General features: G+C 33.4%; 3 protein-coding genes and 1 long non-coding RNA gene across 5 annotated transcripts; 3 read left to right on the forward strand and 1 right to left on the reverse strand.

The window, feature by feature from the left end:
- The first annotated feature begins 3,800 nt into the window (after positions 1-3,800).
- Positions 3,801-11,840, forward strand: LOC137818927 (callose synthase 3-like). The gene is made up of 4 exons (XM_068622590.1): positions 3,801-3,918; positions 11,294-11,390; positions 11,516-11,592; positions 11,673-11,840. The coding sequence occupies exons 2-4, from the start codon at positions 11,298-11,300 to the stop codon at positions 11,782-11,784; spliced, it is 282 nt and encodes a 93-aa protein (XP_068478691.1). The 5' UTR covers positions 3,801-3,918; positions 11,294-11,297; the 3' UTR covers positions 11,785-11,840.
- On the reverse strand, positions 5,605-10,243 carry LOC137819565 (uncharacterized). The gene is made up of 2 exons (XR_011082332.1): positions 9,982-10,243; positions 5,605-8,781 (listed from the first exon to the last, which is right to left on the reverse strand). It is a non-coding gene; the product is annotated as an uncharacterized lncRNA (long non-coding RNA).
- A 27,490-nt stretch (positions 11,841-39,330) lies between the features above and the next one.
- Positions 39,331-42,960, forward strand: LOC137818886 (uncharacterized). 2 transcript variants are annotated; one of them, XM_068622528.1, is made up of 10 exons: positions 39,331-39,566; positions 39,694-39,779; positions 39,893-40,026; positions 40,124-40,190; positions 40,921-40,973; positions 41,875-41,929; positions 42,008-42,082; positions 42,171-42,288; positions 42,400-42,446; positions 42,551-42,960. In XM_068622528.1, exons 2-10 carry the CDS (start codon positions 39,717-39,719, stop codon positions 42,650-42,652), a joined length of 714 nt encoding a protein of 237 aa, XP_068478629.1. In that variant the 5' UTR covers positions 39,331-39,566; positions 39,694-39,716; the 3' UTR covers positions 42,653-42,960. The 2 variants fall into 2 exon arrangements, with proteins under 2 accessions (XP_068478629.1, XP_068478628.1); XM_068622527.1 differs by having other exon boundaries at positions 39,363-39,620.
- Positions 42,961-52,340: 9,380 nt separating this feature from the next.
- LOC137819559 (BEACH domain-containing protein C2-like) lies at positions 52,341-108,654 on the forward strand. The gene is made up of 31 exons (XM_068623446.1): positions 52,341-54,405; positions 55,556-56,343; positions 63,414-64,070; positions 72,092-72,226; positions 78,547-78,651; positions 79,473-79,586; positions 83,384-83,460; positions 84,658-84,739; positions 85,031-85,354; positions 85,779-86,314; positions 94,254-94,338; positions 94,460-94,654; positions 96,760-97,305; positions 97,378-97,521; positions 97,829-98,275; positions 99,755-99,900; positions 100,197-100,266; positions 100,451-100,534; positions 100,615-100,671; positions 101,499-101,567; positions 101,661-101,747; positions 101,827-101,943; positions 102,791-102,940; positions 103,141-103,225; positions 103,335-103,455; positions 103,658-103,754; positions 104,517-104,630; positions 105,639-106,002; positions 106,805-107,595; positions 107,837-107,959; positions 108,280-108,654. Exons 1-31 carry the CDS (start codon positions 52,386-52,388, stop codon positions 108,352-108,354), a joined length of 8,805 nt encoding a protein of 2,934 aa, XP_068479547.1. The 5' UTR covers positions 52,341-52,385; the 3' UTR covers positions 108,355-108,654.
- Positions 108,655-125,214: the final 16,560 nt, after the last annotated feature.

Below are 125,214 nucleotides of genomic sequence, written 5' to 3' on the forward strand. Positions count from 1 at the left end.
TAACCAGTAAAAGAACTCAATCAATTTGTCGCCTAACCAAATCCTTATATGGGTTAAAGCAGGCAAGTAAGCAATGGTATGACAAACTCACTACTTTTCTTCTTAGTATTAATTTTGCTCGTTCAAAGGCAGATAAATCTCTTTTTATTAAAGCTTTTGGAACATCTTTTATTGCTCTTCTCATATGTGTTGATGATATTTTAGTTGTTGGTAACAACATGAAAGATATAAAGGATGTTAAAAATTCCTTAAATATAGTATTTAAAAAAAAATCTTGGTCAGTCAATGTTTTTCTTAGGATTAGAAATTGCTATAACCAAAAATGGCGTCCATATATGCCAAAGGAAATATGCACTGGAAATTTTAGTTGATGCAGGTATGTTGAATGCAAAGCCAACAGTCACACCATGACTAAGAAGAATGAAAAGTTTTTTGATCAAGATTCAACAGTGCATGACATTGGTACATACCAAAGGATTATTGGAAGGCTTTTATATTTGGTTCATACAAGACCAGATATTAGCTTTTTTGTACAATTCCTAAGTCAATTTGTTCAAGTACCTTCAAGATTGCATCACCAAGTTGTTCAATGAATACTCAGAGATATATAAAGGCATCGCCCGCGCAAGGTATTTACTATCCCAAAAATAATAATGTTCAGTTAAAGCTCTTTTCTGATTCTGACTGGGCCTCATGCATTACAACACGTCGATCCACCACTGGATTCCTTGTTTATCTTGGAGAATCGTTGTTGTCATGGAGAACCAAGAAGCAAAGTGCGATGTCAAGATCTTCTTCTGAAGCGGAATATAGAGCCCTTGCAACTACTTGTTGTGAAGTACAATGGCTCAACTATCTTCTTGAAGATCTTCATGTGGTAACCAACAACAATGCAAGCCTTTTCTGTGATAGCCAATCTGCACGTCACATTGCACACAACTAAGGGTGGACAAAAAATCTAGTTAGATGATAAAATGCTCTACTTTTTGCACTGGTCTAATCCACTAAAGATCCATATATTTCAATCCAGTTTTTATTTTATTTATATTTTACAATTTTTTTCAGATCAAATTTCCATTTTGTTTATACAGATTATAGAAATTAGAAAATCTGAATTTCCAAATTTTAAACTTCTAAGCTCCCTCTCCACTACCTCGGGGCGTTATAAGATGGGACACCTAATTGGATACGGGGAGCAATAATATTGAGTGCACTGGAATGACACGAAATGTCAATTTGAGGGCAATCTGCATTTAGCATTTGCATTTGACATGCTACTTGGAAAGAGAAAAATAAACTTTTGGATTTAGCTATCTAATTTTTTGGATTTCAGAATTTGAAATGGAAATGTACTTTTGGAACATAGTTCAAAAGAAAAAGATTAATTTTTATTTAATTGAAAATAGAAAAATTAATTTCAAATTGTGAAACTTAATTGCAAATTTTGAAACTCAGGAAAATTAATTGAGTTGGAAATATATTTTCATGAGATTAATTACAAATTAATTACACTGCTACAAAATTAATTACAAATTGTATAATTAAAAATATTAATTGCAGATTATATAAATTTAAAATATAATTTTAGATTATACAATTAAAAAGTGAATGATTGAAAATATATTTAGAGTTAATAATTAATTTTCACAGTTTGACACTGCAAGAATACATCATTTAATTTTTTAACTTTTATATTGTATAATTTGTAATTTTTTTAATCATTTAATCTAGAATATTTTTCATGACATGAAAGGATAACTTTTATATTTCTGAGAGTGCATGGAGGTTTATGAAAAAAATTGATGTTATAATATTATTGTGAAAAAAAAGTGATACTAACTTACATTAAGAAAAATTGTTCTTTTATCATCAATTTAATTGGTTTGAAAGATTGGTTTATATAACTAAGCAGAAGGATAGATTAATGCTACCTCATTCATATCATCCCAATTTATCTTTTATGGATCTGGATTTAAAATCCAATCCAAATATTTGGATTTGAATTTATAAAAATCTAAAATGTTTTTATAAAAAAATATAAATCTGGATTTAAAATCTGATCCAAATATTTGGATTTGGATTGGATTTTTCAATCCATCCATGCCGACCCTTACACACAACAATAGTTTTCGTGAAAGAACTAAACACATAGACATTGATTGTCATGTGGGAAGGGAAAAACTACTACCAGGTCTCTTCCAATTACTCCCAATCAGTTCAGAAAATCAACCTTTCATAAACTACTCTCCAAACTTGAGGGGGTTTTACTGTTTTTGCCCTTTTGTTTTTCTTTTTAGTTTGGGCCTTAATCGTTTTTGTTTATCAAAAGCCCATTAGAGTTTCTTTTCCCCTTTTGTAATATAAAACAGTGGCATCCCTTTTGTAATATGGCAATTGCTTCCTGCACCCAATCAATTTTGATTGGCACCCAACGAACTTTCGAAAATTCCCTTGTATCCTTGTCTTCTTTATTTTGAAAAAATGTGTAGGGTGAGCTACAGAGAAGCATATCTGAAAGTCAAAAATGAGTTCCGCACAAGCATATCTGTAACACACACGCATGTTAAAACTGACCTTGCGCAACAATGGAAGACCTTCACGCTCCTGGGTTCGTCTTCGTTCAAGGGGTCCTTCAGATCAAGCCTCCGCTGCCTCATAGGAGAAATGCCAACGAAAACCAAGGTGGCGCTGGCGGCGACTGCGTTGGTGCAAGAACGAAGGTTGTTCATGGTTGTTGCGTTCGTGCGAGAACGAAAGCTGTTGGGTGCGAAGCTGTTGGGTGTGTGATTGGGTGCACAATTAAGTTAACCTAATTTCATTTTTATTAAGGACATTTCAGTACTTTCACATACATAATTGGGTGCCAGTTTAATTTGATTGGGTGCAGGGAGAATCAGCCTTATAATATAAAACAGTGGCATATGCAGATGCAGTAAAAAGTGAAATAATAATTCCACTTTTTCACCCTTCTAATTCTGATTGTTTTCTGTGCACCTACAAGAAAAAAAGGTTTTAGTGGAGGTTTATTTAGCGAAGGTTATTTAGCGGAGGTTAACATAACCTTAGGAATTGATTTAATTAATGGAGGTTTTTTTCTAAAACCTCAACAAAATAACGGAGGTTTTTTAACCTTATTTAAATTCCAAAGGTTTATTATAAAACCTTGGCAAAATGACGGAGGTTTTTTTAACCTTCATTAATTTTCAAAGGTTTATTTTAAAATCTCCGCAAAATAACTGAGGTTTTTTTTAACCTTCATTAATTTCCATAGGTTTATTTCAAAACCTCCGCAAAATAACGGAGGTTTTTTAACCTTAGTTAATTTTCAAAGGTTTACTTTAAAACCTCTACAAAATAGTTGAGGCTTTTTAACCTTTGTTAAGTTTCATTAATTTATTCTAAAATCTCATCAAAATAATGGAATTTTTTTAATTTTCATTAAGTTTGAAATGTTTATTGTAAAACATCAATAAAATATTTTAAATTTTCTCAAATTTCAATAAATAAATATAATTAAAATTAAAAAAAAAATTAATATATTTGATAACTAAATTCTTAAACTTTTTGAAAGTGTAAGTTTAAACATATAAATTTTTTAAAAAATATTCTTAATTTTAAATATTTATTTAACTAAAATTAATTAATTTTTATTTATTTTATATAAATATTTTTAATAAAAAAAGAAAAATTATCTTTTTTTTAACTTTTTCAAAGATGTATTTTCAAACCTCAGGAAAATACTTACACTTTTTCCTACTTTTGACTAAAAAGCTCATTCTCCTCTTCCACGGTATAGCTACTTCTCATCCTCTACCATAGAGCTTCTCCTCCTCCACCACGACGGACCTGTTTCTCCTCCTCCACCACGCGGACCTGTTTCTCCTCCTCCACCGGACCTGCTTCTGCTGCTTCACCACGGTAATTGGTTTCTTCTTCCTCTTCTCAGTACATATTCTCTCTCACGCCCCTATACGCTCCACCATTGTTCTCTCCGGCGAACGCAACACCACCGTCATCACCATCGATTTTGCTCTTGTTTTCATTATCCTTTCTTTGTTTCCATTGTCGATTTCTTCAGTTGGCATTGATTTTCTGAGTTGCTTATTTGAATCAGTTGAAGCATAATCCCTAACGCTTGACCGAAATAAAAATGTTGAGGATTTTGTTAAATCTAGGGTCTAGTAACTTCGGAATAGATTGGAGGCTATTTTGGAATAGATTGGAGGTTCTGGTGGCTTGAAAGAGGGGAGTGCAGGGTTATGGTCCAGGTGTTATGTAGGCTCCTTTTGATGGTCTTTGTTTGATCTATGGTTAGCTATGTGTACAAGGGTTGCTATAGGTTCATAGTTAAATCTGCTCCAGCTCAAAAAAAAAGAAAAAAAGATCCCAACCATTTGTTTTCATTCACTGTTTATGATCCAGTTTTTCCAGTCATTATGTTTTCACATTTGTTTTCAATTCTGCACTATTTGCTTATTCTGCACTATGTTTTTAAATAAACATCATAAGTATATGATGGTGGTCCTGAAATTTTGAAAACCTCTAGTAGGTTGCTTGGGCATATCTATGCTTGCGGTCCATGGATGCATAGATTCCATGGTTTTGGAAATAAGATAGAAAGCAACACAAGTACAAGTGTACTAAATTGTGAGTACTGGTTTTGGATGTTCTGGTTTTGTTGAGTATGCATAATGGTTTAATTGGAAGGAGTGTCCAACTCTAGACACTAATGTCAGGCTTGTGTAAGTTGTTTGATGACCGATTGATGGAGTATGGATGTACTCCTCCATGAAATAAATTTTAATTTTATGGAGGAGTTGAAGAAAAAGATTGGTTTAGATTACAACCGTCTGTCCCGGATGTCAATTGTTGAAGAAGGTGCTGTGAAGGTATTCTAGAACAACTTGTCAATGCTTAATCTGGTAAATTTGGTAGGCTACAATTTCTTTCTGCATGTGCTTATCTTTTCCACTCTAAAATATTTTAAGTTATTCAATTTAGCTATCAGATAATGTCTAGTGTAATGTATACTATCTTTTATAATAAAGCTTAAGGAATGAGTGAAATCCAGTGGTACTGATATTTTGAATTCTGTCATTGCTACGTACAAAATATTTAAATATCCTTTCCAAAAGGCTTCATAATTCTTACCGATTTACACTTTTCTACATTCTTTGATTTGCTTTATTTCTTCTCTAAGAAAACTAGATTAAATTTGAGAAGGATAGTTATTATAAGAAAAAGAAGAAACACAAAGTGAACTTATAAGAACTATTGGTGATGGGATTCAACCATTGTCTGTGATGGTGCTTTAGATGAGTATGTAATTATGTGCATTTATATGGAATAAGCTTTTAGGAGAGTTGGTGTTTGTACTTTCTTGATGTTTAACCTAAGCAAGACTAATGGCAAATTCATGAAGCTCTTCTTAGAATCATGTGAAAGATGGTGCGGAAGCCATGGATGTGTGTGTGCAAGATCCTCCTAGGAGCTATGGTGATCTTGAAGGTGCATGATATGTATGGGATTAGGGAGGTTCGGCCAGCCCTATGGTAAGTGAAGGAAGATGAAGATTAGAGCCTAGAAACAAGGTAGAAACAAAGCTTGGCACAATGTTGGCAGCATAACTTTACTCACAATAATCTTGCAATACATGAGGTTGGCTCCTCCTTTTATAGGCTAAGGAGGACCAGATTTGATGACCTAAATGCTACACAAATGTAAGTCAAATGAAATGTAAATGTGAAGCACATGGGTGCACATGGCACATGGGTGCACATGGCACATGGGTGCACATGGTCCTTTATTAGTAAAGGCTTCTAGAAACCTTTAGCTAATCAAGGTTAATGCTTCCTTAATTCTAATGTGCAGAAAATTAAACAATTGTCCACATGGTTATGCTATTTACACCTCATTTAAAGCTAAACTACACTTGATGGGCCTTCACGGAATATGTGCTATTAGGCCTTTTTCCATTCATAGCTTGATCCAAGTCTCCTTGTTCTAGACGCTCTTGGCTTGGTCTTAGACGCTCCTAGCTTGATCTTTAGATGCTCCTAGCTTGGTCTTAGATGCTCCTAGCTTGGTCTTAGACGCTCCTAGCTTGATCTTTAGACGCTCCTAGCTTGGTCTTGGACGCTCCTAGCTTGGTCTTGGATGGTCTAGATGCTCTTGCCTTGGGGTCCAGACGTTCTTGACTTGGCTCTTGCCTTTCATGGAAGGGTGTGCTTGGCCCTCTTCCATCATCCCCTCCCTCTTGAAAAGGATTTGTCCTCAAATCCAATGCTTTTGCTTCCTAAGGGAATGGTTGTGGCTGGATGGTGTCCATCATCTCCTCTTTCTTGAGAAGACCTATCCTCAGATCTTCAGACTTGATCTCGGATAGCAACTTCTTGCTTCGCCAAAGCTTGTCCTCCTGGATCAAACGTCCACCTATAGAAATAATCAAATAAAGCATAGGTGTTAGTTTGCAATTTAATTTTACTAGGTTGCCATTTTTGTTTTTCTTTTGGTTTTGGCAACCTTGGACAAAGTTTCTCTTTTAATGGTTGTGTGTGGTCTCTAATCATCGTATGCATTTTAAAATATTCATTTGTGGTTACTTTCTCTTTAGGCATAAATCCTATAGGAGATGGTAACAACCTAAAAGGAGAAAGATGATTTTGGCCACACATAACTTTAAAAGTAGAAAAATAAGTAGTTTTGTGAACTACTTTATGGTATGTTTGCTCATCTCTAGAGTTGTGTGTGCACTTGATGATTATGCTAGGCATAGTAGAAAGAGCTAGGTTTTCAAATGTATTTTGACCATGTGTTTGAGGATGATAAGAATGTAAAGGGTGCAACTTAGTTGCAAGTTTTCCAAAGGAAATCCTCAAATCATGGTTTGCGAAATTTGGAACTCTATTCAACACTATGCTTGAAGATAAACCATGAAGATGTATCACTTCTCTAGAGAAAAGTTTATCCATAACCATGAAGATTGAATCACAACCTTTTGTTGTCCTAGGGAGTTTTAATATGAAATTTATATCTTCCCAGGGATCATTTGCAAAAGGTGAAGGAGTATAGAGTTCATGAGACATTGCCTTGGGTGTAGTTTGAAAACAAGAATTGTACCTAAGGTAATGTCTTTGAACTTCTTTTCTCATGGGGGACAAAAGTTTTCCTTTTAAAAGCTCTAGAGTTTTATTAACTCTAATTTGTCCCATGAGTTCTCCTTCATGAAGACTTTTTCTCTTATGTGTAAGGATAGTCTCGTTGTGACAACCATTGTTTATAAGGATTTGACACTTTGCAATGGTTGTCTCAATAAGACATGACAAGTTTCTTTAGGCCCTACTGGCCCTACTTCACATAAAAATTTGTTTTTGTAGATGCTTATAAAAAACTTGACATTCACTTGGTGATATCCTAGCACATATGAGAAATAATCTATTTCATTTTTATCTATGCAAGCTTCTTTTAAAGACTCTTCTTTTTCACTTAGGCTTGCAAGTGTTCCTTTACAAAAGGTAAGGCTTTGAGGTTGTTCAACAAGACACATATTTTCAAAGGTATTTTTAAATCTTTGGTCTTGTTGAATGACCTTGTGGGAAGGAACACTCTTCTCCCACGCCTTTTGTTCTTCAAGGGTCTTCTCATGCTTTTCTTTTTCTTCTTTTTCTTTAGCTTCCCTTTCGACTTCCCCTCTCTTCTTTTGTATTTTTCTTTCCTTTCTTTCTTTATGGGAAGCAAACAATTTTTCTACCTTCATTTCCCAATCTAGGCAAGCTTCTATATTTTCTTTTCCATGGAAATGGGGTTGGTCTACCCTAACCTCTCTTGGGTTTTCTTGTTCTTTTCTATCTCTTCTATATCTTCTAGGGGGTGCTTGATAATAATCATTTACTCTAATGCTTCCCTCCCCAAAAGAATCATGATCTTTAGAGATATATGCATGAGAAGGTAATTTTTTTAGAATGTGAGACTTCTCATCCTTTGCTTTAGTCAAAACATTAAGTTTAGTCTCACTCTCCAATTGTCTATATGCAATTGATTGCACTGTTTGTGAAACTTCTTTCAAAAGAGTTTTTAAAGATTTTAATTCACTTCCAATAGACTTTGTAGAATGAGAAGAAGAAGACATGACTAAAACTTTGTATATACAAGTATTTTACCTTGAGAAAATTTAGGGAAGTCAAAAAAGGTAGTCTTCCAGGTAAGGGAGGTGAGTCACAATGGACTACTTAAGTACCAAGCCTTGCCTTAGCCAAAGACTATCCCTTAATGCTTCACACAAAACTTTCTCTTAGTAAACCACTTAAACACAATCAAGTTGTAGAAATCAGATTTTTTTTTTTTAATGCAAGGAAAGCAATGCAACTAGCTAATTAACCAAGCAAAAAGAATTAACAAAGCTTAAACAAGGCAATCACAAATGAAAAGCGTAGCTAGTTAAGCAAGGAAATGCAATTAAATACAATTAACAATTGCTAATTAGAAAACTCTACACTAGTCGGCCCTAGGTGAGGCTTCTTGGACACTTGGAGCCCTTGAAGACACACTCACCGTCTAATCACGTAATTAAAGAAGTAATTAACACAAGTTAAGTTGCAAAGAAAAGTAAGAAAACTCCCTTTGTTGATCCTTTTTTTTGCTATTGGCACTTCCTTGGTTGTCTTTTCTTGTTGGGTCCTCCAAGTGTTTGTGGTGTTTTGGGAAGTGTTTGATTCTGCCTTTGTCTTTGTTCCCCTTAGAATGAAGGTCCTAATTCTCCAATTCCAGCACCTATCAAGAAGACTAGACCTTACCCAAGTCAAATTTCCACTCAATCAAGCACCAAAAGAGAATAAATTTCAGCACCAAATTTAAAGGTCAAAGAATAAAAGCAAGAAACAAATTAATTGGAAAACAGTACCACACAAATGGAGTTAGATTGTGACAACTAGAAAGAGTTCCAAGAATATTAGACAAGCAAATAAAGGTACTCAAATAAAGGTAGGCACACAAAAATAATCCTAAGAATAACACTAGAATTAGATTACAAAATAAAAAACAGCACCACTGGAAAATTGTTGTGGGCCAGAGAACGTGTTTTTCCCCAATTTATGCTGAGCTGCCCTTTTGGAATTTGCCTCTGAAAATTGATATGCAAGATATTCAAGATCTTAACTAAAATCTGGTTTTGGAATCACTCCAAACGCATGAGCCATTTTTTTTTAATAATTTTTTCAATTTCAGTGTTCAGTCACGCCAACTGTAGCGCCCAGATTTGCACACTGATTTTAAAATATTTATCATTTTTTTTCTATTGACTCTTTTGAGCTGATTCTTTTTTTGTCTTTTCTGTAACAGCCTAATCTTGCATATTACAGAGAATCAAAAATTTCCTATGAGTGAAAATAATTTTCTGGAACAAAACAGTCAGCACAGAGAATGTAAAACAGGGGATTCTGGAAAAAAACTGGAAACAAAAACAGCAAGAGACCAAAATTTAAACACAATGGACTTTGTGAAATAGAATTTGTGTAGGATCTAAACACAAATATGAACTCAAACTAAAAATAAAAGGCACCAAAAGACCAATATCACAGCAGTTTCAAAGTAAGCAAAAATACCCAAAATCAAGAAACAATCAAGCCAAACAAAGGACTACTATGAATTGATGACATTGTGGATGAACATGACTTGACAAAACATATATGGATTCAGAAATTAAAAGACTCAAAGAGCATAATATGAACCAAATTAAAAGTGCAATAAAGACTCAAAAACCTAAAAGAAAACAGCAACTCAAAGGTGTATGGAATCCTATCACAAATTGCACAAGAATTGTTCAAGATCAATTGAACAAAGTGCACCGGTTGGATCTTCCAAATAGCACACCAAAACAAATTAAAATTTAAAAAACAGCAAAAAAATTATGGAAACAAGATGAACAACATGAAATAAATAAGAACTAAAATTGAAAAGACCAAGAACAACTCATATTTGAAGAACCTATGCTCATGATACCAAATGATGGCAAATTCATGAAGCTCTTCTTAGAATCATGTGAAAGATGGTGCGGAAGCCATGGATGTGTGTGTGCAAGATCCTCCTAGGAGCTATGGTGATCTTGAAGGTGCATGATATGTATGGGATTAGGGAGGTTCGGCCAGCCCTATGGTAAGTGAAGGAAGATGAAGATTAAAGCCTAGAAACTAGGTAGAAGCAAAGTTTGGCACAATGTTGGCAGCATAACTTTACTCACAATAATCTTGCAATACATGAGGTTGGCTCCTCCTTTTATAGGCTAAGGAGGACCAGATTTGATGACCTAAATGCTACACAAATGTAAGCCAAATGAAATGTAAATGTGAAGCACATGGGTGCACATGACACATGGGTGCACATGGTCCTTTATTAGTAAAGGCTTCTAGAAACCTTTAGCTAATCAAGGTTAGTGCTTCCTTAATTCTAATGTGCAGAAAATTAAACAATTGTCCACATGGTTATGCTATTTACACCTCATTTAAAGCTAAACTACACTTGATGGGCCTTCACGGAATATGTGCTATTAGGCCTTTTTCCATTCATAGCTTGATCCAAGTCTCCCTGTTCTAGACGCTCTTGGCTTGGTCTTAGACGCTCCGAGATTGATCTTTAGATGCTCCTAGCTTGGTCTTAGATGCTCCTAGCTTGGTCTTAAACGCTCCTAGCTTGGTCTTAGACGCTCCTAGCTTGATCTTTAGACGCTCCTAGCTTGGTCTTGGATGGTCTAGATGCTCTTGCCTTGGGGTATAGACGTTCTTGACTTGGCTCTTGCCTTTCATGGAAGGGTGTGCTTGGCCCTCTTCCATCAAAGACGGTTATTAAGAGCATTATAATGTTTGCATCCTGCATTAGTTTCTGACACTATAAAATTAATGAATGTAAGTTTCAGTCTCGAAAGATATAGTACCTTGTTTATATCATTAATTGTTTTTTTTATCTTCAATATATGTAATATATGTCCGTGATTGCTTGCATTGAAACATGTAGTTCTTTCTTATAATATAATATAGACGCGTTTGTCATGTGATTTTGTTATTTTTTTTCCTGGTGTTGCATAATCTTATTTTCTTGACTGTTTAGGAGGCAATGTGCATGTTTGTGTATATTCTCCCTATGGTTTTGGCATTTGCTTACATTGTCACATTTGTCTTGTTGGTTTTAATTGAGACTTTGATGGTAACTTGCTACTTATGAAAATTGACATGAATTGGTTCTTTTGAATATGGTTTCTGTAGATGGCTTTTGACTTGTATGGTATGCTTGCTGGTAATGTCAGTCCGATGACTGGAGAGAATGTGAAGCCAGCTTATGGAGGTGAAGAAGAAGCATTTTTAAGGAAAGTTGTCACTCCTATCTACAAAGTGATTGCTAAGGTTTTTCTTGCATTGATTACAGTCTGCTTGTCCTTTCCTTTTTTGTTTGTGGCCGTCCATCCATATAAACTTATTTCATTTATTTTTCACATTGATGAATAAATTGATATTTCCTTGCTCAAAAGGAAGTTGCACGCAGCAAAAAGGGAAGGTCAAAGCATTCACAGTGGAGGAACTATGATGATTTAAATGAATATTTCTGGTATGAGTTTATGCTTTAATTTTTCTCTGTATTGACTGTCATGCCTGTCAATTTTTTAATTTTTAACAACATACTTGTAGGTCTGCTTATTGTTTTCGGTTAGGTTGGCCAATGCGTGTTGATGCTGATTTCTTTTGCCTGCCTTCCGAAAACTCATTGTTTGATAAATCTAATGTAAGTATTGAATATTAATTTCTAATTTTCTCTGCGCATGATAACTATAAGCATGTACTTTTCTCTCAATTTTGTAAAAAGAGATTACTTTGTATAGTCATTAACTTTCCTGTTCATTGAAAATAGCTGCAAGGCTTCTTGTTTTATCATTCTCTTTGATTTTTTATATATAGGTCTAGATTCTTTTAGATACTTATTGTCATCTTTAGAGATAAAGTAAGAATTCATCGAGAAAGAGAAGTGGAACAGGATATTAATTTAAGTTTTTCTAATTGGGGTGTACTTAATAGTGCTCCCTATTTTTTTTTAATTTAAGTTTATCCAAGTATTCAATGTTTTAGATAAGAGTCTTGAAAAGAAAAATAAAAAATAATGAATTGCTGAATCGTGTAATATTTATCAGAGACCATCAGTGCTTTCAAGATTGAAAGTCATCTCTGATTCATCACAGGATACAAATTGACTGTTGGCCAAATCATATTAAATAAATCTTTAATTTGAATCAGGAATAATAAGATTCTTATAAGTAATTTTGATTTTCTATGTTAGCATTAGAAAAGAAAGGTGGCGTTGTTTCTACTATTTTATTATTATCTGTTAACTAGGTAGTCAATTACGGAGCTATCATGGAGAATCGTGGGATGCAGTTTTACTTTGAAGACATGTGAGAGACAGATGTGTGTTATACTGTGAATGCTTTTCCATTGCGGCTGCAGCTGCTTTTCCAGCTGCAGCTGCTTTTCCAGTGAATCATATATTATCATATAATAAACATACAATGTACTCTAATATTTGAAAACATAGAAAAATAATTAATACATAATTATATATTATATAATACAGACAAATGTATAACATATAATAATATATAAATATAAACCATATATATATATGAATAAAATTGTAATAACTGATAAAATAATTACATTAAGAATTATAATAAAGAGAGAATACAAAATATAAACAGGTCAAGACATGGTTTAGGAAACCGGTTTGGACTGTTTTTATTTGCTTTTTAAAATTTGTTATAGAATATTTAAATCTAAATAAATATCATACTTTATAAGGATTACAAACTATGTTTAAATTATTTAATAATTAATAATTTTTTCCTTTTAAAGCATGAATTTACTCATTTACATTGTTTTTTAATTTTATATTTTCATTTCTTATAACTTTATATTATGTTAGTTTATCATGGTTATTCATGTCAGATTTTCTTAAAATTATTTTAGTATATTTTGAAAACTTCGATTTTGATTATATAAGTGGGCCATAAGATTAATATAGTTTTTTTTTTTTTTCTTATATTGAATATGAATTTTCTCATAAACCTTATATTTTACGGAGGTTTCGAAACCCATGGTATTTTATGGAGGTTTTGAAACCCATGGTATTTTACGGAGGTTCTAAAACCTGTGGTATTTTACGTAGGTTTTGAAACCTGTGGTATTTTACGGAGGTTTTGAAACCCATGGTATTTTACGGAGGTTCTTAAACCCATGGTATTTTTGAAAGGCTTTTCCTGAGGTTTAAAAAAACCCTGGGAACACATTTCCCAGAGATGGTTTAGCGGGGAAACTACAACCCTGGGTAAAATGACTTAATGGAGGTTTTAACCCTAGATAATCTAAAAATAAACCCTCGTTAAAACCATTTTTTCTTGTAACTTATTCCTTATTTTCATCTTGCCCCTTTTATTGAAAGATGCAGAAACTCAAGAAAAAATTCAGTAAATAATTTAAATAACAGTGAAATTGAATTTTACATTTGTACAATCATATAATAATTTGATGTATAGTTATAAGTACAGTTTAACACTGTGATGATATAATCATGGTGTGCCCATAAACTAGTATATAATATATATTATAGTTTGCAAAATCTAATAAAAAGGTACTTGTATAATTTGTTTAAATTTATATAGCATAAAATAATTTTAATTTATAAAAATTTCATCTTTTATATTAATGGTTATATAGCAATTAATATTTTTGCATGTAGTCAATCGTTTACGCTGGACTACGACGACATATGTTTATAGGAATCCGATTTTTTTTTAATGTCAAATGACAAAAATAGAAAAAAATGTCAAAAACAGTCTTAAAAATAAGATAGAATTGAATATTTAATTATTAAATAGAATTGAGGTTTTTCTTCTTACAGCTAATTATTTCGAAGCACCCTATCAAATTTTGAAATTTCAAAATTGACTTTGTGCTAAATTTTGAAATTTCAGAATTGTCTTTTGTGCCTTTCAGTGCATTTTGGAATTAAAAATCCAAAATTGAGAAACATATCCTGAAAAAGAAAACTCAGAATAAATTGCTTTACATTCTAGAAATGAGATTCTATAATAGAATTAAAAATTTAAAATCAGATTATAGAAAGATAATTTTGGAATACAAACAATACATTAAAAAAAATCAGATTTTAGAAAACAAAATCCATAAAACCTATTCTATAAAGTTGTTTTAGAACGTATATACAAATTTCTAAATAACCAAATCTAAAATTTTATTATGAGATACAAAATTTATATTCCAATTAAAAACTAAGGGAACATTTTTGTTATTTTACTTCAATGATAGGGTGCATGTTTGTATTTTATTGAGCTTGAAGACAAAACATAGAAGCAAATTCTTCCTACCCCCAATATTTTTGAATCTACACTCAACATAATTTTAAAATTCTAAAAATATCTTTTATTCTGAAAATAAAAATTTAAAATCATAAATAATACATTCTGAAAAAATAGATCTTGAAGAGCTTTTTGTGTTCTGAAAATAAAAATTTAGAAAAAAAAATCAAAAACCTATTCCGGACAAAAAATCTATAATAAAAAAAAATACATTAATAACATTTTCATCTTTAACACTGGATTTGGATGAAGTGACATGAACATGTGAATTATTATTTTTTCTTTGAGCTCTTATGAAAGCTTGAGGATGGAAAAAAGAAAAGCATATTTCTTTTGGCAACCTAAGATTTCGTTAGTATAAATACAAAAATTTCACTTTGTCTTGCTGGTTTAGGAAAAAATAATTTTTGAATTATGTAATTTAAAAATTATTTTTTTTATAAAAAATCATATTGTACAATTCAAAAATAATTATTCTATAAATATTTTTTATTTTTAGATTGTGTAATTCATAAATTTTTTAACTTTTGGATTATATCATTTAAAAAAAAATTGACTTTCAGATTTTACAATTTAAAAGTTATTTTTTTCATAAAAAGCTTTCAAAATTTACAATTTAAAAGATATTTTTTTTCATAATTACACCATTCGAAAGTTATTAATCGAAAAAAAAAAATTTAGACTGTGAATCTGGTAGTTATTTGTAGATTTGCACAATTTAAAAATTATTGTTGAGAACTATAAGAACTTCTATCATAACATGATGACCATTTTTAAGTTAAAAAAATGAGAGAGGTAAAATATGTAGGATCAGAAGAAGACATGACCAAAAGAGTTTTAAACGTGTAACAAAAGAAAATTATCAATGAATAATGAAACATATTTTGAAAAGTTATGACACTCAATAGGAAAATACGTAAACTAAATTATTCTTTTATAACAATTAAATAGAAGTGTCATAAACGACACGAGATATGAACATGCAAGATTATTCTTAAATTTACAAGTGTTTAATATAAAAGATAGTTGCTATACAACTTTGATGATAATTAATTATCTTTGTAGGTCTTTACTTATAAAAAGTTACATTTTAGTGTAAGGAGTGTTTAAATTGTATATATTGTTAGTAAGAGTTTTTCTTATAAACATTCAAAAATAACATTTATTGTATTACCACAAGTGACATTTGTGTTTGGTTAGAGTAACGTACTTTACTAATTATTTATTAAGGGAAGATAAATGCATAGATAATAGGGAATTTATTAATCGTTTGCAAGCTAGAAAAAATAACAATATTTATAATCATTAAATGATTAGTAAAATTCTTTACAATGGTAGAAGAAAATTAGACATTGTTCATATTAAAAATCAACAATTTAAAAACAAAAACAGAATGTTGTTTGTCTTTTTTTATTTTCTTATTATATGCATGTAAGCATTTTTAGTCTTTCTTTTAAAACATTTGTAAAATTGTTTGTGAATATTTTTTTAAACTATTAGGATCTGTTTGCTTCAAGGGAAGTACTGTTCACGAGAATGGAAGTACAGTGATATCCCCTATTTGGATCAAGTGATCTGCGCGGAAGTGTGAGAAAAGATATTTACATGAACAATGAAAATCATATTCCTCTTATATGCAGAGATTGTTGTGTAAAGACATGTTAGCATTGGTGATTTTCTCAATTTACTCCAGATTTTGTTTTGACATGATGAAGACAAAAGAAAAATAAACAGGACAAAAAAAAAATAAAAAAAAATAAAGATAAAATCATATTACAAAACAAAAATATTAAGTATATTTATAATAAAAATAAAATTATTAAATAAAATTATAATAAAATATATAATCAATTATGAATAATATATAATTGATTATTTATATAATTTATATACATTAATTTTTTAAATATTATTATTATTTTAATATTTATATTATCATTATTTAGTTTTAAATAAATATATTAATTAATTTTTTAAAATATAAGAATAAATTTGTAATATTAATATTTTATTAATTAAAAAAATTAAAATTTCAATCACACTCGTTACATCATTTACAAACTTATTATATTTATGAAAAAAAATTATGTTTAAAGAATGATAAGAAGCTAATGTTTTTTTTAAATAATTATTCATCGGTATTGGAAATAATTTACAAAATTTTAATTAACTCAAATTCAGAGAAAAATATTTCATATTTCATTATTCAAATATTTTTGAAAACAAAGATAAATTTGTAAACTTACATTTTACACTTTTAAAAAAAAATCAAAATTTCCTCACAACCATTCCATCAATCACAATCACAAACTCCCATAAACTTTCCTCACATATCCACCCTAACATACTCCAATCCAAACAACCTCACTTTCTTCTCACTTCCTCACACATCCACTCCCTCAGATCCTCATACATCCACTCCCCAATCCAAATACACCCTTACTGATGGAGGAGGGCCCAAGCTCACCACACGATGAAAGCCAAGCCTCCAAGACTAGACGGTCTAGTCTATGATGAGGAGCGTCTAGACTCAAAAAGGAGCGTCTAGCCCATGAAGAGGAGCGTCTAGGCCATGATGAGGAGCGGCTACATAAGGAGCGTCTAGGCCATGATGAGGATTCCTTCTAGACCGCCTAGCTTCACATACACATGGGTTAAAGCTACGGTTTTGGGAAGAGAAGACCTTTGTAATTGTTACATAAAGGCCCATTAGGGGTGCTTAGTAATTAGAGTAGTGTAGAAAGCATATTTGTGTGAACATTCTAGAAAGACCATGGAGGGGGGGTGAGCATAAAAACTAGACACACCCCTCCCCATGTGCTCATTTGTGCACCCATGTGCCATGTGCACCCATGTGCTTCACATTTACATTTCATTTGGCTAGCATTAGGGTTGCATTATGGTCCTCCTTAGCCTATAAAAGGAGGAGCCTACACCTTGTATTTTCAAGTTTAATTGAGTATTGTTATGCTGCCAATTTTGTGCACTAGCTTTACTTCTCCTAGAAATCTAGGCTATAAACTTCAATCCTTCACCTTTCTCCCTTGAGCTGGCCAAACCTCTCAAACCCATACTCATCATGCACCTTCAAAGCCAACACAACTCCTAGGAGGGCTTTGTTTCACTCACCCATTGCTTCCGCATCATTTTTCACTACTTTGATTCAAGAAGAACACATGAAATGCCATCATTTGGTATCAGAGGCCCAAATGATGGCATTTCATGTGTTCTTCTTGAATCAAAGTAGTGAAAATGATGCGGAAGCAATGGGTGAGTGAAACAAAGCCCTCCTAGGAGTTGTGTTGGCTTTGAAGGTGCATGATGAGTATGGGTTTGAGAGGTTCGGCCAGCTCAAGGGAGAAAGGTGAAGGATTGAAGTTTATAGCCTAGATTTCTAGGAGAAGTAAAGCTAGTGCACAAAATTGGCAGCATAACAATACTCAATTAAACTTGAAAATACAAGGTGTAGGCTCCTCCTTTTATAGGCTAAGGAGGACCATAATGCAACCCTAATGCTAGCCAAATGAAATGTAAATGTGAAGCACATGGGTGCACATGGCACATGGGTGCACAAATGAGCACATGGGGAGGGGTGTGTCTAGTTTTTATGCTCACCCCCTCCATGGGCTTTCTAGACCGGCCTTGGTAAATTTAGAGGTTTTTTTAGAAACTCTAAGTTTACCCAGGTTGGTGTTTTAGGTGCCAAAATTAATTCTAAGAAAATTACAAATAAAGTTCCTATGCTAATTTTGACAAGAAATTAAAGTCTACTCTACACTAGAGTTTATGGCATTTGAACATGTAAAAGAACGTCTTCTTGGATCCTCTTGGCCATAACTCTATGGTTGGCCCAAATCTACCCTTTGGTGGGCTTGCATGTGGGCTTGTGCTTGGGCCTCTTCCATCATCTCCCCTCCCTCTTGAAAAGGATTTGTCCTCAAATCCATTGTTTCTTCTTCATGGCTAGGGGAATGGATGTGGCTGGATGGTGTCCATCATCTCCTCCTTCTTGAGAAGATCTATCCTCAGATCTACAGACTTGATCTCGGATAGCAACCTTTTGCTTCGCCAAAGCTTGTCCTCCTGGATCAAACGTCCACCTATAGAAATAATCAAATAAGGCATAGGTGTTAGTTTGCAAATTAATTTTACTAGGTTGCCATTTTTGTTTTTCTTTTGGTTTTGGCAACCTTGGACAAAGTTTCTCTTTTAATGGTTGTGTGTGGTCTCTAATCATCTTATGTATTTTAAAATGTTCATTTGTGGTTACTTTCTCTTTAGGCATAAATCCTATAGAAGATGGTAACAACTTAAAAGGAGAAAGATGATTGAACCCACACATAACTTTAAAAGTAGAAATATAAGTAGTTTTGTGAACTACTTTATGGTATGTTTGCTCACCTCTAGAGTTGTGTGTGCACTTCATGATTATTCTAGGCATAGTAGAAAGAGCTAGATTTTCAAATATATTTTGACCATGCGTTTGAGGATGATAAGAATTTAAAGTGTGCAATTTAGTTGGAAGTTTTCCAAAGGAAATCCTCAAATCATGGTTTGCGAAATTTGGAACTCTATTCAACACTATGCTTGAAGATAAACCATGAAGATGTATCACTTCTCTAGAGAAGAGTTTATCCATAACCATGAAGATTGAATCACAACCTTTTGTTGTCCTAGGGAGTTTTAATATGAAATTTATATCTTCCCAAGGATCATTTGCAAAAGGTGAAGGAGTATAAAGTTCATGAGACATTGCCTTGGGCGTAGTTTGAAAACAAGAATTGTACCTAAGGTAATGTCTTTGAACTTCTTTTCTCATGGGGGACAAAAGTTTTCCTTTTAAAAGCTCTAGAGTTTTATCAACTCTAATTTGTCCCATGAGTTCTCCTTCATGAAGAATTTCTCTTTTATGTGTGAAGGTAGTCTCGTTGATACAACCTTTGTTCATGGAAATTTCAATTCTTTGCAAAGGTTGTCTCAATAAGACATGACAAGTTTCTTTAGGCACTACTTCACATAAAAAATTGTCTTTGTAGATTCCTATAGATGACTTGACCTTCACTTGGTGATATCTTGGCATGTATGTAAAATAATCTACTATATTTTTATCTATGCAAGCCTTTTTTAAGGATTCTTCTTTTTTTTCTAGGCTTGCAAGTGTTCCTTTACAAAAGGTAAGGCTAGGTTGCTCAACAAGAGGTATATTTTCAAATGTATTTTCAACTTTTCCTTCTTGTTGAATGACCTTGTGGGAAGGAACACTCTTCTCCCACGCCTTTTGTTTTCCAAGGGTTTTCTCTTGCTTTTCTATTTTTACATTTTCTTCACTCTCACTAGCTTCTTTTTCTTGGCTACTATTCTCATCTTTGTCCTTTAAGATCATAGATCTTTCATTGAAACATTGAGATGCTAATTGATCATTGCCAAGGTATTCTAAACATGGAATTTCTCTAGCTTGATTGTGAGAGATATGCTTGGTTAGGTTTTCTTGTCTCTCTTTCCTAGCTCTCCTAGGGAATTGTTGATGATATTCATTTTTCCTAAGACTTTCTTCCCCAAGATAATCATGATGTTTAGAGCTAGATGCATGAGAATGTAATTTTTTTGAAAATTGAGACTTCTCATTCTTTGCTTTAGTCAATTCATTAGTTTTGATCTCATTCTCCAATTGTTTAGATGAAATTGATTGAATATTCTTAGTAAGTTGTTTCAAAAGAGATTTTAAGGATTTCACCTCACTTTTAAGAGATTTAGAGGAGTGAGAAGACATGACTAAAGCTTTGTGTGTAGAAGTATTTTACCTTGAGAAAAATTTAGGGAAGTCAAAGAAGGTAGTCTTCCAGGTAAGGGAGGTGAGTCACAGTGGACTACTTAAATACCAAGCCTTTGCCTTAGCCAAAAACTATCCCTCAATGTCTTCACACAAAGCTTTCTCTTAGTAAACCACTTGGAACACAATTAAGTTGAGAAATCAGATTTTAATGCAAGAAAACAATGCATGCTAACTAATTAACAAAGCTAGACGGTTTTTAACAAAACTTAAACAAAATTAAACATGCAAAACGTATCTATGAAAGCAAAAGAAAAGCAATTACAAACAAGTAACAATTACTAATCAAGAATGCTATACTATTCGGCCCTAGGTGAGGCTTCTTGGACACTTTGAGCCCTTGAAGACACACTCACCGTCTAAACGTAATTAACAAGGTAATTAACAATAAACCAAGTTGCAAAGGAAATAAGAGAAAACTCCCTTTGTTGTTCCTCCTTTTGGTTAGTGCACTTCTTTGTTGTCTTGATTGTTGATCTCCTAAGTGTTTGTAGTGTTTGTTTCAAGAAAGCTTGTTTCGGTTTTGGCTTTGTCTCCTCCTTAGAATGTTGTTTTTAATTCTCCAATTTCCAGCACCTATTCACAAGGGCTAAACCTTAAACCAAGTCAAATTCCATGCACATAAGCACCAAGGGAGAAATTAAATTCCAGCACCCAAAAAGAGAGGTCAAGGAACAAAAGCAAGAAACAAATTTAATTGAAAGAAAACAGTACCACCAAAAGGATTTATAATATGACAACTTAGAAAGAGATTCAAGAAATTAAAGCAAACAATTAAAGGTACTCAAAAAAAGTTGGCACACAAAAAGAATTCCTACAGAAAAGCACTAGATTTAGATGACCAAATAAAAAAAACAGCACCACTGGAAAATGTTGTGGGCCAGAAAACGTGTTTGTTCCCCGATTTATGCTGATCTGTATTTTTGGAATTTGGCTCTGAAATTTGTTATGCAAGATATTCAGGATCTTATCTAAAATCTGGCTTTGGATTCACTCAAAACGGATGCACCATTATTTTTTAATAAATTTTGCAAAATTGGTGTTCGGTTATGCCAGTTGGAGCGCTTCAGATTTGCACTCTGATCTTAAAAGATTTATCATTTTTTTTCTGTTGCTTCTTTTGACCTCATTCTTTTTTTGTCTTTTCTATAACACTTTAAACTTGCATTTTCCAGAAAATCAGAATTTTCCTATGGGTGGAAATATTTTTCTGGGTTAAAACAGCCAAAACAGAGAAGGTGTAAACAGGGGAATCCTGGAAAACTGGAAAAACAGCAAGATAACCAAACTTTAACACAATGGAATTGTAAGAACGGAAATTGTGTAAGAACTAAGACACAATTATGAACTCAAACTAAAAATAAAAAGCACCAAAGGATCAAAATAACAGCAGAATAAAGCAATATAAAGAGACCCAAAAGCAAGAAACAATCAAGCCAAAAAATAGGACTACTAAGAATTGATGACAATTATGGATTCACATGACTTGACACAACATTTATAGATTCAGAAAATAAAGACTCAAAGCATAAAATGAAGCAATTATAAGAAAGCAATAAGGACTCAATTTCCTAAAAGAAAAACAGCCACACAATGGTGTAAGGAATCCTATCACAAGCTGCACAGAATTTGTTCAAGATCAATTGAACAATTGTGCTTTGGTTGGATCTTCCATAAGCACACCAAGAACAATTTAAAATATAAAAACAGCAAGACAAGTAAGGAATTGAAATGACAAAGATGAAATAAAGAAGAACTGAAATTAAAAGACCAAGCTACTCATCTTGAAGAACCAAAAGCTCATGATACCAAATGATGGCATTTTTCATGTGTTCTTCTTGAATCAAAGTAGAAAATAAGGTGCGGAAGCAATGGGTGAGATGATCAAGACCCTCCTAGGAGTTGTGTTGGCCTTGTAGGTGCATGAGGAGTGTGATGTTTGAGTGGTTCGGCCAGCTCAAGGGAGAAAGGTGAAAAGATTGAAGTTTATAGCCTAGATTTCTAGGAGAAGTAAAGCTTGTGCACAAAAATGGCAGCATAACCTTACTCAATTAAACTTGAAAATACAAGGTGTAGGCTCCTCCTTTTATAGGCTAAGGAGGACCATAATGCAACCCTAATGCTAGCCAAATGAAATGTAAATGTGAAGCACATGGGTGCACATGGCACATGGGTGCACAAATGAGCACATGGGGAGGGGTGTGTCTAGTTTTTATGCTCACCCCCTCCATGGGCTTTCTAGACCGGCCTTGGTAAATTTAGAGGTTTTTTTAGAAACTCTAAGTTTACCTAGGTTGGTGTTTTAGGTGCCAAAATTAATTCTAAGAAAATTACAAATAAAGTTCATATGCTAATTTTGACAAGAAATTAAAGTCTACTCTACACTAGAGTTTATGGCATTTGATCATGTAAAAGAACGTCTTCTTGGATCCTCTTGGCCATAACTCTATGGTTGGCCCAAATCTACCCTTTGGTGGGCTTGCATGTGGGCTTGATTGTTTCTTGCTTTTGGGTCTCTTTATATTGCTTTTTTTTTCTGCTGTTATTTTGATCCTTTGGTTCTTTTTATTTTTAGTTTGAGTTCATAATTGTGTCTTAGTTCTTACACAATTTCCATTCTTACATTTCCATTGTGTTAATTTTGGTTATCTTGCTGTTTTCTTCCAGTTTTCCAGATTTCCCCTGTATCATCTCTCTGTTCTGGGCTGTTTTGTTTAAAAAAAAATTTCCACCCATAGGAAAATTCTGATTTTCTGGAAAATGCAAGTTTAAAGTGTTATAGAAAAGACAAAAAAAGAATGAGGTCAAAAGAAGCAACAGAAAAAAAATGATAAATCTTACAAAATCAGAGTGCAAATCTTGAGCGCTCCAGCTGGCCTAACTGCACACCAAATTTGAAAAAATTATTAAAAAACAATGGTGCATGCGTTTTAGGTGATTCCAAAGCCAAAATTTATATAAGATCCTGAATTTTCTTGCATCCAAATTTCAGAAACAAATTTTACAATTACAGCTCAGCATAAATCGGGGAACAAGCACGTTTTCTGGCCCACAACATTTTCCAGTGGTGCTGTTTTTTTATTTGGTCATCTAATCTAGTGCTTTTCTTTAGGAATTCCTTTTGTGTGCCAACTTTTATTGAGTACCTTTAATTGTTTGCTTTAATTTCTTGAATCTCTTTCTAAGTTGTCATATTATAAATCCTTTTGGTGGTACTGTTTTCTTTCAATTAAATTTGTTTCTTGCTTTTGTTCCTTGACCTCTCTTTTTGGGTGCTGGAATTTAATTTCTCCCTTGGTGCTTATGTGCATGGAATTTGACTTGGTTTAAGGTTTAGCCCTTGTGAATAGGTGCTGGAAATTGGAGAATTAAAGCCAACATTCTAAGGAGGAGACAAAGCCAAAGCCGAAACAAGCTTTCTTGAAACAAACACTACAAACACTTAGGAGATCAACAATCAAGACAACAAAGAAGTGCACTAACCAAAAGGAGGAACAACAAAGGGAGTTTTCTCTTATTTCCTTTGCAACTTGGTTTATTGTTAATTACCTTTTTAATTACGTTTAGACGGTGAGTGTGTCTTCAAGGGCTCAAAGTGTCCAAGAAGCCTCACCTAGGGCCGAATAGTATAGCAATTTCTTGATTAGTAATTGTTACTTGTTTGTAATTGCTTTTCTTTTGCTTTCATAGATACGTTTTGCATGTTTAATTTTGTTTAAGTTTTGTTAAAAACCGTCTAGCTTTGTTAATTAGTTAGCATGCATTGTTGTCTTGCATTAAAATCTGATTTCTCAACTTAATTGTGTTCCAAGTGGTTTACTAAGAGAAAGCTTTGTGTGAAGACATTGAAGGATAGTTTTTGGCTAAGGCAAAGGCTTGGTATTTAAGTAGTCCACTGTGACTCACCTCCCTTACCTGGAAGACTACCTTCTTTGACTTCCCTAAATTTTTCTCAAGGTAAAATACTTCTACACACAAAGTTTTAGTCATGTCTTCTCACTCCTCTAAATCTCTTAAAAGTGAGGTGAAATCCTTGAAATCTCTTTTGAAGCAACTTACTAAGGATATTCAATCCATTTCATCTAAACAATTGGAGAATGAGATCAAAACTAATGAGTTGACTAAAGCAAAGAATGAGAAGTCTCAATTTTCAAAAAAATTACATTCTCATGCATCTAGCTCTAAACATCATGATTATCTTGGGGAAGAAAGTCTTAGGAAAAATGAATATCATCAACAATTCCCTAGGAGAGCTAGGAAAGAGAGACAAGAAAACCTAACCAAGCATATCTCTCACACTCAAGCTAGAGAAATTCCATGTTTAAAATACCTTGGCAATGATCAATTAGCATCTCAATGTTTCAATGAAAGATTTATGATCTTAAGGGACAAAGATGAGAATAGTAGCCAAGAAAAAGAAGCTAGTGAGAGTGAAGAAAATGTAAAAATAGAAAAGCAAGAGAAAACCCTTGGAAAACAAAAGGCGTGGGAGAAGAGTGTTCCTTCCCACAAGGTCATTCAACAAGAAGGAAAAGTTGAAAATACATTTAAAAATATACCTCTTGTTGAACAACCTTGCCTTACCTTTTGTAAAGGAACACTTGCAAGCCTAGAAAAAAAAGAAGAATCCTTAAAAAAGGCTTGCATAGATAAAAATATAGTAGATTATTTTACATACATGCCAAGATATCACCAAGTGAAGGTCAAGTCATCTATAGGCATCTACAAAGACAATTTTTTATGTGAAGTAGTGCCTAAAGAAACTTGTCATGTCTTATTGAGACAACCTTTGCAAAGAATTGAAATTTCCATGAACAAAGGTTGTATCAATGAGACTACCTTCACACATAAAAGAGAAATTCTTCATGAAGGAAAACTCATGGGTCAAAATAGAGTTGATAAAACTCTAGAGCTTTTAAAAGGAAAATTATTGTCACCCATGAGAAAAGATGTTCAAAGACATTACCCTAGATACATTCCGTGTTTTAAAAATACATCTAAGGCGATGTCTCATGAACTCTATACTCCTTCACCTTTTGCAAATGATCCTTGGGAAGACATAAGCCTAAATTTCATATTAGATCTTCCTAGGACAACAAAAGGTTTTGATTCCATTGTCATAGACATGGATAAACTCTTCCTTAAAGAAGTGACAAGTCTTCATGATTTCTCTTCAAACTTAGTGTTGGATAGAGCTCCAAAATTTAAAAACCATCATTTGAGGATTCTCTTGGAATAACTTGCAACTAAGTTGTCCTTTTCAAATTCTTATCATCCTCAAAAGAATGGTCAAAATAAAATTGAAAACATAGCTCTTGTTACTATGCCTAGAGAAATCATGAAAGTCAACCACAATTCTTGGGATGAGTATCCTTTTTCTATTGAGCATGCATACAATAGAGTAGTCCACAAGACTACTAATATTTCTACATTTGAAGTTGTATGTGAACATAGTCCTCTTTCTCTTTTTGTGTTGTTACCACTTCCTAAAGGAATTATGCCTAAGGAACAAGTAACCACTATTGAAAATTTTACAAAGCATGAGAGGATTAGAGAACACATGCAACCATCAAAAGAGAAATATTGTAAAAAGTTGCCAAAAACAAAAGAAAAACAAAAATGGCAACTTCATAAAATTGATTTGTATATAACTGCTTCAACTAACTCATTTGCTTTATTAGATAATTCCCCTAGGTGGACGTTTGATCCGGGAGGGCAAGCATAGTTGAAGAAGCAAGAGGTTGCTATCCGAGATCAAATCTCTAGATCTGAGGATAGATCTTCTCAAGGAGAAGGAGATGATGGACACCATCCAGCCACATCCATTCCCCTAGCCATGAAGAAGAATAAGCAATGGATTTGAGGACAAATCCTTTTCAAGAGGGAGGGGATGATGGAAGAGGCCCAAGCACAAGCCCACATGCAAGCCCACCAAAGGGTAGATTTGGGCCAACCATAGAGTATGGCCAAGAGGATCCAAGAAGACGTTCTTTTACATGTTCAAATGCCATAAACTCTAGTGTAGAGTAGACTTTAATTTCTTGTCAATTAGCATAGGAACTTTATTTGTAATTTTCTTAGAATTAACTTTGGCACCTAAAACACCAACCTAGGTAAACTTAGAGTTTCTAAAAAAACCTCTAAATTTACCAAGGCCGGTCTAGAAAGCCCATGGAGGGGGTGAACATAAAAAACTAGACACACCCCTCCCCATGTGCTCATTTGTGCACCCATGTGCCATGTGCACCCATGTGCTTCACATTTACATTTCATTTGGCTAGCATTAGGGTTGCATTATGGTCCTCCTTAGCCTATAAAAGGAGGAGCCTACACCTTGTATTTTCAAGTTTAATTGAGTATTGTTATGCTGCCAATTTTGTGCACTAGCTTTACTTCTCCTAGAAATCTAGGCTATAAACTTCAATCCTTCACCTTTCTCCCTTGAGCTGGCCAAACCTCTCAAACCCATACTCATCATGCACCTTCAAAGCCAACACAACTCCTAGGAGGGCTTTGTTTCACTCACCCATTGCTTCCGCATCACTTTCACTACTTTGATTCAAGAAGAACACATAAAATGCCATCATTTGGTATCATGAGCTTTTGGTTCTTCAAGATGAGTAGCTTGGTCTTTTAAATTTTCAGTTCTTCTTTACTTCATATTGTCATTTAAATTCCATACTTGTCTTGCTGTTTTTTTACATTTTAAATTGTTCTTGGTGTGCTTATGGAAGATCCAACCAAAGCACAATTGTTCAATTGATCTTGAACAAATTCTGTGCAGCTTGTGATAGGATTCCTTACACCATTGAGTGGCTGTTTTCTTTTAGGAATTTGAGTCCTTATTGCTTTCTTAATTTTGCTTCATTTTATGCTTTGAGTCTTTAATTTTCTGAATCTATAAATGTTGTGTCAAGTCATGTGAATCCATATTTGTCAACAATTCATAGTAGTCCTATTATTGGCTTGATTGTTTCTTGCTTTTGGGTCTCTTTAAATTGTTTGAATTTGCTGTTCTTTGATCCTTTGGTGCCTTTTTAATTTTTAGTTTGAGTTCATATTGTGTTTAGATCATACACAATTCTATTTCACAAATTTCCATTGTGTCTAAACTTTGGTATCTTGCTGTTTTTGTTTCCAGTTTTCAGATTCCCCTGTTTACACCTTCTCTGTTTTGGCTGTTTTAACCCAGAAAAATATTTCCACCCATAGGAAAATTCTGATTTTCTGGAAAATGCAAGTTTAAAGTGTTATAGAAAAGACAAAAAAAGAATTAGGTCAAAAGAAGCAACAGAAAAAAAATGATAAATCTTTTAAGATCAGAGTTCAAATCTGAAGCGCTCCAGCTGGCATAACCGAACACCAATTTTGTAAAATTTATTAAAAACAAATGGTGCATCCGTTTTGAGTGAATCCAAAGCCAGATTTTAGATAAGATCCTGAATATCTTGCATAAGAAATTTTAGAGCCAAATTCCAAAAAATACAGATCAGCATAAATCGGGGAACAAACACGTTTTCTGGCCCACAACATTTTCCAGTGGTGCTGTTTTTTTATTTGGTCATCTAATCTAGTGCTTTTCTTTAGGAATTCTTTTTGTGTGCCAACTTTTATTGAGTACCTTTAATTGTTTGCTTTAATTTCTTGAATCTCTTTCTAAGTTGTCATATTATAAATCCTTTTGGTGGTACTGTTTTCTTTCAATTAAATTTGTTTCTTGCTTTTGTTCCTTGACCTCTCTTTTTGGGTGCTGGAATTTATTTTCTCCCTTGGTGCTTATGTGCATGGAATTTGACTTGGTTTAAGGTTTAGCCCTTGTGAATAGGTGCTGGAAATTGGAGAATTAAAGCCAACATTCTAAGGAGGAGACAAAGTCAAAGCCGAAACAAACATTCTTGAAATAAACACTACAAACACTTGGAAGATCAACAATCAAAGACAACAAGGAAGTGCACTAATCAAAAGAGGATCAACAAAGGGAGTTCTCTTATTTCCTTTGCAACTTGGTTTATTGTTAATTACCTTGTTAATTACGTTTAGACGGTGAGTGTGTCTTCAAGGGCTCAAAGTGTCCAAGAAGCCTCACCTAGGGCCGAATAGTATAGCATTCTTGTTTAGTAATTGTTACTTGTTTGTAATTGCTTTTCTATTGCTTTAGTAGTGACGTATGCATGGTTAGTTTTGATTAAATTTGAACCGTCTAGCTTTGTTGATTAGTTAGCATGCATTGTTTTCTTGCATTAAAATCTGATTTCTCAACTTAATTGTGTTCCAAGTGGTTTACTAAGAGAAAGCTTTGTGTGAAGACATTGAGGGATAGTTTTTGGCTAAGGCAAAGGCTTGGTATTTAAGTAGTCCACTGTGACTCACCTCCCTTACCTGGAAGACTACCTTCTTTGACTTCCCTAAATTTTTCTCAAGGTAAAATACTTCTACACACAAAGCTTTAGTCATGTCTTCTCACTCCTCTAAATCTCTTAAAAGTGAGGTGAAATCCTTGAAATCTCTTTTGAAACAACTTACTAAGGATATTCAATCAATTTCATCTAAACAATTGGAGAATGAGATCAAAACTAATGAATTGACTAAAGCAAAGAATGAGAAGTCTCAATTTTCAAAAAAATTACATTCTCATGCATCTAGCTCTAAACATCATGATTATCTTGGGGAAGAAAGTCTTAGGAAAAATGAATATCATCAACAATTCCCTAGGAGAGCTAGGAAAGAGAGACAAGAAAACCTAACCAAGCATATCTCTCACACTCAAGCTAGAGAAATTCCATGTTTAGAATACCTTGGCAATGATCAATTAGCATCTCAATGTTTCAATGAAAGATCTATGATCTTAAGGGACAAAGATTAGAATAGTAGCCAAGAAAAAGAAGCTAGTGAGAGTGAAGAAAATGTAAAAATAGAAAAGCAAGAGAAAACCCTTGGGAAACAAAAGGCGTGGGAGAAGAGTGTTCCTTCCCACAAGGTCATTCAACAAGAAGGAAAAGTTGAAAATACATTTGAAAATATACCTCTTGTTGAACAACCTAGCCTTACCTTTTGTAAAGGAACACTTGCAAGTCTAGAAAAAAAAGAAGAATCCTTAAAAAAGGCTTGCATAGATAAAAATATAGTAGATTATTTTACATACATGCCAAGATATCACCAAGTGAAGGTCAAGTCATCTATAGGCATCTACAAAGACAATTTTTTATGTGAAGTAGTGCCTAAAGAAACTTGTCATGTCTTATGGAGACAACCTTTGCAACGAATTGAAATTTCCATGAACAAAGGTTGTATCAACGAGACTACCTTCACACATAAAAGAGAAGTTCTTCATGAAGGAGAACTCATGGGTCAAATTAGAGTTGATAAAACTCTAGAGCTTTTAAAAGGAAAATTATTGTCACCCATGAGAAAAGATGTTCAAAGACATTACCCTAGATACATTCCGTGTTTTAAAAATACATCTAAGGCGATGTCTCATGAACTCTATACTCCTTCACCTTTTGCAAATGATCCTTGGGAAGACATAAACCTAAATTTCATATTAGAGCTTCCTAGGACAACAAAAGGTCTTGATTCTTTCTTCATGGAAGTGGATAAACTCTTCTTAAGAAAAGTGACAAGCCTCCATGATTTATTTTCAAAAATAAGGGATAGAGCTCCAAAATTTGAAAACATAGCTCTCCCTTCTATGCTTCACGAAATCATGAAGGACACCCACAATTCTTGGGATAAGAATCCTTTTCCTTTTATGCATGCATACAATGGAGTAGTCCACAAGATTACTCATATCTCTCGATTTGAAGTTGTATGTGAACATAGTCCTCTTGTCTTTTTAAAGTTGTCACCATTTCCTAAAGGGATTATGCCTAAGGAAAAAGTAACTACTTTTGGAAATTTTAGAAAACATAAGAGGATTAGAAGGCACCTACAACTATCAAAAAGGAAGCATTGTGAGAAGTTGACCAAAACAAGAGAAAAACAAAGATGGCAACTTCACACAATTAATTGTTCTCCAAATACTCACTCTAACTCCTTTGCTTTGTTTCAAGATTCCCATAGGTTGATATTTGATCCGGAAGGACACACCTTGACGAAGCAAGAGGCTGCTATCCGAGATCAAGTTAGCAAATCTGAGGATAGATCTTTTTCCGAAGGAGGAGATGATGGACACCATCCAGCCACAACAAGCCCCCTCAAAAGCAAAAGCTTTGGATTTGAGGACAAATCCTTTTCAAGAGGGAGGGGATGATGGAGGAGGGCCCAAGCTCACCACATGATGAAAGCCAAGCCTCCAAGACTAGACGGTCTAGCCTATAATGAGGAGCGTCTAGACTAAAAAAGGAGCGTCTAGCCCATGAAGAGGAGCGTCTAGGCCATGATGAGGAGCGGCTACATAAGGAGCGTCTAGGCCATGATGAGGATTCCTTCTAGATCGTCTAGCTTCACATACACATGGGTCAAAGCTACGGTTTTGGGAAGAGAAGACCTTTGTAATTGTTACATAAAGGCCCATTAGGGGTGCTTAGTAATTAGAGTAGTATAGAAAGCATATGATGGCATTTTCATGTGTTCTTCTTGAATCAAAGTAGTAAAACGTGATGCGGAAGCAATGGGTGAGTGAAGCAAAGCCCTCCTAGGAGTTGTGTTGGCTTTGAAGGTGCATGAGGAGTGTGATGTTTGAGTGGTTCGGCCAGCTCAAGGGAGAAAGGTGAAAGGATTGAAGTTTATAGCCTAGATTTCTAGGAGAAGTAAAGCTAGTGCACAAAATTGGCAGCATAACAATACTCAATTAAACTTGAAAATACAAGGTGTAGGCTCCTCCTTTTATAGGCTAAGGAGGACCATAATGCAACCCTAATGCTAGCCAAATGAAATGTAAATGTGAAGCACATGGGTGCACATGGCACATGGGTGCACAAATGAGCACATGGGGAGGGGTGTGTCTAGTTTTTATGCTCACCCCCTCCATGGGCTTTTCTAGACCGGCCTTGATAAATTTAGAGGTTTTTTTAGAAACTCTAAGTTTACCTAGGTTGGTGTTTTAGGTGCCAAAATTAATTCTAAGAAAATTACAAATAAAGTTCCTATGCTAATTTTGACAAGAAATTAAAGTCTACTCTACACTAGAGTTTATGGCATTTGAACATGTAAAAGAACGTCTTCTTGGATCCTCTTGGCCATAACTCTATGGTTGACCCAAATCTACCCTTTGGTGGGCTTGCATGTGGGCTTGTGCTTGGGCCTCTTCCATCATCCCCTCCCTCTTGAAAAGGATTTGTCCTCAAATCCATTGCTTATTCTTCTTCATGGCTAGGGGAATGGATGTGGCTGGATGGTGTCCATCATCTCCTTCTCCTTGAGAAGATCTATCCTCAGATCTAGAGATTTGATCTCGGATAGCAGCCTCTTGCTTCTTCAACTATGCTTGCCCTCCCGGATCAAACGTCCACCTAGGGGAATTATCTAATAAAGCAAATGAGTTAGTTGAAGCAGTTATATACAAATCAATTTTATGAAGTTGCCATTTTTGTTTTTCTTTTGTTTTTGGCAACTTTTTACAATATTTCTCTTTTGATGGTTGCATGTGTTCTCTAATCCTCTCATGCTTTGTAAAATTTTCAATAGTGGTTACTTGTTCCTTAGGCATAATTCCTTTAGGAAGTGGTAACAACACAAAAAGAGAAAGAGGACTATGTTCACATACAACTTCAAATGTAGAAATATTAGTAGTCTTGTGGACTACTCTATTGTATGCATGCTCAATAGAAAAAGGATACTCATCCCAAGAATTGTGGTTGGCTTTCATGATTTCTCTAGGCATAGTAACAAGAGCTATGTTTTCAATTTTATTTTGACCATTCTTTTGAGGATGATAAGAATTTGAAAAGGACAACTTAGTTGCAAGTTTTTCCAAGAGAATCCTCAAATGATGGTTTTTAAATTTTGGAGCTCTATCCAACACTAAGTTTGAAAAGAAATCATGAAGACTTGTCACTTCTTTAAGGAAGAGTTTATCCATGTCTATGACAATGGAATCAAAACCTTTTGTTGTCCTAGGAAGATCTAATATGAAATTTAGGCTTATGTCTTCCCAAGGATCATTTGCAAAAGGTGAAGGAGTATAGAGTTCATGAGACATCGCCTTAGATGTATTTTTAAAACACAGAATGTATCTAGGGTAATGTCTTTGAACATCTTTTCTCATGGGTGACAATAATTTTCCTTTTAAAAGCTCTAGAGTTTTATCAACTCTATTTTGACCCATGAGTTCTCCTTCATGAAGAATTTCTCTTTTATGTGTGAAGGTAGTCTCGTTGATACAACCTTTGTTCATGGAAATTTCAATTCTTTGCAAAGGTTGTCTCAATAAGACATGACAAGTTTCTTTAGGCACTACTTCACATAAAAAATTGTCTTTGTAGATGCCTATAGATGACTTGACCTTCACTTGGTGATATCTTGGCATGTATGTAAAATAATCTACTATATTTTTATCTATGCAAGCCTTTTTTAAGGATTCTTCTTTTTTTTCTAGGCTTGCAAGTGTTCCTTTACAAAAGGTAAGGCTAGGTTGTTCAACAAGAGGTATATTTTCAAATGTATTTTCAACTTTTCCTTCTTGTTGAATGACCTTGTGGGAAGGAACACTCTTCTCCCACGCCTTTTGTTTTCCAAGGGTTTTCTCTTGCTTTTCTATTTTTACATTTTCTTCACTCTCACTAGCTTCTTTTTCTTGACTACTATTCTCATCTTTGTCCCTTAAGATCATAGATCTTTCATTGAAACATTGAGATGCTAATTTGTCATTGCCAAGGTATTCTAAACATGGAATTTCTCTAGCTTGAGTGTGAGAGATATGCTTGGTTAGGTTTTCTTGTCTCTCTTTCCTAGCTCTCCTAGGGAATTGTTGATGATATTCATTTTTCCTAAGACTTTCTTCCCCAAGATAATCATGATGTTTAGAGCTAGATGCATGAGAATGTAATTTTTTTGAAAATTGAGACTTCTCATTCTTTGCTTTAGTCAATTCATTAGTTTTGATCTCATTCTCCAATTGTTTAGATGAAATGGATTGAATATCCTTAGTAAGTTGCTTCAAAAGAGATTTCAAGGATTTCACCTCACTTTTAAGAGATTTAGAGGAGTGAGAAGACATGACTAAAACTTTGTGTGTAGAAGTATTTTACCTTGAGAAAAATTTAGGGAAGTCAAAGAAGGTAGTCTTCCAGGTAAGGGAGGTGAGTCACAGTGGACTACTTAAGTACCAAGCCTTTTCCTTGCCAAAAACTATCCCCCAATATCTTCACACAAGACTTTCTCTTAGTGAAACACTTAGAACACAAATAAGTTGAGAAATAGATGCAAGAAAACAATGCAAGCTAACTATGCAATAAAGCTAGACGGTTTTTAACAAAACTTAAACAAAATTAAACATGCAAAACGTATCTATGAAAGCAAAAGAAAAGCAATTACAAACAAGTAACAATTACTAATCAAGAATGCTATACTATTCGGCCCTAGGTGAGGCTTCTTGGACACTTTGAGCCCTTGAAGACACACTCACCGTCTAAACGTAATTAACAAGGTAATTAACAATAAACCAAGTTGCAAAGGAAATAAGAGAAAACTCCCTTTGTTGTTCCTCCTTTTGGTTAGTGCACTTCTTTGTTGTCTTGATTGTTGATCTCCTAAGTGTTTGTAGTGTTTGTTTCAAGAAAGCTTGTTTCGGTTTTGGCTTTGTCTCCTCCTTAGAATGTTGGCTTTAATTCTCCAATTTCCAGCACCTATTCACAAGGGCTAAACCTTAAACCAAGTCAAATTCCATGCACATAAGCACCAAGGGAGAAATTAAATTCCAGCACCCAAAAAGAGAGGTCAAGGAACAAAAGCAAGAAACAAATTTAATTGAAAGAAAACAGTACCACCAAAAGGATTTATAATATGACAACTTAGAAAGAGATTCAAGAAATTAAAGCAAACAATTAAAGGTACTCAAAAAAAGTTGGCACACAAAAAGAATTCCTACAGAAAAGCACTAGATTTAGATGACCAAATAAAAAAAACAGCACCACTGGAAAATGTTGTGGGCCAGAAAACGTGTTTGTTCCCCGATTTATGCTGATCTGTATTTTTGGAATTTGGCTCTGAAATTTGTTATGCAAGATATTCAGGATCTTATCTAAAATCTGGCTTTGGATTCACTCAAAACGGATGCACCATTATTTTTTAATAAATTTTGCAAAATTGGTGTTCGGTTATGCCAGTTGGAGCGCTTCAGATTTGCACTCTGATCTTAAAAGATTTATCATTTTTTTTCTGTTGCTTCTTTTGACCTCATTCTTTTTTTGTCTTTTCTATAACACTTTAAACTTGCATTTTCCAGAAAATCAGAATTTTCCTATGGGTGGAAATATTTTTCTGGGTTAAAACAGCCAAAACAGAGAAGGTGTAAACAGGGGAATCCTGGAAAACTGGAAAAACAGCAAGATAACCAAACTTTAACACAATGGAATTGTAAGAACGGAAATTGTGTAAGAACTAAGACACAATTATGAACTCAAACTAAAAATAAAAAGCACCAAAGGATCAAAATAACAGCAGAATAAAGCAATATAAAGAGACCCAAAAGCAAGAAACAATCAAGCCAAAAAATAGGACTACTAAGAATTGATGACAATTATGGATTCACATGACTTGACACAACATTTATAGATTCAGAAAATAAAGACTCAAAGCATAAAATGAAGCAATTATAAGAAAGCAATAAGGACTCAATTTCCTAAAAGAAAAACAGCCACACAATGGTGTAAGGAATCCTATCACAAGCTGCACAGAATTTGTTCAAGATCAATTGAACAATTGTGCTTTGGTTGGATCTTCCATAAGCACACCAAGAACAATTTAAAATATAAAAACAGCAAGACAAGTAAGGAATTGAAATGACAAAGATGAAATAAAGAAGAACTGAAATTAAAAGACCAAGCTACTCATCTTGAAGAACCAAAAGCTCATGATACCAAATGATGGCATTTTTCATGTGTTCTTCTTGAATCAAAGTAGAAAATAAGGTGCGGAAGCAATGGGTGAGATGATCAAGACCCTCCTAGGAGTTGTGTTGGCCTTGTAGGTGCATGAGGAGTGTGATGTTTGAGTGGTTCGGCCAGCTCAAGGGAGAAAGGTGAAAAGATTGAAGTTTATAGCCTAGATTTCTAGGAGAAGTAAAGCTAGTGCACAAAATTGGCAGCATAACAATACTCAATTAAACTTGAAAATACAAGGTGTAGGCTCCTCCTTTTATAGGCTAAGGAGGACCATAATGCAACCCTAATGCTAGCCAAATGAAATGTAAATGTGAAGCACATGGGTGCACATGGCACATGGGTGCACAAATGAGCACATGGGGAGAGGTGTGTCTAGTTTTTATGCTCACCCCCTCCATGGGCTTTTCTAGACCGACCTTGGTAAATTTAGAGGTTTTTTTAGAAACTCTAAGTTTACCTAGGTTGGTGTTTTAGGTGCCAAAATTAATTCTAAGAAAATTACAAATAAAGTTCCTATGCTAATTTTGACAAGAAATTAAAGTCTACTCTACACTAGAGTTTATGGCATTTGAACATGTAAAAGAACGTCTTCTTGGATCCTCTTGGCCATAACTCTATGGTTGACCCAAATCTACCCTTTGGTGGGCTTGCATGTGGGCTTGTGCTTGGGCCTCTTCCATCAGCATATTTGTGTGAAACATTCTAGAAAGACCATGGAGGGGGTGAGCATAAAAACTAGACACACCCCTCCCCATGTGCACCCATGTGCTATGTGCACCCATGTGCCATGTGCACCCATGTGCTTCACATTTACATTTCATTTGGCTAGCATTAGGGTTGCATTATGGTCCTCCTTAGCCTATAAAAGGAGGAGCCTACACCTTGTATTTTCAAGTTTAATTGAGTATTGTTATGCTGCCAATTTTGTGCACTAGCTTTACTTCTCCTAGAAATCTAGGCTATAAACTTCAATCCTTTCACCTTTCTCCCTTGAGCTGGCCGAACCACTCAAACATCAGACTCCTCATGCACCTTCAAAGCCAACACAACTCCTAGGAGGGCTTTGCTTCACTCACCCATTGCTTCCGCATCACGTTTTACTACTTTGATTCAAGAAGAACACATGAAAATGCCATCATATGCTTTCTACACTACTCTAATTACTAAGCACCCCTAATGGGCCATCATGGCATTTCATGTGTTCTTCTTGAATCAAAGTAGTGAAAATGATGCGGAAGCAATGGGTGAGTGAAACAAAGCCCTCCTAGGAGTTGTGTTGGCTTTGAAGGTGCATGATGAGTATGGGTTTGAGAGGTTCGGCCAGCTCAAGGGAGAAAGGTGAAGGATTGAAGTTTATAGCCTAGATTTCTAGGAGAAGTAAAGCTAGTGCACAAAATTGGCAGCATAACAATACTCAATTAAACTTGAAAATACAAGGTGTAGGCTCCTCCTTTTATAGGCTAAGGAGGACCATAATGCAACCCTAATGCTAGCCAAATGAAATGTAAATGTGAAGCACATGGGTGCACATGGCACATGGGTGCACAAATGAGCACATGGGGAGGGGTGTGTCTAGTTTTTATGCTCACCCCCCCTCCATGGTCTTTCTAGAATGTTCACACAAATATGCTTTCTACACTACTCTAATTACTAAGCACCCCTAATGGGCCTTTATGTAACAATTACAAAGGTCTTCTCTTCCCAAAACCGTAGCTTTGACCCATGTGTATGTGAAGCTAGACGGTCTAGAAGGAATCCTCATCATGGCCTAGACGCTCCTTATGTAGCCGCTCCTCATCATGGCCTAGACGCTCCTCTTCATGGGCTAGACGCTCCTTTTTGAGTCTAGACGCTCCTCATCATAGACTAGACCGTCTAGTCTTGGAGGCTTGGCTTTCATCGTGTGGTGAGCTTGGGCCCTCCTCCATCACTTACCCCATGTTTGCTTCTATGGATGTACTGTTCACAGGCAAAGAAGTGAGGGGATATCAGCTATTTGGATCTATGGTTGTGTGGGGAAGAGATGGAGAGGATATACCTGTGAACAATGAAGAGATGTAGAGGGAAAACCATGTCAGCATCCCTTGTTTCCAAATTTACCCTCATTTGAATGTGTCACAGTGCTTCATTTGAATGTATTAGTATTTTAAAAAATTTATTGTACAATGCTTAATATATATATATATATATATATATATATATATGTAATATTTAAAATGAAGAAACAAATCATCATAAATTTTAAGGAAGTTTTAAGTTTGTTTATTATTTTATAAAATATAAATTATGTAAATAATGATAAACCAGTGTAAAAAAAATATAGTTAAATAAAATATTCCATTTATATATTAGTTATTAGAGTAAATCAGGTTATACCTATTTTTCAAGTTCTAATAATATATTTTATTAAATGTGGTTGAATTTAGTTTTGTTTAAAGAAAATAATATACTATATCTAATTAACACTAAAAATATTACCTGATTTGGATCATGGGCATCACCAATACTATACATTTTTCATTTTATTTTATCCTTATTTTTTATTATAATTTTTTATGAAATCCTTTTTTATGGTTAATTAAGTTATATTTTTGTTGTTGTAGTATTTTTTAGATTGCTTTATTGTGAGGTTTTTTAATATTAAAAAATAGTAATTTTCTATTTATATAAAATATGATTTATTTTCTAATTTTATAGTATATGTTTAATATTTAACGAAATTATTTGAAGTTATGTTTTTGTTTAATTTGTTGTTGTGTTTATATTAATATGTTTATATGTATAGTTATTATGTTTATGAGTTATAATTTATTTATGAATTTTTTTTCTATTGTTAATTACGTTATATATATTTTTTTAGTATTTTTTATTTTTTATTACTACAGGGTTTTTAATATTAAAAAATAATATTTTTATTTATTTATATAAGATTTGATTTATTTTTTAATTTTATAACACATGTTTAATATTTTAAAGAAATTACTTGAAATTCTGTTTTTATTTAATTTGTTGAATACATATTTTTTTTAATTATAATTTTTATATTATACATATTTACATTTAACATTTTTTTTATTTATAATTTTTAAATCTACGAAGTTGTTCATTTTAAAAAAAAACAACTTATTTTATTATTAATTTTTTTAATAGGCAAGGGTAAATCTGTAAAGTAACATTTCACACCTTTAAAAAAAAATTAAAATTCCCTCACAACCATCACATCATTCACAAACTCCCATAAACTTTCCTCACACATTTACCCTAACGTACCCCAATCTAAACACCCACATTTTTTTCACACTTTCCTCACATATCCTCACACATCCCCTCCCTAATTCAAACAGAGTTTTAGACTACCTTTTTGAGTGTCTAATAGACATTTGTATTGCGAAAAATGATTTAAAGTATTATTTTAATTCTATTTAACCAATTTTCTTGAACTATTTTTTTTATTTCAAAGATCTAATTAGATAATTTTAGTTTTTTTACTTCTTAAACACCTGTTTTAATCTATATTATTGAGATAAATTTTATGTTCGGTTATTTTGGTATATTATGTGTTCTTTGCTACAATTTTTAATTTAGTTTGAAAGTTTTTTTATTTTTATTTATAAAATAAGTTAGACCTTAAAATATTTTTTTATTCTATAGTTATCTTTTACAACTTTTTTAGCAAAAAGATTAAAATAACATCATTAATCTTTTACAACTTCTTAGATTATTTAATCCTTAATGTCTCTCTAAGTACAAATTCTAAAAGAGGAGGTGAATCTTTATATGGGTGTTACATATAGTATATCATATGTTTTAAAAAAAAATTATTATAAAAAAATTATTTTAAAAATTTGGTTTCATAAAATATCTCTTATATTTTAAAAAAACTTATTAAATTTTTTTAGAATAAATAATCCAAAAGTCACCGTTGAAATATACTAAAATTAGCATAAATAGAAAATATAAAAGTGCAAGGAGTAAAAGAGTCAAAAGTTAAAAATACACAATGTCAAGAAAATCTGGTTTTATAAATTGTGCAGATTTTGTAAATTGTGAATGAAATATAAAATAAAATTTGAAACCCTTTCAGATTGCAAGAAGGAGGTGCAGGTAGGAAGACTGGGGTGCAGAAGCAATTGTCTTCCCTTTTCCTCGTCACAAACCGTCGTCGTTTGATGTGATGTCTTAGGTTCCCTTCCGTTTTCGCCAGCAAATATCGCAGTCTTTCAAATTCGTCGTGAAATCTGAACCTTTTTACCATCTCTGCGAAATTGCTCCCAAACAGTTGACTCAGGTACTCCTCCAACAATCAATTTATGCAAATTTTCAAATTCAACATTTTTTTCAGGTAAAATTGATACCTTTTTTTTTTTTTTTTTTTTTTCTGGGGGACATAACTAATTTCGTTTACTGGTCAAAAGGGAAAAACAAGGAGCCAGAATCCATGGAAACACAGTATGAGGAACTCGCGAGAGAAGACTCTATTCCCGACAGTTCCTCAGAAGATGTGGGTAACTTAAAGTTTCATAAAGTTATAATTTTTTGTGTTTTTTTTTTTGGGATTTCTTCAAAACCAAGTGCATAGTGAGTGTGAAGTGTGATTGATTTTGATTATTCTAGGAGGAGGAGGAGATAGAGAAGGAGTTAGCTGATGTAACGTTTGAGGAGCTGCAGAAAGCACGTTCGAATGGGGCACATGCTTTTTTCCAGAAACCCAAAGAAGACAAAAAGTTAAAAAGGGCTAACAAGAATAGGTATTGTAATTGTAACAGTTTAATAGAGTTTTTCTTTTTAATTTTGATTCTTTTGTCAATGAAACCTCATGCAAATAATTTTTTAATGTTTTACTAGGCCTATGGAGGCCAGTAGCAAGAAGCCGGTTTCTGCTTTTAGAGAGGCCATCCAAGCTCCAAAGAAGGTAGATTTATTTGTTCCTTGTAGAGTGTAACTTTCTATTATTTTTTTTCTTTAAATTTATGTTGCTGCATTGAATTCGTTGAGTTGTAATTTTAACTCCTCAAATTCTAACGAGGCCTGGTAGAAGCTTGCATAGCATTTTAATATTTTAGACCTACTAGGCTACTACCCTGTAGAGCCATTTGCAAGATTATGTAGAGTAGGAAGACCAATTGCAGTATTTTACTTGTTTGCTTTATACATGCACACACATGCTCACATATAAGATTCTGGGTGTCATGTGTGTAAACTTTGGATATGAGATGGGTTAAGTGAGTTATTGCAATGCCTCTGGCAATGTTAGTGCTTATTAGAAGTTTTAAAATGTTTATGCTGGTGCTATGATGTTGAATTGTGGAAGTTATGTTAAATTTGAAAACTGATATGATAAGTGAGTTATTCCAATGCCTCTGACAATGTTAGTGCTTATTAGAAGTTTTAAAATGTTTATGTTGGTGCTATGATGTTGAATTGTGGAAGTTATGTTTAATTTGAAAACTGATATGATAAGTGAGTTATTGCAATGCCTCTCGCAATGTTAGTGCTTATTAGAAGTTTTAAAATGTTTATGCTGGTGCTATGATGTTGAATTGTGGAAGTTATGTTAAATTTGAAAACTGATATGATTAAGGATCTTTTAATTTTATATATCTGTATATTATTCTGACTTTCTATACTATTAATAATGTCAGGTTATACGTGATCCACGATTTGAATCTCTTTGTGGTACACTTGACCCTGAAGGGTATGTTTAACTCTGGACATGTGCTCTTTATTCTTCATCTTTTTCTTTTTAATGTTGTCATCATGTACACTTATTTAGTTGCAATCATCATTATAAACTTCAAGCAATTTCATGCTACTTTTGGATTGTGCTAGTTCTGGTTGCCTTTGCTATTTTAGAGTGTGTCTAGTCAAGTGCCCACTAAATATCTTAAGAAGATGCTAGTTCCGTTCTTATGGAGGAGTCAACATAGTGAGAACAGTTTAAAGCAGTGAAGAGAAACATGTAAATTTCAAATGAATGACTTTCTTATGTCAGGAAATTTTAAACAGTCAAGTTTTTAATAATCCTTGTTGTAGATAATAATTTTTTCGTTCTCATAAATATATCTTTCTATATATAAAGAACTTCTGATATCCTTAGTTCAAACACATATTATGCCTTTACTATGTTGAAGGATTCTTATGTTGTATCTTAGTGCATAACCAAGTAGCTTCAAAGTATTGATAAATGTCAGAACCATGACCTTATCTTAATAATTCTATATTTGATTCAGCACCTGTATCCAATCACGTTTGTGAGATATGATGTTTGCCTTACTATAGGGATGTGGGGGAGATATATTGAACATCTGTATGATTGTCTAGTTCTCGAAGCACCTCTCACAATGTCTGTCCTTTAGGCCTGTAAAGTTTTTGCTTTGGATTTTATATTTAATTACCTAATTGATAGTTTCTAGCCTAGGTTGCAGACTCATAATAGTATTTGCTTTTTATGGATTTTATTTCATGATTATGGGTAACAGGACTATATTTATATGAACAATTTAATGCAAGAGGTTTTATGTTATTGTTTCATTTTAAACAGTGCTTTCAACTAAATTTGGAAACTTCTCTTGTAATATATGTACTTGGACTTGCAGGTTTAGGAAGAGGTATAATTTCTTATATGAAAACGATCTTCCTGCTGAAAGACAGGTAATCTTCCAGATAATGTGTAGAATTTTTTGTAGGGCTTATTGTATGAATTCTGATTATATCATCTCGCTATACCAGGCTCTGAAGAAGGAATTGAAAAAGTATAAAGATCCAAAGCGCATAAGTGAAATAGAAGAACATATATCATGGATTGTACGTACTTGACTCTTACTAGTTTTTTTTCTACCACCAAAACTATGATATTTATTGATTTCCTCATCATATTTACATGTTTTTTCAGGATAAACAAATGAAATCTGATTCAAGGAAGAATATTGATACGCAAATATTGGCTAAGCATAAAAAGAAAGAGAGAGAAGCAGCAAAGGAGGGGAAACGTCCTTTTTATATAAAAAAATGTAATCCTTCCTGTCATGCTCTCTTTTCCATTCACAAACAGATAAATACATATTAAATGAATTAGTGAAGCATTCACTATAGATGCTAACATCCTTTTACATTCCTCGCAGCTGAAATACGGAAGCAAAGGCTGATTGAGAAATATAATAATCTCAAGGTATACATCTCTTAGAACATCTTTCTGTGTTTACCCTTGCCCCCACCCTGTTATACTACTTGTTGATTTTTTTTTCTACTAAATCTATTTATTCATCATTTTAGTCATCTGGCAAACTTGAAGCATTTGTTGAGAAAAGAAGGAGAAGGAATGCTGCTAAGGACCACAGATACATGCCGTATCGTAGATCTGGTGATGTGGAATAAATTTTGTACCTTTAAGACTCTTTCTTAAGCTATAATTATAATAGAATGTAGCACCAAAAAGAAAAGTAATTTATGTTTTTGGCTGCCAGTTTTGGGGATTAAATATTGACGTTTGTTGATTATGTTTGTTGTGTGACTCTTGAAGATTTACTAATTAGGGATTCAATTGGTGGCACTAGGCTACAAGGAAGTCTTTTGATGGATGTCTTTTCTGTTATCATTAAGTCGCCTGTTTTAGGAACCTTTTGTTTAAGATTTTTACTCAGAAAAAAATCTGAATATGAAAAAAAGCTTTTTTATTACTCTCAGATGCTACTTTGTTGAGTAGCTTATGAAAGATATTTCATTAGACGTGCATGCTACCAAATTTGAGAAAAGAGATGTGTCTTTAGCATAACTCACCGTTGATGACTTGATTAACCAACTACTTTGCACACTCAATTTGAAGATTCCAATAAATTTTTTAATGTTCTTTTGATGATGTCACCCGAGTGAAGAAAAGTATGACATAGCTTCTTTGTTGATTTGCATCTTTGGAGAGATTCATGTTCAATCTCTCCAGAAATGGAAGAAAATGGTAAAAAGTATGTTTGAAGTTGAAGGCTGGTATGACTCTTGTAGTTCAAGAAAAACAAGTTAACCAGTAGGTCATTCCTTCTTGCATCTCTATGATTTCAACCTGCACCTCCATAAATTTAAATATTCTAAATTTACCCTTCTGTTTTTGCATTTTGAGTTTCAGTTTAGTTTTTGTAATTAAGAGACCTTTCGGATTATGCATGGAAAGTTTTATAATACAAATTTGTATTCTTGACTGAATTCTTGATTTTATATTTTATAATATAATTTTCTATTTCAGAAGATACAGTGCAAAAACAAATTTATTTTCTGGAACGAACAATAATACATGTCAATTTAGGTGCATGAAGCTTGTATGGGATATGAATAATATAGTTATTCTGTGTTACATCAATTTTATAATCAATTTTATAAACAACTAGCGGAAATACATGTACAAAGTATATCCGTATTTTTTATTTATGTTTAATATCATATTTTTTATTTATGTGTAATATCATATCTTATTTATTTAAATAAAATATATATTTATGTGTAGTCTTATCTTTTAAATATTAAATTATCTATCTATTTATATATATATAAAAGAAAAAAATATTAAATTCTTCTTTAAAGGTAGACCAAATAAAAATAAAAGTGAATATTTGGAATGTCTTTCTACGTATTATTAAAAAAAAAAGAGTTGTTAACGGATATCTTCATTAATTGTTGTATAAAATATATCATTCATAATTTTTTTTTATAATTTTAAAAGTTTAAAATTTTTGTTTATTATTTTCTTATTTGTGTATTTTTATCAAGATTAAATAAAATGTTTTGGAAAAGCAGTTCTCAAAACAAAGTTAAACTATAATATCATTTTTAAAATTAGTTTGAAATCATTTTTATACATAGATATTAAAATCTATACTCTTAATATAAATATGCAAATAATAATATTTTATTTGATTTTAAATATTAGTTTATCTATAATTTGTTATTTATTTAGATTATTGACAAATCTAGATACTATATAGGATTCAAATTCTCTAAATCTTAAAAAACAAATCATGTAATTTAACTATTAATATTAATAAAACCAAATTTTACATTTATTAATTTTATAAAAATATAAATTACATTGATAAGATATTTATAGAATTTTACTTAAATTCTTATTATATTTTAAAAGAATTAAAAAATATTAAAAATAAAATAAAATAATAAAATATGTTAATTAAAATCAATAATTAATTGTATCCACTAAAATAGTAGTTACAAACTGATATAGATATATAATAGAAATAATTCTTTTAAAATTAAAAATTCAAAGAGTAAGAACAACAACATTATCAAAAATTATTTCCAAATTTAAGAAAAATTCTCATTTTTAAAATCTTTAGACTCAATATTAAGAAAATAAAACTTTTAAAAATTAAGGTTTAGGAAAATCACATAGATGTAAAACAATTATTAGTATTTATTATTTTGCATTCAGCATAAACAGCAATTGAATCCTATTTTAAATTAATTTATTTTCTTAAAAGTTTAATTGTTTAAAATTTTTAAAATGATTTTTATTCTGAATTTGAAATTATTTACATAGATATGTATTTATTATAATTTTATATTTTATTTATTTAATAAATAATTACAGAAGAAAAAATATGTTAAAATATTTATATCATAATTATTCTGTGGCAAAATAATTTTATGAAAATTTGAATTGAATATTGTTATAAGCCTGGATAGTAATAAGATTTAATTAGAAATTAGTTGTCGAAAATGATGAATGAAAATAATGCAAATATATATGAGATAGAAATATTTTCTTTCATCTACTATGAGTTTTAACATAAAATTTCTATAATTTAAGTTAAAAGTAAAAAATAGTTTTTTTTTAAATAAAAACTTTTATGTTAGGCATCATTATGCAACTTGACATCTCAGCTATGCGGACACCTTAAGTAACAACAATCATTTGTCATCGCATGAAAAAAAAATATTATTTAAAAGAAAATACAAAAATATGGGGGGAATAAATCAAAACCTATATGTTAATAAAAACCATAGATAGGTAGATTATACATATTCATAAAGAATTATAATAAGACACTAGATGATAACCTATTTTATCAATGAAAAGATTCTTTATGAATAAATCCTAAATTAACCAACTTATCAGCACACCCTTCACGAAAAATATGAGTAACCATAAACCCAATTTTCCCACACTAATTAAGACAAATATTCCATCAATTACGAAGCATCCAAGGAACATTGGTCATAGCAGTAAACACAACACAAACCAAAGCAGAATCACATTCCAACCAGACATTAGTAAGCCCCATCTTTTGAGCTTCCTCCATAACATGTATAACCTTATAAAACTAAGCAACTATAGCAGTCTGAACTTCAAGAAACGCAGAGAAAGCTCCAATAAATTCTCTCATACTCCCACGAAAAATACCTCCACAAGTAGCAAGACCAGGATATCCCCTAGTAGCCCCATCAGTGTTAATTTTAACCCAACCTGGTGAAGGAAACTCCCATCTAACAGGAAGAGGACAAAGAACTTTATCAGTACGAGTATTAATACCAAAAAACTTGATCACATTGAAATCCAACATGCCATTCTTCATTGAAGCTTTAGACGAATTACCCACTAGACGAGTTAAATCTTTAATAACTGAAATAACCGTAGAAACCTCAATCTTATCCAGAAAACGAGCATAATTCCTCATACGCCATATCATCCAAATAGAAAAAGTTATCACAACAAGCTTAATCATTTAACCAAAGGACTACCATCACTCTTAATAAAGGAGAAAAGATCATCCTTATTAGAGAAATGAGAAGTAGGAAAAATCTGCCGAACCCAACTCCAAATACGCAAAACATTAGTACATTAAAAAAAAATACTGAATAGATTCCGTGTTTTTCATAAAGCGTACACATATAACAAATATGCAGACCTTTATTTTGAATATGTTGATATGTAGGAACCCGCCCATGAAAAAATTTCCGAAGGGCAAAAGTTTTGGAAGGCAGAAGATATGAAAACCAAATAAATTTACCCCAACCACAGGGAACTCCTAGATCAAAGAAAAAGTCCTAGCTGATTTAAGAGTGAAACGACCAGAATCATCTAGAATCCAATTAGGAATATCTTGTTCCACCCTAACCATGATATGACTAAAAAGAGGAGGCATCTGTTGTAAAGACAATGAAATATTCCAATCACCACCTGTCCAAAATTGAGAGATTGTATTCGAAATGCTAACACCATCAGATAATCTTACAAAATTTTCTAAAGAAGTAGTACCACACCATTTATCATTCCAGAAATTAATAAAAGATCCTGTACCAACAGTCCAAGAAGTATAATAAAGTATAGTAGAATAAAACTGCTTAATTTCAGGCCAGAGAGATGAGGATCTATAAATCATTCGAAACTCGTATTTTGATTTAAGAACCCTGACTTTCAAGTGCAGAGAGCAAGGCTTGTTGCTATAATCAAAATTCCAAGCAAGCATAAGAATATATGCATTATTTTCATGGTGAAGGTTAATAATCTTCAAACCTCCAGTCTCAAGGGGAGAACAAATTGTAGCCCAATTAACAATAGTTATACCTTTTTTCAGAATATCACCAGTCCAGATAAAATTTCGACATCATTGCTCAACTTGCTTAAGAAGAGAGACATGCCATTTATACAAATTAAAACTATAAGCTAGAAGACCCGTAATCACCGTATTGACCAACAGAACCCGACCCATCATGCTAAGAGGTTTACCTTTCTATGAAGCAAGCTTCAATTTGACTTTATCAGCCAAAGGTTGAAGAAAACGACCCCTTGGAGCACCAACAAAAATAGACACTCCTAAATAAGTGAAAAGCAAACTACCATGACTACAAGAAAGAATACGTTGAATTTTGGTGACAAATCTTGCAGAATTATCCATGGGGAAAAAACTACTCTTAGAATTATTAACATATTGACCCGAGAAAAGACCATATGTTGTAAGAAAAATACTCAAATTTCTAAGAGACTTATTATCTGTCCTACAGAAAACAAAAATGTCATCCGCATATAAAATATGAGAGGGAGTGAGAAAACCTTGCGGACTAGCCATATGTAGTATCTTCTTATCATTCACAAGCTTTGAGAGACCTCTACTAAGAACTTCCTATGCAAGACAAAAAAGTAGAGGAGACAAAGGATCACCTTGTCTAACACCTCTACTACAAGGAAAAAAACCCACTAAACTACCATTTATTTTGATAGAAAGCATAACTGAATGGAGAATAGTACTAATTCAACTGACAAACAAAGAGTGAAAACCAAAGCGTGAAAACTAATAGTAAAAACTTCAAACTTAGAGTGTCAAAGGCTTTGTGAATATCAACTTTATAAGCCACATTACCTCCGCGAATCTTTTTAGAAATCAAGTTAATAACTTCAGAAGCAATACCAAATATTAATCAAATAATTTTTTACAAAAAATAAAAATAAAATTCATGGCAAAGTTAACATGATATTATCATGAATTTAATGTCAAAATGATACACATTTTATTTTCTTAAATGCCAAACATTTAGAAAAAAATATTATAATTGTGTAAATATCAAATAAGAATACCAAGTAATAATTGGATCAAAATAATACCTTGGAGATCTTAGTAAACTTGATGGATACCGAACAAGCCAAATTGTTGAGAGAATAATTTGTTTGGTGAAACAAAGGTTCTTCAAATAAAATGAAATTAAGAGTCAAAGAATAAGTTTCTTTATGTTACACAATAAATGAAGGGTTCAAGTTGAACAATTAAAATTGAGAGTCAAACATTTTCATTGAAAAAATAAACAATAAATAAAAATATTAAAAAAGAAGTAGAAATAATCAAATGTGTGCTCTATAAACTATTTGATTAAATGAAATTAAGGTTTGTGTTTCCTGAAATGCAATACACCATCGGAAAGAAACCACACAAAGGAAAAAAAAAAGTATAATGATGATTGTGATAAGAGTGAAAGTACCATGAGAATTTGAGTGAATTTTTAACAAGTCAAACAATTAAGAGAAAATAAAAAAGAATTGTGTATCGAAAGAAAAAAAAAGAAGGGTTACAAAATTAAAGTCCAAAGGGAATATTAAATGAAGTATGAGTGTGAGGACTAAATGGGTGTGGGAACGAGGATATGTATATACTAATCCCGTCCCCATACTCAATATAAAAAATAAGGTATTATCGATACCCATACCTGGTCAATCCAAATATTCTCCTTCAGATCGGGATGTGTATAGACAATACTCACGGAGACAAGTTTATTTGTCATCCCTACCTATGCCTATTAGTGTGAATATTTTCTGCTAAGGGATCTGAAGTAACATAACTTCTCTTAGTGCTTACTCGAACAAGCCCACATACCTTATAAGGTGTTGTTTGAATATGTTGTTAAAACAAGTTAAGGATTCAAATTTCTGCAAACTAGTGATGGGAAAAACGCACGACTAAACAACACACATAATGACGAATCAACTACAGAAAATAAACAACACATGATTTAACGTGGTTCGGTCGCCAACTGAAACCTACATCCACACGGGCAACTATTAGGTTTTCATTTATGTCCTATTGCACACCAATTACAAGTACAATGATCTATTTAAATATAAATTATAAAGGAGACACAATGATTAAGCCCACTAACTAAACATGATGTCTAGTCAGCCCAACCCAATTGGTCCTGGCTTCATATCCAAAATCTCCCACTTGAAGTCACGGAACAATGTTCACCTACGCTTCAACTGTGTACCTGTACTTCTGTAATCTGTCGACGAAACTCAATGTTCCACCCCTAGTTGCTGCCAGCCTTCTTAATCATTTTGAAGACTTCGTTAAAACTCCCATGAGTTTCAACACGTCAGTCACTAACCCATTCTCTGTTCTTACCGGCTCCCATTTATAGGAACTTCCGGATCCTGGAATAGCCTGAGAAAAAACATACTTCATACTCAACAAGAAATTTTCTAGAGATGTTTCAACAGTTGGAATACTGGTTCTCCTAACCCATTGTCATCTAGGAACCTCAGCTGAAGCACGACCCGTGCTCCCACTGCCATAAGTACCTCTGACTGGTTTACCTGAACCTTTCCATGTTCTTTCATCCTGAATCTGACCTGTGGCTCTGGGTTTCTCTCTTGTAAAGACAATCCTCTTCTGCCCACGAGATTCTGTGAACCAGACTTTGTTTATCTTCTGAACTGGGATGGTCACTCCCTCAAACGGTAATCCGACCATATACAACAAACCTTTCTTTCTTCCGCGGGCCATGACAAGATTTCCCTTGATGACCTTCCACTGCTGATTTCCGAACTTCACTTCATGTCCCTATTCGTTCAACTGCCTAACAGAAATCAAACTTTTCGTCAAGCTTGAAACAACTCTGACATCCTTCAAAGTCCAGAAACCAACTGGTTTCTTCAACACTATGTCACCCATTCCCATAACATCAAGAGTTCAGTTGTCTACTAGTCTTACCTTTCCAAAGTCTCCAATAATTAGATTCTGCAATGCTTCACTGCTGTGGGTAACATGAAATGAAGCACCAAAATCTATGACCCAGGAATTCACACTGCTATTCGCGCAACAAACTAAAAGGTCCTCGTCCGCGAAGTCTTCTGCAATGTTGACTTGTTTATCATTTGTGCATTGATTCTTGAAATGCCCCACCTCCTTACAGTTCCAACATGTTACACTTGAGCAATCTCGAGTCTTTGATTGAGTCCTTTTGTTCTTGCTCCCACTATCTCTGATATTTTCCTTACCTATGATGACATATAGCGATTCACTAGATAATTCTCCAGATTTGGACATTCTCGCCAAGAATGAGATAAAAAATCTTCTCAAAAGTGAATCCATCGGATCCCGCTGAACTGGTAACTGCTGTAACCGTTCCGGACCAACTGTCAGGAAAAGACAATAACAGTAGTAAAGTTTGAACTTCATCATCGAACTTAATGCTCACTGACGTAAGTCTGGCTAAGATCAAATTCATTTTATTGATGTGCTTAATAACTGAACTGTCATTTTTGGATCTCAAGTCAGTTGAGGAAATATGATCTAAGGTATTGTCCACTTTTGTTTTTTCCTTAAAAGGCGACTTGGTGAGTTAAGGGAGAAAGTTGTATTTAAAGTGCCCTTAACATCGACTTCTAAGTTATGTAAAACTATTTGGCGTATCAGAATTAGAGGTATTGTTCGCGCTTTGGAGCTCGATACTCCGTCACGGTTTTGTCTTTAAAAGACATCTCGGTAAGTTAAGGGAGAAAAGTATATTTGAACTGTCATTGATCTCGACTCCTAAACGATGTTGGATTATTGAACATATAGAAAAATATAGTAGATTTAAATTTCTTTTAAAAATATTGATTCATTACATGTAATCACTTCTATAATTCAAAATAAATTTTTCCAACAACTATCTTGTCTTAAATTGTGAATTTCCAAATAAATATTAAGGAAACTATTGAAATAAGTTTTACTAATAACAAAATATTTTACAACTTGTAATGTATTTTAATATTATAATATCTACATCAATAATAAATCAACATGAAATATTTTAACATCTATTACATACTCAAAATTTCGTCATATAATTTTTTTGATAATAACTCATTCTAGTTGTTTTCATACTATACCAGTATAGATCCAAAAAAATCAATTTTACGTGAAAAAAAAAACATATTTAATCCAATAAAAAAAAGTGTAATAAGATATACTTCATAATAAATTTAAAATACAAAAATTTAAAATTAAAATATTTATCCATTCATGTCTTACATCAAAGACTACATCGAATATCTTATAAATTAATGCACATTTAATCTTATTATTAATTTAAAAGTGTCGATCTTATCTTTGAATCCTATTTTCTTAATGTGCAAGAATGCGAAAGATTTTCTAAAGAAATTTTGAGTTGGATTTAGAATCACTCTCATACCAATTACTTATTGTGCTCCACCTTCATATTTTCTTCTTCCTCTTCCTTAAATTTTTTAATTTTAAAATTATCTTTGAACAAAATATTCAGGATTTTTTTTCAATTGTAAATTGTATAATATGTAGAGTTTCTAAATTCTAAAATTTAAAATAAAATTTTATATTTTGGAGTTCAAAATATATCAAATTCATTATTAATTCTAGAATTAAGAATATAAAATTATATTTCAAATTCTGATGTCGTCGGTCGTAGAATCTAGAAAATAAAAGAAAGATGTTAATAAAAAAAAGAAAAAGGACGAAGTTGTCATTTCATTATATTTAACTGGTATTTTCTATTTTATAAATTTTAAATAATAATAATAATATAAAAGACTTGGTGTGTTTTAAAAGAAATTTATAAGAAGAAAAATTCCCTGGAAAAAAAAATTAGTGGAGGGAAAAAGGGTAAAATAGGCACCACAAAGCTAACCGTTGGTTTCTCAAAATTCCATGTTTGACTGGGCAAAACCACAGACAGAAGCGGCAAATACTTATAGCCCGTTAGTTATAGTCACTTTGCCAAATCCCAATTCCACCCTCACTCTCGCGCCCAATTCGCCTTCTCTCTCTCTCTTTCTCCCTCTCGTTTCCATTTCCGAGCTTCGATCAAGTCTCAACGTCACTTTACCGAGGTATCATTTCTAACCGTTTTTTTTTTCCTTGAATCTCACGTCACGTAAACAATGCCGATTTCGTCACCACGATCAATGTTTTTTGTTTGGCTTCGTGTAATGTATGCATGAAAGTGTGTCCGTGTTTGTTGATTTGTTCTGGCAACGTGTGAGGGATTTGAGCTGATTTCAGATAATGTGAGTGAATGATCATAACCAGCTTGCGAATTTCAAGTAGTGTAGGTGTTTGAGAATGCTTTTATGAGTTAATAAGTTAAGCCGGCGCTTTTTAACGGTTTTCTTGTTTGAGAGTTTTGACGAAATTTTGTAATATAATGTTTATCGATTGCAAATATTATACCATAGATGTTCTGGTCTCTTGATATCGGTGACTAGTTTCCTTTTCTAATTTAGACTTTTTGGATGGATAATTTGTTAATTGTGTTATTTGCAGGTGGATTGCTGGTTTAGTTATTTGAATGAGTATTTATTAGCATATTTGGTGATAGTATAATGGAAGAAGAGGAAGAACCAAAAGAGACAAAAATATCTGATAATGGATTAGATGGTCATGAAGTGAATAATAGTGGCGTGGAGCGAGTTGTTAAGAGTCCTCAGAAGGAAAATGTGAATGCTGGGAGTGACACTGGGGATGGACAGGCAAATGAAAAGGTACGCTCACAAGGACATGGGATAAATTCTGTAACTAGAGCTATGGATGAGGGCGGCAGGTTTGAGCAGGAAACTTTGAAAGATAAAGAGAAGCATGATGAACATGTGGATTCAAACCAATATTCAGCAGATAAAGCACAACACCCATTTGTTGGTAATACAGATAACTTAAAATATTCGTCCGGGGTGTACTCAACTGAGGGCAATCTTTTCCCAGTTCATGACATGCAACATGACCATCTTACAAGCCCAGGGTCAGAGGGGCATTTTGGTCACACGGACAAGGAGTATCCTGCTTCAGTTCATTCTGGTTCGCCTACATATTCTTCTGTTAGTTCTCCACAAAAGCCTTGGGAAAAAAATGCTGGGCAAAATATGTCGGCAGAATTATTGCATTTAATTGATTCTGCTATTATGGGGAAACCTGAAGGTATGGAGAAACTGAAGAATATTGCAAGCGGTGTAGAAATTTTTGGGAATGGTGAAGAAATGGACAGCGTGTCTTTCTTAATAGTAGATTCACTTCTTGCAACAATGGGTGGTGTCGAAAGTTTTGAAGAGGATGGTGAGAATCCTCCTAGTGTAATGCTGAACTCTCGGGCAGCCATTGTGTCAGGTGAACTGATTCCTTGGCTTCCTTACGTTGGTGATTCTGATGTTGTCATGTCACCTAGGACAAGAATGGTAAGGGGACTTCTTGCTATATTAAGGGCGTGCACTAGAAATAGAGCAATGTGCTCGATGGCTGGTCTGTTAGGAGTACTGTTGAAAACAGCAGAAAAAATTTTCACTGTAGATGTTGGCTTAAATGGGCAGATAAGGTGGGATGGAACTCCTTTGTGCCGCTGCATACAATACTTGGCTGGGCATTCTCTTACTGTTAGTGATCTTCATAGATGGTTTGAAGTCATTCCAAGAACACTTACCACAATTTGGGCTTCACGCTTGATGCTTGCATTGGAAAAAGCAATAACTGAAAAGGAATCTAGTGGACCAGCTTGCACTTTTGAGTTTGATGGCGAAAGTTCTGGTTTGCTGGGTCCAGGTGAGGGTCGCTGGCCATTTATCCATGGGTATGCATTTGCAACATGGATCTACATTGAATCATTTGCTGATGCACTAAATACAGCAACAGTTGCTGCTGCAATTGCTGCGGCTGCATCTGCTAAATCAGGTAAGTCATCAGCTATGTCAGCTGCTGCAGCAGCCAGTGCTCTTGCTGGTGAAGGTACGGTACACATGCCACGTCTATTCAGTTTTTTATCTGCTGATAATCAGGGAATAGAGGCTTATTTTCATGCTCAATTTTTGGTTGTTGAAATTGGTTGTGGAAAGGCAAGGAAATCTGCTTTACATTTTACTTATGCATTTAGACCACAATGCTGGTACTTCATTGGTCTTGAACATACAAGCAAGAATGGTATTCTTGGGAATGCAGAAAATGAAATTAGATTATATGTAGATGGGTCTTTATACGAAATTCGTCCTTTTGAGTTCCCCAGGATTTCCAAACCCCTTGCATTTTGCTGCATAGGAACTAACCCTCCTCCTACTATGGCTGGTTTGCAAAGGAGACGTCGTCAGTGCCCATTGTTTGCGGAGATGGGGCCTGTTTACATCTTCAGGGAACCAATTGGCCCTGAAAGGATGGCACGCTTGGCTACTAGAGGAGGGGATATTGTACCTTCTTTTGGTAATGCAGCAGGGCTGCCATGGCTTGCAACAAATGCCCATGTGCAGAGCAAGGCAGAGGAAAGTGTTCTTTTGGATGCAGAAATTGGAGATTTCATTCACCTACTCTATCATCCTAGTTTGCTCAGTGGGCGTTTCTGTCCAGATGCTTCACCTTCTGGTGCTGCAGGTCAGATAATTTCTGGGTGTTGATTTTACGGTAATATATAAAATTTTCTGCTACTGCCTAAGTATGTTAATTTTTCATGAAAGAAAAATGCTTGATAAATAATCTAAGTTTTTGTTTATATGATGTAACTAGAAAATTCTTACAACCTTTTTTGGGTTGGAAATTGGCATGTTTTATAAGTAACATGCGGGTTTTCCTTTCTCATTCAGTGGTAACAATTGTTTGATTATTAAGAGGTTATTTTCCACTGTATTTCTTCTTCTTTTGTTGTCTTTCTGTAAACTGCACGCTTCTTGTTTATTCACACAAGTTATGAATTAGCATTAAATTCAGTTATAAATGCATTGAAAAAAACCTAGGTTGTATATTTGTTTAGTATGAAAAGTGAATATTAACACTTCTAAGAAAACAGTGTTATTGGAAGATAATGTAATTTCATATTTATATAGAGAACCATGCCCATGAAAATACAAAATATTATACCATGCAGTATTATTTGAGTCATCGAGTAAGTAACAACTTTGCTGATCTAAAAAAAAAAGAGTAACAGTGGATTTCTTTTATGTCCAAGTGTAACTTATGCTTAGCTGGCCATGCATGATATAACTGTTTTTTCGTGCGCTTGATTAACTGAATTCAGTTTCTTAATTCGTTATGTGGTTAATCTTACAAATTTACTATATATTACTAGCTGTTACAATTTTAGGCACTATCTCTTTCTAGTCTCTTATTATTTTTAGTTTTAGTGTAAACCAATCTCCATTAGATCGCTGGTTCTTTTCATCTCTTGTCAGTTCTTCATTTTGATATCACTGATTATTTGTTGGATAATCCATGGCTTGTTCTTAGGAAGTCCAACAACAACAATAGCCAAGTCTTTTTCAACTAGGAAGATGGGGTCAGTTATATGGATTAAATAACGCCCCAATATTATGTCATAAATCATGTGTATAGACAAACTATTGGTCTCTAAATCCTTCTTAAGAAACAACTTTGTGTACAATGTTTTAGTATTTAAAATCCAGATCCTTAAGTTTATTGAAATAATTGCATGTATTTACTGTCAGACCATGACAAAATTTCTTTTATCAAGGCATGTAAAATATGCACTGCTGTACTTGTTATGGTTGGTTCCTTTATTATGTTTCAGGATTGCTTCGACGCCCAGCTGAGGTTCTTGGTCAAGTCCATGTTGCCACACGAATTCGACCTGTAGATGCTTTGTGGGCATTGGCTTACGGTGGTCCATTATCTTTGCTTCCCTTAGCAATTAGCAATGTACACGAGGATACTCTAGAACCACGGCAGGGGAATATTTCTGTGTCTGTAGCCACTTCATCTCTGGCTGGTCCAATATTTCGAATTATATCAATGGCTATTCAACATCCGAGGAACAGTGAGGAGTTGGCTCGTTGCAAAGGACCTGAGATTCTTTCGAAGATTTTAAATTACCTTCTCGAAACCCTGGCTTCACTTTGTGATGGAACACGTGATGGTGTAGGTGATGAGGAACTTGTTGTTGCAGTTGTCTCACTTTGTCTATCTCAAAATATCAACCAAACGCTCAAAGTGCGTCTCTTCACCACACTGTTGCTGGATTTAAAAGTTTGGAGTTTATGTAGTTATGGCATACAAAAGAAGCTTCTATCATCACTTGCCGACATGGTTTTCACTGAGTCGGTAGTGATGCGAGAGGCCAATGCCATTCAAATGCTTCTTGATGGCTGTAGAAGAAGTTATTGGACTGTTCCAGAAAAAGATTCAGTAAATAATTTTTATCTAACTGGATCAACAAGACCGATTGGTGAGGTCAATGCTTTGGTTGACGAGCTCTTAGTGGTAATTGAACTTCTAATGGTGGCAGCATCTCCTACATTGGCATCAGATGATGTTCGATGTTTACTTGGGTTCATGATTGACTGTCGACAACCTGGTCAGGTAAGAAATATGCTAATATGAAACACACAACATCTTATAATTCATATTTCTTATAATAAAATATTCTGATATCACGATTTCTGCAGTTCGTGTCATATAATACAGATGTATTGTATTTATCAGTAACATCCTTTTAGGCCAATCTTGTTGAGGTTATCCATATTTCAAAAGGCTTTGCTTGCGTATTTCATGTTTCCGATGGTTTTTACTTGTAAATTTTTTCCTTTGGTTTTATGTTTGAAGATTGTTAGGTAACTTTTTTTATCCTCTGTTTTCATTTTTGCTTTCTATTTTTAAAACTTTATGCAGTAAAAACAACTTATAAATTATGTTATGAAAATTTATTTAGTATAAAGATAGTTTGTTATTTTATTAAAAGAAAATGATTTTTCTTATTATTGATTGACTAAAATTACACTGGAGTTATGTTGGCAGAAATTGCTTGGAGAAATCTTAGCAAACCTTGATTATAAAATAAATATAAATATAAGGATACAATTAGGAGAAAATAAAGCTATTAAATTCGCGACTAATGATAAAAGAACTCTAATGGTGGTTACCATCGCAAAATGGGTGAAGATTTTTGAGTAATGATTACCATCAGTATGAGGGAAGTCTTTAGTGACTGTCAATAACTCCATCTACCATTTCCTTGATGGTAAAACTTGAAAAGGATTAATACGAAGTAAATATTACAAACAAATTTCTAGAGTCTTCTAACGACTTCTACCCTCTCCTTCAAGTGGTAAATGAATGTCTATTATGTTCAACTAACTGAAATCCCCATATAAGACATAAAAAGAACTGAAAAAGATAACTATCCAATATTTCTTAAATAAAGTGGGATTGAAACAAACCCATTAACGAAATCTAAACAAACCTATAAAAAGGTAAACGCTATCCACCCTTGTATTGAAGAAAGCAATACTAAGAAAAGAAAGCATAACATCCCACCAACTATCAACAATACCTTGTGCTCCAAGTAAGTCAGAACATCTATTACCCTCTCTCTATATGTGAAACTTTAAACTTCATTCCTCAAGAGCCATACAATTTAACCATATATTCACACCAAGGAACAATAGTAAAAGTGGTAAATGCTTGAACTACACTGGTACTATCACTCTCAATCCACAATATTAGAGTGAAGACTTAGTTATATTTTGTATGTACTATCTGTTACATTTGTTAGCTATTACTACCATGTTACAAACTGTTAGCTATTACTAACAACTATATCTATTGTTGTAAGCGGTTACCTATAAATACTCTTGTAAGCTTCTTATTTCAAAAGTGAAAATAATAAACACAGTTCAATTTGTTATAACTTTTTCTATCATTCAATCCCTTTTACATGTTATCTAGAGCTAGTTTTCCAATGTTTCCTCTTCTGAAAATCTAGGGTTCCTCATTGTGAGTTTCTGTTTGTGACTTCTTTATCGCAAGTCTCTTTTCAAGTCATCTTATCATTGCGATGTCTTTTTTTCACGATGTCTTCATCTGTTTCTATGTCTTCCGCATCATAGTCCTTTCCAACTTCCATTGCTGAAGAGCTTGATGAGTTAATTTATCTTCATTGGCAACAACATGTTGAAAATCATGTAGTTCTGTCACGCTATCTCACTGAAGATACTCATAAACTTGATCAAGCTGATTTGGAGTATGAAGCGAGGGAAGTTCAAGATTACTTGTTTGGCTTCAATCGATTCTCTCTAAGTTAGTTTTGTCTTGTGTCTTTGGGTTGAGTCACTCCTATGAGGTTTTTGAGTAGATTTGTGAATATTTTGGTCTTCCAACAAAATCTCGCGTGTGTCAATGATATATTGCGATGCGTGTAGTTTGACTTGGTTCCAAATTAATGGAAGATTATCTTCTCAAGATTAAGACTTTTTTTGATGAACACACTGATGTGGAGTTCCAATTCATCATAAAGAATATGTTGAGGCATATCTTGAAGGAAATTAGATGAAGATCCCACATTGACTAAAGATAAGGACATTTCATAGTATATAAGTGGGTGCAAACCTTACCTTATAAACCAATTTTATAAGGTTGAGTTAGGCTTAAAGTTCATTTCTTAAGATGGTATTAGAGTCATTTAGAGCTTATCCTAACGAGAGTTTGTTGGGCTTATCGGGCCACTGGCTATCGGACCCATAAATATATAGTCCCACACATGAATTGGAGGGTCTTGGCGTGAGGGGTGTGTTGGAGATCCCACATCGACTAGAGATAAGGATATTTCATGGTATATAAGTGGGTGCAAATCTCATCTTATGAGCTGGTTTTATTAGGTTGAGTTAAACTTAAAGTTTATTTCTTAATAAGGTATTAGAATCATTTAGAGCCTATCCTAGCGAGAGTTTGTTGGCCTTATCAGGCCAGGGTTCATTTGGAAACAAAATGGAATAAGATCTTTCTTGCTAAGAGAATAAGACAACATTCTATTAATAAAAAAACAAGCATTTAGGACAACATCGCCCCAAAAAATAAAAATAAAAATAAACAACATCGCCCCATTGATGGACGGATATATTGGCACCAAACAATAAGGTACGAGCCATTTCAATCAAGTGTCTATATTTTCTTTCTGCTATACCATTTTGTTAAAGTGTGTGAGCCAAATAGACGAATGTAAAATGTCATGTGAACTTAAAAACATAGAGAAATTAGAGGAGAAGTATTCTTTGGCATTATCACTTTTTAAAATTTTAATTACTCGACCAAATTGATTTTTGATTTCATTCAAAAAAGATGTAAAGATAAACAACAATTCAAAACATTCTTTCATTAGATAAACCTAAGTACATATGGTATACTCACCAATAAAAAGTAACAAAATATCTAAAACAAAAGATGAGACAAGACTTGAACCCCAAATATTCGAATGCATGATAGAAATGATAGAATTACATGTTGGTTCAGATAGTTTAGGAAAAAAAGATCTTAACATGTATTCCTAACGAACACGACTTTCATGCGAAAGTTATGAGATGAGGGTTTTTAGGAGAAGATAGGTATGAGAACATTGAGGTATTACCAAAAATGTAATCAAAAGAACTTGAGCTAATTACCCATGGACTTTGACTTTCCACATATTGTGAGTGTAAGCAGTTGCAAAATGGTTTGTGTAGTGAGTGTGTCAAGCTGTTATAGTTGTTAGTCTCGAATATTCTTGGCCTCTTCATAAGAGAATTTGGGCTCAAGAACTTCAACTTTAGAGATATTAATTGTCTTGTCAAGAAAGCTATGCACAGAGAAGTAATTTTCTTACTATGACCCATTCTCTTACAGTTCATACATTGAGGACGTCCCCTAGCGCCTTGTCCTCCTCTAGTATTGCGTCCTCCTTTTCCACGTCTAGATGCCATGACAAAAGATTCAATAGGGTCTTGTACATTCTTGCTTTGAAGAGTTGGAACTCAAAAAAGTTGTGTTCTCAAGGTTTCCATAGACTGAACTTTGTGACCTATTAAAAGTTGATCTCTAAGATGACCAAAATCTAGATTCATGATATGGAGGATGATAACTACATAACATTTCTCTAGCTTTTGAGTCTCATCCAATGACTCAACCTCCAAGAACATCTTCAATTCTTCAACTGATTGAGCTTTAGCCATAAAAGATATCATTCGTGATCTGTTTGTTTGAGAGGCAAGTCTATTGGCAGAGTCATAAAGGTGTTGAATATCATGTATACAAATATTTTGAGCCTTTTTCCAAAATGAGTTGGACGTTGTGAATGATTTACGAGTATCCAATATTTTGGGTTCCACAGATTGCCACAATAAAGCACAAGGCTGAAAATCAATTTCTTCTATGGTCCAATTTGATCGTGGAAACCTTGGCCAAGGAACCCTAATTCAACTTAGGCAGAGGAAGAGATATATTTTTCCCATTCAATTTTTCAGAAGTAACGCTAGGAGTTCTAGAAAAGGAATTCAAATATAATTATTCATAAACTCATTTATCATTACACTCATCATCAAAATGTTGTCATTGAAGGGAAGCATCATCATATTGCTGACATGGGTCTTACTTTACTTAGTGATGTATCATTTCCTTTATCCTATTAGGACCATATCTTTAGTGTTTCATCTTAAAAGTAGATTACCTACTGCTCCTTCTATTTTTCTTGTTCCATTGTTTTTTCTAAAACTGCTGCTGATTGTAAATTTTTAAAAGCTTTTGGATGTGCTTCTTTTTCTATTCTTAACCATACAACTCCCATAAAACTTGAATTTCGCTCCCAAGAATGTGTCTTGTTATTCCACATCACAAATGTTACAAATGTTTATCTTTCTGAGGTAGGTTATATATTTCCTAAGATTTTCTGTTTAATGAGCAAATATTTTCATTTCCTCTTTTTTTTCTCATCTTCACCTGGTAGTCATTTATGTACTTTGGGTATTTCTGCATGTGTTCCGCTTATCTCGAAACTAGCCCTTGTTCTATCTCTTCCCCTGGATCTCCATAAATTATTATGTCTAAGTCTAGTTCCTCACCTTCTGATTCACTTTAGTTCAAAACTAAAGAATTATTTTATTGATCTCAATTACAAAAATTACATTCTCATCATCTCTATTTCTAATAACCAAAACTTTTACAAAAGGAAATAAAGATATGTAGAAATAAATAGGAAGATTCTAAAGGTATTATTTCCTCATTATTATGGAGATATTAAGAATATTTTTATCCTAATAATCTGCCATTACAACACTCCGTCTTAAGTTGGTAAATCAATATCAATCATTCCCAACTTGTCTACAAGATCCTGGAATGTGCCTTGAGGAAGCCCTTTAGTAAAAATGTCTGCTATCTAAAATCTTATAGGAACATGAGTTGTAACCACTAGGCCTCTGTCAAGATTATCTTTAATGAAGTGTCTTCCAATTTCAATATGTTTGTTCTATCATGTTGGGCTGGATTATGGGCAATGCTCACGGTTGACTTTTTATCACAGTATAAGGGCCAACCTTAATTTTAAGGCATCAAGTATGATCTTCATCTAATTTCCTTCGCACAAGCCTTAAGAAAGGGCTCGAAATTCAGCTTCTACACTAGAACAAGATACTCTATCGTAATTTGCTTTTGCAGGTCATTAGACTTTCTCCAAGAAACACATAGTACCCAAATGTCGGTTTTCTATTAACAGAACCTGAATAGTCTGCATTAAAATACATCTTCAGGGTCAAAGTGTCTTGTTTCCTTAAGAATAACTCCTTTCATGGGCTTGACTTTAAGTACGAAAGAATTTTGTTAACTGCTTGCATGTGTCTTTCTCTTGGATCATGCATAAACTGATGTACCACACTAACTGGATAAGAAATGTCTAGTCTTGTATGTGATGAATAATTAAGTTTTCCTATCAATCTCTGATATTGGGTTTTTACTACAGCAAAGCTCTCTTCAGTTCCAATTTTATGATTTTGTTTAATAGGAACTGTTGAGGTTCACTTATTTCTTTAAGGAAATCAAGTAAATATTTTCTTTGGGAGATGAAAATCCTTTTTTTTTTGAATAAGCAACCTCTATTTCATGGAAATACTTATGTTTTTTAAGGTCTTTCATTTCAAATTGGGCTAACAATTTTTCCTTTAAAGCCAATTTATCTGTTTCATTATCTCCTGCAATAATCATGTCTTCCACATAGATCAACAAAAGTGTAAGTTTACCTATAACAAAGTGTTTTATGAATAAAGTATGATCTCCTTGACTTTGCTTATATCCTGAGGAAACCATTGCTTTTGTAAATCTCTCAAACCATGCTCTTGGAGATTGTTTAAGAGCATATATAAGGCCTTCTTTAGGCGGCATACCTCATTCCTTCCACCATGAATTTCAAATCTGGAAAGAATCTCCATGTACATTTCTTGTTCTAAATCCGCATGAAGAAAGACATTCTTGATATCTAATTGATGTAATTCCCATCCAAGATGAGATGCTATTCATCTTTGCTACAGGATAAAAAGTCTCCTATCAATTCCATAAGTTTGAGTATACCCTTTGCAACCAATCTAGCTTTATACCTAACTATTGACCCATCTGCCTTATGTTTCACTATAAATATCCATCTACACCCTACTGTCTTTTTGTCTGTCACAATCTCCCATGTTGGGTTTTGTTGAAATATGGTGTAAATATTGCACATTTATAAAGCTTCAGCAAAAAATACTAGAATAGTTGGTGAATCAGTCTAAAAATTTAGTACCAATAGTTTTCCAAGATTCAGCAATGTTTGCACAAGAAGGAAGAGCATTCCAGACATGTGACAAGTCCATTCTGGGAGTTAATTTAGAGCTTATGGTACCGATAGAGATGCTAAAAGGCTTTACATTCTCAAATTGTGGCTGTTTAGTGTATATAGTTTGAAAGAAATGCAAGGAATTAACTGGTTAAGTGTTTCCTTTTGAGTTTATTTGGGATCAAGTAGTTCACTAAGTTTCTTGTAGTGTTCTTGTGAAGTCTTTTTAGTTTGATGTCTTTGGTACATCATAGATTGGTGTACTACTGTGCTGTGCTATTTTGGGAGGGTTTCTTAATATAATAAATTTTTGAAACTCAATTCTAGGCTACTAATAAACTATCAAAGTATCAGAGTTTTACTCATTAATTACAATAGTTACGAAGACAAAGTACTGCTATGTCGTGACCCCTTTAACTATAGCTTCTAAGTTGCTCTCGCTTTTACATTTTATTCGGGAGGATGGACTTCAAGAGTTGTGTTTGGGATATTTGACACTTCTGCTGTAATTGCCCCAAAGCTAAACCCTATTTTCTATGTAATGCTGTATGCTCTAAATTTACTTCATGAGCCATTAACTATACCTTACTTTGTTGCATAACTAAACTAGAAAAAAAACTCAGGGTTATTGATATTTGATATTCTGCTTTGTCTGAAAACATGTAATCCACATCTTCTCTTTGTGGTTATGACTAATCTCAAGTTTAGTGGCTTATTTGGAAGTTTGAACAATCTAACATAAATTTATTATGCTTTGGTTTAATTTTTAAAATCTCAGTTATCAAATTTAAAGAAATATTTACTCTTTACTTACTTTATTTTCCAGATTGCCAGGGTGTTACATCTCTTCTACAGGTTGGTTGTGCAGCCTAATATAGCTAGAGCTCACTCATTTGCAAAAGCATTCCTAGCATGTGGAGGGATAGAAACTCTTCTTGTTCTTCTTCAGAGGGAAGCTAAAGCTGGAGAAAGTGATGTTCCGAAATCGGCACCAAAGAATCCTGAATTAAAAAAAAATGAAACTGATGGTGGCAGTGAAATCACAGAAACATGTCACGATGATGAAGGTTCTCAATATGCTGAGAGTTGCAGTAACACTGGTGCTAGTTCTCCTGATGTGTATATTGAAGGGATGACACTTACCTCAGAAACTCCATCTGTCAAGAATTTGGGAGGCATAAGTCTATCCATCAGTGCTGACAGTGCTAGGAAAAATGTTTATAATGTTGATGAAAGTGATGGCATTGTTGTTGGGATTGTAGGTCTCTTAGGTGCTTTAATAATTTCTGGGCATCTGAGGTATGGTTCCCGTGCTGGTCTTGATACTGCAAGCAACCTTTTGGGTGTTGGACTGCAGGATGGAGGAAGTACAATGTTTGATGATAAGGTGTCTTTTCTTTTTTACGCCTTACAAAAGGCTTTCCAGGCATCACCGGGTAGGCTAATGACAAACAATGTCTACACAGCTTTATTGACTGCCTCGGTATGACATACTTTCCCTACCTTTTCTCTATTCCCTAGTCCATGCCAATCGAAGGATACTATTAGTGACAGTTAAAGTTAATTATATACCAGTATAAAAATGGAAAATATTGTGTTTATTGAAATGGACATGCTTTATTTAGCATAAGCTTATTTTCTTTTGCCATTATAATCTTATAGTTTTTTTTTTCTTTCTAAGTGTGTAGATATTTAAGAATGTCTTTTTTTTTTCAATATGAGAAAATGTTATAATTCTTTCAACTTAATTCTATATGATATAGTTCTTACATTCTTTGCTTTGTATGTGTACTATCTATGTTATTTGAAATCTACGGGCATTCATTGTATGTAACTTTTTGTTGAAAGAGAGAAATAGATGCAAGAGATGTTGAAAATGTGTATGCATTACATGATTGCAAGAAATACATACTAATTGCGATAAATACAAATAATTATAGGAACTTTCATATGAATATAGATGATGTCATATGTTTTAATCAGATTCCAATAAATTAATTCTAATTAGATATTTCTATAATTATGTTAAAATTGTGATTGTTATCGTGTTAACCTTCTTAAACTACATTTTTGGGTGTATGTACCTAGCTTAAGGTTTGGGTGTTATAGGATAGTACTTTTCATATATATATATATATATATATATATATATAAATGTACATGTGTATATATAATATACATCAATTGAACACAATAACTCTACTTTTCTTATCATATCTAAACTTAAGTTGGTATAACAACCTTAAAGTCAGTTTTGTCAGGTTAAATTAGACTTAAAATTCACTTTTTAAGATGGTATCAGAGCCTATCCTAGAAAGGTTTATTGAGCCTATTTCGTTGCCTCCTTTTGGATAACCATGAGACCACCCATAAATATATATTTCCTCGCTTGAGATGTCTAGTCCTCGGTGAGAGGACACTTACTAGAGATGTGATCAAATTATAATTTATAAGTAGGTGTAAACCTCAACTTGCAAGCCCATTTTTTGAGGTTGAGTTAGACTTGTGGAAAAATGTGTAGGCCATAAACAATAATTATGAAATTACTTTTCTTGGTATAAAAAAGAAACAATAAATTGGTACTTAAAGGAAAAATGAGATCCAAATAAAAATAAATAAATCTCCTGAAATAAAGGAAACAATTGAAAGAAACAGATGAATTATATTTATGAGATGATTTAAAATGTGATTAAAGTCTCTATTTATAGACTATTTACAACCTAATTAAGGAAAGAAATAATAGGTAATGAAAGCCAAAAATAAAGGGTGATTAAAGCTGCACAAATCAAATCACTAACAAATTTGTCATAATAAATAGAGAATGGAATCTCCACTTAATTACAGAATAATTCTCCTGATTATGCAACACTCCCCCTCAAGTTGGTGAATGTATATCTATCATTCCCAGCTTGAAAGTAAAATCTTCGAATTGTTTTATGGGAAGTCCCTTAGTAAACATATCTGCCAATTGGAGTTTGGAAGGGATGTACTTAGTGGCTATAAGACCATTATCCAACTTTTCCTTAATAAAGTGTCGGTCTATCTTTACGTGCTTTGTTCGATCATGTTGAACTTGTGTGCAATACTGATAGCAGACTTATTATCACACGCCAAACCCATAGGAGTTTCATATTTTATTTTTAGGTCATCAAGTATGATCTTCATCCATAATAATTCACACACCCCTTGAGCCATGGCTCTAAATTTTGCCTCTGCACTTGATCTTGCAACTACATTTTGCTTCTTGCTCCTCCATGTCACCAAATTTCCACCCAAGAACATGCAGTAGCCTATGGTGGATCTCCTATCAACAATCGATCCTGCATAAGCATCATTATGTACTTTCATGGATAAGTTTTTCCCCTTTTTGAATAACAATCCTTTTTTCTGGAAAGGCTTTTAAGTACTGAATAATTCTATCTATTGTCTGCATAGATTGGCTAAGCACACTAATTGCATAGGCTATGTCTGGCCTAGTGTGTGATAGATAAATGAGTTTTCCCACAAGTCTTTGATATTGTGTCTTCTCTACTTTTGGGTTTTCCTCATCATTCCATATCCTATGATTTTTCTCTATTGGCACTCCAGTGGTCTTACAACCCAACTTCCAGTCTCTTTGAGAAGATCAAGGATGTATTTCCTTTGAGAAATAAAGATGCCCAGTCTCGAATAAGCTACTTCTATCCCAAGGAAGTACTTCAGCTTCCCAAGATCCTTCATCTCAAATTGAGCTGCCAGTCTCTCCCTCAAATTTGTTTTTCAATCTCATCATCACCTGTAATAATCATATCATCTACATAGACCAAAAGTAGAGTGAGTTTACCATTTTGAGAATGTTTTATAAACATAGTATGGTCACCTTGGCTTTGTCGGTACCCCAAAGATACCATAGCTTGAGTAAACCTTCCAAACCAAGCATGAGGTGATTGTTTAAGACCATATAGGGCCTTCTTAAGTATGCACACCTTATTCGCTTCGTTAACTGCACCATAACCAGGTGGAATCTCCATGTATACTTCTTCCTTCAAGCTTCCATGCAAGAAGGCATTCTTAACATCAAATTGATATATCTCCCAACCAAAGTGCACTGCTAAGGAGAGAATAATTCTGACTGTATTCATTTTTGCCATTGGAGCAAAAGTCTCCTCATAATCGATCCCATATGTTTGAGTATACCCTTTTTCAACCAACTTGCATTATATTGATCCAGTGTGCCATTAGACTTATGCTTAACTGTGTATATCGCCTACAACCCACTGCCTTCTTATCTTTTGGTCTCTCTACAATCTCCCAAGTCTCATTCCTTTTTAATGCGCTCATTTCTCCATTCATGGCTCGAACCCAATTCTCATCCTTTAAGGCTTCTTGTACTGATGTAGGGATTCTGATAGAATCAATAGCTGAAAGAAAACTCTGGTGCTGGATAGAAAGTTTTTTTATAGACACAAATTGGGACATAGGATATTTGGCACAAGATCTTTTTTCTTTTCTCAAGGCAATATATAGGTAAATCATCTAGGTTAGTTTCATTTAAGGTGTCCTCAAGAGTCTCACAGATATGAGTTCTTACCTTCGGTTCGGACAATTGAAGTTGCTGTTCGACCAGGACAGGTTTTTGTTGCCTTCGCTGATATTGTTTCCCAAAGTATCTGTCCTCATTATTCTTCTCTGGTAATGATGTTGACGTAGGGTCTTTGTCATCCTCCCTAAGAACGAAATCCTGCAACAAAGGAAAAAGTGGCAACTAAAGGTCCTCAACTTCTTGAATATTCTCCACTTGAAGCTGAGAATTAGGAAAGAAAGACTCTGTTTCATGGAAGGTGACATCCTTGGAAATATAAACTTTATGACAGTTGAAAGAAATAGATGGAATGTATTTCTGATGTGTTTTACAAATGTGATTACAGTCTCTATTTATAGACTGTTTTACAACCTAATTAAGGAAAGAAATAATAGGTAATGAAAGTTAGAAATAATGGGTGTTTAAAGCTGTACAAATCAAATCAAATCACTAACAAATCTGTCTTAATAAATATAGAATGGAATCTGCACTTAATTGCAACATAATTCTCTTGATTAAGTAACAATGACTTTGAGGGTGATAACATTTGTACCCCTTTTTATTGGGGGCATAACCGATGAAGAGACATTTGATGACGCAAGGAGAGAGAAGGGAGTTTTTCCTTACCTAAAATCTGAATCCTAATAGGATCAAATTCAGAGTTCAATCCAGAAAGAATATTAAATATGCGTACCCTTTCAAGGAATTTTACTAGTGCGATAGAGTCATTTGTGCACTTCATTCTCAAATTTTGACATTGATCTAATTCGATCCATAAACCATTCAACATACCATAGTAGTTTGTTACTAAAAGGCTCCTTTGGCTGGTATGGATGATCTTGTGTTCTATCTCGTAACATGCTGCAGTATCTTTTTTCATAGAGTATGTTTGACAAAGATTTTCCCAAATGTCCTTAGTAATGGAGCAGAACATACAATTTCGGCTAATCTCTGGTGTCATAGAATTCCATAACCAGGTCATGATAAGAGAGTCTTCATCGTCCCAATCTTCATATTTAGGACCATTTTGGGCTGGATGGTTCCCTTCTAGGTGATTCAATTTCTTCCTTCCCTTGAGGGTAGCACGAACCAACTGGGTCCATTGCAGGTAGTTGCTTCCATCAAGACGATAGTTGCTTTGCAACACCTGCAGATCATTGGAGTTAAGAGGAGTTGAATTTTTAGTCGACATTGGTGAGAGTTGATAGCAATAAGACAAAACTGATTGGTGGTGGTTTTGTTTGGAAAAAAATGTCGGAAAAATTTCGGGCAGCGGCGGTCGGCGATGGTCGGCAATAATGATAGTGACAATCAACGACACAAAATGGTGGTGGTCAACGGAGAAAAAAATTGTAGCAATGAAAGCTGCCCAGAAAAATAATTGCAGCAATGAAGGCTTCTAAAAAAGAAGATTGTAGAAGCAGAGTCACCTAGAGCTTTGGTACCAAGTTGAAAGAAATAGATGAATTGTATTTCTGAGATGATTTACAAATGTGATTACAGTCTCTATTTATAAACTGTTTACAACCTAATTAAGGAAAGAAATAATAGGTAATGAAAGCCAAAAATAATGGGTGATTAAAGCTGTAGAAATAAAATCAAATCACTAACAAATTTGTCCTAATAAATAGATAATGGAATCTGCACTTAATCACAGAATAATTCTCCTGATTATGCAACAGAAACAAATATCCAGAAATAAAGATTCTAATTCAGAAGCAAATGTTTAAAATAAACACCTAATTCCAATCCCTTAAGTTTAGGAATTTCTTGCAAACAAAGTTATATTTATTATTTAGTCAATTTGTATCTATTGTAAAGTAAATGTGCAATATTTAAACTTATATTTCAACAATCCCCTCATGCTAAGGAATAAATATCCTCCATTTCTAGCTTGGTTATGAGATTATGGAAGTTTGAGGAATTGAGTCCTTTCGTTAGCACATTACCTATTGCTTGGTCGAAATGTATGACATGCATACTAAACCTTATTCTAATTTTTCCATAATAAAGTGTCAATCTATTTCAACATGTTTTGTCTAGTCATGCTGAATGGGATTATGTGCCATGTATATTGTTTACTTTATTATAATAGTAGAGCTTCATGGTTCCCTCTAAATTACCCTTCAAGTCATCTTAGATAATTTTTAGTCATAATAACTCACATAGCCCTTGTGCAATGGACATGAATTCTAATTTAGCAAATGATCTTACCACCACATTCTGTTTTTTTTATTCTCCATGTCACTAAGTTCCCACCTAGGAAAGTACAATATCCATTTGTTGATCTTCTATCAACAAGAAAACTTACATAATCAACATCAGTGCAGGTTTCAAGAGTTAGTCTTCCATTTCTTTTGAACAATATTCCCTTTCCAGAGTTGCCCTTCAAGTAATGTACAATTTTATAAGCAACTTAAAGATGAGATTCCTTCAGTTCATGCATAAAGTGATTGATGATACTCACTGAATGAGGAATATCTGGTTGTGTGTGAGCCAAATATATTAATTTTCCAACCAACCTTTGATACATCTTTTTGTATAGGGCTAATCTCTCTTTAGCCTTATATAGCTTGTGATTAAGATCCATTGGAGTTGACACTAGTCTACACCCAATTTCTACCAACAAATCAGTTATATATTGTTGATGAGATATGAAAATTCCTTGGTTAGGGTAGGCTACTTCATTCCTTAGAAAATATTTCAATCTTCCTAGCTCTATTATTTCATACTCTTGGACTAGTCACTATTTCAATTCTTCCTTCTCTTTTTCAATTTCTAATCACTATAATATCATCAACATAAACTAGAATGATTGTTTCCTTTTGTTTTTTGGAATGTTTAGTAAACAAAGTGTGATTTTGTAGCCAAATCCCTTCATAAATTTTTTGAATCTTCCAAACAAAGCTCTAAGGGATTGTTTCAGTTCATAGGGAGCCTTTCGCAGTCTGCACACCTTATTTTTCTTGTCTCCTTCAAAGCTAGGTGAACTATTCATGTAGATTTCTTCTTCAATTTTCCATGGAGAAAAGTATTTTAGACATTATATTGTATAAGTTACCAATTAATGTGGGTAGCTAGGACAAAAGAAATCCTTATAGTATTCATTTTAGCAACTGGTGCAAAAGTATCCTAATAGTCTATTCCATAATCTTGAGTGTATCCCTTGGCAACCAATTTCCCTTTGTACCTTTCAATAACCCATCAACCTTATATTTTACTGTGAATATCCATTTTCAACTAGCCATATTCTTTTCTTTGGGTTTGTCAACTATTTCCCAAGTACTGTATTTTTCCAATCCATGCATCTCCACTTTCATGCCATCTCTCCACTCTTTCCTTGTCAAAGTGTCAGTAACAATGTTGGGGATGATATAGAATTCAATCTAACACTAAACATTTTATGGTTAACCAATAATCTATCCAGAGAAACATAATTTGATAAAGGATTGAGAGGCTTTTGTGCAATTTCTAGTACCTTTTTTGATGGCTATTAGAAGATCATTTGAAGAGTTTAAAGTGTTCTCATTTTCTAGTTCAAGTCTATCTGTAGTTTTAGGTTCAAAACTTGGATTGAATTCATGGACATGTCACACGTCTGGAATGCTCTTCATTATTGTGTAGACATTGTTGAATGTTGGAAAATTGTAGGTACTAACTCTTGGGGCTGAATCTCTAACTGTTCTAGTATTTTCTAGTTGGAATTCAGCGGCATTAGTGATATTATCAGTCTTAGCTTCTAATTCTACCCCAAAGTTAATTTTCTCAACTGTAGGGTCATTTTTTTAAGGTTTCAGTTGGAGCATATGATAGAACAAAGGGTTCAAGGTGGTCATCAAAATCTCTTGAAAGAATTTCTTGGGAGCCAGCGTTTGAGAAAAAAAATATTTAGGTTCAATGAAGGTGACATCAATGGAGATATACAATATTTTAGATGAAAGGTTATAACACTTGTAGCCTTGTTGAGTTGCTGAATAACCAAGACAGGCACATCTAATAACTGAGGATAAAGCTTGTCTCTATTTAGGTTGTGGATGTGTACAAAAGTTGAGCACCCAAATATTCTAGGAATGAGGCCATTTGAGATCTTGAGGTGAGGGAAAAATTGTTTATGGTTTCTAGTGGACTTTTGTTCTCTTGGATATGTGAGGGAAACCTATTTATCATATATGCGACAGTGAGGATAACTTCTCCCTAATAAGTTTTTGGAACTTTCTCTTGAAAGAGAAGTGCTTTGGTGGTGTTAAGCAAATGCCTATTTTTCCTTCCCATTCTGTAGGGGAGTATAGACACATGGAGAGTCATGAATGATCCCTTTGGATTTAAAATAAGTAGGCATAATTTGGTTGAAATAATCCCTAGCATTGTCAGACCTAAATCTTTTTATGTTAACCTCGAATTGGTTCCGAGTCATTGATGAAAGATGCGAATAAGAATGTTCACATCAGATTTTTGTTTAAGCAAATAGAGCCAAATAACTCCTGTGCAATCATCAATAAAGACTACAAACCAACAAGCCTCAGAGATTTTAATTATAGTAGATGGTCCTCATATATCACCATGGATTAATTTGAAAGGTTGTGAACTTCTATTGTTGCTAATGGGAAAAGATAGCTAATGCAAAAGCCCCACAATGCAGTTTTGAGGTATCTAGATTTGAATATAAAATGGCAATGAAGGCCATAGGTGCTAAAAAGCATAGACTAGGGCTCCAAGAAAAAACCTAGAGCTTTGATACCATGTGAAAAAATGTGTAGGTCGTAAGCAATAATTATGGAATTACATTTCTTGATCTAAAAAAGAAACAAATACAAGCTATTTAAAGGAAAAACGAAATCCTAATTAAAGGAAATAAATCTCTTGAAGCCCTTTTGGATATCTATTTAAGATTACTCATGTTTTCATTTGCCTCGTTTATTTTTGTCTTCTTTTTTCTATTTCAGATCAATGCTTCTTCAACAGAGAATGGGTTGAATGTCAATGATTCTGGCCATCGCTTTGAGCATTCACAGATGCTAATAGTGCTTTTGCATTCCCTTCCATTTGCACCTAGGCCTTTGCAGAGCAGAGTACTGCAGGTATTGACCTAACAATCTTTTTCACAATATGCATGCTATATTTGTCCATCATATCTTATCTTTGCCGAGGTTTTCTTAGTCTCTTCTTTTCTAGTGTTCTTGATATATGGATTTGATCTTCTTATTGCAATTTACTTATTGAAGTACTTGCTTATTTTAGGCCTTTTAGTTTCTTGTTAGACACCTTTTTTTTTTCTTTTGGGTGTTGTAAGGATAAGTTGCCAACAGTTTATGATCTACAAGATTGTTATGTAACATAGAAATCATGTCTTTACTTAAGAGACTAGCTAAAACTGGTAACAAGTTTAAAACTAGTTAAAAGAAAGTGATAGACTCAACTAGGTTCTATTTAAACAACAAGGAATTGAATCAAGAAAAACAAAGACAATCTACCTCTTAGAGTTTATTAAGTTTGTTAACTAAGAAAAATATAAGTTAATGATTTCAAAGAACCCTTTCTCTTCAACAAGAAAAACGGGGACAATTTACCCCTTGTTTATATTGTTTAGTAACTAATTCTGAAACATAACTCCATTTCCCTTTTTTGTCCAAAGACCCTCCTAGGTTGGCACCAATTAGATAGTTTCTTATTGCAGAAAAACTGTTTCTGATGATATTCATAGAAGGGCAATTGCTCTTAAATAGAAAACAAAAAAACTTAATAACGGAAAATCCTAATTTATGACAGACACAATCTATCCCTATAATTCAAGTTCAATGATATCTGTTGGTGTTGAGGTGATAAAACAGAGCAAGATATTTGTGAACAGAGAATATCAATTTTATTTCACTGCTACATTTTCAAATAAGAATACAATTTCTCTAAATAGTCTTACAATAGACTTCTCAAATTCTACATTCTCTCTCATAAAACCTATACTATAATTTACATTTAAATCATAGTATAAATGAGATTCAAAACTAGAATTAAAGATAATAATTATTGGCTATTCAAATGCTAAAATAAAACTAATGACGGCTTTGAGTTTAATGCTAACATAATGGAATTTATGGGAAGACCCTTTTATGAATCGTAAATCAGGAGATCGTAACAAGGATTGTAAGATCTTTTAAATTTGATTAAAAGTTATATACACACATAAAATCATTATATCTCACTCAAAATTCATAATTGAACCTGATAATATATAAAAAGAGTACATAATTAGGAGTAACTCCTTCTTACCATATCTTAGTTACATAGGAGTAACTCCTTAATATATAAAAGAGTACATAATTAGGAGTAACTCCTACGTACCATATCTTAGTTACATAGGAGTAACTCCTTCCTAGTTACAAAATAGTAACAAAAATGATAATCTACCTAAACCAAATAATCTTGTAAGTTAAATTCATAATTTGCATAGAGACCTTCAAATCCATCCTTTCCATCTCCTTCACCATTCAAATTAGTCGTGTGTAAATCATGGCTATGTAAATTTTCATCCTCTTCAACTTCAACTAGAACCAAGTTTTCATCCAAATCCAATGCTTCATTTTGCTCATGCTCATCTTCCATAATCCACTCTTCATCAGATGAACAATTCTCAATATTAATTTGAGTTGCTTTTCTTGTTTTCTTCTTCTTAGCTAATTTTGAATTAGCCATACCAAGAACAACATCATTCATTGTGCTTTGCTTTAGCCTATTTCTTCTCTTTGTGTGGGCCTAAACAAATGCAAAGACAAATTAATATGATATATTATAACATTAACTTACCATCTCAAAGGAACTACAATTATGCTCACGTCCGGTGGAGCTAGATGTCAAGCTCAATACATGAATAGAAAATTTTTGGAGTTCAGGATACTCATCACCATAAGGTTCCCACCAATCTGTTGGAGTCTTTAAATTAATTGACCTAGTAGCCAAGGGACAACTAAAATATTTTGTTTGTTTTTTGAAATCATCAATTTGAACATCAATTAGAGTTTGTTCATCCTCATCCTCCACCATCCTATTTATACATTTCATTAGACCTCATTTTACTTCCAAATCTGCTTTAAATTTGGGGTGATAGTGCATTTGAGGGTTAAGAAAATAGCCTACAACATGGAAAAACCTATGGAATTGCTTGTCCCACCTTTCATTATTGATGTTCCACAAAGGCTAATATATTGTTTCTTGGAGCATTTTGGGAGTCACAGTCATGGGTATACAGGAGTTTGAAATTGGATTTGAAGTCATTTTAATGATTGGGACTATAGATTGGGTGCGGTGCAATGGAAAATACAGAGGAAGAAAACTGCAATTTGGTTTACAAAGATAGTGTTGCGGTGCAGTGCAAAAAAAGCAAAGGGAGAAAGTGTATAGTGTAGTGTACAATGTAGTGCAATTCGGTGGAAAAAAAAATAAAGGAAGAAAGTGCAATGCATTTAGTGTAGTGCAATGTAGTGAAATTAAATAGCTAAGGGGAGGGGAGAGCGGCAATCATCACAGTTCATGGCAATTTCTTAGGTGCACGGTTTCTTAGGCAATGGCAGTTAAAAGCTTATGGGGAAGAGAGTGAGTCACAATGTTGTGGAAGCTTATGGAAGTCGTGGAAGCCATTATGCAATTGCGCTTTGAAAAAAGAGAGAAGAGTAATTGGGCTTGGGAAGTAATTGTCGGAGATACCACATCGACTAGGAATAAGGAGATTTCATAGTATATAAGTGGGTGCAAACCTCAACTTATAAGCCAATTTTATAATGTTGAGTTAGGCTTAAAGTCCACTTCTTAATATGGTATCAGAGTCATTTAAAACCTATTCCAGTGAGAGTTTGTTGGGCTTATCTGGGTGCTATCAGGCACGAGTTGGCAGCCTCGGTGTGAGAGGGGTGTGTTGTAGATGACATATCGACTAGAGATAAGAACTTTTCACAGTATATAAGTAGGTGCAAACCTCACCTTATAAGTTGGTTTTATAAGGTTGAGTTAGGCTTAAAGTTCACTTCTTAATAGTAATTAATTAAACTTTCGGGTTACAAATTGGGTCATGCATCCCAACCCAATAAAAAGCCTGGAAAGGAAACACTAGGTACATCGAAGAGGCTTGCCATGAAAAGCGTCGCGTTGCGAGAATCCATTCCCAACATGTCAACCATAGATTGAAATGTAGCACTACTTAGCCCTTTTGTTAATACATTCACAAGTTGATTTCCAGAGGATACATTATGTACATTTTCTCCACCAATTTCTCCTTTATGAAGTGTTTGTCTACTTGAACAGGCTTAGTTCTATTATGTTGCACTGGATTATGCACAATATTTATTGTTGACATGTTATTGCAATACAATCTCATAGGCTTTTTCCAATCAATCTTTAGGTCTTCTAAAATTATCTTTAACCATAGTTTTCACAAATCCTTCAGGCCATGGATCTTCTGTGTGCTTGATCTCACCGCAACATTTTGTTTCTTGCCCCTCCAAGTGATTAAATTCCCTCCAAGAAAAGTGCAATATCCAGAGGTAGATCTTCTGTCTTCTCTAGAACCTACATAGTCAGTGTCTGTTTCTGCTTCTAAGATCATCTCATTAACCCTAGAATTCTTTTTCCCGGAGTTCCTTTAAAGTACTATTCATGCAATAAACAACTTTGAGATTAGTCTCTTTGGATTATGCATGAACTAACTTACAACCCCTATAACATAGGCAATGTCAGGCTTAGTGATGGCATTTTCATGAAGTTCTTCTTGAATCAATGTAGAGTATGGGGCGGAAGCAATGAATGAGAGTGAGCAAGATCCTCCTAAGAGTGGTGTTGATCTTGTAGGTGCATGATAAGTGTGGGTATTGAGTGGTTCGGCCAGCTCAAGGGAAAAGATGAAGGAATTGAAGTTTAGAGCCTAGGATTCTAGGGAGAAGCAAAGTTGAGCACAAATTGGCAGCATAACTTTACTCACAATAAACTTGCAAAATACATGAGATAGCCTCCCTATTTATAGGCTATGTGGGACGTAGAAGCTAAGCTAATGTGTAATGAAATGGAATCCAAATGAAATGCAAAACATAGGTCATTGCCATGACCGGTCACACACATGGTAAGCTTCTAGAAAGTTTCACTCAACTTTGCTTTCTACACTACTCTAATTACTAAGCACCCCTAATGGGCCTTTATGCAACAAAAAGCCTTCTCTTCACAAACCGTAGCTTGGCCCATGTATATGTGAAGCTAGACGGTCTAGGAATCTTCATAGATGCTCCTTATGTAGCCGCTCCTCTTCATGACCTAGACGCTCCTCCTCATGGCTAGACGCTCCTTTTGTTGAGGCTAGACGCTCTTATCATGGCTAGACGGTCTTAGTCTTGGAAGCTTGGCTTTCATAGTGTGGTGAGCTTGGGCCCTCCTCCATCATCCCCTCCCTCTTGAAAAGGATTTGTCCTCAAATCCAAGGCTTTTGCTCGGGGGATGGTTGTGGCTGGATGGTGTCCATCATCTCCTCCTTCATGAGAAGATCTATCCTCAGATGTGCATGCTTGATCTCGGATAGCAGCCTCTTGCTTCGTTAAGGTGTATCCTCCCGGATCAAATGTCAATCTATGTGAATCCTGAAACAAAGCAAAGGAGTTAGGGTGAGCCTTTGAAAAACAGATAATTGTGTGAAGTTGCCATTCTTGTTTTTCTCTTGTGTTGGCCAACTTCCCACAATATCTCCCTTTTGAGGGTTGTAGATGCTCTTTAATCCTCTTATATTTTCTAAAATTTTCAAAAGTAGTTACTTTTTCCTCAAGATTCCCATGCAGAAAGACATTTGTGACTTCAAATTGCTGCAAACTCCATCCATAGTTAGCTGCTAGAGACAATAAGATTCTAACAACATTCATTTTTGCAACAGGTGAAAAAGTTTCAAGATAGTCAATCCCATATGTTAGAGTATATTCCTTAGCTACTAACCTTGCCTTATATCTTTCTGATGTCCCGTCAGCTTTGTTTTTAACCGTGAATACCCACCTACATCCAACAATATTTTTTCCTTTAGATTGATGAATAGAGTGTGATTGTATGTAATCTAGATTTGTCATAACCTTGGTGAATCTACCAAACCATGCTCTTGGGGATTGTTATTACCCATACAAAGCCTTTTTTAACTTGCAAACAGTTATAGTAGCAACCTGTCCTTCACAGCCTGAGGGCAACTCCATGTATATTTCGTAATCAAAGTCTCCATGTAGGTGTATTCTTCACATCGAACTGCTGCAGATGCCAATCATGATTTGTTGCTAATGACATTACTATGACCGTGTTCAATTTAGCAATTGGGGCTAATATCTCCAAGTAATCCACTCCATAGGTTTGAGAGCCACTAATCTTGCCATATAACGTTCAATGGTCCCATTAGTCCGATATTTGAGAACCTCTTTTTCATTGAAGGTGGCATATCTTGACACAACTTTTTGAATGGTAGGTGATAGCATTTATATCCCTTTACGTGGTTGAGTACCTTAAAAAAGTATTTGACAGCCCTAGAGTTTTCCCCTTCAATTACTATGAACATGCACAAAGGATACATACCCAAATATTCTAGGTTGGAGTTTATTTGTAGGGTCTATGTGTGGGTATAACGATGATAGGATTTCCATGAGACTCTTTGATCCTAAGATTTGGGAAGCAATCTATTGATGAGATAAGTGGCAATAAGAAGGGCTTCCCACCAAAATTTCTTAGGAACATGATATTGAAAAAGTAAAGAACTAGTTTGTTCTAGTAAAGCATGAGTTTTATAAAAAAAAATAAAAGTAAGAAACTTCACAAAATACATAAAGAGCAGCACAGTTTTGATAGAGGGGACAAACTTGCCAATTTTGGCACTAGACATCATTACTACACAAATGGTGGGACAACCTTCCTTTATTTGTAAACTCTGACTTCTTTAGGGATAGATTTCGGTTGTCATGTTATAGGTTTACTTGGTGGGTATTGGCATAGTCTCCCACTCTTTTGTTATCTCTTTTTCCTTTTATTGAATTTTCATGCAAATGATTGTTGCTAATCGTGATGTTGAGATAGTTGGGATTACAATTATAATAGTAATGCAATAGCACTATCAGTTTATTGAAAAAATAAATAAAAAGATTTAAGCTTTGTGGTTATATCTCACATTTAATTCTATAGTCTCTCCATTTCTTTCTGGTCTTATGAGGAGAGTTTTGCTTTTTTGGCAAGTATTGGCTGTAAGTACATAGTTAAGTACTGCGGTGCATGTACTTGCCACTGCCATATAGAAAGTCTGTTAATGGAATTTAGTCCGATGAAGAGTTCCAGCAGTGCATGAATTTCCTACTTGAGAACTTGTTTCTTACTGTCTAGTTTTAAGGTCCTGGTTTGTGTATGATTTCAGGATCTTCAATTCTTGGCTTGCAGTCATCCGGAAAATAGAGGGATTCTGACAAATATGGAGGAATGGCCTGAATGGATTCTTGAGGTCCTAATCTCAAACTATGAGGTAATAATTTATGAAGCTCTTATCTTTGCCTTTTTTTACTATCCTTCATTTCTCTTTAATAAAATTTACAGACACTTATATCTTCCCCTTTTGAAAAGTCAAGAACGAAGTTTTAACATATAATGAGTCATTGCAAGGCCATGATTGATTATCACAACATTGTGGCTCGAAAACAAACTTTGAAACAAATAATTCACAAGGGTCTTTATCAATCAAATGTGAGTTAATAAAAGTGATTTTAAATGGTTTAACTCTCAAAATTCATTTGAAAATGCTTTTTCTTATAGCAGAAAAACTATATTTAATTTTTAATTTGAAAAATATTTTCATGAGAATCTAAGTTGTATTAGAACCCTTTTTATATTATCCTAAGCCGGGATTGAGATTTTATCCTTTGGACTGTGTTCATTGAGACTTATCTACCTCAGCATGAGGCAGAGGCTGTACTCTTCTGGATGGTCCAGAGTCCAGAGAGAGAAAGAGGAACATCCAAGAGAGAGAGGAAGAGAGAAAAATTATGATTTTAGATAGAGAATACAAGAGCCGAAACTGATGGAACTCTACTTATAGAGTAAGCCAGTGACATATGACATGCGTCTCAGTTAGTTAAAACAGAAATAATATAACAAGTAAAAATGTTACAGCTACCTAAAAACACAGCATAATGAAATTCACTAGGCTTATACTCTAATCCAACAAGGGTGCAAGAGTGGTATGTTTCCAAATTACCATGCTTTGAAAATAAATTGATTTGTGTTAATACATGTCAACTTCTTGTGTAATGTCATTATTTATGCAGCATGCTTTTTTTGTTTGAACAGTTGGGTCCAAGCAAATCATCTGATTCGACAAGCCTTGGGGACATAGAGGACGTAATATATAAATTCCTGGTTATCATGCTAGAACATTCAATGCGCCAAAAGGAAGGATGGAAGGTTGATTTACATTACTAACTTTCTATTTTAGGTGTGGCACTTTCATGATATTCAGTTACTGCCTGATCTTGCAATAGTTTATTTTTTAATATTTTTATATTAATTCTTTGTTTCTTTGGTTGGAGTTCTAATTAATGAGTATTAGATGAGACTTGAACATGAAACGTATGGTGCAAATCATTTTTGGTTGACTCGAATTTCATTGGTTTTCTCATAACGCCTAATGTGTTATTTGATCAAAGTAGCTAACCTGTTAGGATACATAGAGAGGAGGAGTTAGTTAGAATTAGAATAGCCATGAGTTAGTTACTTGATTTGCTAGTTAGATATAAATAAGAAAGAAGGAGAGGGGAGGGGCAGTGTGTAATTTTTTTTGTAGATTGAGCTTTAGCATTTTGTGAATGGGAAGCCCTTGAAGGAGAGAGTGCTCTCCTATTTCTTGTTCTTTTCTTTCTTTAAAATAAAAACCTTTCTCTTTATAATTCTTGGTTCCTAAAAATTGGTTTGAACTGTCGGATACAAAACACAGAGAGGGAGGAAGAGAGGATAGAACAGAGGACGACTGCATTGGAGAAGTTGACCAGCGAACAAGGAAGATGAATTGCAGAAATGAGAGCAGACATTACTAGGTTGAAGGAAAGCATGCTGGACCTGAAAGAAATAAAAGAAATGCCTACCTGCAGGACATCAAGAAAGGGGACAAAATGTCTGAGGGAAGAGAGAAATCTTTTAGAACGGACACAACGTTCTTGAAGAAAAGCCTTCTGGACTCGAAAGAAATTAAAGAATTATTGCGGGACATCAAGAAAGGGGACAAAATGTCGGAGGGAGGAGAGAAATCTGGTAATGATGAAGAGAAGAAGACCCGAGATGTGGGAGAAGGTTCAAATATGATGAATCACATCCTCTGCAGCGAAGAAAAAACCAAAAATGAAGTGAGATTTGCCAGAGAAACTGCAATGATAAGGACAGAAGGGGATGCATCAATAAAGAAAGTGAAGACCATGTGTTGCAATGATTTTTTTTTCTGGATAGGCCAATTATAGAGCTAACCAGTAAGAAAGTTGAAGGTGGAGATGCAACCAAGCATCATTTTTTCCCAAATTCAGATTTACTTCATATGCATAAGAAATCATTGTAGGATCAAGATTTGATAATGAAGGTGGCTAGAACATCAATGACATCAGAATCTTGGAATTTCAACATACTGGGTGCAGAGACTTTTATACAAAACCCCCTCTCATTCCCACCACCACCTAAGCCTCCAGACCTGAATTTGCATGCAGTAGCCAATGGGTTCCCTCCCTATGATAGACAATATCCTAATACTTTTAGGAAGCATAGATAAAGATCATGGTGTTGAAGATGAGCCACGAAATCAAGGTTCCACTGTTCCAACCTTGAGGACAAGGTTATTTTTTGGAAGAGTGTATTGTTAGGATACACAGAGAGGAGGAGTTAGTTACTTGATTTGCTTCTTAGATATAAATAAGAAAGAAGGAGAGGGGGAGGCACAGTGTGTAATTTTTTTGTAGATTGAGCTTTAGCTCTTTGTGAAGGGGAAACCCTTGAAGGAGAGAGTGCTCTCCTATTTCTTGTTCTTTTCTTTCTATTCAATAAAAACCTTTGTTTTCTTCTCTTTATAATTCTTTCCTAACATAACCCCATCTTGTGATATAAGGTTTTGTTATGTTGAGTTTCTTATCACATACAAAGAAAATCCTTTCTTCTTATTTTTCTATTTTTTTTTATAAAACTCATGTTAGGCATCACTATGAATTTTTACATTTCAACTAGGTTGATACCTTAAAATCCATCAATCATCTGCCATAACATGAAACATAACATAAAAGAGAAAAGAAAAGAATACAATACATGGGGGAACCAAACCAAAACCCATCTAATAAAAAGGAACACAACATAAAGACGGGTTAGCCAGGTTAGCCAATTTATTAGCACAATTATATCCTTTAAAAATATGAGAAACTTTGAAACCCATACCAACACATAGCTGCATACACCTTCTCCACTTCTCTCTAAGAGTAACCAGCTTAATGTGCTTAATAATAGGGCTACCAGGAGACTTAAGAAAACTAATAAACCAGAACATGAATAATTATTAAGATGAGGAAAAATATTCTAAAGGCAAGACCTTATAAAATAAACAGAAGGACAACTAAAAAATAGATGGTCAATACTCTCCTCTTGCTCCATGCACAAAGAGCACATAGAATAGAACATAAAACAACACCTCTTTTCTGAACCTCATTACTAGTAGGAAGCCTCTTATCGATGATTTTCCAAAGAACTAGAGATTTAGTTGGAGGAATGGAACTAGACCAAATTAACTCCCCCCAGTCACATGGAGAAGAAGAGAAAAAATCCCTAATAGTTTTCTTATTAAGAACACTGTTGTCCTCCATCCTCCAATTAGGAACATCAGGCAAATCGAAGAGCATCAAATGATTAATAGAATGTCAGGATGTCTACAAATATCCGGAGAATGATACCACCAACCATCAACAACAATAGAGGTAAGACTAGTTCTTTCAAGATAAGGCACCCTAGTAATAAAGGAAATGTGTTGGAGATCCCACATCGACTAGAGATAAGGACATTTCATAATATATAAGTGGGTGCAAACCTCATCTTATAAGCCGGTTTTATAAGGTTGAGTTAGGCTTAAAGTTCACTTCTCAATATGGTATCAGAGCCATTTAGAGTCTATCTTAACGAGTGTTTGTTTGGCTTATCAGACCATCTGTTATCAGGCCGCTATCGGACCACCCATAATATATAGTCTCACGCACGAGTTGGAAGGTCTTGGCGTCTGGGGGTGTGTTGGAAATCGCACATCGACTAGAGATAAAGACATTTCGTAGTATCTAAATGGGTGCAAACCTCACCTTATAAGTCGGTTTTGTAAGGCTGAGTTCACTTCTTAATAAAATGCATTTAGAAAAACACCATAAATCAGTTCAGAAAGTATTATCTAAACCAGTATCATAATATGCATTAATGCCAGGCCAAATAGACGAAGAATGATAAGAAGGAAACTTCAAATACTTAGACTTTAGGGCATAATAATAGACCAAGGCATATTACTGTAGGTAAAATCCCAAGCTAACCAAAGGAGAAGGAGATAGGCTTTGTTTTCCACCTGGAGATTAAGCACTTGCAAACCCCCATCCTGCTTAGAACTGCAACTAGGGTTCCATTTAACACTAACCAAACCAGCCTTATTAACATCCCAAATTTCTAATCCATATGTTAATATCTTTTAAAAGAATAAGATTCCATTCATAAATTTGAAAACTGTATTCCATAATAGCAGAAATAATAGTTAACTATATGGATCCTTCCCATCATGCTTAAACTTTTACCTTTCCAAGTGGCTAATTTATTTTTAACCTTATCAGCCAAAGGCTGAAAATAACGAGACTTAGGAGCACCAACAAAAATCGGAACACACCAAGATATTAAAAGGAATAGAACCCCTATTGCAGCCTAAAATAGTTTTAATTCTACCATTGAATGGAGAGTTATCAGCAGTGAAGAAAAGACTTTTGGAAACTTTCATCCATTGACCAGAAGAGGCACCGTATGCTTGTAAAAAGTCCATAAGTTTTATAAAAGACATACTGCCAGGGGGTCTTGGTGCCAAGATGTTTTGCATGCTAAGGAACCAAAAAAAATGTCTGTAAAATAAAACAGAATTGTCTTATTTGCTAATCATGATTTCTGCTTTTATTAGGTCAGGTTCATTCATACTACTTCCTGTTGCTCAATTTTTGCAGGATATTGAAGCAACAATTCATTGTGCAGAATGGCTTTCAATTATAGGTGGATCTAGCACTGGAGAACAGAGAATTAGGTAAGTTGATATCCATTACGAGCTCATTAAGTTTCTTTCTTCTATTACTATCCATTCAGCTCCATCATGGTAGTCTGTTCCTTTTGCTACTTGATGCTGTTCGACATTGGCTATGTATTTGTAAAAGTACCCAATAAGCTAATTAGCTCATTGAATTCTAACTGTTTGATAAAATTATCTGTTGACACAAATGATAAATATGGACATGTTTATATGATATTTTTTTAATAATTTTGTTTATTTATTAGAATATATTGAGGTAATTATAATCTTAGTGTTTGATTAATCTTAAAGTCCTATAAGGTTTTTTTTTGTATAGAGATTATTTTAATTATATTTTTTAGTTTCAATTACTATTTCTTTTGTCATATTAAGCATTTTACTATTAATTTTATATTATGTCTTAATGTTTTCCAACCAAATTTAAAATAAAATCAATTAACATACACTTAAGTAGATGCCATACTTTCATTTTGTTGGTTAATGTAATAGTTAAAATATCTTGAAATACAAAACTAAAATATTGTGATAAATACAATGCGATCACAAGCCTTGGGAGTGACTGCTTTTCTATAAATTTTCTAGCAGAATTTTCTATGCTATTAAATTATTGTATTTCATTGTTTCTAGTGAAATAAAAAATATATTTTCTTGAAGGGCCACGTTTTGGAATTGAAACACAACATGTCATTGCTATATATGTGCCAAGGTTAACTGAATTAGATATTCTGGATCTTTGGAAAATTGTGAGTTTCACTAAACTTTAAATCAGGTGTTGGTAAATTCTAAGATTGATTAAAATACGCAGACACTCCCAGATCCGTTCCACATTGATTGACAAGGAACTCAATGAGGAACAATGATGCCTGAAAAACAGGCATGAATAATAGATGTCAGTAGCATTCATGACAATGGATGAGCAGTTCTTTGATAAGACTGATCTGTGCTATTATTCTGTGGACATGTATTCTATTTTCTCGTGCTTTTCTTACATTTTCCTTCTCTGAATTCAATGCCATAATCCTAGTCTAGCTTTGTAGAAAAATATTATGAAGAATTTTAGGCAAATCTTTCACAGGCTCTTTCTATACTATCATATAATTCCCTTGTCTTGATAAAAGTTTACACTGAAGAGATGCTGATTTTTTTTCTTATCATGGTTTATGTGACCATTCTTCCTTGGTTCATGTATTGAAGGCGTGAAGATTCATTACCTATATTTAAGAGAAGACTCTTTGGTGGCGTGCTGGACTTCGCTTCTAGTGAGTTGCAGGTCCAGGTACATATTGTTTCCAATCTTGTTGATTTTTCCAGATGAACAGTTTCAATTTTCCCATTACAGTATATTTTGTCCTTTTTGTATTCTGATGTTTTTCCCCTCTCATTAATCTTGGTTATTAATGTTTATGCTCATCTAGAAAACAATTTCTCAACTTATGCCTACGCTTACTTACATAAATGTGTGAATCTACAAGAACACGAGAAATGCAATTATATATATTTCTTGTTTTTTGTTAAGAGAGGAAGAAAAACAGAAATAATGTCTACATTCAGATTTTCCTTACTGCAGACTCAAATTATTGCCATGGCTGCTGCTGGTGTTGCTTCCGAGGGTTTGTCTCCAAATGCTGCCAAGGCAGAGGCTGAGAACGCTACTCAGCTGTCTGTGTCTTTAGTAGAGAATGTCATTGTGATACTAATGCTTGTAGAGGATCATATAAGGTTACAAAGCAAGCAGTCATCTTCATCACGTGCTACAGATGGCTCTCCATCTCCCCTCTCTCTCTTTTATCCAGTGCATTATAACTTAACATCGGCACTCACAAGCCCAGAATCAGAAGTTAGGGGTGATCGCACACCAGCATCTGGCAACTCTGGGGGAGTCTCTCTTGACGTATGCATACAGTAATTTAAAAGTAAACGTGCAAGCATGCTATGTGTCATAAATACTGTAATTTGCATTTGCTCCACTGTTGTTCTTTTCATTCCTTAAAAATTCATACAATGGTTTCATACCATCCTGTTCTTTATAAGCCTTTTCTAAAATCAATAATTTTGAAATATTGCTTATTAAAGTTTCAATTTCTGTTTTTATTTTGCAATGCTTTATCTGTTTTCTCCACAAATATCCATCTTTTGGCAAGGCCCTTAAGATTAAGAATATTTTTTTTTCCGTTTCCTTCCCTACTTCTTTTTTATTTGCATTCTTGTTTATTTAATTTTTAATTTTTATAGCCATTCCCCCCATCCTCTCTCTCTCTCTCTCCTAGTCTTGCTATGTGCTTGTTCCTATAATGGTGTGACTGTCAAATTTTTAGGTCCTTTCTTCAATGGCTGATGCAAATGGTCAGATATCTACTTTAGTTATTGAGAAGCTCGCCGCAGCAGCTGCAGCTGATCCGTATGAGTCTGTTTCTTGTGCTTTTGTATCATATGGTTCTTGTGCTAAGGATTTAGCTATTGGGTGGAAATATAGAAGCCGTTTGTGGTACGGTGTTGGCCTTCCATCAAATACAGCTTCATTTGGTGGTGGTGGGAGTGGATGGGACTTTTGGAAGTCCATAGTGGAGAAAGATGCCAATGGCAACTGGCTTGAGCTTCCATTGGTGAAGAAGTCTGTAGCAATGCTGCAAGCGTTGTTGCTAGATGAGTCTGGGCAAGGTGGTGGTCTTGGTATAGGTGGAGGGTCAGGTACTGGAATGGGAGCAATGACTGCGTTATACCAGCTTTTAGACAGTGATCAGCCATTCTTGTGCATGCTTCGGATGGTTCTTCTATCAATGAGGGAAGACGATGATGGGATTGACAGTGAGATGCCTGAAGGAAGGAAACTGCAGTCAGAACTTTTGTGGAGGTAAAATAACATCTGTAATCATATTACTTCCAGCTCACTTGTTGATTCTTAGAGATAATTTTTCATTACCTGGAAAAGTTCCATTAAGGTTAACTTAGGTACATGACATTAGCTTGTTTTTCTACTTGGTCACCAATACTTAAAAAAATAAATAATGTTAGCAATTTGTATGAAACTTTAGCATTTCACGGTGCTTAAGATGTACTTTTTTCATTTCTACTTTGTAACTTTTGTGAAAAAATGTGTGGGCAGTAAGCAATAATTTTGGAATTACTTTTCTTGATTTCAGAAGGAAACAATACATTGGTATTTAAAGGAAAAACGAAATCCTAATAAAAGGAAATAAGTCTCAGACATAATAAATCAAGAGCAAATCTATCAAATATCCTAATCCCAATCCATTAATTTTAGGGATTTCTTACAAACAAATCTATATTATTATTCAATCAATCTATATTTATTGTACAGTAAATGTGCAATATTTATACCCATATTTCAACCCTCCCTCTCAAGCTGGGGAATAAATATCCACCATTCCCAATTTGGTTACGAAATTATGGAAGTTTGAGGTATTGAGTCCTTTTGGCAGCACATCAGCTGCCTGTTGCTTGGACTGAATGCATGACATGCATACTAAACCTTCTTCTAATTTTTCCTTAATGAAGTGTCTATCTATTTCTATATCTTTTATTCTATCATGTTAAATGGGATTATGCACAATGACTATCACAGTAGAGCTTCATGGGTCCCTCCAAATTCTTCAAGTCATCTAAGATAATTTTTAGCCATAATAACTCACATATAATAACTCACATAGTTGAAAGGAATAGAAAGAAATAGATGGAATGTATTTCTGATGTGTATTACAAATGTGATTACAGTCTCTATTTATAGACTGTTTTACAACCTAATCAAGGAAAGAAATAATAGGTAATGAAAGACAATTATAATAGTTGTTTAAAGCTATACAAACCAAACAAAATCAAATCACTAACAAATCTGTCCTAATAATCGATCCCATAGGTTTGAGTGTACCCTTTTGCAACCAACCTTGCTTTATATCGATCCAATGTGCCATTAGACTGATACTTCACTGTGTATATCCACCGACAACCCACTGTGATGTGATTCCAATAGCCACATAGAACAAGATTCTTGACATTTTTAGGAATCACCTTGAGCTGGAAAATATAGAGGCACTTTTCTTAGAGTTGGATCATGGTTCTAAGACAAGAACTCACCAATTACTAGTACCAAATCCCAAACTCATTTGGATGAACCAAATATTGTCAAATTGAATCAACAAAGGAATTAAAATTGAAAAGACCGAACAGAAATAAACCAATACTCAATTGAACCGAACAGAATTAAGAAACAAAACAGAATATAGGTGCTGGAAAATGGAAGAACCGAAACTAAAACAACTCAAAACACAAGGCAACATGAACAATTGAAGAAGAAGAAAGGAAGGAGAAGAGAATGCTCATGAAGATGGAAGGAGGATGGATGATCTCGCCACTAGAAGTGTGGAATGCTCCTAGATGAGAGTGACGCCGCCACTTGAGGACTCCATGGATCCATCAAGATAAGACTAGGGAAGAAGGCTCCAAAAGCTCTCCAAAGGTCACTCAAAATTTGAGTATAGTTTTCTTAGATTAATTCCAATCTGAATTTTACAAAGAGAGCACCTCTATATATAGCCTAAGGTGCTGAAAATGCAAGCTAAAACAATTCAAATTTCCCTCCCAAAGCTAGCTAAAACCGGCGCCTATTTCAAGCCATGAGGAAGGTGTGACTCCTTCCTTCACTTTGGCACCTCCTATTCTACTTCTACACCTATCTACTAACACACCCCCCTAAAGCTCCTAACTAAAGCCTAAAAGATGCTATAACAAAAGAGGTTTCTAAAGTTTCCCTCTAAGCACCTTCAACTAAAGAAACTACAAAAAGAGAAAATAAATGTCCTCTAGCTCCCAAAGCTTTGAACATGCTTCTTGTAATCCTTTGAGGTGGACTTTGACCTCCATGGGCGTCCTCCATTTGTGCCTCCACCTCTTCTTGAGCTTGATGAGTGGCCTCCATGTTCTCTTGAGCTTGATCTCCATCATACTCCCCGAGTTGGAGAGAATTCGACCACGAATTCTGGAGACCTACAGAAAAAGGAGTTAGATCGCTGACATTAAAAGTATGACTACCTAAGAATGTATCAGGCATATCTAACTCATAAGCATTGTCATTAATCCTCTTGAGGACTTGGAAAGGTCCATCCCCTCGAGGCATTAGTTTGGACTTCCTTTGAGTAGGAAAACGATCCTTCCTCAAGTGAAGCCAAAACCAATCGCCCTCATCAAACAACAATGCTTTTCTCCTTTTATTGGCAAGTTCAGCATACTTGCCAACCTTCTTCTCAATTCTCTTCTTGATGTCTTTATGCAAAGTTTTCACAAAAGAAGCCTTTTCATCCCCATCTTTGCACAAGACATCTTCAAGAAGGGGAATAGGAAGAAGATCAAGAGGTGTTAGGGGATTAAACCCATAGACCACCTCAAAAGGAGAATGGGAGTCTCTACAATCTCCCAAGTCTCATTCTTTTCTAATGCCTTCATTTCTTCATTCATGGCTCGAACCCAGTTCTCATCCTTTAAGGCTTCTTGTACTGATGTAGGGATTCTAATAGAATCAATAGCTGAAAGAAAACTCTGGTGCTGCATAGAAAGTTTTTCTATAGACACAAATTGAGATATAGGATATTTGGCAGAAGATCTTTTTTCTTTTCTCAAGGAAATAAGTAAATCATCTAGGTTAGTTTCATTTAAGGTGTCCTCAAAAGTCTCATACGTATGAGTTCTTACCTCGGTTCAGACAATTGAAGTTGCTGTTCGATCAGGACGGGTGGCAACTCAAGGTCCTTAGCTTCTTGAATACTCTCCCCCTGAAGCTGAGAACTAGGAAAGAAAGACTTTGTTTCATGAAAGGTGACATCTTTGGAAATATAAACTTTACGACTTTGAGGATGATAACATTTGTAGCCCTTTTTGTTGGGGGCATAACCGATGAAGACACGTTTGATGGCGCGAGGATCTAATTTACCTCGATATGGACTATGAACATGGACAAAAGCTGGACAACCAAAGACACGACACTGAAGACTAGGTAACATAGGAATAGAAGGATAAAATATGGTCATAAGCTGAATAAGAGTAACACCCTCTAGAACCCGTGAGGGTAATCTATTAATCAAATAAGTGGCAGTCAGGACGGCTTCCCCCTCAGTAAGATTTTGGAATTGACATTTGGAAAAGTAAAGCTCTAGTAACCTCAAGGAGATGACGATTTTTCCTTTCAGCAACCCCATTTTGTTGAGGAGTGTCCACACAGGTTAATTCATGAACAACTCCATTTTCCTGAAGGAACTTTGAAAGGTTCTGGTTCACATATTCTCTTCCATTATCAGAACGTAATCTCTTAATTGGACTTTCAAATTGTGTTTGAACCATTTTGTAAAAATTTACAAACAATTGAAAAACTGCAGACTTATATTTCATGAGGAATATTCAGGTAAGGCGAGTACAATCATCATTAAATGAAACAAACCATTTTGCACCCGAGATATTAGGAATAGATGAAGGTCCCCATACATCAGAATGAATAAGATCAAAAGGTTTTGAACTTCTATTATTATTCGAAGGAAAAGTTGTTCTATGGTGTTTAGCAAACTGGCAAACATCACAATGAAAAGACTCAACCGATAATTTTGTAAATAAAACAGGAAATAAGGATTTTAGGGTACTAAAAGGAGGATGTCCAAGACATCTGTGTTGAAGCCATATCTGAGAAGATGACCAAGATTCAGTGCCTTGCTGAAGGCTAGAAGTGTGTGCCTGTAGTTTAGCACACTTTTTAGTTTCTTCCTGCTGTAAGTAATATAACCTGCCCTGCTCTTTAGCAAGTCCAATTGTCTTCCCCATGGCAAGATCCTGAAAAACACAATGGGAAGGAAAAAATGTCACTGCACAATTTAAATCTTGGGTAATCTTATGAATAGACAAGAGATTATTAGATAGGTTGGGAACATGAAGCACATTTTTTAAAGGAAAGGAAGGTTGAAGGTGGATATTACCACGACCAGTAATGGGGGTATTGGAACCATTAGATACAGTAATATGTTGGTTATAAGATAAGGCATTGTAGGATGAAAAATAATTGGAATGAGGTGTCATATGATCAGTAGCACCAGAGTCTATAATCCAGATATTCTCAGTACCAGAAGCATTAAAGGATAAGAAACTAGAACTCTTACCACTCATGGTTAAAGAACAAGAGCTAGTCTTACTAAGAGAGTTCATGAGAGCTCGTAAACGTTCCAAATCTTCTTTGCTGAGTGAGGGGACCTCCTCTGCTATTTAGTACTTAGAGCTGAACTATCAACGGAGTTGCCCCCATCCAACATTACTGACCTCCGAGTTTCTTCCCCTCATTCAATGTGAAAAACCTCTGAGAGAAGGGAATTTTTCCTTTCCCAAAATCTGAATCCTAATTGGATCAAATTCAGGGTTCAATCCGGAAAGAAATTTAAATATGCGTACCCTTTCAAGAAATTGTGCTAGTGCAATAGAGTCATTTGTGCACTTCATCTTCAAATTTTGATATTGATCTAATTCGATCCATAAACTATTCAACATACCATAGTAGTTTGTTACTGAAAGGCTCCCTTGGCTGGTATGACATGCTGCAGTATCTGTTTTCATAGAGTATGTTTGACAAAGGTTTTCCCAAATCTCCTTAGCAGTGGAGAAAAACATACAATTTCGGCTAATCTCTGGCGTCATAGAATTCCATAACCAGGTCATGATAAGAGAGTCTTCATCGTCCCAGTCTTCATATTTAGAATTAGTTTTGGCTGGAGGGTTCCCTTCTAGGTGATTCAATTTCTTCCTTCCTTTGAGAGTAGCACGAACCAACTGGGCCCATTGTAGGTAGTTGTTTCCATCGAGACGATAGCTACTTTGCAACATCGGCAAATCATTGGAGCTAAGAGAGGTTGTATTGTTAGTCGACATTGGTAAGAGTTGATATTGGTTTGCACCCAATTTTTCCAGTTTCTGCCAGCAAATCAATTATATATTTTTTCTGAGATGTGAAAATTCCCTAATTAGAGTAGGCTAATTCAATCCCTAAAAAATACTTTAAACTTCCTAGCTCTTTTACTTCAAATTCTTGGACTATTTTATGTTTCAATTTTCCTTCTCTTTTTCATCATTTACAATCATTATAATATCATCAATATAAACTAGAATGTTTAGTAAACAAAGGTTGATTTCCTACACTTTGTTTGTAGCCAAACCCCTTCAAAGCTTTTGTGAATCTTCCAACCCAAGCTCTAGGGGACTGTTTCAGTTCTTACAAAGCCTATTGCAGTCTGCATACTTTGTTTTTTCTGTCTCCTTCAAACCCGGGTGTAATGTTCATGTAGATTTCTTCTTCTCATTCTTCATGAAGAAAAACATTTTTAACATCATAATGTAGAAGTTTCCAATCAAAGTGGGCAGCTAAGGACAAAAAAATCATTAAGTATTCCTTTTAGCAATTGGTGCAAAAGTCTCTTGGTAGTCTATTACATAAGCTTGAGTTTATCCCTTAGCGACCAACCTCACTTTGTACCTCTCAATAGACTCATCAACCTTATATTTTATTGTGAATACCTATTTGCAATCAAGAAAACTATTTTCTTTGGGTTTGTCAACAATTTCCCAAGTACTCTTCTTTTCCAATGTATCCATCTCCACTTTCATGGCATCTCTCTATTCTTTCTTTGTCAAAGCTTCAGTACCAGTGTTAGGGACAACAGAAAAATTCAAGCTAATAATGAACCTTTATTGGTTAGTCTATAATTTATCTTGAGAAACATATTTTGATAAAGGATAGAGAGGTTGTTTTTCACAATTTCTAGTACCTTTTCTAATGGCTATTGGCATATCAAGGTCATTTGGCTAGTTGAGAGTGTTCTCATTTTGTTCAACTATGTCTGTAGTTTTAGGTTTAGAACTTTGATTGGATTCATGGACTTTGCCACATCTCTGGAATGTTCTTCCTTCTTGTGTAGACATTGTTGAATCTTGGGAAATTTTAGGTACTAACTCTTGTGGCTGAATCTCTAATTGTTTCAGTATTTTCTGGTTGCAATTCAGTAGCATCAAGGATATTATCAGTTCAATATCTAATTCTGTGCTGGAATTAATTTGCTTAGCTGTAGGTTCATTTTTTGAGGCTTCAGTTGGAGCTTATGACAGAACAAAGGGTTCTAGGTGGTTATCAAAATCTTCTGAAAGAACTTCTTGGGAGCTAGCATTGTAGAAAAAAAAAATAGTTTCAATGAAGGTGAATCAATGGAGATATACAACTCTTTAGATGAAGGGCTATAACACTTGTAATCTTTTTGAGTTGCTGAATAACCAAGAAAGACACATCTAACAGCCCAAGGATCAAGTTTGTCTCTATTTTGGTTGTAGATACATACAAAAGTTGTGCACCTAAATATTCTAGGAATGAAGCCATTTGAGATCTTAAAGTGAGGGTAAAAATTTGTAGGGTTTTCAAGAGGGTTTTTGTTCTCTAATATATGTGAGGGAAACCTATTTATCATATATTCAGCACTGATGACAACTTCTCCCGAATAATTTGTTGGAACTTTCCCTTGAAAGAGAAATGCTGGGTGCTGTTAAGCAAGTGCCTATTTTTCCTCTGTCATTCCATTTTGTTGGGGTATATAGACACATGAAGAGTTATGAATAATTCCTTTGGATTGAGAATAAGTAGACACAACTTGGTTGAAATAGTCCCTAGCATTGTTAGTTCTAAATCTTTTGATGTTGACCCCAAATTGATTTTGAATCATTGAATGAAAAATGGGAATAACAGGGTTGATATCATATTTATGTTTAAGAAAATAGAGCCATGTAATTCTAGTGCAACCATCAATAAAGCTTGTCTTGTATCTTTCAATGGATTCGTCCGCCTTGTATTTTATAGTATATACCCATTTGCATCCTACAGGTTTTGTCCCATTTGGTAGAGTAACCACTTCCCAAGTACTATACTTTTCTAGTGCATCTATTTTCAAGACCATGTCCTGTTTCCATTTTTGTCCGTCAATGCCTCATACATAGAGGTAGGTGTTGTGGTAGTGTTTAGGCTTGTAAGGAAAGCTTTTATGAGTAGGTAAGTATTTAAAGGACAGGTAATTGGCCAAAGGGTATCGTGGCTTGTTGGTACATTTTTTAGTCTTTTTTTTCCTAAGGGCAATTGGAATGTCTAGGTTCTCTTAGGTTGGTGTCAATTTGGATTCAGGTTCTTGTGAAGTTGGGAATCAGAGATGGATTCACTAGAGATTACAAGATTAGGAAAAGAAGTTACCTCATGTAATGTTGGGTTGGATTGGATTGGATTCTAAAAGTTTGTCGAAACAAACCCTTTAGCACCCCCTAAGAGGCCAGCACTAATTGAAGCTATGGGTCACTGCAATTAAGAAAAAATTTCAATAAACAACGATGTTTAGAACTCATGAAGGGCAGTACGAGTATTTAGTTACGTCATTTGGATTAATAAATGCTCTCTCTACTTTCAAATCCTTAATGAAATAAGGAAGTAACCTCTCCAAGAAATCCTAATTATTCCCTATAATAAGAATTATCTTGTTCTCATCGATTTTATCTTATCTTTCCTTGCTTGATTGACTTTGGGGTCTAGTATTTAGCTTTATTTGTAGTGTAAAATAAACGTTAGTGAATTGTCCATTGTATCATCACACAGTGTACCATATTAATGCAATATCCTTCTATTCTAAGTCTATACAATTCTCTGCTCCTTGCTTACCTAAATTCTACAATTTCAACTGGTTAACGTTGTCTTATTTATTTAACTACTTATCCTTATATGACAGTGTTCTCTCACCTATTCTCAACATGCCGATTTCTGATGCTAAGAAACAAAGAGTCTTGGTAGCATGTTGTGTGCTTTATTCGGAGGTTAGCATTGACTCCGTTTAACATTTATATTCTCGGTTACTTTGTTATCCACAATATTTATCTTTTGTCTTTCTTTTGCCTACAATTGTTGTAGTCAGCATAATATACAATATTTGGGCAGGTATACCATGCTGTTAGCATAGACCGAAAGCCTCTTCGTAAAAAGTATGTTGAGGCTATCATACCACCATTTATTGCTATCCTAAGGAGATGGCGCCCTCTTTTGGCTGGAATTCATGAACTCGCGGCTGCTGATGGTTTAAACCCTCTCATGGTGGATGATCACGAACTTGCTGCTTATGATGAGTCATTTGAGGTAGTCAATTTACTTAGTTTATATGTGCACAAACTTAAACGGTCACAGATATGTGTGCATGCATTACGTATACACAATTGTGTACATGCAAACTACGCTTCTGAAAATATTTTTGAATTTATGTAGAGTACAAGAACTCATCTAATCATATAGATTAAGCTATACTTATTGTGATTAGTAGCTTTAGAATCACTGACACATGGGCTTTGGAAATTTTTTTTGGTACTAAGAAGACCAGTAGAAAAAAAAAAAACTTTTTTGGGATAAATGATGACCATGTACGATAACTTCCGAATTTGTGGAGGACACATTGAGCAATATAGGATCAAAGTCGAAGCTCTAGTACCATATAATTCTAGGAGAAGCAATTATTTTTGTTTTTCACCATTCATCAAAGTTTTGTACGAGTTTCTATATACAGAAACGGCTAAAAAGATTCTAATCACCTGGATTACAAAATAAATAAAGATAAGAAGAATAAGATCAAATCAATTTTGAAATTTTTGAACTTGATCTTAGCTACCTAAATCTTCTAGAATAAAGAATAATAAAATTGTTGGAAAGTTTCCTTAATTGTGGTCATCCATAGCACGCCTAAGTTTTGGCGATTTCTTAAATTGCAACCTCAACGGTGAAGTCCCACAACAATTACCAGTATGGTCAAATGAAAGTATAAAAGTGTAAGGCAAACTCTACCTTATAAACCAGTTTTAAAAGACCGAGTTTGACACAAACCAAATTCCAAGAGGCTTTTGTTTCGTACACCCTCTTATTTTGCTAGCTGCACCCACATAGTTTAAGTAGAAAGTCAAAAAATGTCCTTGCCATTTGGGTTTTATCATATTCATCTATCTTTCACCGTTAGACGTTGCATTGCTGCTAGAACTCGTCCCTAATCCACCACTTGACATAGACAGTGAGGACACATCGATACAATAAAATGTGCCATGCTTTCTCCCCAGGTCATCAGTAGGAACTTTGCCATGAATGAGGCTTCAGTAAAAGATTTTGAGGGTTGAATAGCTTTATTCCTTAAAGAAAAAGAAAATCTCCATAAAACTTCCCGCTTTGATAAACAAATGAATAAGCCTGCCTATAACCGAGTTTTCCATCCAAAGAATGTTTTCATCTACCTGGTCAGTGACCTCAAAAGTGGGTAGTACTGTATTGAGTATCTGATGTGCAATACTACCATATTTGCTGGAATCTGCCAAGTATTATTACTTGTGAAATCTGAAACCTTAGCTTTTAGAAGTGATTGAACTGTCTATCAATATTCATCGAATCAGCTACTGCTTTATTTAACCATTTATCAGTCCAAAATTTTCACCTGATTTGCCATTTCCAATTTACCACATTGTATTTTCCTTTACCAAATGAAAGCTATTTTTCAAACCTGCCCAGATAAAAGAGGATACAAAAGAAACCACCAAACAAGATGGCCTTGACACATGAGCTGCAAGAAAACTTTTGCCCATTCAGATTTCCCTTTTATTAGCTCTCTACCTAGTTTTGACATAGATGCTTCATTCATATCTTCTATATATCTTAATCATAGTCCTCCTTCCTTGTAAGGTCTACAAATAGTATCCCATGCTACAGAAGTTGCTTTAACCAAGGCAATATCACCATTTCAAATAAAATTTCTAAACCATCTCTCAATTGTTTTTAACAATGTTACAGGTCATCTATATTCATGAAAACTGAAGAAAAACATGCCATGTACCACAGACTTTGCCAGCATAAACCCTCCCATAGAGGAGGGTAAACAACCTTTCCATTTGGCTAGTTTTTCCTTAATTCTGTCTACAATTAGAATCAGATGACGCAACTTTGCTTGCCCTTAAAAATAGGTACACCAAGGTATAAAAAGGTAGTAAATTTGCTATTATTCATTGTCTGATCCGAGATCTTTTCATATCTATGTAAAACATCCATAATGGTTGGCCTGATTTTCCATTGTATTTCTTTGTTGTCACTCCAATAAAATCTGTACAAAATCCAAGTGATGTATTAATCAAGAACTCCTGCATGCATCTAATATTATATTCATTTATATGAATTTTGGTGCATTAACTTAATTATGCAGCTGACATTTCTTTCAGGCTTCTCTTGATCTGATAGCTCCAGCCTGGGCTGCTGCTTTTGCGTCTCCACCTGCTGCATTAGCATTGTCTATGATTGCAGCTGGTACTTCAGGTAGTGAAAATCATGCTCCTTCAACAAATCCCCAGCTTAGGCGTGAAACCTCATTACTAGAACGGAAACAAGCTAGGCTTCATACATTTTCAAGCTTTCAAAAACCTTCAACTATTCCTAACAAAACACCACCCATACCAAGGAGCAAAGCAGCAGCAAAAGATGCTGCTTTGGCAGCTGCTCGTGATGTCCAACGTTTTTCAAGAATTGGTTCTGGAAGAGGTTTGAGTGCTGTGGCAATGGCTACATCTGCACAGCGAAGGACTGCTAGTGATACGGAGCGGGTTCGCAGGTGGAATATTACTGAAGCAATGGGAGTTGCATGGATGGAATGTCTGCAGCCAGTTGATACAAAGTCGATATACGAGAAAGATTTCAATGCTTTGTCATATAAATTTATAGCTGTTCTTGTTGCCAGTTTTGCCCTAGCAAGGAATATGCAACGATCTGAGGTCCGTCTGCTAAATGTTACTATGGTTTTTAGATTATATCGAGATACTGTTGTTAAACATTTTTGTTGCCAGATGGACAGGCATGTACGTTCAGGTATAATATCTCGGCATCGTATCAACACTGGAATTCATGCATGGCGCAAACTTATTCGACAACTAATCGAGATGAGAAGTCTTTTTGGGCCTTTTGCAGATTATTTGTACAACCCAATTCGAGTATGTTATGATATAATTGTCCACGTTGTTGCTACCAACTGGCAGTCTTTGTTGCTACTCATCTTTTTCTGGCCTTAAATTATCTTTTGCAGAGTATATGAAAAACCTTTATAAAGATGTATATTGCTTGCTGTTCTTAGGTGTACATGCCTAAAAATTAAAAACCAAGAATTCAGAAAGAACTAGTGTAGGGGCTTTGGGCTTTAAAAAGGAGCTCGATAGCTCTTTTGAGCTGATGCTCCTATTTTTCTGTTTGTTTTTAATAATGGTTTAGTCACCACGGTGATTATTTTGTCTTTTTCACTAGGTTTTCTGGAAGCTAGATTTTATGGAAAGTTCTTCTAGGATGAGAAGATGTATGAGAAGAAACTATCGAGGGTCTGATCATTTAGGTTCTGCCGCCAATTATGAGGATTATTCAAGAGAGAATAGTGATCCGAGCACTCGAGTTTTATCTGCGGAAGCAATTACAATAGAAGGTATAAATGAAGACGAAGAACAGATGGAAACTGAAAATTTGGATGTTACAGTTGATGAAGTAGAGAATCAGCCAAAATTGTCGAAAGGAGCTGAGAAAAATGTACAAAAGTCTTCAGACTCCAGTGCAATTCAACCTGAAAGTGATGAGGATGTTGTTCAGAATTCTTCAGCCTTTGCACCTGGTTATGTTCCAAGTGAGCTTGATGAAAGAATTGTTATTGAGTTACCGTCAACAATGGTCCAGCCACTTCGCGTTGTACAGGGAACCTTCCAAGTAAGTTTCATGATCTAATTTTAAAACGATTCTGATGATATAGCAGATACGTAAAGATAATCTTTTGTGAGAACTGTGCCTATTACGTTTTGTAGCCATTTTGAGATTACTTATGGAATGAAGAGCGCTATTATTAGTAGAGAAGAAGAGCATAGTAGAAACTATATATATATATATATATATATGTAATTGGGAAAAATAACATACATTTTGGTTTTGGTGAACACCTGTAGTTTAGATAAAGTTCCATTTAATTGATGCGGAAAAAAAAAATCAAGAACTTACAAAGTGGGTTCATATTAGTTTTAAACTAGCTTCGTGTGTGCTCAGCATATTTCGCAATTAACAGTAGTTAGTCCGATGCTTTAGAAGTGGTTCATGTATTACATGCTAAAATGAATTTAATGATCATGGGAGTGTTTAGGAAGTTACATTGCTGATTCTAGTCCTAGGAAATCTTTACTCTCCACTAAATCTTTATTTATATATATATATATATATGTGTGTGTGTGTGTGTGTGTGTGGAGGATGGAGAGAACTTATTAATTGAAAGTCACCTTAATTGCAATTATTATTGACCCACCTTAATTGCAGCCTCTTTGGGCTACATAATTTCAAACTTCCAGGTTTACTTTTACTTTTAGGTATAAATAGAGCTTGAAAAGCTTAGATTATCCTTAATTTATAAGTTGGTTCCTACAACTGAGATTTACTTCTACAATTTATCTCTTTTCTAAGAAAGTAATTGTATAAATTGTAAATATTTTTTGTATAAATGATTAATTCAGAAAATTATTTCAGATTTCTTTCATCTGAAATTTATTTAGAATGAGAAAACATTACAAAGATTTGGGAGAATCGGGAATCCTCCTTAAAGTATTCACAAAAAACAAAATATCAAAGAATGCATAGATGGAATAGGGTTCCACAATCCTTCAACAGTTCTTCCAAGGAAACCAATTGAAAAATCATGTTATATACACCAAATTGAAGTCAAATAACTAATCCTACCCTTATCCGTACAAGTGTTGTGATATAGAAACTTTGATATATAAGATTCAAATTACCACATTTTTCCTTTTCAACTTCTTCCGAAGGGATGAAAGTTGTCTTAAAGATTTGGTCCATGGGCCGTGGACACATTCAGCACCAAAAGGGTTCCATAGAGAAGCAGTATCAGAACAGTGTAAGGATATTGTAGAATTAGTGGTTTTGAGCAATGCATGGGGGTTTGACACACGAGATAAAATCACAATTAATATACTCTGGCCCATGATACTTGTCTCTCATTTACCCTTATTATCATCATCTTTACTCTGGTTTTTGTAGCTTTTGGTTGCTTTCTACCATCAAATACATGGAAAATTGTAGATGAATTTGTTAATTTGGGCTGCTATTATTATTGTCGGAAAAATGGACTATGAATTTACAATTTATATTTCAACTGCACCAGTGTGAAATGCCATTGTCCTCTTGTAGGTGACTAGTAGGAGGATGAATTTTATAGTTGACAATATTGAGACGAACACCACGATGGACGGTTTGAAATTTGGTTATGAGACACGGGACCAAGAAAAGAACCGCAGCTGGTTGATATCTACTCTTCATCAAATATATAGTCGGAGGTGAATTCATTTTGTTGACTATATTAGTTTATTATTCTATTATAATTTATATGCACTTGTAATCGTTTTGATTCTTAATACATACGTATATATCTTACATATTTTAGGATATGAAAAAATTAGCACTTGTATATGTTATTGTTATTGTTAAATCTAATTATTCATTAGTTATTGCAGATTTGTTAATCATAGATGTTCAGATTCTAGAGAATTAGGATCATTGATCCCTGATTATTAGGCAATAATTTATGTTGAACTTAATGTTGTCTGTATGTCATTAATTGGTTCTTTTACAGATATCTTCTTAGGAGAAGTGCACTAGAGATATTTATGGTGGACAGTTCCAACTTCTTCTTTGACTTTGGGGTACTAATTCTTGAATATGCTCACTTTGTTTCCTTTCATATTTCAGCAACATAATCTTCTTGGATTTGTAACTATAATCAATCTTAATATACTTTTTAACATCATAATGATAAACGGATGATTGTTAATTCTTGCATACTTCCAATCCTTGAACTGATTTTCCCTACCAAAACTTCCTCTGCAGAGTAGAGAGGGGCGAAAAAATGCATATCAGGCAATTGTTCAAGCACGACCTTTGTATTTAAACAATATATATTTAGCTACTCAGGTATTATCCTTTTTTGTAAATTTTCATCTTCATAATTTTCCTTGCATCTGAGCTTAGGATAAAAATAATTTATATTTCAGAGGCCTGGACAACTTTTGAAAAGAACCCAACTTATGGAGCGTTGGGCAAGGTGGGAGGTAAGAAGTGTCTTAACTCTGAAGACGTTAGTGTGTTTGGATTTGCTTGGTTACGCTGGAAAGCAATCTTTTTTCTCAGATTAAGCTGGTTTATTCAAAAAGAAATTGTTTGAATTCAAGCACAAAAGTTGACGATTTGTTTTGTACTAAACATATATTCCTTGTTAGATATAGCATGTGTAACTTATGCTTGAATAATAAGGAGAAAAGAAATATTTTACTAATTACAGTCGTGATAATTACATTTTCAACTCCCCTATTTTTAACAATCATATTCTCTTAAAAAAAGTAAATAAAATTTACTGAAATGAATGTAGGGATGTTTTTCATAATTATTAGAGATATTAGGATACTTTTATCCCAATAATTTCCTATTTACAACACTCACTCTCATGTTGGTATGGATTTTCAAGCTGGTAATACAAGGTTAGGAAACAGAGAATGAGAGAAATGCTAAATTTCTGAAAATGTGATATTTTTTCATTGATTTTTCTTTTGAAAGGCCAAACATATTTTTCATTGATTTAAATAGAATTAGATACATTGTATATATACGGTACATAGCTCAGATACAGGATACTGAGAATAAACCTAACTGTAACTGACATAACTGTCTAACAAAAACTAACTGGACTAAGATAGCAATACCGTCTATGCCACTGTATTGGGTAGCAGCAGCAGAAGAGCTCTGGTATCTCTAACACAAACTTATGAAATTTGTCTTATTTCATTTTGTTGAAAATTTTTAATGTACTCTTTAACAACTAACAAGCCAAACATTTCTAATGTAATTTTGCTTACTAACATTTTATGGTGCCCTTCTGCAGATCAGTAATTTTGAGTATCTAATGCAACTCAATACATTGGCTGGGCGTAGTTATAATGATATAACTCAGGTGATCTTCGTTATTAACTCATTGCGTTCTATAATTAAACTCTTTAACTCTTATCTACATGTTATTTATTTTATCATTATGTATTTTTGGCAGTATCCAGTTTTCCCCTGGATTCTTTCTGATTACAGTTCAAAGAGCTTGGATCTTTCTAATCCTTCTTCTTACCGGGATCTTTCAAAGGTTATCATGAATGTTGCTTTGATGAGTTCAAGGGAAATTACTTAATATTTTAAATTTGATTTTTTTTTATATGATGCAGCCTATTGGAGCACTGAACCCAGATCGTCTTAAAAAATTTCAAGAGAGATACTCCAGCTTTGATGACCCAGTAATACCTAAATTCCACTATGGATCACACTACTCAAGTGCAGGAACAGTAGGTTTTTCACCCTTCTCTTTGATTTTTCCTCGGGTAGACTGTTGATGCTGGTCTTTGGTTTATTCTCTTATTTGAGAGTCAGGAAATTAGTGTTCTCGAGATGGTTGATTCAGATGGAGCTTAAGTGATTAACTTCGAGTTGATGTCAAGTTTATTTTTTTGCATTAATTCCCAATTTCAAATTTTCAAATGTCTTCGACTAAGTTTCACCTATCCTGAACTACACTCAATTAATAAAACTTGAATAATTTTTGGCTGCATTAGGGGAGTATGTTGGAAGCATCAAGTGTACAATCATCTGAACTTATGTAGATTTTTTAGCCAGGATGCTTTAAATTGTCAATCATGTTAAGATCAAACAAAATGGCTTCCAAGTGATACCAATCCAATTATGAATTCTTAAGATATTAAAATTAGGTTGGTTTACATTCAAGTATTGTCAACAAAGTCATGATACAGAAAGGCATCTCACAAAATGTGATTAAAGTAAACTTGTGCACTTTAATGTTATGCTATTTTATTTATTTATATTTCCTGTTTGTTGGCATACTATTAACATACCCCACTGTTAAAAAGGCTTCTTGCATGCAAAAGTATGGGGAAAGGTCATACATGCAAAGAGGCTGTTTCTCAAGGGTTTTGTTAGCATCTGTGTTTATTTTTGGCTTCTGCATTCAATTTTCCATTTCCTTGCTGAGTCGTAGAATAAATCAAAATCATGATGATTTTCCTCAGTTCTTCTAAAGTAGCAACAGAAGCAATCACCCAGTATGCGACAGCATTTAATATGGTTGCATTTTAGTAGCTGATTTTTGCATTAGTTAATGGTTATTATCTTTTACAGGTTTTGTATTATCTTGTTAGGGTTGAACCATTCACTACTCTTGCAATCAAACTTCAAGGTGGAAAATTTGATCATGCAGATCGAATGTTTTCTGATATTTCTGCTACTTGGAATGGAGTTCTTGAGGACATGAGTGATGTGAAGGAATTGGTATATATTTACTAACTTATGACAGAAATATTGGTTTTCTTGAATGCTTTTACAATAAATTTCTTTGTACTTGTGTATTAAAGACTTATAGTTGTCCTTGGAGGACTTCAATGTTTTTAGTTCTTATATTTTTAAATGCTTACCATGGTTTTCTTGAAACTTATATTTGGCTTTTTTTCCCTCTTTTAATCTCAACTTAGGTTCCTGAGCTATTTTACCTCCCTGAGGTCCTCACGAATGAAAATTCAATTGATTTTGGCACAACACAATTGGGAGGAAAGCTTGGTATACTCATTGAGATTTTCTCCATTTCCTTTTCAAGAAGACATTCTAATTACATATATCTGCATAATAAACTTATTACCTCTGATTGAGAAGTACTTTTGTCATACAGATACTGTAAAACTTCCTGCTTGGGCTGAGAATCCAGTTGATTTTGTGCACAAGCATAGGATGGCTCTCGAGAGTGAATATGTATCTTCTCATTTGCATGAGTGGATTGATCTCATATTTGGGTAGGTTTTCTTCGTACTTTCCTTTTTCTCCATATTCTTTTGGCTTTCAAGCCTAGTTCAAAGCTTCCTTTTGTTTATTCATGAGTTTTGTTTTTCTAGCATTTCAATGTAGATATCTATAGCATTCCTTTTTAAATTTCCACTTTATTTCAGTCCCTTGACAACTTACTTATGGTTACATTAAATGGATTTAACCATACAGGTATAAGCAACAGGGCAAAGAGGCTATTGCAGCAAATAATGTTTTCTTTTACATTACTTATGGAGGGACCGTGGATATTGATAAAATATCTGACCCAGTATGTCTCCGTTGCATCTTCGTATTTTCAATTCATTATATAACATGCAATTCCAACTCCCTGAAACAAAAGATGAAAATATCCTTATTAATTGTCGTATGAGAAGTACCTTTTTGGCTAAAGGATTAAAGTACAAGTTATTTATAGTTTTGTTTGTCACTTGTATATGTGTTTGTTTCCATAACTTAATACAGGAAATTATCTGCTTAAGCTTGATAAACAACGCAATCCTTTTTTTGTTGGTTAGCTGTCAGTTTGTGAATATAAATTTCCCTTGTGACCAAATACAAAATGCAGAGAAACTGAGGAAAATAGAAAATGAGATGGGGAAAAAATCGCTTTCTACTTTTTGGTTAAAATTTGAGATGGAAAAAGAATCCCTTGTGCCATCCTATCTTTTTTTTAATCAAAAGGAAATAATTCTATTGCATAACTTTAAAAAAAAAAAAACGAGTGCTGAGGACTCATTATGTCGGTTGTCATCCCAACTGTGTTTGCATCACAAAAAACATCTATGCTACACCTCTGAATATCATAGATAAAAAAGAGGAAAATACAAAAAAAAAAACAATGGAAGGACTGTACAGGCCATTACTATCTATACGTGAATGAATTAGGAAAATTTTATGCTCCAATATTTTTTATGTGTGGAGTACATTATTACAAAACATTTACAAAAGTCCATAATAAAAGCATCAGACCTCAAAAAATAACTTATCCATGATTTCTGTAACTTTTTACTTTCTACAATGACATGTAAAGGTGCAACAGCATGCCACACAAGATCAGATTGCTTATTTTGGACAAACACCGTCCCAACTTTTGACTATTCCACACTTGAAGAAGAAGCCATTATCAGAAGTTCTTCATTTGCAGGTAACTTTGATTGCATTGGTTTGACAGTGACACCTTTATTGATTACTTCTTTCTCAGTAAGCATCTAGTACGCCTCCCTGTCTTGTTACCCGTGTTTTATTTTGGCTTTCTTCAATGTCTAGATTTACATACAGAAGTCATCAAGCTAATTGATAATTCATTATTAGCCATTAGCCATGCATGGATAATGGCTGTTTTTCTTTATTTTGGTTTGCAATATGAAGAGAAAAATGTATATTTCTTTTTACTATTTTTTTTATAACTCGCTATTTCTAAACTCTTTCAGGAAAAAATCCCTAACACGACCAAATCCATACTCTGCCCCATTTCTTATATTTGACTTACCATTGACTTTGATTCCATTAAGTATTTCCCGATAAAAAAGGTCACTTATTTTTCTTTGTTAAATATTCCATTTGTTTCATTATTTGTTTCTTTAAGACAATGCATATATCTTAAGGAAATTAGTTACTACATAAATTACTATGATAAAATTATTTAAGGTAGCTACTAGAAACCATGTACTAAGTGCATAACTTAAGTTTGATTAAACAGATTTAGAAAAAAAAAATTATCTGAGTAACGGACAAAAGTATTCTAATATACTCCAGCCACCATTTATAAAAAACTAACTAAAAAAACCTTGAACCTGAGATCAGTAACTCTCCATCCTATCTGTGAAGATCAGTATGAACCCTTCTTCTCCCCTCCCTAGAAGCAGAAAGAGAAAAAAAATAAATTGAACCTGGATTAGACACTACCTACCTAGTTAGAAAGAAAGCCCCATTTATCTGTTTCGTGTACTTCCGACTATTTTTTTCATTTGTATGTTATGTGGCTCCTTAGTAGATTTTATGTATATACAAGGTGTCTCCTCTGTTTTAAGAATTGTTCAAAACCTGTGATGAAATGCTTCGAAGTGCTCTCCTATTGTTTCATGCTCGCTCAACTGCCAATGATCAATGCATGTGATTATAATGATAATGCATATATTTCTTTGTATATCAGACAATATTCCGCAACCCAAAAGCAGTTAAGTCATATGTCATTCCATCCCCTGAACACTGCAATTTACCAGCAGCTGCTATCCACGCGTCTTCAGATATGGTTGTGGTTGTTGATTTGAATGCACCAGCAGCTCATGTTGCACAGCACAAGTGGCAACCCAATACACCTGATGGGCAGGGTACACCATTCCTCTTTCACCATGGAAAGGCTACAACAGGTTCTGCTGGTGGGATTATACGCATGTTAAAAGGTCCTGCTGGGACTGGAGAAGAGTGGCAATATCCCCAAGCATTGGCTTTTGCTGTATCTGGAATTAGAAGCCAAGCTATTGTCTCTATAACATGTGACAAAGAAATTATTACTGGTAAATCTAGACGAGCTAGGATTATTAAAATATGCTGCCACTAGTAGAATGTGAAAAAATTATTGCTGGTAATTAATCTCTTATATGAGAAGTGAGCTTAAAATAATAACCATTGCCATTAGCGTGGATTTATAATTTTCCTGGAAACATAGATAATATAACTCATCAATTTAAGGATTTTTCTCAAGGGGGTTTACAAGGGGGGGTTTCGGGACGTTAACAGTACTTATATAGCATTTGGTATACCTATGTTCTAGTATTTCTTAGAAAAGACAAATTTGTACGTGACATTGCAGCTATTAGTTAACACCCATTTTGTTCAGTACAAGGGAAAATTTGTTATTTGGAAAAGATTTAGGCATAAGAATAAGGAGAATAAAACTATATAGATGTAAAAATTAAATAGTTCCAACCTCTTTCAGGCATTTGCTGGAAAATACTCACTAGTTGAGGCAGCAGCGAAACAATGTAGAGAAATCATAGCAGCGACCTGTATATTTAATTTATCCAGGTCTTTAAATATATACTTCAATTAAGCAGGCTTTTCTAGTAAGTTCGATTGATCTTTGTGGGTGGGACTGGTCTTCAACATATGGTTATAATATCCAAAACCATTATAAACTCTGGGCTGAACAAGAGAAATCTTATTTCTTGAATGTTGTCTTTTTGTTTTTTAAAATACTTTTTCTTCCCCCTCCCAGATCTTAAACTTCATCTAAGAAACTTGAACTACATTTGTAGTAGCTACTTTTTAAACTGCCTGGGTCTTTCACTTTAACTTGACAATTGGACTTCTGATTAGGTGGGCATGCTGATAATAGCATTAGGTTAATATCCTCAGATGGAGCTAAAACCTTGGAAACAGCCTATGCGCACTGTGCTCCTGTAACTTGCGTTGGTCTTTCACCGAATAGTGACTACCTGGTGACTGGATCCCGAGATACAACAGTACTACTCTGGAGAATAAAAAGGGCACTTGCATCGCATTCAAGTGTCACATCAGAATCTTCTACTGGGACTGGCACTGGCACGCTGCCTTCAACCAGCAGTAGTTCTTCATCACATCTGTTGATAGAAAAGAATCGTAGACGCCGTATTGAGGGCCCTATACAGGTACTTAGGGGGCATGACAGTGAAATACTCAGTTGTTGTGTTAACTCAGATCTTCGAATGGTTGTTTCATGCTCCCACTCATCGGATGTTCTCCTACACTCTATAAGAAAGGGACGTTTAATCAGAAGGCTGGATGGTGTGGTGGCTCACACTGTCTCTCTTTCCTCTGAAGGGGTTGTCGTTGTGTGGAATGAATCGAAGCATATTCTCAGTACCTTTACTCTTAATGGTATTCTGATTGCAAAAACAGAATTATCTTTCTCTAGCAGCATTAGTTGCATGGAAATTTCTCTTGATGGAAGGAGTGCTTTGATTGGAATTAATTCTCAAGAAAATGGTGGAGCCTACAACAGTTGGAATTCGCAATCGAGTAAGTCGGGTACTGAAGATTTTTATTCAGACTCAGAAGAAACTCAAGATAGCAACACAATAAATGCTCCATCACCTTCAATTTGCTTCCTGAATTTGCACACTTTGGAGGTACAATATTAAGATGATTAAATTGAGCTGTCAAAAAAATATCAGATCTTTTATTTCTCATCAAACTGTTCTTTATGTGCCTTCAAACTTCCTCAATATTCACATACTATAAGAAAATACTCAGTAAGAACCGCATTCTGGTTCTCTCAAACATCATGAGTCCTGTTGCCTTCCTTCCTACTATGCATATCCTTGTGACTGTTTTTTAATGCTAAGCACTCTACCATACTATCTTGTGTAGGTGTTTCATGTGTTGAAGCTGAAAGAAGGACAGGATATCACAGCTCTTGCTCTAAATAAGGATAACACAAATCTTTTGGTTTCAACTTTGGATAAACAATTGATTATTTTTACTGATCCAACTGTAAGTTAAATCACTCTTGATAAGGATCATTGTCAAATATCAATCATTGCTTACGCTTTACAAGTGAATACTGCTTTTAAATATTCCGTGAGTCTAGGCAATGATTTTTTTTCTCTGATCCTTGTAAATTGCATAAAAGCATAAACGTTTGATGTTTCACCTGCAATCTAGTTTCATAATAAAATAATCACATTTGCACATTATTTGGAGTTTTACAATTTACACATGTGCAGTGTGATAGTTTTTGATATTTTTATGTGCCTGTTGGACTGAATGCACGCAAATGGTTGGTAATTCTCGTTGCTTATTGCTTCTTGCAGTTGAGCTTGAAAGTGGTCGATCAAATGCTCAAGCTTGGTTGGGAAGGTGATGGGCTTAAGCACCTCATAAAATGATAAGCTTTTAGGGCATACAAAAGTTGATTACATGGTCTTTTATACGCATAACTATTAGGAAAATATAATGGAGTTATAATACTCCTGTTTGTAAGCATTATCGTTGCATATCTTCAGAAACATCTTGTAACATATGTAACGACCAACTCTGACCAGTTACCACCATAGTGGTTAGGTTACTAATTTTAGCATAGTGTTATTTTGCTCTCACATTTGAGCTCAAATATTAATATCTGACGAGCTTTGACTGAGGTTAGAGTCATTACAGTTTTGTTCTCTGCTTTTTACTATGGTTAATGGTACCACTTTTTTCAACCAATACTTTTCGCATGTAAAAACCTGCCTTAAAATATTTTGTTTATATTAATAAAAATATAACAGTGGTTAGTAAGTTATCCTTGATATTGATTGTGATGGCAACATAGTTGGAAGGCAAACAATATAGTGATGTCTTAGCACACTCATTTCTTTTAAAAAAACTTTGTTCATTTTCCTTTTGTTGTTTTAGATTTATATACAACAAAAGTCAAATTATATACCTTGAATTAAGAGCAGATCAGAAAAATGAATATATTATTTTTAATAACTAAGGAGGGTTAGTCTTTGACAATGTGACAAATGAAGATTCAAATACATATTATGAAGGGTGCCCACATTTATGATTTCATTATTGTGTTATGAAATTAGTCAGTCAGCGTCTTATTAGTACAGCCATATTTATGTTTGGTGAGATATCATTATTAATTTTATTAGTTATTACTTTTTTAAGAAATAAAGTTTTCATTTTTTGTTCCACATCATTTCACATAATCTTGTATATATTTTTTTATCTTATTTTAATGTGTTACATATAATTGATGGATCCATATGATATCTTAGTTTCACAGTGATGCTTGTCACGTCACAATTTAAAAAATACAACTAGGTCCTACAAAATTACCATGAAGAACAAAAAAACATTTATATTGATTTTAAGAATTAAAATAAATAAACAAAGTTAGTTAGAGGCACCAAAGAAATTTCACAACTAAATAAATAAATAAGATTAAGTCACAAAGTACAAAGGGAATTTTACAACAATTCTTTATAATTTATAAATCTTGAAATGTTAGTTATGGTAATAATAATTATGTTAATTCTTTCTAGTTAGAGGTGTTAGATTTTTTAGTTTCTTCTTACATGGAGAATAAGTATAAATGTGTATATTTTTTAATTACAAAGGAGTTAAATTAAAGTTATGTGGAGTACTAGTATGGTCGGAGACATTGACTTTATAAAGTTTACTTTGAATTATTTGATTAATTTTTAAAGGGAGTTATGACTTGTCAATCTGGACTCCTATTATAGAAAATTTAAGTAATTTTAAAGAATATTTTGATCAGTTATAGATATTAAATTTGGTGATGATGTATTGAGATCATTCTTGTTGTTAACTCTACCTGGTTTTTGAAACATGTTTTTATGATTATTGTTGCCCCAAATGGTGATATATTACTTATTTTTTATCAGATGAGCATGTATTATTCTCAATTTATAGTGTTCAATCATATAAGTTAGAGCTTCTTAAAAAAAAATCTTTTTATAATGATGCATACAATAGATTAATCTTTTATTAAAAAAAATATAGAAAAACTTTTTTTTTTCTCTTTAGTTCTTAATTTTGTTTTATTTGAAAAAACACCTTTGGTACACAATTTTTCATTCTCACTCTCAATGGTTTGAATCGTTTGATATCCACCAGTTTTACTTAGATCTCCCATATACTTCCCACTCTAACAATTTTTTTTGTAAGAAAATAGATGTTGTAGTTGTTATTGAAATTCAATTATGTGTAATTATTAACTATTTTCTATAATTACTTGACATTTTTTTTTTACACTCTATTTTAAGATTATGCAAATTTCTTACTTGATATCTAATATTAAAGAAAAAAAATGTGTATTCGCTTGACATTAAAATATTTAATTAATATTTGGAGAATAAGAGCAATCACAGGTATACCACTAAAAAAAAATCATAAAACAATAACTAAATTTAGAGACAAAAAATAATTAGTCATTATAAATTGATACTATTTTAGAGACTAAAAAACTATTTGTATCTAAAGTGATTTCTATTATTAATAAAAAATTATAAAGTAGTTTCTAAATTGGTATCTAAATTAGCTACTAAGGTTTTAACTATTAATATTTTAGATTCTAAATTAATCTTTAGAAGACTAATAGAAACTAATTTAGAATATAAAGTAGTTAGTAGCTAATGTTAGATACTAATTTAGAAAGTACTTCATAAATTTTAATTAATAATATAAACCATTTTATATAACAATTTTATAAAATAATATATAATTTAATCAATATAATAATCAATTATTTTAGTATTTAAAAATAATTTTTATTTAATGATTTTCTTGTAGTGTACCCACTAGAGAATGAAAAACAAATTTCATACCTAATAAATATAAGGATGAAGATGAATGTGAATTTTTATTGAAAGAATAATAACGAGTATAGTCAAACCTACACCTACCCACTCAGTTGTCATCCTAATTATGCCTATACATATTTGTGTCATTTTTTCACTGGCTTACATTGTCATGTTATTCGCTTATATGCAAACATTCACATTTATATAATACACTTGATTTAAATTTGTGACAAATATCCTTCAATGCATTTACATTTTTAATCTTCAAAGTTTTCTAAAAGAGTATTAAATATTACTGAATTTATAAGTAATCAATGCTAACTGTATTTTTGGATTTTATGTTCAAATTTATACACCTACGCAAGGTTATCAGAATAAGAGTCTAAATAGACTAGTGGAAGATCAATAAACTCGATTTATAAAATTAACTCGCAGACTCATAAGAGTCTTTATAAAAATTCAATAAAAAATATATTCGTATACCAATTTCATATAAAAATTCAATATAAAATATATTCATATACTAATTTCATAATATTAAATGCATTTTTAAAGCATAATTACATTTCACTTTAGCCGTTTAACCAATTCCACATTTGAGCAGTAATTCCACAATTTTATTGAACTAAAACACCAAAATCAAAATAATAAAAAATAATTTTATCCTAATCTGATTTCAAAAAAAAATGTAACCCAATGACTTAAACATCATTTTTCAAACAAAATCTGACCCAATAACTTAAAAATCACTTTTTATGATAAGCCCCAATCAATAAATCCTAAAATTAAAATTTCTGAATCCCTAAAACTCATAGTCGCACACCGCAACAACACAACCCAACTAAACGGGTAGCGAAGATGAGGCACGTGCGATGATGTTATATCCTAAAGTTTTGAGATTTGATTAATATTATTGTTGGGTTGTTAAGATTTATTAGTAAATATTACGATTTTATCATTTATTTAATTAGTTAGGATTTTATTAGGATTTTATCATTTATTTAATTAGTTAGAATTTGATTAGGATTTTATAATCTTTAGTATTCTATAAATAGAGTATTGAACTATTATTTGAGATATGAATAATATATGCAGTTTGTTTCCTTTTCTCAATTCTCTATCATTGTTCCTGTTCTTCGTATAATCGGAAGTCACCTAAAGGTTCCCTTTGTCAAGCCTAATGTTCTTTGAAATCTCTTACGAGAGGACCTAAACGCTTCTACACACGATCGTTCATATCAGATGAGCTACAGCAATGCCAGGCGCGATGACGCGATCTGAGAGATTTGAGATGCGATGTGCGACGAGCAATGATGAAGTGAAACACGCAGAAAGACGAACTCGTTGATTTGATCTCCAACTCGAGATTTTGTTCCAAGTTCAACGAATCTATTTTGCACCAAGTTCAACGAATCTACCTGAGTCATTTTTTAATTTTCCAAAAAACAAGTTTACTAACGAAGTAACTCTTGAGTCACCACTGGACTCTTAACCTTGAACGGGTTTAAGAGTGAATATATAAGTTTGATAACCTTGCACCTACGTACAAACATACAAATGATACATAAATTTTAACTGTCTAATTTATTCTCCAAGTATTAAAATATGTTTTCATATTTAATACATGGACATAAAACATCAAAAAAATTACTTGCAAATGTCTAATTTATTAAGATTTGGTAATCATATTCAATTCAATGACGCTATGTATAATTGTTTAATATTAAATTTATTAAAATTTTATATTTATATTCAATTCATTCATTAAATTTTTACTAAATAACATTGAAGTTTTTACTGCATATTTATTGAATTTTATAAATGGTTGATGTATTGCTTTTGTAAAATACTCAAACAAACCATTTACCTATAGGTAAATTTAGTACAAAATCTCCAAAAATATGAACAAGACAAAAATTATGATTATTTTCAAGAAAAAAATTTATTAAGTGTTGACCTATGATAAGAAAGTTGTGTTTTTTCATTCATGTTGTTTTAATTTTATTGAGATTTGTTGTTCCTACCGGTTGACCACATTGTGCTTCGAGCGTAGCTAAGACTCGCGTATCAAGGACTCCCTCGTCTTTGTTCCAAATCTCCTCCCTGAGCCACTGTGAGTACCTGAAACAGAGAGAACAAAGGGGCGCTCTCGCGGCCGTTTGCACTCTGACGATCAAGTCAACTAGCGAGAAACATCAAAGAACACACCTCCGTATCGGAGCACCGCGAATGGATGCTCTGAAGGTGGTTGAATAACTGAGTAACTGATTTCTCTCTAATTGCCTGTGTGTACAGTGGGTTCGCGAGCAAGCAACTAAAGTGTGTGTGTAAAACTGAGTCTCTCCCATGTGTCAAACGTCTAAAGCCTCTTTTAAACGTCTAAAGCATTCAAAGCGTCTTAAAACGCATTTAAAGCGTCTTAAAGCGCATTTAAGGCGTTTAAAAACGTTCAACGCGTTTAAAACGTTTAAAGCATTTAAAGCGTTTAAAGTGCTTTAAAGTGTTTGAAACGTAAACTGAATAACAATGTACCTTAGCAAACTTTCAGGAGAACTTATATACCTTGATGTTTCAATGCTTACTGCCATGTGTTCTTCTGACTTGATCGCTATTCTACGTGGAGGGCCTTACAGCGCCGTAACCCAACTTAGGGATATTCCATCGTGTAAGTCCTTCTTCCTCGAAGTGCATCTGGCGCAAAGGGTGACTTTCTGGGTGCCTACTCATGCGCCCCAGCCTCTAGTCACTCGCCCTGGGAGTGTATCTACCTTCCTCTCGTACCACGCACATGGTTCGCCCCCGGGGCGTGGCCCTCTCATGGGTCGTATCTGGCCCAGGGGTCTCCAAGAGGTGGTGTGGGTACTTCACAAGTCAGGTTACTCCTCACTGGTACTGGGAATATGGCCTTGAAGCCACCTTTCTCTTCTCTTTATTACTGTTATGAGGTATTGAGGCCCCTCGTGGTGTCGCCCCCTCCATGGTCTTTCCTACCAGTGGGTATCGGGGGTGATACCGTCGATGCCTTAACCTGGCGACGCCTCATCCTGGCGACGCCTTAAACAGTCAACCTGTTGACTTTCCTCCCTAGGCTCCCTTGATGGGTCCCACCATATGTTTGACTTTGGTTTTGACTTTGACTTTGACTGACTTTGATCAACGCCCGGGGACGGGACGGTACATTTGTTATTTTTTTAATTTTCTTATTTATATTAATACTATGTTTTGTATTTTTAAAAGTTTCGTAACAATCAAAAAGTGGTATAACACTACAAGAAAATCATGAAATAAAAACCAATTTTTAGAGACCAAAATAATTAGTTGTAATAGTAACTAAATTAGATACCATTTGAGAAACTAAAAAAAAGTTTGGTTTCTAAATTAGTTTATATTATTGTTAAGTAGTTTGTAATTGGTATCTAATTAGCAATCAAGGTTTTAACTACCAATTATTTAGTTTCTAAATTTGGTAGCAAAAACCTTGGTTGCTAATTAGATACCAATTTAGAAACTATTTAACAATAATAGAAACTAATTTAGAAACCAAATTTTTTTTTAGTTTCTAAAATGGTCTCTAATTTAGTTACTATTGCAACTAATTATTTTCGTCTCTTAAATTTGGTTTCTATTTCATGATTTTCTTGTAGTGTAATGAGGTGGGGTGTAGGAGTAAACACAAAAAGATGTTATATGATGACATTGATTATATTTCTCAATCAACCTTAGTCTCGGTATTTTATCTACAAGGAATTGAAAAGGATGTGAATATCTATTGTGAAAGGAAAAGAGAGTATGGTAGGAAGGATTACATTTTTTATATATAAAAGGAACGTTTTCATGCTTTCCTACTTCTCTCTCTTTTCCCAATTCAGATTTTGTCCTAAAACTTCAAAATTGATCATGACCAAGCTTATATAAATAATTCTAAAAAGGAAAAAATTACTACCAATATCTAATTCACGTTTCCTTATAAAATTAAAATATTAATTTTTGTTAATATTTTTGACAAGCAACCAACTCAATTGTAGTACAAATGATAAGAGGGGTTGTTGTATCCATAGAAACTAAAGATAACTGGAATAATAATGTATTTCAAAGTGCAGTAAGGATATAATGATTTTTTATTTGCATAGGTGATATTTAGTAAGTATTCAGATCATATAAATAGCGAGATTGAAACTATATGCAAAAAGGAGAAGTTTAGATATTCAGAACTAATGTTGGGATTGAATCACTTTGTAAATCTCTTTGTTATTTTTACTTACAAAATGTTTTTTTCTTCAGGTTCATTGTTCCTTATGACCAAAACAAGTTAATCCCTTAATCATGGTTATCTAGAACAACACACTGTCATAATCAATTTCTTGACTTACATTTAGCTTGTTTTTACATTAGGATGGAACAGTTCAAGCCAAATACTCAATTTCGTTCCCAGACATTGACATACTTGGTTGATTTGAAAGAAATCAGAAAATGAATGTGTTTCCCAACATCATTCAAGTTATAAAGGCATGGATGATGATTTCCCACATATCAAACATTAAGAATTCAATCAAATCATATGAATCGAATTTAAACAAGCATTCATAAATAACAATAACTTAAGAAATATTACATTGTTTTCCAATCCCAACAAGATAAATTTAGCTACTCATGATAAAGTTTACATAGAAACTCATGCATGAGAAACTTGTAACAAAGGACATGGAGTCTTGAATGTTGCTTGCCAATTGAGGTTGTTCCCTTCTGCCTTCAGTACACCTTCATTTCAACCTCCCAATTATGAATCAGGACCTCTCTATTTATAGAGTTTTAATGATGAGTTCCTTCAGATTGGTCATTTGCTCAACGGATTAGCTTCTTTCACCTTGAAGAAACCTTTTGACTCAAAGCCTATTTTGAGCTCAACAAAATCCTAAGTTTCTTAATCCTTGAAGGATTTGCTTTAAGCTTGACCCAGAGAAATCATCTTTCTTAAACATGGAGAAATCTTTGAATCTACTCCAAGCTCAAGCGAATTAAACTTTTCCTGATCTTGAAGAAACCATTTTCGCTTTGGATTAGCTTTAAGTCACACCTCATCGAAATTAGAATTTCTTGTACTTAAAGGACTTTATTCGCTCAGAGCCTCTCAAAGTCGCTCAACCTCCCAAACTCTATAATTTTGATCCTTCCTTAGCATAAATTCGGTCATTTATTCCTCGGTGCTCAACGCTTGGAGGTTCTCTTTGTTTATTATTTTCTATTACCAATTCACTTAGCCTTGGATACTTACACTATGTGAATTGTTCATTCTACTATTTCTTTATTTTGTTGTTGTTTTTCTTCCTTTTTCTGCAAGTTTCCATCAACTTCTGCATACCTTTATCCCCTTTGGGGTCAAGCAAAAATTTTGGAGGGAAGAAATTACTTTCCTAATATTTTACACACAATTTGTTCATTTTCTATCCCTAATTTGATATAAAAATCAAGATCATTTGATACTTATAACTTGTGTCCCTGTGCACATTCACGAACTCCATACGACAAAAAAATGAGAGTCGCCATATCTTCAGAGTTATGTCCCGTGAAACAGTGTAGATAGTGTCGTTAGTAACGATTAGCTTCGTGACAACATGTTCATGTTCGATCCAAAGTTGTTTGTTATGGTAGTGGACAGTTATATAGTTCTTCGGGAGGAGGAAACGGTGGAGACGATCTTCGATGGTGAATAGAGTGGTAAACACACGATGGTGGGTCTTGTGCTTTTTCCATACGCGGATCTTAAAGTCATGGTGGGTGGTGAGGATGAGGTTGTCAAAGAAGGTGATGGCTTTGGTGGAGTTCAATGTGGGTTCGATGTTGAACTTGTGGAGGGTGGTGCAAGTGTGTCAGTCATAGACGTTGATTTCGTGGTTTGTTGGGGTGTAGAGGAGGTTGTTCTTGACGGTAAGGGAGGTGATAGGGTGACACGGGTGCAGGGTGATATTGATCTGCGTTGAAGTTTTTTGGGAAAGTATGGTTTTGGGAAAATGGTTGAAGAAGATGAAGAGTCATGGTGGCATGGACACATACTTAAAGTCAGATCTCGTTGATGTGGGATTGTGTTTGCTACATGAAAAACTCATAAACGTCGTCTACTTTTGAGGATGTCTTACATGACATTACAAAATATATGGATTCAATAACATTACACTTTTAGTAAGGGACGAAATACAGTTCTTTATCAACGTACAGGGGATAAAAACATATTTAGCCCTTACTTTCGTGTTGCATTATAATATTTTAATTTTATTAAATTAATGTTTTCTCATTCAATGTTTTAGTCAATCCTTTCTTATTTTATCTTAATTGATTATTTTTATAAAATGTTCTAATGTAAAACACTTTAAGGTGTAACATAAACAATATATATATAATATTATATTATTATTCAACTACTTCTTGAAATTTATAAATAAATAGGATAGTTGGGTAGTTCATTTTAACTTAACTTCTATCTCTCTACCATCATTCTCTCTAAGTTATCTCTAAGAAAAAATGACTAAAATTATGTCTGTTTTTAGATTCAGAAGAAGCAACAGGAAGTTGACAAAGGAAGGAAAAACTCTACCCAATCATATTTGTGAACGGGATTTTGAGATAAAAGGAAGTTAAGATTTGGGCCACATCGTTCCTATTTAAGAAAATGAGCCAACAAAATCTAGGTTAGGGAAATTAACATTCAAAGATAATAACTAGGACGTATAGTTTACAATCATCATAATTATTGTAATATGTTATTTTCCTTAAAACTTGGTCTTTTATATTGTTTTGGATGTTAAGTCATTGTTTGGTTGTTTGTTGATGACTAATGGGTGAAAATTTTGCTTGTGAGCATAAAAATGGAGGTTTGCTCCATGGGAACGTTTGCCTCAAGCCTATTTTCACTCAAGCAATTCCTTTTCCACTCAAGGTAAAGTATGGTGGTATTGAGATACTGTAAACTAATGCAATTTTCGCTCAAGCAAAGCCTTTTCGCTCAAGCAAAAGAGTTGAAATGTTGATCAGACTCATGTTCGTGCAATTTTCCAAACAAGAAAATTTTCACTCAAGTGAGTTTTTTTAAATATAAAAAATATTTAGCTCAAACAAAAATATTCCAGTAGAAAAAGAATAAATTTGGGACAATTTTCACTCAAACAACTAAATTGTCACTTTAGAAAAAAAATTAGCCAGGATTTTTGGGTGTTTTAGGACTTCTATCAAGGTGAAATTAAAATATTATTAGGTAGTTATTTGTTTTTTACTTTAAGGTAAGTGATGAAAGGGCAAATAGAGCCAAAGGTTAGGTTAGTGCCCATAATTTACTACTAGTATGTGAGTCTCAGTAGAGTCAGGAGTTAGTGTCTATAATCTACTAAGATTTATTGATAAGATGTATGGTACCCAGAAAGGTACAACTTGCATTTAGTGTGGTGAGCTATTGATGTGAGTTGATTTTAGGATTGCATAATTTAGAGGTTTTTACTTTGATTGTGATTTTTTATTTAACAAGATATGGTGATACTCAGTGAAGATTGCCATTGAACACAAACTTAACCAAGTGGTTAAGTAAGTGTGAAGGTTCTCTTCGAAAGAGAAAAGAGAAAAACACAATATAATAAGATGGTGAGGATGATGAATATATAATTAAAGCAATACAAATGGAAAAAAGAAGACCGAATTGAAAAGAAAATAAATAAACAATAGTGAAAGAAAGTGGGCGGAATAATAAAAGGAAAGAATAAGGGATGAAGAAACTTATGGAGTGGAGAGAACGGTAGTGAATCACGCAACTTGGGGGAGGGAGCTCTAAGATGAGTGAGGGATGAGTCAGCACTTGAAGCAATCTTTGCTCAAGATAAGACTCAGAGAAAAAAGGAACACTTACGAATTCACTATGACAGAGTTTCTTTACTCAAATTCAATGTGATTTACAAGAGGGGAGACACCCTATTTATAGATATGAGTGGCTTGGGGGAACAAAAGTGCAAGGAGGGGGCGACACATGACAAGCACATTCTATAAGGTAGGTTAAACCTAGATTGTCGCATAAGAGAGAGAACTTCTAGAATCTAGGTCAAATGTGAGCCATAGGCAACACATGTAGTGTTCTTCTAGAAGCTAGGTTAAAAGTGGGCTTTGGCACAAGCCCAATTATGCTAATTAAAACCTAATCTACTGAAACAAAACACAGGGAAAATAGTTGGTGCTCAGGTCCAATTATGTGAGCTTTGCTCTTGGTAATCCCCTACGGTATAAAAGGCTCTGAGTCACTGGCTATGGGTCGAGTCTGACCTAGCCCTGGGTCCTATGCCATGGTGTTAGTCTCTGAGTTCGAGCATATCAGTTGTATCTTTTGGAAGATATTTTGGTTGCATGTTATTTATTATATATGATGTGATAGGAATTGAAGTTAAGCGTACTTACATAATGATATTACTTTTTTGAATTGTTAGTTTACCATATGTTTTGAAATTGATTAATCTACTATGAGTGTGTTATATTGCATGTGAGCAGATATTTTGATAAGTGAAAAGGAGGCTTATAAATCCTAGGCATAGACTGGAAAATGGAATAGTTTTGTAATACATATAGATATACAATTTTATATCTCGTAATAGAATCCCGTGTGTAGGGATTCCTTTGGTACTTGATGCAATTTATATATACTATGTACATTGATTAGTCAATGCAAATTACTATTGTGTATTGTGTATGATAAAAGTTACGATTTTTAGAATTGTCACAATTTTTTTTATAAGGATGACTTAAAAGCCTAGTAAGAAATATTTTTCTTGTAATATTTGATAAAGTAGTATGATTAAAAATATATCATATTTGAATTTTAACAGATTCTTTTATATATATATATATATATATCAAATTAATATTTATTATTAGTTTAAAAAATATTATTTATTAATAAAATGCCCAAAAATTTGTAATATCTAATAGGAGTAAAAAATAAAAATCTAAAATTATATAAAAATTATAAAATAGATTAATGATTTATGTAAGGACCTAGAACATTGTTTAAGAATAGAAGTGGTATAACTGAAATGAAGCATGAATATTTTAATATTATAGTGGAAAACTTATAGATAAATAATAGTTAATTATTCAAGTTTCATTTTAAAAGAATCATTATCTCTCTAAAACTCTTTTCTTACTTTGGCTTCTCTCAAAGATTTTGATCAATTTGTCCATCCTTTTGACGATCAGAATTTGTCAAATGATTTTTGGTGAAGAATAAAATAAAGTTATTCAATCAAAATTTCCACTAAAGTAAGTTATTTTTTACCCCTTTTTCTTTTGAGCTAGTTCTGAGAAATTTTGCATGTTTAGGGGAACTCAGATGCATGTGTGGTTTATAGGGTCAGGATGAGTCTTTGTTAGTCCAGAATCATAGGGGTATGTTCATATCGTAGATCAAAACTTTTTGTGTACAAGTTTAGCTTGCATGTGAGCTTTGATTATTATTGAAAAATATTATATATGCTATTACAATTATTACTAATGTTAGAAATAGATTGTAGTGGGTGAGACACGAAGTCAAGTTCCTTGAATGACCAAAGAATCTTTAACCATTACACCAATTAAGTTTTTTTGTCAATTATTTATATTTTTAATGTTATTAATATTGTTAATAAAAATATTTATATTAACAAAAATATAGAATTTATTTTTGAATATAGATTCGTGAGTAAAATTTGTAGATAATGTAAAATTTACCTACAACTAGAGATCCATGGATAATAATTTGTAGGTAATGCTGAATTTACCTACAAATTCATATATGTGGATAATATTCGTAAGTAATGCTAAATTTACCTACGAATTCAGATCCGTAGGTAATATTGATTTTTTTTGTACGGTTTGTGGAGTTGGAGATTTTAGTCTTGTGTTTAGCAACTTAAACAAGTAAGGGAAGCTAGCTTTGGTTTTCAATAGCATATTATATTGGATGCTTTGGATGTGAAGGTGGCGTGATCACACTATTTGAAAAACCTTGTAGGAATTGATAGGTTGAACTGTGTTTAGTTTCCAAGTGAGTTATATTGATTGAATATGTGTGTATTATTTGAAAGATTCATAATTCAGTAATATTTCATACAAAAAGATAGACACTTATGAACTTTAATTGATAAAATAGTTATAATTCAATCTCTAATTTATGAATTTGAACCTTTTTACATATATTTGGATTATGAGATGAATAAGAACGATTTATTCCCAAATTTGTGTTATTTTCAAGAATTTAAGAAGAGATGAAGCAAAAGGATATATTATGAATAAAGATGTCACTTCGCCCAATCTCAATTAGATTAAATAGAAGGCGTGAGGCATAACCCTAAACATCATTAGGAGGAACCAAAGGAAGGAAATCCTAAAGGAGGCTACCGTCAAGGAGAAATGCTTTGGATCTTCTTTTCTCACCGTCATGCTTATAATAGCCACCATGAATGGCTAATTCTTTTTTTTTTTATTGGGAGTAATATGTTCAAACTCTTATGTATTGAGGTGATATTTAGTTTTTGATTGATGATTGGTATTATCATTTTATTCTCAAAACTTGAAACTATTCATGATTTTGATCCTTGACTGGAAAGTACTTTTAAGAATTTGACCAAAATGATAATGCTTAACATATTTGAATGTTAGGAATAAATGTGAAATGTTAATTGCTTTATAACATTTGGTCGTAATGATAACGAATTTTTATAAATATGTGAGAAATCGATATTTAGGAGACTCTCCTAATAATTTCTATGTTAGGAATCGATATGGATGATTTTTATATATACATCAATGTCAATTGAGATTGAATGTTATGTGTTTAAAACTACAAAAGAGTGAGAAGGATTAACCATATTCCCAATTTTCGTAATTGAATTATTTTACTCATTTATTTTGTTTTCATTTAATTTTCACACAAACTCATGTCAATATCTTTAAATAAAACTATAATGTATTCTTATATTTATTGAATGATACTATTAAGATTTTAAATAAGTTCCTAGTGGATTTGATATCCATCCTTACAAATTATTAATTATGACTCGAAACACTTTGTGTAAAAAAGAGTCATCAAAATTTTAGCGACAATGGGGAACAATTTTGTTTAAAATTTGAAAGTATAATTTGTTAAGTATGGTGAATATTTCTAAAGTTTTTTTTTAGATATGAATATTCTTTAAATTTTTTATTTTTTAGATGTGAATACATTTTTTTAATTTTTTGTTTTTTAGATGCGAATGTAGTGCATTTATTTTATTTAATATTACTGTATTTATTATTATTTTTATTCAGTTTTTGTTTAGTGTATTTATTTTATTTATCTTTTGCTTTTATTTTATTTTATTATATTATATTTTAGTTTTTAGTTTTTTTTTAGTTTACGTAGTTATTTTAATTAGTTCTTTCTAATTATAATTTTTTTGTTTTAGTTGTAGTTTTTATTTTATTTTATTCTTAGTATTTATTTAATTTTTAAGTAAGTTTTTATTTTATTTTTTAGTTTTTTTAGTATTTTTCTTATCTTGTTAAATTTATTTTTTTTATTTGTTTTCTTTTACTTTATTTTTAATTTTTATTTTAAGTAAGTTTTGTTTTTTTATATTTGTTATACGCTTATTGTTTTGTTTTTCTTTTATTTTTTTTATTTTAAATTGTCTGTTTTTGGTTTATTTTTAAAAAAAAAACTTAGTTATTTTTTCTTTACTTTAAATCTTTTTTTATTCTTTTTAAATATTTTTTATTTTATTTTAAATTTTGTTTTTCATTTATTTTCTTTTTGTGCTAATCCTTGCTTGAGTTGTCTTATGATATATGATATTAATAGAACATGTTTCTAGATATCAATTGTAGTTAGATTTAGAAATTAAGAAGACAATTCGGAAGAATAGAAGTAAGTACAGTAAGGACAAGTTAGAAAATAATTTTCAACTACATATATCGGTCACAATGAGATAATTCAAGAAGAAAGTAACATGGTTGAGGAAAGACAACCACAACCTAGAAGAACACTTGTTAAATCCTATGAAGTAGTGGAGTTGGAGGACCCAATGTCACACAAAAGTTGAGTAGTCAATGGTCAAAGGTTGAAGTATTATTTAGATGGTGAAATTGAAAGGCTCATCACAGTGATCTTGTTGAAGGAGCTATAAAAAAACAGGGGTCAACCTATATGACGTTAAATGCGCTTGTTGGGAGACAGCTCAATATTTTAATTATTAATTATTATGTTTTGTTTTTGTGTGTTTTGTTTAGTTTTGTTTAAGTTGTGTGTTCTTGGCTCAAAAAGGGTTATCACAAAGATATAATCAACTTGTGTTTATATCATTTCCATGATATATTCATTGATATATTTCCTATCTGTTAGGATGTTTAAGGAAGAAGAACATAGATGCAATTTATATATAGAAAAAATGGAATGATTGGTTTTAATTGTTTTAAATTTTAAATAATTCAGTTGGTTGGAAATAAGAATAATCTATTTCTATTATCTTTGGAAAAGAAATTTCATGTTGAAATCATGAATACATAAAGAAAATGGGGAAAATATTAAAGTAAAGAGATTGGTGATTAGATAACACATATGTATTGTATTTGGATTGTAGGTATGTTATTATTATTTTAAGTGTGCATTTTGTTATCTAAAAGACCAATATTTTTTTTGGAAGTTCACTCTCACTATAACCCTGCAGAAGACCTTAAGATTCATGTTTCTAATGTGATTTCTTGGAATTCAGTAAAAATTGAAAGAAACACTAACCTTTGAAGATATGAGAAGAAATTCCTTGACAAATTGTCATTTCATTGTTTCAGTTTTATTCAATTGTTCAAAGCTTCCAATCCTTTTCATAAATTAACATTCAAATTTAAACAACAATTATTCATCAACTTGTAATTTTACCAAATCAAGAAAATCTCAATCAGCACTCTAATTTACCAAAAAATAAACAACCTTGCAAGGAGATTTTGAAATTGGTGACCACGTCACCTCCATATCCAGATCTTCTAACATAGGGTTCTATTGAAAGTAAAACTAGATTCCCTTATCTAAGAAGAAGTAGATGTGCTCACAAAAAGCTCTAATCCTGTAGGGTCGAAGGATAGTTTAACTTGTACTACATAGTCCTAATTAATGATCTAACCATATCACTAGGACTCTAAATTAACCGAGACTAATCATGAAGCTAAAAACCCCACATGCATCTTATCTCAACCAAACAAACTTAAAAACCCATAATTGACTTAAAGGAAGTAGAAACAAAAATGAACTTACTCTAACTAAAATTTTGATTGGGCAATCTTGTAGTAATTGCTGGTAGGAGTCTGATGGCAAACTCTGATCATCTGAGTAAACTTCAGAAAGCTATAGAAAAGGTAGAGGAAAGAAAAAGAAAATTTCTTTAGAAATGGAGATTCTCTTGTAATGAAACATGAATAACTAAATTTTCTATTTATATACTCTTTTAACTTTAATAATAAAATATTCAAATATCATTTAAAATATATTAGTTATATTCTAAAGTTATATTATTGATCTTACACATAAATATTCACACTTTTTTATATTTATATTCATATTTAATTTCATGAATAATTGTAAATATTTAACGTAAAATTTATTAAAATTTACGTTAATATATTTAATTTATTCATTAAATATATACAGTAAATTAATTCAAATATTTATTACGTATTTATTGAATTTCACCAAATCTTCATCTACATAAGTATAAAAGGTTATGGGTTGTTTCGCATAGTACTCAAACAAACACTTTACATGTAGGTAGAGTTAGTATAAGATCTTTCAGTGTAAGAACTAAGATAAAAGTTATGAATATAGGTTCAAAAATCACATATCGGTAAGCATTGTCGTATGATAATGAAGGTATGTGTTTGTTTATTCATATTCGTATATTTTTACTGGGATTTGTTATTTTTTAATTTTCCTTTTTATATTAATATTATGTTTTATCTTTTTAAAAAAAAAATTGTGATCGTTCTCGTTGTTTCCCATAGTATGGAACAATTGAAGTGGTAAATTCCTCCATTATTTTTCTAATTGATTATAATATTTTTATTTTAATTAAATTAATGTCTTCTCTCTCAAAATTGTGTAGTCAATCCCCTATTTGATCTTAATTGATTATTTTTATAAATGTTCTGATGCAAAACAATCAAAGGGATTTTGTTTTTCCTTTTGCAACCCAATAAAAAACAATTTTCTTATAATAATTTTTAAAATATCAATAAAAATATCTCATTTCAAAATTACTTACCAATATCAAATATTTATTATAGATTTTTAAAGATTTGAAAAAAGATTAATATGTAATAAATATAATTTAATTTGTGAATTTGGTTAATATAAAGAAATTTACATTGTTAACTGATGAAAATTAGTAAATATATTGATTACAA

This window comes from Phaseolus vulgaris, chromosome 10, assembly GCF_000499845.2.
Source record: "Phaseolus vulgaris cultivar G19833 chromosome 10, P. vulgaris v2.0, whole genome shotgun sequence".
NCBI classification, from domain to species: domain Eukaryota; kingdom Viridiplantae; phylum Streptophyta; class Magnoliopsida; order Fabales; family Fabaceae; genus Phaseolus; species Phaseolus vulgaris.

Bases quoted from the DNA above. Each gene is read 5' to 3' on its own strand.
- LOC137818927 (XM_068622590.1), top strand. From the start codon at position 11,298: ATGACTGGAGAGAATGTGAAGCCAGCTTATGGAGGTGAAGAAGAAGCA. The intron at 11,391-11,515 runs GTTTTTCTTGCA...CTTGCTCAAAAG, and splicing joins TCTACAAAGTGATTGCTAAG to GAAGTTGCACGCAGCAAAAA. The intron at 11,593-11,672 runs GTATGAGTTTAT...ACATACTTGTAG, and splicing joins GATTTAAATGAATATTTCTG to GTCTGCTTATTGTTTTCGGT.
- LOC137818886 (XM_068622528.1), top strand. From the start codon at position 39,717: ATGGAAACACAGTATGAGGAACTCGCGAGAGAAGACTCTATTCCCGAC. The intron at 40,027-40,123 runs GTATTGTAATTG...ATGTTTTACTAG, and splicing joins AAAAGGGCTAACAAGAATAG to GCCTATGGAGGCCAGTAGCA. The intron at 41,930-42,007 runs GTAATCTTCCAG...TCGCTATACCAG, and splicing joins ATCTTCCTGCTGAAAGACAG to GCTCTGAAGAAGGAATTGAA.
- LOC137819559 (XM_068623446.1), top strand. From the start codon at position 52,386: ATGGAAGAAGAGGAAGAACCAAAAGAGACAAAAATATCTGATAATGGA. The intron at 72,227-78,546 runs GTATTGACCTAA...GTATGATTTCAG, and splicing joins TGCAGAGCAGAGTACTGCAG to GATCTTCAATTCTTGGCTTG. The intron at 98,276-99,754 runs GTAAGTTTCATG...GTCCTCTTGTAG, and splicing joins TTGTACAGGGAACCTTCCAA to GTGACTAGTAGGAGGATGAA.